Genomic DNA, 129,216 nt, shown 5'->3' with positions numbered 1-129,216 from the left:
GACCTCGCTTTCGAAATGTCACGCTCGCATCCCAAGTACCAAGTTGTCCGACTCCCCATTGTTCTCGGTGCCTTAGGTTTGGTACCTCCCAATTTGTTGACTGACATCGGGAGAGTACCCGGGTTTGCTACCAGGAATACAGCCCTTCTGACAATCTGGGTAATGCAGAAGGCTGCAGTGTTGCGAAGTCTTCACATTCTCCGAAAAGATCTGGATGGGTTCGACTAGGCAGCGCTTCTTGGGAGAAGTCCCATTAGCTGTCTGGGCAGCGTGTAGATGGGGCAAGGGCCTTTAGCTGATGATGAGCCTAACTAGCCTGACCGTGCAAGGGTCACCCAAACCCTCCTTGCTGCACTTATATATTTTCATCTGTAAATAATAATAATATGCTATTTTGTGCACTACTTGTACAAGTCTGGACTACTACCAGTTTTATTGTGCTAGCCCACTGAGATACCATGCCACAGTTTTAACTTCAATAGTCTGGTCCTTGTCTGGTCCTTGTTTTGACCCGTTTTTGCCGAGCACAGGCAGGGCAACAACAAGTAACGAGTATCCGCAAGACCACGGAGGCGTCGGATGTAATGACAACTATACTGAAGAGCAAGCAAACGATACCAAATTAAATTTATAAGAATTAGGATTCGAAGACGAATTAATGGTACCAAATCATATAACATCAATCGTAGAAATGCAGCAGACACGGGTGCGACTAGAAATCTTGCAATAAAAATGAGTCTACATGTATCCCAGAGGGCAGGAAACGAGACTGCTTTCTATACAATACTCTATGGTTATAACGAATTCATTTTAGTTCGTTATAACCGAAGTTTGTTATGAGCATGCACACAGTAAATGGCCGGGACCAAAAAAACAGATGGTTTTATAAACGTAGTTTAATGTTTGGTGCTTGTGCTTGTGTTCACCATGGTGGCAGTCGGGAACAGGTTAAACAAGTTTGTATGTGACAAGCACTAACGATTAGATTACGTCCTGGTTGGAGTGAGCTTACAGGCGATAGTGTAGTCTGTCGCGCAGTCTTTGAACCATATTATTTTCTCTTCCGCCCAGCCCTTACTGTAATGTTATAGCTCATTATGAAGCAAGTCTAGAATTTCAGTTTAGGAATCTCCCATCTCCGGGCTCCTTTTCTATCTAAATGTAATTTCTTATTTCTGTCAAAGTTATATAGTTTCCGAGACTTAGCATTAGTCTAGCGGTATTGCACAACTGGCCAATCAATAACTACGCATGCGCGTATGCTGTTACAAGTAGTCTCGCGGCGACGGCTGTGGCGACAAGGCGAACCTAACAATCGGAGAAAAATATCTCAAGGCTCAAATAAGGTGGGTACCAAGATTCAGCATTATCGCCAACTGAACTCATAAAGGAATGCAATAACACATCCCACCTATAGTTACGGTAATAAATCTTGAACAAATGGTGGTCGCAAGCTTGCCGTCATTCTATATGCATTTGTAATACGTCGAAATGCATAGGATTATTTGGGTTCAGGATGTATGTTGTCAGTGGCTGGTTGCTGTGGCTAAAACAAGGGTCGTACACAATTTGAATTTTTTAGTCGGAATCGTACGGTGGAGTCCGCCGTTTACAGATTATGATTATGGAAAGGGTGTTGTCGCCTTATCTACAGTGAAACCATTTGATCAATGACACTTCAAAGAGAACGAAAGCGAAACTAGGATTATTTTCAGAGGCTTTTAACAGAATCAATTGTGTTCTGGGAAATCAAATACGTTTCAGATACGATTACATTGAACATATTTTAAGAGATAAGGGTATCTCAATTGTTTATTATGTACATACCGACATGCTGAATATTCATTTTCCACAGTAAATTTTTAATTATTTTATATTCGTTTTTGTGTTGTTAAAAAATAGGTTGCCCTAGAAACGGGACAATGAACACCGGTGTAATGTTGCTATTATGCACTGACTACACCACTGGTTGCCTATGTTTGAACGCCTTCAGTGTTGGAGGGAGTTATTGAAATGTCTGTCTGGCAACGTGCCAAACATTTCATTGATTACATGTAGGTTAGTATTCGTAGCTTGTTGTTTGTACAGAGACGTTGTGTCATAACTGTACCATTTATATGTGTAGGTATACACGCCTTTTTCTTTTCTCATTGCTCGTACGTGACTGAGTGAAAACGTAACACGTACCTGCAGTTACTTGTATCCTTGCATCCCATTTCTGGTGGCAGGTTGTGTGAGACTGAGACTGTATGTCATCCTGCACCGGTCACTGGTTTGCCTGATCAAAAGCGTGAGACTGAGACTGTATGTCATCCTGCACCGGTCACTGGTCTGCCTGATCCGATGCGTGAGACTGAGACTGTATGTCATCCTGCACGGGTCACTTGTTTGCCTGATCCGATGAGTGAGACTGAGACTGTATGTCATCCTGCACAGGTCACTGGTTTGCCTGATCCGATGCGTGAGACTGAGACTGTATGTCATCCTGCACTGGTCAGTGGTTTGCCTGATCCGATGCGTGAGACTGAGACTGTATGTCATCCTGCACCGGTCACTGGTTTGCCTGATCAAAAGCGTGAGACTGAGACTGTATGTCATCCTGCACTGGTCAGTGGTTTGCCTGATCCGATGCGTGAGACTGAGACTGTATGTCATCCTGCACCGGTCAGTGGTTTGCCTGATCCGATGCGTGAGACTGAGACTGTATGTCATCCTGCACGGGTCACTGGTTTGCCTGATCCGATGCGTGAGACTGAGACTGTATGTCATCCTGCACTGGTCAGTGGTTTGCCTGGTCCGATGCGTGAGACTGAGACTGTATGTCATCCTGCACCGGTCGGTGGTTTGCCTGATCCGATGCGTGAGACTGAGACTGTATGTCATCCTGCACTGGTCACTGGTTTGCCTGGTCCGATGCGTGAGACTGAGACTGCATGTCATCCTGCACCGGTCAGTGGTTTGCCTGATCCGATGCGTGAGACTGAGACTGTATGTCATCCTGCACCGGTCAGTGATTTGCCTGATCCGATGCGTGAGACTGAGACTGTATGTCATCCTGCACCGGTCAGTGGTTTGCCTGATCCGATGCGTGAGACTGAGACTGTATGTCATCCTGCACTTGTCAGTGGTTTGCCTGATCCGATGCATGAGACTGAGACTGTATGTCATCCTGCACCGGTCACTGGTTTGCCTGGTCGGGTGCGTGAGACTGAGACTGTATGTCTCGGTCACTGGTTTGCCTGGTCTGGGTTTAGTGACAGTCGTAATGTAGCTGAAATATTGTTGTTCGGCATCAGATAACATTCACTCACTTACTTGTTTGGTTGTTGTATTTGTTGGTTTTCCGCCACTACAGAGTTCCTGTCTCAACAGAAACCAGTTTATAGAGTGAAAGACGAAATATGGGGATGCAAACTTTGAGGAAAAACAAACCTACCCAAATATGTGGTGGCAGCAGATTACAGAACATCGCAACAATGCAAAGATTCACAATGCCATCTTTTGATTTCAGACAATGGAAATTCTGGACTCTTTTGGTAAAAGAAGAAGGGAAATTACGAGTGGAAAAAGAAAGAATGTCAGACCTCGAAGAGATTCTATCAATCCAATAGAGTCTGACGCAAGCTGCGGTATAAGTGAAGACATCAATGATGCTTTTTCAGACGAGCATGGAAAATGCGGTGGTGTCGGTGGCGGTAGAAGAAGATGGAAGAGGGATCAATGTGCCTCTGGAGGAATAGATAGAGGAGGTATTGACGTCGGTGGAGGAAAACGAAAACGAAGGGCAGATGGCACTTTGGACGAAAAGCTGGGAGAAAACGATGGTGTTGGTGGTGGAGGACGATGGAGGAGGGTTCAATGTGCCTCTGGAGGAGGAGATAGAGGAGGTATTGACGTCGGTGGAGGAAAACGAAAACGAAGAGCAGATGGCACTTTGGACGAAAAGCTGGGAGAAAACGATGGTGTTGGTGGTGGAGGACGATGGAGGAGGGGTCAATGTGCCTCTGGAGGAATAGATAGAGGAGGTATTGACGTCGGTGGAGGAAAAAGAAGAGGAGATGGCGCTCTGGAAGGAAAGCTGGGAGAATACGGTGGTCGTGGAGGAAGAATGAGGGGAGATCAATATACCACTGAAGGTGGATACAGAAGAAAGACTGACATCGGTGGAGGAAAAAGAAAAAGAAGAGCAGATGGCACTCTGGAAGGAAAGCAGGGAGCAAACGGTGGTGGTGGCGGAGGAAGATGGGGGAGGGGTCAATGTGCCCCTGGAGGAAGAGATAGTGGAGATATTGACGTCGGTGGAGGAAAACGAAAAAGAAAAGGAGATGGCACTCTGGAAGGAAAGCTGGGCGAATACCGTGGTGGTGGTTGTAGAGGAATATGGAGGAGGGGTCAATGTGCCTCTGGAGGAAGAGATGGAGGAGGTATTGACGTCGGTGGAGGAAAACGAAAACGAAGAGCAGATGGCACTTTGGACGAAAAGCTGGGAGAAAACGATGGTGTTGGTGGTGGAGGACGATGGAGGAGGGGTCAATGTGCCCCTGGAGGAAGAGAAAGTGGAGGTATTGACGTCGGTGGAGGAAAACGAAAAAGAAGAGCAGATGGCACTTTGGAAGGAAAGCTGGGCGAATACGGTGGTGGTGGTGGTGGAGGAAGGTGGAGGAGGGGTCAATGTGCCCCTGGAGGAAGAGATAGAGGAAGTATTGACGTCGTTGGAGGAAAAAAAAGAGGAGATGGCGCTCTGGAAGGAAAGCTGGGAGAATACGATGGTGTTGGTGGCGGAGGAAGATGGAGGAGGGGTCAATGTGCCCCTGGAGGAAGAGATAGAGGAGGTATTGACGTCGGTGGAGGAAAAAGAAGAGGAGATGGCGCTCTGGTAGGAAAGCTGGGAGAATACGATGGTGTTGGACGAAGATGGAAGAGAGATCAATATACCACCAGGTGGGTGGCTAGAGGAGACACTGATGTCGGTGGATTTAGAAGAAGAGACAGAGATGGTGGTGTTGGAGGAAAGCAGGGAGAATACGGTGGTGGTGGTGGTGGTGGTGGTGGTGGTGGTGGTGGTGGAGGAAGATTGAGGAGAGATCAATATACCACCAGGTGGGTGGCTAGAGGAGACACTGATGTCGGTGGAGGAAGAAGAATTGGAGATGGCGCTGTTGAAGAAAAGCAGGGAGAATATGGTAGTGGTGGAGGAAGATGGAGGGGAGTTCAACGTTCCCCTGGGGGAAGATATAGAGGAGATACAAGCGGCCGTGGAGGAAGAGGGGGAAGTACTGGAGATGGTGCTGTTGAAGAGAAGCAGGGTGGTGGTGGAAAAAGATGGAGGAAAGATCAATATACCACAGGGGAGATGGTTAGAGGAGACACTGAAGTCGGTCGAGGAAGAAAAAATGGAGATGGCACTATTGATGAAAAGCAGGGAGAATGTAAGAGAGGTGGAGGAAGATGGAAGAGAGATCAAACTACCACTGTAGGAATGGATAGTGAAGACATTGACGTCGATGGAGGAAGAATAAGAGACCGAGATGGCGCTGTTGATGAAAAGCAGGGAGAATGTGAGAGCGGTGGATTGAGATTGAAGAGAGATCAACATACCACTGTACGAATGGATAGTGAAGACACTGATGTCGGTAGAGGAAGAAGAAGAGACAGAGATGGCGCTGTTGGTGAAAAGCAGGGAGAATGTAAGAGTGGTGGGGGAAGATGGAAGAGAGATCAACATACCACTGTAGGAATGGATAGTGAAGACACTGATGTCGGTAGAGGAAAAAGAAGAGACAGAGATGGCGCTGTTGATGAAAAGCAGGGAGAATGTAAGAGTGGTGGAGGAAGATGGAAGATATATCAACATACCACTGTAGGAAAGGATTGTGAAGACATTGACGTCGGTGGAGGAAGAAGAAGAGACAGAGATGGTGCTGTTGGTGAAAAGCAGGGAGAATGTAAGAGTGGTGGAGGAAGATGGAAGAGAGATCAACATACCACTGTAGGAATGGATAGTGAAGACATTGACGTCGGTGGAGGAAGAAGAAGAGACAGAGATGGTGCTGTTGGTGAAAAGCAGGGAGAATGTAAGAGTGGTGGAGGAAGATGGAAGAGAGATCAACATACCACTGTAGGAATGGATAGTGAAGACATTGACGTCGGTGGAGGAAGAAGAAGAGACAGAGATGGCGCTGTTGATGAAAAGCAGGGAGAATGTAAGAGTGGTGGAGGAAGATGGAAGAGAGATCAACATACCACTGTAGGAATGGATAGTGAAGACATTGACGTCGGTGGAGGAAGAAGAAGAGACAGAGATGGCGCTGTTGGTGAAAAGCAGGGAGAATGTAAGAGTGGTGGAGGAAGATGGAAGAGAAATCAACATGCCACTGTAGGAATGGATAGTGAAGACACTGATGTCGGTGGAGGAAGAAGAATTGGAGATGGCGCTGTTGATGAAAAGCAGGGAGAATGTAAGAGTGGTGGAGGAAGATGGAAGAGAGATCAACATACCACTGTAGGAATGGATAGTGAAGACATTGACGTCGGTGGAGGAAGAAGAAGAGACAGAGATGGCGCTGTTGGTGAAAAGCAGGGAGAATGTAAGAGTGGTGGAGGAAGATGGAAGAGAGATCAACATACCACTGTAGGAATGGATAGTGAAGACATTGACGTCGGTGGAGGAAGAAGAAGAGACAGAGATGGCGCTGTTGGTGAAAAGCAGGGAGAATGTAAGAGTGGTGGAGGAAGATGGAAGAGAGATCAAAATACCACTGTAGGAATGGATAGTGAAGACACTGATGTCGGTGGAGGAAGAAGAATTGGAGATGGCGCTGTTGGTGAAAAGCAGGGAGAATGTAAGAGTGGTGGAGGAAGATGGAAGAGAGATCATCAAACCACTGTAGGAAAGGATTGTGAAGACATTGACGTCGGTGGAGGAAGAAGAAGAGACAGAGATGGTGCTGTTGGAGGAAAGCAGGGAGAATATGATAGGAGTGGAGGAAGGTGGAGGAGAGACCAATATACTGGGGGTGGGGATAGAGGAAAGATTGGCGCTGGTGGAAGAAGAGAAAGACGAGACGGAGATGGCGCTGTTGGTGGAAAGCAGGGAGAATACGGTGGTGGTGGTGGTGGTGGTGGAGGAAGATTGAGGAGAGATCAATATACCACCAGGTGGGTGGCTAAAGGAGACACTGATGTCGGTGGAGGAAGAAGAATTGGAGATGGCGCTGTTGAAGAAAAGCAGGGAGAATATGGTAGTGGTGGAGGAAGATGGAGGGGAGTTCAACGTTCCCCTGGGGGAAGATATAGAGGAGATACAAGCGGCCGTGGAGGAAGAGGGGGAAGTACTGGAGATGGTGCTGTTGAAGAGAAGCAGGGTGGTGGTGGAAAAAGATGGAGGAAAGATCAATATACCACAGGGGAGATGGTTAGAGGAGACACTGAAGTCGGTCGAGGAAGAAAAAATGGAGATGGCACTATTGATGAAAAGCAGGGAGAATGTAAGAGAGGTGGAGGAAGATGGAAGAGAGATCAAACTACCACTGTAGGAATGGATAGTGAAGACAGTGACGTCGGTGGAGGAAGAAGAAGAGACAGAGATGGCGCTGTTGGTGAAAAGCAGGGAGAATGTAAGAGTGGTGGAGGAAGATGGAAGAGAGATCAATATACCACTGTAGGAATGGATAGTGAAGACATTGACGTCGGTGGAGGAAGAAGAAGAGACAGAGATGGCGCTGTTGGTGAAAAGCAGGGAGAATGTAAGAGTGGTGGAGGAAGATGGAAGAGGGATCAACATACCACTGTAGGAATGGATAGTGAAGACACTGATGTCGGTGGAGGAAGAAGAATTGGAGATGGCGCTGTTGATGAAAAGCAGGGAGAATGTAAGAGTGGTGGAGGAAGATGGAAGAGAGATCATCAAACCACTGTAGGAAAGGATTGTGAAGACATTGACGTCGGTGGAGGAAGAAGAAGAGACAGAGATGGCGCTGTTGGTGAAAAGCAGGGAGAATGTAAGAGTGGTGGAGGAAGATGGAAGAGAGATCATCAAACCACTGTAGGAAAGGATTGTGAAGACATTGACGTCGGTGGAGGAAGAAGAAGAGACAGAGATGGCGCTGTTGGTGAAAAGCAGGGAGAATGTAAGAGTGGTGGAGGAAGATGGAAGAGAGATCAACATACCACTGTAGGAATGGATAGTGAAGACATTGACGTCGGTGGAGGAAGAAGAAGAGACAGAGATGGCGCTGTTGGTGAAAAGCAGGAAGAATGTAAGAGTGGTGGAGGAAGATGGAAGAGAGATCAACATACCACTGTAGGAAAGGATTGTGAAGACATTGACGTCGGTGGAGGAAGAAGAAGAGACAGAGATGGTGCTGTTGGAGGAAAGCAGGGAGAATATGATAGGAGTGGAGGAAGGTGGAGGAGAGACCAATATACTGGGGGTGGGGATAGAGGAAAGATTGGCGCTGGTGCAAGAAGAGAAAGACAAGACGGAGATGGCGCTGTTGGTGGAAAGCAGGGAGAATACGGTGGTGGTGGTGGTGGTGGTGGAGGAAGATTGAGGAGAGATCAATATACCACCAGGTGGGTGGCTAAAGGAGACACTGATGTCGGTGGAGGAAGAAGAATTGGAGATGGCGCTGTTGAAGAAAAGCAGGGAGAATATGGTAGTGGTGGAGGAAGATGGAGGGGAGTTCAACGTTCCCCTGGGGGAAGATATAGAGGAGATACAAGCGGCCGTGGAGGAAGAGGGGGAAGTACTGGAGATGGTGCTGTTGAAGAGAAGCAGGGTGGTGGTGGAAAAAGATGGAGGAAAGATCAATATACCACAGGGGAGATGGTTAGAGGAGACACTGAAGTCGGTCGAGGAAGAAAAAATGGAGATGGCACTATTGATGAAAAGCAGGGAGAATGTAAGAGAGGTGTAGGAAGATGGAAGAGAGATCAAACTACCACTGTAGGAATGGATAGTGAAGACATTGACGTCGGTGGAGGAAGAAGAAGAGACAGAGATGGCGCTGTTGGTGAAAAGCAGGGAGAATGTAAGAGTGGTGGAGGAAGATGGAAGAGAGATCAACATACCACTGTAGGAATGGATAGTGAAGACATTGACGTCGGTGGAGGAAGAAGAAGAGACAGAGATGGCGCTGTTGGTGAAAAGCAGGGAGAATGTAAGAGTGGTGGAGGAAGATGGAAGAGAGATCAACATACCACTGTAGGAATGGATAGTGAAGACACTGATGTCGGTAAAGGAAGAAGAAGAGACAGAGATGGCGCTGTTGGTGAAAAGCAGGGAGAATGTAAGAGTGGTGGAGGAAGATGGAAGGGGGATCAACATACCACTGTAGGAATGGATAGTGAAGACACTGATGTCGGTGGAGGAAGAAGAATTGGAGATGGCGCTGTTGATGAAAAGCAGGGAGAATGTAAGAGTGGTGGAGGAAGATGGAAGAGAGATCATCAAACCACTGTAGGAAAGGATTGTGAAGACATTGACGTCGGTGGAGGAAGAAGAAGAGACAGAGATGGCGCTGTTGGTGAAAAGCAGTGAGAATGTAAGAGTGGTGGAGGAAGATGGAAGAGAGATCATCAAACCACTGTAGGAAAGGATTGTGAAGACATTGACGTCGGTGGAGGAAGAAGAAGAGACAGAGATGGTGCTGTTGGAGGAAAGCAGGGAGAATATGATAGGAGTGGAGGAAGGTGGAGGAGAGACCAATATACTGGGGCTGGGGATAGAGGAAAGATTGGCGCTGGTGGAAGAAGAGAAAGACGAGACGGAGATGGCGCTGTTGGTGGAAAGCAGGGAGAATATGGTAGTGGTGGAGAAAGATTGAGGAGAGATCAACGTTCCCCTGGGGGGAGATACAGAGGAGACACAGCCGGCGGTGAAGGAAGAGGAAGAAGAATTGGAGACGGTGCTGTGGAAGGAAAGCATGGAGAATATGGGGGTGGTGGAGGAAAATGGAGGAGAGACCAATATACCACTGGAGGAAGAGAAGGACAAGGCACTGAAGTCGGTGGAGGACGACCAGACGGACATGTCGCTGTTGACGGAAAACAGGAGTACGATGAAAGTGGAAGTGAGCGAACAGGAGAGTATATTGGTAAAGAAAGAATGACGAAAAGACAAGATATTAACAGCGGACGAAAACTGAGAGGAGATGCCCGAGACAGACAAAGTAGCCAGAGAAGAGATGGCGTCGTCAGAGGACAAAACTTCACGCTTGACATCGATGGAGATATCTCCAACGCGCAGTGTGGGAATTCTAACATCATAGTGCATGTCAAGAATATCACTGGTATGCAATTTCTCAATAATCTACCTTGTATAACCTTATACACTACATAGTGTTAACTGCAGATTTACTCTCTTCACGTGATACGTGCTATTAGAACGACAACAGACCTGAGCTGTAGATCGTTGTTAAAGTTTACATCCAATGACAAATCGGTGAACTTAGTTCATATTTAGGGAGTTGCTAATCAATCTGTAGTGGGTTTCAGTCTATTTTGCATAATCATTAATATATAAGTCAGAGTGTGCATATTATGGTCACTGGAAAATGGTTACAATCAAGATATTGTCAAAGGAAATATCTTCTTATCTTGACCCATACATTTCAAACAGCACATATAGTTCTCTCTTTTCCATACACAAAAAATGGGCATATCTAAAAATTAACAAGGTTGAAATTGTTTAATTATCTTTGCTGGGAAAATACTTTTTATCTCTCAATTCCTTATTTAAAATGCATGTATTTTCAACATCTCATATGAATGACCATGTAATCGTGGTGGTGTCGACAAGATCCCATCTTTATTATTCAGAATCAGATTTTAAAGCAATAACACACAAAGCCAGGTGATTTAAATACCCTCATGGTCCTGTCTTTCATTGTCATTTCAGTCATGCCAAGACGAGTTAAAACCAGAAGGACCAAGCCTCGGTCAAGGTCAAGGAAGGCAGTCAGACAACGTACACGGAAATATGGTGTGGGGACCAAGATCACACGTCCAACCAAATCTGTGAGGTCACAGTTCAAAGACATTGATATCAAAGAATACCTCAAGATTGGGCTTTCAATCGAGGTTATGATAATCATGATCGTGAACATGTTGATGAAGGATTAAATTAATCCTAGAAATTGTTACTTATGATAACGTGCGCAGGTGGGTTTATAATATTTCAAGAGCGTATTTTATGCCTCGAATGTGTGAAGAGTTGTTTTATTGAAATATGATATGACACATGATTTTGCAAGTAATATTTTAAACATAGAATCCAGAGTGAATTCAGTACTTCAGGAAAACATATTAAGGAGATGCATGTTCTACCGAGAGATATCTTATTTGTAAACCACATTTACGAGTTCAACATTTCGCTTGGACATCTTCAAGCAAAATGTTAAACTTGCAAATATAGTTTAAAAATAAGGTACATCTCTCAGTTGAACATGCATCTCGTTAATATCTCTTTCTGAAGAGTGGAATTCACTCTAGATTTTATGTTTAAATTTTTTTTTTAAATCATAGTATCCTGCACATATTTCAACAAAACCTGTTCACGCATTCCAGGCATCAAATCTGCGCACGTTGGGATGGGGAAAGGGGAAAGGGAGGGAGTGGGTGGTCTGAGGATGGTAGGCTCTTGTGGGTCGGGAGGGGTGGGTAGAACTATTCCTGTATGGAATACAACTGTAAACCGTATCGGTTAAACCAATGCGTGTGCATTACATTGTATTTCTGTTGCTAAGTAGATGGTGATTATTCACATTATTTATCAATGGAAGTGTTTCAGTATCCTCAAAGAGGAATCCTGTAGATGGCTCTGCATGTATGACAAGTATCTTTCATACTACTTTTTGGGCAGTTATTGTTGTTAACGAACAGAGTAGGATTTCGCCCAAAGGATGTTGACTTTGTTTTCCCTTATAACTTTGTACGTGTCTCAATAAAATAGCTGAGATAACGATTGTGTGTTTATTGTGTCATTTGAAGATTTGGTGTCTTCAAACATTTATAATTTCGTAATTACCAATATTTACTACATATGACGGAAATAAGGCAAACTAAAGTCTGTATTCTGTCACGTCGATTCAGTCTTTTGGAATCTGAAGCCACAAAACAGAATTTCAGAAATGTAAATGCATGTCAGCTTGATGTGTGAGCTGCCTTTATGACATCGTAGACGTTTAACTCTTTTTTGAAAAACTCATGATAACAAGTATAGTGATGACAACTAACCACGGATCAAAATCCATGCGAATCTCGGATTCGAACCCAGGTCTAGCATGCACTAACAGATACGACTACTGGGCCAGGTTTGCCTCTACGTTTTCCCTCTAAATTTTCGTGTTCATTTAATAGTTGACGGCCTCTGTGACGTAGAGGACAGATGTTGGTGGTTCCAAACCCGGTCACGTCACACCAAAAGACGTTCAAAGATGGTACTTGTTGCAACACTGCCTAGCGCTAGGCATTAAGGGGATAACACACACAACCAACACACACACACACACACACACACACACACACACACACACACACACACACACACACACACACACACACTAACACTAACACTAACACACACTAACACACACACACACACACACACACATTCATGCATGTACATCGCTGTATTAGTGCACTAATCGTGATCGCGACGTTAAAACTCATTTCACCCCACCTCATCTTATATGGTCAGTACAATAAACATGTTTCAATGAATACAACAACCATTGCCTTGAGGGATGTATATTCAAATTCCATAATCACTCAAAATTGCATCCACAAGATAACAAAATCACTAATCATTTTACATATAATTGTTGTTTTTTTGTTGTTGTTTTGGGGTTTTTTTTGGGGGGGGGTTCAATCAATCAATCTTTATTCCAGCACTCAAGAGGTTCCAGGCCTACAGTACATGTGACAGAGATGTTGCACACAACCTTGACTATTATTAACAAATTTGGTTCTATATAACAGTGCGTGGAATATATACATGGCTTAGTTTTGTATTATTAATATATCTAGACTGTTTAACAATTGTCGGAATTTCACAATATTTGAATCATTAGATTAGTATACAGGAATGTATTATTTTCCCACAGTGGAGTACAATGGACATACAAGTACAAAGTGATGTTCATCCTCTCTACCTTGGCTATTACACATTTTACATAATCCTTCTGACCTTGGAGTGTTTGTGCATCTCCCACTGTTGATGCATAAATCATGGGATGAACATCGAAATCTTGCCAATGAATTGCGGTATTTCTTAATATTTATATAGAATAGATACTGTTCAGTGTATATATGAGTTTTCAACATTCTACAATATTAAAATTTATTCGATAATGTCAACGAAAATGACCACGATTAGAGATATATATCTTTAAGCCTCTGCAGAAAAGAATTTGTAAATACACACTTTCAGATAGTACAAATAGATCATACCAAACATTTCCAAAACCACTATTGAATAACAATGTTTTCACATCAGTTACCCAATTAATCTGTCCATTCGTATCGTATAACATCATTATATTGTAACATTTCTTAGGGTATCTCGATGAATCCAACTTAAGGAGTTTCAGCCAGTACTTTATGACTTTCAGCTGTGAATATATAAATAGAGGAAATCTACCACATTCTCCATAAACCATTTATTTTTACACAATATTACTCAGCCACAGATTACCTTTTACAAACTGTTGCAAGAATGGTTACATAGGCAATATCAGATTTAATGACAGTTCTTTCAATTTTCAAATACAAACTCGGTATACTTTCTTTTGCCCCTCAGGATATATTTGTTACACACCATGTACCATAGTTGCTGCAAATAGTCTTATCTGTATGTTTAATATGTACAGCTTAACACTGTAAGGCTGATATTACACAAATCAGTCAAGTCAATGGCAGACTTAAGGTCTCGTCGTACCATTTCATTTGAAATGGGTTGAAGTGGGTTGGAGAGGAGCGGAGTGGGTGGGAGAGGGGCGGAGTGGGTGTGAGAGGGGGAGAACAGATGGGAGAGGAGCGGGGCCGGTGGGAGAAGAGAAGGTGGGTGCGGAGAGAAGAGGAGCGGGTGGGAGAGGAGCGGATCGGATGGGAGAGGGGCGGGGCTGTTGGGAGAGGGGGAGAACAGATGGGAGAGGGGCGGGGCCGGTGGGAGAGGAGAAGGTGGGTGCGGAGAGAAGAGGAGCGGGTGGGAGAGGAGCGGATCGGAATGGAGAGGGGCGGGGCTTTTGGGAGAGGAGCTGAGCGGATGGGAGAGGGGCGGGGCTGTTTGGAGAGGAGCGGATCGGGTGGGAGAGGAGCTGGGCTGGTGGGAGAGGAGCGGATCGGGTGGGAGAGGAGCGGGTGGGAGAGGAGCGGGTGGGAGGGGAAAGGGGCTGTTCGGAGAGGAGCGGATCGGGTGGGAGAGGAGCGGGTGGGAGAGGAGCGGGGCTGTTGGGAGAGGAGCGGGTGGGAGAGGAGCGGGGCTGTTGGGAGAGGAGCGGGTGGGAGAGGAGCGGGGCTGTTGGGAGAGGAGCGGGTGGGAGAGGAGCGGGGCTGGTGGGAGAGGAGAGGGTGGGAGAGGAGCGGGGCTGGTGGCAGAGGAGAGGGTGGGAGAGGAGCGGGTGGGAGAGGAAAGGGGCTGTTGGGAGAGGAGCGGGTGGGAGAGGAAAGGGGCTGTTGGGAGAGGAGAGGGTGGGAGATCTGCGGGGCTGGTGGGAGAGGAGCTGATCGGATGGGAGAGGAGCGGGGCTGGCGGGGAGGATTGGTAGGGTGCGGGCGGGCAGCAGGAAAGGTGGGCTCTTGTGGCTCGCTAGGGGTGGGTAGAACTATTCCTGTATGGAATACAAGTGTAAACCGTATCGGCTAAACCAATGCGTGTGCATTACATTGTATATCTGTTGCTCAGCATATGGTGACTGTTCACAGTATTCATCAATGGAAATGTTGAGCATCCTCCAAGGGGAATCCTGTAGATGCCTCTACACGTATTGGTATGATTGTGCCCACAGGATGGTAACTGTGTTTCCTGTTCTCTTCTACCGTTGTAGAGCCACATGTCATAGTAAAACAGATTAACAGATAACGCTTTGTTTTTGATTTTTCACCAAAGTTTCGTCACTTGTGATATATTACCACTGAACAGTATTTCAGACATATCATGACATGTCGTCGTAGGTTGTAGTTCTTTTGCGAAACCCTCGATCACAGATTTTGTCTTGACAAATCAAAGGTAAAATTTCTGGCAAATCTGAGACTCGAACCGAAAAACAACTATTTTGGTGTCGCGATTGTGGTAACTGGACCAGGTGTGCCCCCCATATTACATATTGGAATTCTAAAACATTTCAACCTGGTAAGTCAAAACAACTCTGTTTGTAGTTACGTTCAATGTGTGACATTGATGTTTCCCTTTTTACGATACTGTTTCAAGCGGGGTAAAACACAACACACTCACTCAATGTATAATGGCTCCTTACAAATAGGAAAGCCGCTTCCTTGGTGTAATGGATAAGGAGCCTGCCCAGGGAGAGCGAAGTCGGTATTCGATCCCGGTCGCCTCAAAACAAAAGGCATAAAAAGATAGTACCTGTTGTTACCCTGCCTGACGCTCGGCATTAAGGGGATAAAAAAAGGACTGGTCGGCTCGAAGTCAGTATACTGTGTCCGATGTTAAACTGCAATAGGGCATCTCAGTGGGCTGGCACTAGAACACCGACACAAATCCGAACCAGTACAAGCAGCTACAAGCACACCATACAAAAAGACACAAACACACCATACAAAGAGACACAAGCACACCATACAAAGAGACACAATAACATCATACAAAGAGACACAATAACATCATACAAAGAGACACAAGCACATCATACAAAGAGACACAAGCACATCATACAAAGAGACACAAGCACATCATACAAAGAGACACAAGCACCTCATACAAAGAGACACAAGCACACCAAACAAAGAGACACAAGCAGACCATACAAAGAGACACAATAACATCATACAAAGAGACACAATAACATCATACAAAGAGACACAAGCACATCATACAAAGAGACACAAGCACAACATACAAAGAGACACAAGCACAACATACAAAGAGACACAAACACATCATACAAAGAGACACAAGCACACCATAAAAAGAGACACAATAACATCATACAAAGAGACACAAGCACATCATACAAAGAGACACAAGCACAACATACAAAAAGACACAAGCACATCATACAAAGAGACACAAGCACACCATACAAAGAGACACAAGTACACCATACAAAGAGACACAATAAAATCATACAAAGAGACACAAGCACATCATACAAAGAGACACAAGCACACCATACAAAAAGACACAATAACATCATACAAAGAGACACAATAACACCATACAAAGAGACACAAGCACACCATACAAAGAGACACAATAACATCATACAAAGAGACACAAGCACACCAAACAAAGAGACACAAGCACAACATACAAAGAGACACAAGCACATCACACAAAGAGACACAAGCACACCATACAAAGAGACACAATAACATCATACGAAGAGACACAAGCACACCAAACAAAGAGACACAAGCACAACATACAAAGAGACACAAGCAGACCATACAAAGAGACACAAGCACATCACACAAAGAGACACAAGCACACCATACAAAGAGACACAAGCACAACATACAAAAAGACACAAGCACATCATACAAAGAGACACAAGCACACCATACAAAGAGACACAAGCACAACATACAAAGAGACACAAGCACACCAAACAAAGAGACACAAGCACAACATACAAAGAGACACAAGCACAACATACAAAGAGACTAAAATGAGCCGTCATATCAAAAACATCATGTAATGTAAAACAGTCAAAACTTTCTCAACATGTGACATGGAAGTGTTTTTTTGTTTAAACATATTTTATTCAGATTGAAATGGATTGGGAGCAAGCTATCCAACTTAGGATTCCCCCTCCGTGGTATTTACAAAGCTTGTACAGTAAATCATATACAAGGATAACAGAAAAGAAGACGAGTGTATAGATATAAAAGAAATGTACAAAAGAGAGACTAGTATATTTACATTAATGTGTTACCCAAATCTCTTTGAATGACTATTAAACATTTGCACTGCCTTAAAGATAAGTGGATTTTCGATAATGGACAAACATTCATTTCCGTTTAACATCAAACTTAAATCTCATTTAACATTGTTGTTCTGTAAAATGTCCCGAATTATTATTAACATGGATTTTCTTTGGTGGACATACAATGGACAAAATACAAATAATGAAATGAGATTTCACATGGATTACCATATTGACATATTGGATCACATTTCTCGATATCTCTATTCTGTATAAATCATAATTTAACTAGCTTTTCATGTATCTTAATCGAGTATGATAAATATTTAACTTTCTAACATCAAAGGAAAAATATGGAGATGCAATACATTGCTCTTTCTATATGAATGACTTGAATTGGGATGTAGATGTACAATTTCTACCTGCTGCAGCAATAGTGTTCCATAACCTTACAGTTGATGGAATAAAAGAACACGTTGAGTGTTTTAATCTAAAGAGGTACCATTAGAGTGTCAAAAGTTATCTCCCTTTGTCATATGTGACATATGTATCCTATTATATATATTTTCTTGGTACATTGACGATCAACTATATAAAATATGTTTTGTTCCAATGGAAACAAAACCAATTATTATTATGCTTGTTATCCATGTCATGTTCCATGTCGCGAGAAAAGAAGCGAAATGACACCCACGAATATAAAGTACGGCAAGTATGCCGTGTCCACCTGGTGGCGCCACACACGCTGTTACTGTCACTGGATTGTCGGCCCAACCTATTGCTATGACGGTCAAAATCCAGGTGAAACATCACCATATGTTGGTGCCTGCATAAAAACTCACACAACAAGATCCACATCCAGCACCTAGCAACGAGGTACCTGGTCCCGATCTTAACACACACTCATACCCCAGTGCATTAATCTGGTATATAATTGTAACCTGTAATTGGTGTAAGCGTCCACAAGTCGCATCGGGTGGCGAGGTGAAAGATCTCAGCAGCACCTCTATCTTAACACGATCGTCTATTTCCGGTGAAAATAGGTCTCTGAGGTAACTCGTAGCCATTGTAAGTCGGGTATATATTTGTCCTCATGACCGTCACGTGATGCAAACATCCTAGTGTGCCGACGACAGCTCTGCATGGTTTGTCAGAGATAAGAAACTGCAAACTGGGAGAAAGCGTCCGACCGAATAAGTTATGGGACTCATCTTACGTTCACGGCAGTTCTTTTACTAGTTATTTACGCTAATCAGTATATCCCGTCAGTTTATATTTGATTACACAAACATGTTGGAACTGTATTTCTAAACGTTGTTGTTTTCGAACATAAATGGAATGTATTAGTATCATTCTTATAAATAAGTAGCTCAGTATATATAAGACTAACCAAAATGAACACAGATGAAATTTTAACCCGCCAACAAATGTGCATCTAAGATCGTGTTCAGGCGGAAGCCTGTTTACTGTTGGGGCAGAAGTTGTCCCATTTCCTACGGTGTCCTCCCATTAGTTAGACAGCCAGTTGTTAGACACCTTAAAATAACAACTTTTCTAAAGCTAAACATCAAGATATACACATGCACAAAAGTTAAGCGCCACCCACCCTATTTGTGGGCTGTTACTTTTGGCACATAATGATGACTATTATAACGAGATGTACGATTGTTATAAGCCGTATATGTAAACCCCATGTGATGCAAAAGTTGTCCCAAAGCAAGTTTATCTTGTGTTCCAAAAGAATATGAGCAGAAAGGAATTTTACCGAAGACAAGAAATTGAAGGATTAGAAAACATTGAAAAACTTTTTGGAAGGCAGTTGTTGGTGCCTGACCCTTCAGTTTCATGGTGATTCCACAGGGGCAGCGGAAACCTTGCATCATCATCCCCCCAGTTGATAACCATGTAGTCTTTGAAATCTTCAATGCGACGACCATCAGGGGAAGAGTTCATTACATCCAGCCATACATCTTACACTCGGTTTGGGGGAAGTAGAGCCAGGCTAGACAATGAACCTTGAGACATGCCTAATTAGTTCACTGAGTAGGACTGTACCATTGTTGTGGGCACTGCCCTAATTAATCCCCGACTTCAGTGTCTGACAACTGGCTGACTAACAACTGGCTGTCTGACAACTGGCTGACTAACAACAGGCTGTCTAACTTATGGGAGATAACCTCTCCTACACTTGCGATTGTGAAAAGTGGCCGAAAGGGGCGAGATTGGCGAAAAGAGCAATACCTCTTTCATCCACGAGGCTTGATGTCCTAACATCACGTGACATTATGCAGGCATACTAAGCAGAGATTGCCACTTCTGAATGCACTAAGCCGATTGGTTAATGATCGCGTTGCCGGACCGGACAGTATATAAGAGCTACCATCGCGCTACTACGTTATACCATCGCGAAATACGCTACAGTCGGAAAGCGCACGTTAAATCTTCCATATCAGTCAGTCAGCTACTACGTTGGACTTTAGATGGACTGAGAAGGCAGCCGAAGCTGTATCTATCAGATAATGTGGGAGCCAGGACAGGTAGGCGTTATTTTCATTCCTTTCCTTAGTGGTGCTTGTTTGAAGACACTACACGTAACTTGTGGTACATAAACACATGCTTATGATATTTTTTTAAGCGTAGAATGGATTATATGAAGGCGTTTGTCGCTTCTGGACAGGCCTCCCCATAATTACATTAATCAGCCTTTGTTTTGTGGGTTTTTTTTAATAAGGGACTCCAGGAAATACATTTGTATGACAATTTTTACTCAGTTTTAACATAAACAATTCTTGTTTACCGGAACCCCTTTGCTTACCATGGAACGAGTGGAAGATTTTGGTACTAATGTGTAATCAGCATTACAGCTTTATAACACATACACCATCTACACCACATCTATATGTACTGCAGACTGAAGCCACACAGGACATTGAACACTGGTGTTACTTTGCACGGAGCGGTTGGGACTCTTAAAGTGGTCACTCGTCACGCCCAGGACCCGGGTTCGAATCCCGACATGGATAAAATGTGTGAAGCCCATTCTTGTGTCCCCCGCCGTGATATTGCTGGTATCTTGCCAAAAGCGGCCTTGAAACACATTCAATCACTGTAATGCACTGGCTATACCAATGGTTACCTATGTTTGAGGTAGTTATGTACATGTGTAGCAACGTGCCAAACAGATCATTCATTACATATGTTTAAACATGTAGGTTTATATGTATATGCAAAACTTGAGAGAAAGGAAACGCGGTAGCATCAGATTACAGATTATGCCAATAATAAGTTTCACAATGCCATCTTATGGTTTCAGACAATGGAAATTCAAACGAACTTTCGTAACAGAACAGGCGAGAACACGAGTGGGGAAAGAATGAATGTCAGACCTCGAAGAGATTCTAGCAATCCAGTAGAGCCTAGCGCTAACTGCGGTAACACTGAAGACATCTCTGATAAAGAGATGGAAAGAGGTCAACCTGGGGGTGTTGGTGGAGCTTGGAAAAGAAAAAGTGATCATGCTTTGTCAGAAGAAGAGTGCGCATATGACGATGGTGGAGGAAGGTGGAGGAGAGATCAATATTCCTCTCGAGGGAGAGATGGAGGAGGCACTGACGTCAGTGGAGGAAAGAGAAGCGACGGAGATGGCTCGGTTGAAGGAAAGCAGGGAGAAAATGTTGGTGGGCGAGGAAGATGGAGGAGGGATCAATATTCACCTGGTGGGAGAGATAGAGGAGGCACTGGTGTCGGTGGAGGAAGGAGAAAAGACGGAAATGGCTCGGTTGAAGGAAGGAAGGAAGAATATGACGATAGTGGGGGGAGGTGGAGGAGAGATCAATATTCCTCTGGCAGGAGAGATAGAGGAGGCACTGGTGTCGGTGGAGGAAGGAGAAGAGACGGAGATGGCTCTGTTGAAGGAAGGAAGGAAGAATATGACGATAGTGGAGGGAGGTGGAGCAGAGATCAATATTCCTCTGGAAGGAGAGATAGAGGAGGCACTTGTGTCGGTGGAGGAAGGAGAAGAGACGGAGATTGCTCGGTTGAAGGAAGGCAGGGAGAATATAAGGATAGTGGGGGGAGGTGGAAGAGAGATCAATATTCCTCTGGCAGGAGAGATAGAGGAGGCACTGGTGTCGGTGGAGGAAGGAGAAGAGACGGAGATGGCACTGTTGAAGGAAGGAAGGAAGAATATAACGTTAGTGGAGGGAGGTGGAGCAGAGATCAATATTCCTCTGGAAGGAGAGATAGAGGAGGCACTGACGTCGTTGAAGGAAAGAGAAGCGACGGAGATGGCTCGGTTGAAGGAAGGCCGGGAGAATATGACGATAGTGGAGGAAGATGGAGGAGAGATCAATATTCCACCGGAGGGAGAGATGGAGGAGGCACTGACGTCAGTGGAGAAAGGAGAAGAGACGGAGATTGCTCGGTTGAAGGAAGGCAGGGAGAATATGACGATGGTGGAGGGAGGTGGAGGAGAGATCAATATTTCTCTGGAAGGAGAGATAGAGGAGGCACTTGTGTCGGTGGAGGAAGGAGAAGAGACGGAGATGGCTCGGTTGAAGGAAAGCAGGGAGAATATGACGATGGTGGAGGAAGATGGAGGAGAGATCAATATTCCACTGGAGGGAGAGATAGAGGAGACACTGGAGTCGGTGGAGGAAGGAGAGGAGACGGAGATGGCTCGGTTGAAGGAAAGCAGGGAGAAAATGTTGGTGGGCGAGGAAGATGGAGGAGGGATCAATATTCACCTGGTGGGAGAGATAGAGGAGGCACTGGTGTCGGTGGAGGAAGGAGAAGAGACGGAAATGGCACGGTTGAAGGAAGGAAGGAAGAATATGACGATAGTGGGGTGAGGTGGAGGAGAGATCAATATTCCTCTGGCAGGAGAGATAGAGGAGGCACTGGTGTCGGTGGAGGAAGGAGGAGAGACGGAGATGGCTCGGTTGAAGGAAGGCAGGGAGAATATGACGATGGTGGAGGAAGGTGGAGGAGAGATCAATATTCCTCTGGAAGGAGAGATAGAGGAGGCACTGGAGTCGGTGGAGGAAGGAGACGAGGAGGTGGCTCGGTGGAAGGAAAGCAGGGAGAAAATGTTGGTGGGCGAGGAAGATGGAGGAGGGATCAATATTCACCTGGAGGGAGAGATAGAGGAGGCACTGGTGTCGGTGGAGGAAGGAGAAGGGACGGAGATGGCTCAGTTGAAAGAAGGCAGGGAGAATATGACGATAGTGGGGGAGGTGGAGGAGAGATCAATGTTCCTCTGGAAGGAGAGATAGAGGAGGCACTGGTGTCGGTGGAGGAAGGAGAAGAGACGGAGATGGCTCTGTTGAAGGAAGGAAGGAAGAATATGACGATAGTGGGGGGAGGTGGAGGAGAGATCAATATTCCTCTGGAAGGAGAGATAGAGGAGGCACTGACGTCATTGGAGGAAGGAGAAGAGGCGGAGATGGCTCGGTTGAAGGAAAGCAGGGAGAATATGACGATGGTGGAGGAAGATGGAGGAGAGATCAATATTCCACTGGAGGGAGAGATAGAGGAGGCACTGGAGTCGGTGGAGGAAGGAGAGGAGACGGAGATGGCTCGGTTGAAGGAAGGCAGGGAGAAAATGTTGGTGGGCGAGGAAGATGGAGGAGAGATCAATATTCACCTGGTGGGAGAGATAGAGGAGGCACTGGTGTCGGTGGAGGAAGGAGAAGAGACGGAAATGGCTCGGTTGAAGGAAGGAAGGAAGAATATGACGATAGTGGGGGGAGGTGGAGGAGAGATCAATATTCCTCTGGAAGGAGAGATAGAGGAGGCACTGGTGTCGGTGGAGGAAGGAGAAGAGACGGAGATGGCACTGTTGAAGGAAGGAAGGAAGAATATGACGATAGTGGAGGGAGGTGGAGCAGAGATCAATATTCCTCTGGAAGGAGAGACAGAGGAGGCACTGGTGTCGGTGGAGGAAGGAGAAGAGACGGAGATTGCTCGGTTGAAGGAAGGCAGGGAGAATATGACGATGGTGGAGGGAGGTGGAGGAGAGATCAATATTTCTCTGGAAGGAGAGATAGAGGAGGCACTTGTGTCGGTGGAGGAAGGAGAAGAGACGGAGATGGCTCGGTTGAAGGAAAGCAGGGAGAATATGACGATGGTGGAGGAAGATGGAGGAGAGATCAATATTCCACTGGAGGGAGAGATAGAGGAGACACTGGAGTCGGTGGAGGAAGGAGAGGAGACGGAAATGGCTCGGTTGAAGGAAAGCAGGGAGAAAATGTTGGTGGGCGAGGAAGATGGAGGAGGGATCAATATTCACCTGGAGGGAGAGATAGAGGAGGCACTGGTGTCGGTGGAGGAAGGAGAAAAGACGGAGATGGCTCGGTTGAAGGAAAGCAGGGAGAAAATGTTGGTGGGCGAGGAAGATGGAGGAGGGATCAATATTCACCTGGAGGGAGAGATAGAGGAGGCACTGGTGTCGGTGGAGGAAGGAGAAGAGACGGAGATGGCTCGGTTGAAGGAAGGCAGGGAGAATATGACGATGGTGGAGGAAGATGGAGGAGAGATCAATATTCCACTGGAGGGAGAGATAGAGGAGACACAGGAGTCGGTGGAGGAAGGAGAGGAGACGGAAATGGCTCGGTTGAAGGAAGGAAGGAAGAATATGACGATAGTGGGGGGAGGTGGAGGAGAGATCAATATTCCTCTGGAAGGAGAGATAGAGGAGGCACTGGTGTCGGTGGAGGAAGGAGAAGAGACGGAGATGGCACTGTTGAAGGAAGGAAGGAAGAATATAACGTTAGTGGAGGGAGGTGGAGCAGAGATCAATATTCCTCTGGAAGGAGAGATAGAGGAGGCACTTGTGTCGGTGGAGGAAGGAGAAGAGACGGAGATTGCTCGGTTGAAGGAAAGCAGGGAGAATATGACGATGGTGGAGGAAGATGGAGGAGAGATCAATATTCCACTGGAGGGAGAGATAGAGGAGACACTGGAGTCGGTGGAGGAAGGAGAGGAGACGGAGATGGCTCGGTTGAAGGAAAGCAGGGAGAAAATGTTGCTGGGCGAGGAAGATGGAGGAGGGATCAATATTCACCTGGTGGGAGAGATAGAGGAGGCACTGGTGTCGGTGGAGGAAGGAGAAGAGACGGAAATGGCTCGGTTGAAGGAAGGAAGGAAGAATATGACGATAGTGGGGGGATGTGGAGGAGAGATCAATATTCCTCTGGCAGGAGAGATAGAGGAGGCACTGGTGTCGGTGGAGGAAGGAGGAGAGACGGAGATGGCTCGGTTGAAGGAAGGCAGGGAGAATATGACGATGGTGGAGGAAGGTGGAGGAGAGATCAATATTCCTCTGGAAGGAGAGATAGAGGAGGCACTGGAGTCGGTGGAGGAAGGAGACGAGGAGGTAGCTCGGTTGAAGGAAAGCAGGGAGAAAATGTTGGTGGGCGAGGAAGATGGAGGAGGGATCAATATTCACCTGGAGGGAGAGATAGAGGAGGCACTGGTGTCGGTGGAGGAAGGAGAAGGGACGGAGATGGCTCAGTTGAAAGAAGGCAGGGAGAATATGACGATAGTGGGGGGAGGTGGAGGAGAGATCAATATTCCTCTGGAAGGAGAGATAGAGGAGGCACTGACGTCATTGGAGGAAGGAGAAGAGGCGGAGATGGCTCGGTTGAAGGAAAGCAGGGAGAATATGACGATGGTGGAGGAAGATGGAGGAGAGATCAATATTCCACTGGAGGGAGAGATAGAGGAGGCACTGGAGTCGGTGGAGGAAGGAGAGGAGACGGAGATGGCTCGGTTGAAGGAAGGCAGGGAGAAAATGTTGGTGGGCGAGGAAGATGGAGGAGAGATCAATATTCACCTGGTGGGAGAGATAGAGGAGGCACTGGTGTCGGTGGAGGAAGGAGAAGAGACGGAAATGGCTCGGTTGAAGGAAGGAAGGAAGAATATGACGATAGTGGGGGGAGGTGGAGGAGAGATCAATATTCCTCTGGCAGGAGAGATAGAGGAGGCACTGGTGTCGGTGGAGGAAGGAGAAGAGACGGAGATGGCTCTGTTGAAGGAAGGAAGGAAGAATATGACGATAGTGGAGGGAGGTGGAGCAGAGATCAATATTCCTCTGGAAGGAGAGACAGAGGAGGCACTGGTGTCGGTGGAGGAAGGAGAAGAGACGGAGATTGCTCGGTTGAAGGAAGGCAGGGAGAATATGACGATGGTGGAGGGAGGTGGAGAAGAGATCAATATTTCTCTGGAAGGAGAGATAGAGGAGGCACTTGTGTCGGTGGAGGAAGGAGAAGAGACGGAGATGGCTCGGTTGAAGGAAAGCAGGGACAATATGACGATGGTGGAGGAAGATGGAGGAGAGATCAATATTCCACTGGAGGGAGAGATAGAGGAGACACTGGAGTCGGTGGAGGAAGGAGAGGAGACGGAAATGGCTCGGTTGAAGGAAAGCAGGGAGAAAATGTTGGTGGGCGAGGAAGATGGAGGAGGGATCAATATTCACCTGGAGGGAGAGATAGAGGAGGCACTGGTGTCGGTGGAGGAAGGAGAAGAGACGGAGATGGCTCGGTTGAAGGAAGGCAGGGAGAATATGACGATGGTGGAGGAAGATGGAGGAGAGATCAATATTCCACTGGAGGGAGAGATAGAGGAGACACAGGAGTCGGTGGAGGAAGGAGAGGAGACGGAAATGGCTCGGTTGAAGGAAGGAAGGAAGAATATGACGATAGTGGGGGGAGGTGGAGGAGAGATCAATATTCCTCTGGAAGGAGAGATAGAGGAGGCACTGGTGTCGGTGGAGGAAGGAGAAGAGACGGAGATGGCTCTGTTGAAGGAAGGAAGGAAGAATATGACGATAGTGGAGGGAGGTGGAGCAGAGATCAATATTCCTCTGGAAGGAGAGATAGAGGAGGCACTGGTGTCGGTGGAGGAAGGAGAAGAGACGGAGATTGCTCGGTTGAAGGAAGGCAGGGAGAATATGACGATGGTGGGGGAAGGTGGAGGAGAGATCAATATTCCTCTGGAAGGAGAGATAGAGGAGGCACTGGAGTCGGTGGAGGAAGGAGAGGAGACGGAGTTGGCTCGGTTGAAGGAAAGCAGGGAGAAAATGTTGGTGGGCGAGGAAGATGGAGGAGGGATCAATATTCACCTGGAGGGAGAGATAGAGGAGGCACTGGTGTCGGTAGAGGAAGGAGAAAAGACGGAGATGGCTCGGTTGAAGGAAAGCAGGGAGAAAATGTTGGTGGGCGAGGAAGATGGAGGAGGGATCAATATTCACCTGGAGGGAGAGATAGAGGAGGCACTGGTGTCGGTGGAGGAAGGAGAAGAGACGGAGATGGCTCGGTTGAAGGAAGGCAGGAAGAATATGACGAAAGTGGGGGGAGGTGGAGGAGAGATCAATATTCCTCTAGAAGGAGAGATAGAGGAGGCACTTGTGTCGGTGGAGGAAGGAGAAGAGACGGAGATGGCTCGGTTGAAGGAAGGCAGGGAGAATATGACGATGGTGGAGGAAGGTGGAGGAGAGATCAATATTCCTCTGGAAGGAGAGATAGAGGAGGCACTGGAGTCGGTGGAGGAAGGAGAGAAGACGGAGATGGCTCGGTTGAAGGAAAGCAGGGAGAAAATGTTGGTGGGCGAGGAAGAGGGAGGAGGGATCAATATTCACCTGGAGGGAGAGATAGAGGAGGCACTGGTGTCGGTGGAGGAAGGAGAAGAGACGGAGATTGCTCGGTTGAAGGAAGGCAGGGAGAATATGACGATGGTGGGGGAAGGTGGAGGAGAGATCAATATTCCTCTGGAAGGAGAGATAGAGGAGGCACTGGTGTCGGTGGAGGAAGGAGAAGAGACGGAGATGGCTCGGTTGAAGGAAGGAAGGAAGAATATGACGATAGTGGGGGGAGGTGGAGGAGAGATCAATATTCCTCTGGAAGGAGAGATAGAGGAGGCACTGACGTCATTGGAGGAAGGAGAAGAGACGGAGATGGGTCGGTTGAAGGAAGGCAGGGAGAATATGACGATGGTGGAGGGAGGTGGAGGAGAGATCAATATTCCTCTGGGAGGAGAGATAGAGGAGGCACTGGTGTCGGTGTAGGAAGGAGAAGAGACGGAGATGGCTCGGTTGAAGGAAGGCAGGGACAATATGTTGGTGGTGGAGATGATGGTGACAGGGAAAGTAGCCAGAGAAAAGATGCTGTTGATGGAGGAAGGCAGAGCTCGATACTGGACATTGGTGCAGATATCTCCAACGTGCAGTGCGGCAATAATAACAGCATAGTACAAGTGACTGGTGTGCAATTTCTTAACTGTCTACCTTTTATACGCTACATAGTGTGAACTGCAGATCGTTTCTTTTCAGTACCATTAGTGCGACAAATTACTTGGACCTGATATGTAGACATTTGTTGGAAGTCTGCATCCAATGACGAATGGATGAACTGAAGAACTTAAGTTAATAGTGAAGGAGTTCATTATCAGTACTGTCTCTGGTATCAGATTATTAGGTATAATCATATATATGTTGGTAAGAGTGTGCGTATTATGGTCACTGAAAATGTTTTCAATCAAGATACTAGGTGAAATAGATGAAAACAATCAGTGGAAGGGAACACCTTATCTAGACCAATATATTTCAGACAGCATGGATATTCTCTCTCTTTTTCATAATTAACAAATAAGTATATCTAAAGGGTATATTTTGCTGGGAAAAGAATTTGAATGTGTTAATTTCTTGCTAAAAATGAACTGACTGCTTTTATTGTCACCATCTCCTGATGGAAAATGCCCGTGGTGGTTTCAACATGATCCCATTCCAATTTTTCAGTATTCCATTTCGGTTCAATGACAAATGAAACCAGGTGATTTAAATAACCTCATGTTCCATTTTGATTATTATTTCAGTAATGCCAAGACGAGTTCGAACCGGAAGAAAGAAGCCTCGGTCAAGGTCAAGGAGGACAGGCATACAACATACACGGACAGTTTGTATGGAGTCCAAGGTCACACGTCCAACCAACTCTGTGAAGCGCAGCTTGAGGCCACACTTCAAATACGAGGACATTTATCTTAAGATTAGGCTTTGGGTTATGATGATCCTGAACCTGATCATGGTTATGAAGGATTAAATCAATCCTTGAACTGTTGCATGTAACATCATGCGGGGTGGTATATATATAATTGTTGTATATATATATATACGTAACAAAACCACCTCCAAACCCAAAAGAGCGCACCATCTTCACTGCCACTCACATCTCACACACTCTTTCTCCTTTCCCAAGCCCAGCATGCGCAGATTTGATGTCAGGAATCCGTGAACAGGTTTTCAAAATTGAAATACGTGCAGGATACTATGGTGAGGTGAGGTGAAATGTGGTTTAACGTCGCGTCCAAGATTATTGCACTTATATAGCGACGTGCATTTACGTGTGTGTGGCTGCTTGTACTAGTCCGGACTGAAGCCGATTTCTTGTGCTAGCTCACTGAGATACCATGCCGCAGTTTAAGATGAATACCCCACTCAGACACAGCATACTGACTCCGAGCCGACCAGTCCTTGTTTTAGCCCCTTAATGCCGAGCGCCAGACAGGGTAACAACAAGTACGATCTTTTAACGTCTTTTGGTATGACGCGGCCGGGGATCGAACCCCGGACCTTCCGCTCTCCGGGCGGACGCTCTACCACTAGACCACTAGACATCTTCAAGCAAAATGTTAAACTTGCAAATATAGTTTGAAAATAAGGTAGATCTCTCAGTTGAACATGAATCTCGTTAATATGTCTTTCTAAAGGGTGGAATTAACTCTAGATTCTACGTTTAAAATATTAAACAAAATCATGGTATCCGGCACGTATTTCAATAAAAAAAACTGTTCACGGATTCCTGGCATCAAATCTGCGCATGCTGGGCTTGGGAAAGGAGAAAGAGTGTGTGAGATGTGGGTGGCAGTGAAGATGGTGCGCTCTTTTGGGCGAGGAAGGGTGGTTTTACCTGTTCCTGTATGGAATACAAGTGTAAGCCGCATCGGCTAAATCAATGCGTGTGAATTATTGTTATTTTCTGTTGCTAAGATGGTGATGATTATTCACATTATTTATCAACGGAAAATGTTTTTGTATCCTCGAAGAGGAGTTCTGTAGATGGCTCTACACGTATATATCTACCATACTCCTTTTAGAGCCTTTATTTTTGTCAACGAACAAAGTATTATTTTTCAAAACAGGATGTTAACTTTGTTTTCCCTTATACCTTTGTACATATAACAATAAAACAGTTGAAATAACGATTGTGTGTTTAATGTGTCATTTGAAGAAATTGTGAATACACACATATGATAATATTGAGAAACGTAATTACAGATTACAACGGATGACGGAAGTCAGGCATAACACAGTCTGTATTCTGTCACGTGGGTTCAGTCATTTTGAATCTGAAGCCACAAAACAGAATTTCAGAAAAATGAAAGCATGTCAGCTTTATCTCTGAGCTGCCTTTATGACGCACATCAGAGATGTCTACCTCTGTTTGTGAAACCCATGATCACAGACATTGTGATGACAACTAACCAAGGGTCATAATCCATGCGAATCTAGGATTGGAACCCAGGACCAGCAGGTACTAACAGTTACGACAACTGGGTCAGTTGTGTCTCTGTTTCCCCTCTAAATACACGTGTACCTCATATAGCTGACGGCCTCAGTGGTCTAGTGGTTAGAGCGTATGTCAGGAGAGCGGAAGGTCGGTGATTCGAAACCCTGTCACTAAACGATACAATTAATGTTGCAATAAATAAAACAGACATTCACCTTGAAGGCTGTTTATTCATATTCCATATCTTATGAAAATCACTCAAAGTGGCACCCACAAGATCACAAACCACTTATCATTCTACATAAAAAATAATGACTCCGGTTAAGTATACCGTGTCCACCTCCTCCAGTGTTTGATCAACATCTTTTCGTCCATTTAATCTACATCGATATATTATTTAGTTAATTTCACTAAAGTACTGCCGATTGAATAAATATTTTAAATTGAATGACATTACGCGAAGCCCCAAATCGGGACATAATGGCACGTGATATTATGCACGCTCACCTGGTAAAGATGTACACTTCTGAATGCACGTAGCCGATTGGTTGGTTATCGTTTTGGTAATGGGAACAGGACAGTATATAAGAGCTGCCATCGCACTATTGCGTAGTTTCCTTTCTGGAAGGGGTGTGTAGCTGAAGCTGTTTCGATCAGATATTGATCTTGTTCCTACGCTTCATAATGGAGGTAAGAGGTGACTTTCGACCCTGGGATCTGTTCACACTCGGCGGGGCCATGTGTGACGTCGTACTTTCGGACTTTCAAAAGAAAACACAAGTTCAATTCTCAGAATATGAATCACCTAAATACAGTTGTTTCACGGCCAGTTTCAAAGAAAAGTTGAAAAGAAAAGTTGGTAGATGTCAAGCAGTGCTTACAATCTGACCAAACGCTAGACAGCTGTGTTGAGTGTCCTCTGATCACCCTCTGATCCACGCGCGTTGTGAAAAATTGACCACAAGAAAATTACATTTTTATTCAAGAGAAAAATATGAATTGCTCGAAAAGATTATTGTCAACTAAATCTGAAAAAGTGCAACAACTGTACAGCTCGGGAAGAAAAACATTGTGCATATATACCTAGGAGACATCATCCCCCTAAACATACTGATAGGAGAAACGGTCGTCGTGTATGTTGGCAGGCCCCGAGTGTTTGTCTGCGAACAGAGAGGACCTGACAACCAGGTTGTTACTCTCAAGTCGCCACGGATCTTTGGACGACGGAGAAGCAGAATATAATGCATTTCACTGATAGTAAACTCAAAACCCACCGGTGTTGTAATAATAATTAATATGTCTTTCCAAAATAATGTTTATATGTCTCTGCTTCTGTCAGCTGCGGGCCGTCATACGACCTTGACGACAAGAGATTGCGATCTCCTGACCATCAGGCATGGTGCCACTCACAAGAGGTTCACATGAGGGGAACCTTGTGGCAGGAAGTACCCGCTTGTCCATCCCATCGGGGTCAAGGTCACCGGAAAGCATGGCGGCGTACCCTTCGTGCCCGAGAAGATCTTTCACCGCGACTGAGAGGGTTGTATATCCTAATTAACCAAAGACTGACCATTCTCATGCAGTTCCTGAAAAGATATAGTTGGTTGGTTGGTTTGTTGTTTAACGCCGCACTCAGCAATATTCCAGCTATATGACGGCGGTGAAAAGATAAAGCACATTATGACATCTGTATATGCACTATACATAACTTGCAATGTTAGTACGATATAATACACTGTCAGCTGGTATAAGATATACATATGTATGTTTAATATAAACAGCTTTTCACTGTAACCCGCATCGGCTTACATAACACAAACAATTATGTGTAATATGTACAGCGTATCATTGTAAGCTGTAATGGGTGATATTACACAAACGTATGTTTGATATGTACAGCGTATCATTGTAAGCTGCAATGGGTGATATTACACAAACGTATGTTTGATATGAACAGCGTATCATTGTAAGCTGCAATGGGTGATATTACACAAACGTATGTTTGATATGTACAGCGTATCATTGTAAGCTGCAATGGGTGATATTACACAAACGTATGTTTGATATGTACAGCGTATCATTGTAAGCTGCAATGGGTGATATTACACAAACGTATGTTGATATGTACAGCGTATCATTGTAAGCTGTAATCGATGATAATACATAAAATTGTATGTTTGATATGTACAGCGTATCATTGTAAACTGTAATGGGTGATATTACACAAACGAATGTCTGATATGTACAGCGTATCATTGTAAGCTGTAATGGGTGATATTACACAAACGTATGTTTGATATGTACAGCGTATCATTGTAAGCTGCAATGGGTGATATTACACAAACGAATGTTTGATATGTACAGCGTATCATTGTAAGCTGTAATCGATGATAATACATAAAATTGTATGTTTGATATGTACAGCGTATCATTGTAAACTGTAATGGGTGATATTACACAAACGAATGTTTGATATGTACAGCGTATCATTGTAAGCTGTAATGGGTGATATTACACAAACGTATGTTTGATATGTACAGCGTATCATTGTAAGCTGTAATGGGTGATATTACACAAACGTATGTTTGATATGTACAGCGTATCATTGTAAACTGTAATGGGTGATATTACACAAACGAATGTTTGATATGTACAGCGTATCATTGTAAGCTGTAATGGGTGATATTACACAAACGTATGTTTGATATGTACAGCGTATCATTGTAAGCTGCAATGGGTGATATTACACAAACGTATGTTTGATATGTACAGCGTATCATTGTAAGCTGCAATGGGTGATATTACACAAACGTATGTTGATATGTACAGCGTATCATTGTAAGCTGCAATGGGTGATATTACACAAACGAATGTTTGATATGTACAGCGTATCATTGTAAGCTGTAATGGGTGATATTACACAAACGAATGTTTGATATGTACAGCGTATCATTGTAAGCTGTAATGGGTGATATTACACAAACGTATGTTTGATATGTACAGCGTATCATTGTAAGCTGTAATGGGTGATATTACACAAACGTATGTTGATATGTACAGCGTATCATTGTAAGCTGTAATCGATGATAATACATAAAATTGTATGTTTGATATGTACAGCGTATCACTGTAAGCTGTAATGGGTGATATTACACAAACGTATGTTTGATATGTACAGCGTTTCATTGTAAGCTGTAATGGGTGATATTACACAAACGAATGTTTGATATGTACAGCGTATCATTGTAAGCTGTAATGGGTGATATTACACATATTTGTGCATTCATGATATACAGATTACCACTGTCAGACTTCAGGCTTTGTCGTTCCATTTCACTTGAAAGCTGTGTCAATATCGATTTGTCAATACTGTATAATGTGTAAGTATTGGAAGAAAAGCTTGCAATTGAATCAATCCATTTATTGGCGAGCGGTTTCAGCTTTTATTTGAGGGCGATGGGGAAGCGTAGTGGTCAAAGTGTTCGCTCGTCAAGCCAAAGACCCAGGGTTGATTCCTCAAATGGTTCATGTCTGCAACCTCACTAAATCATTCATTTTAGCGAATGGTGTGTGGTTTGAAGAAGTTCGTTTGAGATGAAAGCGCTCGCCAGTAAAATGTATCTCATGTGCTACCTAAGAGTTGAAACGTTATGGATGTGTGTGTGTATAATATATATCAAATTTATGTGTTTATCTTAAACTTACTTTTTATAATTCCGTCAAAGATTATAGTCTCTATTGCGAAAGGCAGTCATCATATTAGTATGTTGACCTCAACTCGTACATGGGGAACATGATATGGATCCACTCGTGAAAATGAACATAACATTATTCACTTCCACAGATTAACACATTCCGTCATCAAATCTGCCACGTCAAGGATCGGAGAAGGCAGTGGGCCAACGAGATCCATTACACCAGTCATCCCGTGATTCACAATGGTATCATTTAGGAACAGTTTATCTGTCACCCCTAAGACAAGATCAGATTTCATTCTACTTAGAGGGACCTTGTATTCGGTATTGCACAACAAGCGCATGCGCGCATGGTGTTTCTAAGTAACATCTCTTTCAGCTTGAAGAAAGTCTCATGTCTCTACTAAGGTGTGTACGATGAGTCAACAGGGCATTGTCACCCACTAACCGTGTAGGCGAATGAAATAACACACCTGGACTAACTTTACATTTATATATCTTGAAAAAACGTTGGTTAGAAGCTAGGTGAAAGCCAATATTCTATAATTGATGTATTTGTAATAGGTTGAAATATATAGCTTCATGTGGGCTGAAAAAGTATTTTGTCAGTGTCTGTTTGTTACGTGCCATATGTTCATATTGATATTTCAGCTTTCACAGAAAAATTACATTATTCTTAGGAACACACTGCTGGCAGCACAAGGTGGCCATAATACAGCGTTGGTCAGGCTGTGTGTATGTCAACGTGACCCAGTAGGATATGGTCACTGGTTTGCCTCGTCCGGGGAGGTAGCGCTTACTCACTCACTCACTAACCCACTTGTTTTTATTGTTACGTTCGGTGGTTATGCGCCCAGACAGAGTTCTTTTAAGAGCAAAAACACTTTATAGGTTGTAAGAATGAAGATATCCAAAAGTAGGGAATGCAAAACTTGAGGAAAAGGAACCTACCCAAATTTCACAATGCGGTCAAGTGTAAAAGGAAAACATAATTTGGGGAAAATATATACACATTTCCATAGGAGATAACTATTTGCACTCTAATAGTATAACGTGCCATGATAGGGTGTATTAACTGACTTTATTTCTTTCTTACGCACACACACATACATACATTGATCTCAAAGAATACCTCAAAATTGGGCTCCTAGTTTGGATTGAAATTGGGGCTATGATGATCATGATTGTGATCATGTTTATCGCATTGTCCCTGCTTTCCTCCATCAGCACCATCTCCGTCTGTATGTAATATAATAAAACACGTTCTGAGTCATGTCAAGTATTTAACATATATAATACATGTCAACACGTGAGAATAATAGAAAAAAAGTCATTCTATTTTAATCATTCAGTGCTTTTGTAATTGTATGTTAAAAGACCAGTCCACTTTGGAATACAGAGGACAGGCAGGGGATCAGCTACCCACTGGACCATCAACTTTAGTTGTCGCGATTTGGGCGTGTAGTTATTTTCGGGGTGCCGATTATCTGATTCAATGGGATTGTACCTCGCTTCCATTGGGGCTTGAGAGCTCATGATGTGAGGTTGGAGTTAAGAAAGTGGTCAATGGGTATAACTTATTAGTCAGAATATATCTGACTACAGTGTTAATTAACAAACAGACATTCTATCAAAGGATACTTTTTTTACCACACGTCATTAATAGATCTCCTAGAGCCTGGTTAGTTCTCTATCCACACAACTTTACAGCTGCCTCCACTGAGGGCGCCATTCCCCTTTTGTCGTACGCGTCGTTTCATCTCATTCCAGACATGTTCCATTGGGGAGAGGTCTGGAGAAAATGCCGGCTGTGGGTTTCGAGAATTGAGGACGTCAAATCATTCTTCAACTTCATCATTTATTCTAATTCTTAGTTTCATATTCTAACAGATTCTTGTTCTAGTTGAAGGGTGCCGTTGCCACGAAATACTAAGGTAGCGCTGTCGGCTTGATTGACTGCAAAATAATGCAGAAACGTCTATGAATATACTAATATTTAGACGCACATATGAAAATAAACGGTCACATTAATACTGTCTTACTTCTCTGTTACTGAAGTTTTGTATTTAATTACATAATTACCGTTTTATAACCTCTACGGTTCCCCGATCATAGCACAGTCTCTTGCACATAGCGATACCAACAACAAGAAAAAAAGTTACTTCCCTTTACAACTTAAATGAAGACCGCTTAAATATAAAAAGAACCCAAACAATTGATCAGGATCCAACATTCCGACCCCCTAATTGTGGAGTACGAATGAAACAATTATACTGTTTAACATAACTGATCTTTTGCACATAAGTAAGATTCTTGGAATACATTGGCATGTGTCTTTAATGCCATCATCAAAGGCATCTTTCATATGCCACGTTCTAGCTGTTAACTTAGTCACTGTTCACTTCCAGAAGTACACAGAGTTTGCTTATGGGACGCAGCACAGTTGATGTGGGTGTTTTGATCCTCACGATGCGAACAAATCCTTTTTTGTCGGCATACACTTCGACTACTCGCCCAAGGCTCCATGAATTTCGAGGCAATTTGTCCATGACCAAAACAATATCATTTACACTAATGTTCTTTCGGCCACGAGTCCATTTTACTCTTTCCTTTAACATGGTGAGATATTCCTTTGACTATCGCTTCCAGAATGAATCAGGCAGATACTGTATCCGCCTCCATTGTCTTTTGGCGTAACAGTCGTCTGCTTTAAATAGTCCTGGAGATCTGCATTAGCAGATCATTTGGTGTCAATGGTGTCATTTGTCACAGTGGTAATCGGGCGACTGTTAACGATAACCTCTACCTCGCACAAGAGAGTCTGAAGGCCATCGTCATCTAAATGTATGACTTGACTGTGCAGAAGAGAGTACAAGATACTCCTTATGGTACGTATCATGCGCTCCCATACCCCACCGTGATGAGAGGCGGATGGAGGATTGAACTCCCAAGAAATGTTCCTCTGGAGGAAAGTCTGATGCAGTTGTTCGATATTCCATAGGTGTATGTCTTCTCTCATTTCCCTCTCACAACCTACTAGATTCGGTCCATTATCAGTCCAAACTTTCTTGGGATGTCCTCTTCTTGCAAAGAATCATCTGAAAGCATTGACACAAGAGCTTGTATCGAGGGAAGCGGCCAGCTCAAGATGCACTGCTCTCAAAGCCAAACAAGTGAAGACTACCCCATAGCACTTCACATTTGAACGACCCCTTTTCACAACAAAGGGACCAAAGAAGTCAATGCCCACACGTGAGAAAGGTGGTTCGCCCTCTGTCAGCCTATCTACAGGTAAGTCTGCCATTTTCTGTTCTTTTCTCTGAGCACTGCACTTTCTACATATAACACATGTAGAAGTAATCTTTTTAATAAGATTTCCCACTCCCTGTATCCAATATCATTGGCGCAGGTACGTCATCATAGCAGCTTTGCCCATGTGCCCCATGGATTCATGAGAATCTTGTACTATCAGTTGAGACACAAAGCACTTTTTGGGCAATATAATGGGGTGTTTTACTTCATAAGGTAATGAAGCCTGACTCAACCGTCCACCAACTCAAAGCAGTCCATCCATAAGGATAAGATCCAATTTACAAATTGACTTGTGCAGTCTTGATTCTTTGCTTGGGTTTTTAAGAGCACTGATGACGTCATGGAAATACTGCTGTTGGATGTAACATAATATGGTGACTTCAGCTTTCTCCATGATTTTGACTGTCAGGTGACCTCTAGATTTCTCCTCTTGTACTGTCACTTTGGTTTCCTTACTCTTAGCTAAGTGTTCAGCACACTCTTGAGTTCGTTTTGCTGATTCTTGTTTCTCTTTCCTTTTCAGATAATCCATGAAAAGGAGGAACCAACCTACAATCTTTTTCAGTTTCAGCCAGGATGAACTGTAGTTCAGCAGTCTGCTCATAATATCCACAGACTCATCTGTCACTGTAGCAGCCACTACAGGCTTCATTTCAGGGTCATCTTCTGGAAAATTGTCGCAAGCCTTGACTACAGCCTCTTCTGATTCCCAAAGAAAGGTTGGTCCCTTGAACCACTGATCCATCTTTAAGAATGTGGCCATCCTCATGCTTCTTGAAGCAGCATCAGCTGGATTAAGTGCAGTTGGAATGTGTTTCCATTGCCGGGGATCTGAACCATCTCGGATAATAGTGACTCTGTTAGCCACTAAAGTCTTGAAACGTGATGTTTCATTGTTGACGTACCTGATAACACACATGCTGTCTGTCCAGTAATAGATATCACTGAGTTTGTACTGAAGTTCCTTCTGGAGAATGCGACTTAACCGAACTGCTACACAAGGTGCTGTTAATTCAAGCCTTGGTGTAGTTACTTTCTTTATGGGAGTTACTCTTGCCTTGGCCATTACCAGTGAACAATGAACTTTGCCCATCTCATTCTTCAACCGGAGGTAAGCTGTGAGACCATACCCTTCGTTACTAGCATCTGAGAAGATGTGCAGTTGACATGCCCTCCAAAGTCTGAAGGTTTGTAGCATCTTGGTATGGAAACCTTTTCTAAGAGGGGAAGATCAGCAATCCACTGCTGCCACACAGTGAGCTTAGTACCTGACACCTCTTCATCCCATCCAAGTCCTTGACGGCACATGTCTTGCAGTAGAATCTTTGCCTTGAGTACAAAAGGTGAAACCATGCCTAATGGGTCATAGATTGAACTGACGACTGATAGGACATGTCTTCTTGTACAATCGGCATATTTCACATTAACTTTGAAGCCTAAGGAGTCAGTGTGCACTGTCCAAACAACTCCAAGGGCTCTTTCCTCTGATCCAGTTTCTAGCTGATCCAGATTGAGATCTTTCACTCCTTCAGCTCGGTCTTCAGGCAGAATTTTGTCGAGAACTTCTGCACTGTTGCTAACCCATTTAGTAAGTCTAAATCCACCCTGCTGACACAGAGAACTTACCTGGGTCACACAACTAACAGTCTTGGTTACATCTTGCTCAGAAAACAAGCAATCGTCCACATAGAAATTGTTCCTTACAATTTCTGCAATCTTTGGTTCATACTTTTCTTCATTGTCACTAGCGGTCTTCAAGATGGCTGCATTTGCACAACTAGGTGACGATGTAGTTCCAAACATGTGGACTTTCATCCTGTACTTCAATGGTGAATTTCCGTAGTCCCCGTCTTGCCACCAGAGAAACCGCTGATAGTTCCAATGAGCCTTTGTTACCCAAACTTGGTAAAACATACTCTCTATGTCTCCCTTGGCAGCTACATTCTCTTGTCGAAATCTCACCAGAACACCTATGAGGTTATTTGTCAGATCAGGTCCGGATAGTAACTGTTGATTGAGTGAAGTACCATTGTAAGTGGCTGCAAAGTTAAACACAACCCGCAACTTCATCTTCTTTGGGTGGTACACCCCATAGTGGGGGATGTACCACACAAGTCCATCATCTGGTTCTGGTTCATCATCTGGAATGTGTTCAGCATAGCCCTTCTCCAACATTTTATTCATGAAGCCGGTATATTCATATGCCAGGGTCTAAAAAAGCATAAGTCTATATGGCTCGTAACCCACCTTTCATCAGAACCTTCACAGGCATAATCACCATAGTGCACGTGCCATCTGTTTCTAGTCCGACCCCCATATCGGAACTAAGGCAAGAACTTGTCTGTATCGTATAATGTTGAATCACTTGAGGTTCTTCACGATGAAGCAGTGCATTATGTCGACGCTGGCATTTTGTACATGTGATATTACTTCTGCAATCCTTGCTAAGATGTCCTTTTCTGAGGCATCGAAAACAAAGTCTTTTACTTCGGATAAAGTTCACTATTTTGTCGAACGACAGAGCAGTGAATTTTTCACATTCACTCACAAAATGCTGGTTTGATTCACAACATAAACACTTCCTATCTGCAGGCTGTGGCTGACCTGTTTGTTTCTTACTTGTCTGAGTGAGGTGATGCTGGTGATCTTGGAACCTGTGAACTTTGAGGGGTATTCACTTCTGTTGCCAAAGTCAATTTTGTTCGTGAAAGTTGGCTCCTTGTTTTCAAAGTAGCCTTGCTAGTATTTCCATGTTTGTCCTTGTTCTGCAATGCATCTTTGCCAAACATTGGGTCATTCACTTTCCATGATTCCTTCCGAACAAACTGTACAAGATCTGAAAATTTTACACTTTTTCCTGAAGCACGGATGCTTTGGATCCTATTTCTGAATCCTTCTTGGTAATGATAGGGTAGCTTAGTAATCAATCTCCGGATGTTTTCTGTATTATCAAGAAGGTTGCTTTTAACAGCGTTTTCACATTCAGACAAGAATACAGCGTATTCATCCAGTGCTTTTGAATTGTCTGCTCTGATGTAGGGCCATTCTAATGCCTTTTGAATAAAAGCATTCACTATCACATCTTCGTCTCCATATCTCTGCTGAAGCTCTTTGATTGCGGCAGGATACCCTTGTTCCGCATCTAAATAACCATAGCTACTCACTATGTTGCGAACTTCTCCAGATGTGAACTGTTCCAAATAGTTTAGACGTTCATCAAAATCATCAGTGTTCACAAGTATCTTGGTCTTGAATTGTCGCATAAACTTTCGATACTCCAACGGATTACCACTGAACACCATGAGATCTGTAACTGGTTTCCTCAACTGTCGAATTACTGTAGCAATTGCACTATCAGATGTATTGCTCATGCCCAAGGGATCTTGTGTCATCTGTTGAGTTGGAAAATTTACAGGTGTTTCTGTTGGTGTATAATATTTCATTTCAGGAAGTGACTCATTTTCATTTTCCCTGTCACGGGTAAACCTTGAAACTGCAACACTGTGAGTGTCACTAACCAAAGGATGCCTGTCACCAAAATCCATTGGTTGTCGAGTGTTTTGTTTACCCAAACCAGTACCTTGTCTGCTGCTTTGTTCATTTTCAAAATCGTACTCATCTAGTACCTTCCATCTTGCATCTGAAATAGCCATCTCCGTCTTTATGTCCAGCTCTTCTTCCTCCATTTTCAACCTCACTTTTTCCACCTCTAATTCATGCTTCTTTTTTAATGCAGCAGCTTTGACTATTAATTCATCCTGCTTCTGCTCTTCTTTCAGGCGTACAGAAGACACGTGTGAAATAGAAGATGATGATCTGCGAGATCTGATACTACCCTTTGACAATTCTGATGCATAATCATCCATTTTTGATTGCTGTCTTCGTTCAAGTTCTTTATTCTGCATCCATTCAGAAATATTTACCCTAAAATTCTGAAAACCATCTATTTCAGCGTCAAGCATAGACAAGTCATCGAAATATTCCTGTGGAACATCCAAACGTGACAGCACAAGTGCAGAATAATTAGCTCTTTCTGTCAGAATATCCTCAAAAATGGTTAACCAGTTCACATAAGTCTTGCGAACCTCTTCAAATGCAACCGGTTCATCTGATTCCAAGATTCTGTCGACAGTGTTTCCAACTACAAACAACTTTTTGCACAGAGAACGAATTAATTTCTTCTTAATGTCTAGTGAATACATCAATCCTTTTGATGTCATTGTTTTTGCCGTTTTTCTGCCTCAGTTTCCATAGTATGAGCACTCAAATGCCATTCTAAATCTGTTTGTGTTAAATCTGAGAAGTCCAAACACAATACAAGTTAGTTTGGTCAGACTGTACCTACGGCTGCTCGCGCGAGACGCACGTTGTCTACTAATGACTGGCGTGGCGAGGTCGAACTGTAGATAACCACATGGCTAGAACGTCAATTTATGTGGGTTTCGAGAATTGAGGACGTCAAATCATTCTTCAACTTCATTATTTATTCTAATTCTTAGTTTCATATTCTAACAGATTATTGTTCTAGTTGAAGGGTGCCGTTGCCACGAAATACTAAGGTAGCGCTGTTGGCTTTATTGACTGCAACATAATGCAGAAACGTCTATGAATATACTAATATTTAGACGCAAATATGAAAATAAACGGTCACATTAATACTGTCCTACTTCTCTGTTACTGAAGTTTTGTATTTAATTACATAATTACCGTTTAATAACCTCTACGGTTCCCCGATCATAGCACAGTCTCTTGCACATAGCGATACCAAAAACAACAAAAAAGTTACTTCCCTTTACAACTTAAATGAAGACCGCTTAAAAATATAATGAACCCAAACAATTGATCAGAATCCAACACCGGCCATGGCGGTACAGCAATGTATGCCTCAAAATGCCTGTTACAACAGGTGCAACATGTGAATGGGTATTATCCTGCAGCAAAGTGACGTTACGTCCATACATTTGAACAAGTGGAAGAACATGATCTCGAACAAAGTCGACAGGGTAGCGCACGCCATTCAAATTGCCGTTAACAATGATGAGCCGTATTCTCCCTTGAGAATGAATGAAGACCCCTCACCACCATTAGAGGTGTCCAGATGAACCGTCAACAGTATACTGTTAGAGTATTGTCTTCTAACTCTCAAATGTTGTCTTCGCCGGTGACGTGGAAGTAGATGTTGTGCCCCCTCAACCGGTTGCGTCCAGTTCTGTCACTACCTGGTCTCAACCCAGGAATTGACCGAGCTGTTAATGTGGCAGTTTGGTTTCGATTCCTTTGATGCACCAACCGAATATGGTTGTCTTGTTAACGCGACGTCATACGTGGACGACCAGCCCGTGCCATGTTATGAGTGTTGCCCTTCTGTTCATAAGGTCGCCAATGATATTATATTGTTTTTCGATTAACATTAAAATGTCTGGCAGTTTCGTTTTGCGTCATTCCTGTTTGCAGCATAACCACGGTGCGGTAATTTTCAGCAAGCCATGGCACTGAGCAAACGTCATTTACGGTTAAACAAAAGTGTTTTACGAGCACATGATAGCTAAACAATCATTGTATGCAAATTGTGAATCACGACCTTAAAGTTGATGAGATGTCTTCATGAATATGTTTTGAGAGATGCATAATTTAATTTATTTTTTATTGAACTGTATCTTAAGCATAGTTACTTTTTCCGCTGGTATATTTAGCCCTGAGCTTATGAGCACGCATAGACATGCCTTTCATGTGAAAAGCCCAGTCTAACTGTGCAAGCTGTGCGCACTGATTTATATGACTCAAGAGTTCAAGGGGGGCACGGGTGGCCCAGTCGTCTAAGGCGCCGCGATTCGCTGAGCAGAGGTGCGTCCCTTAGGCACGCCAGAAATCTATGATTGTGGGTTCGAATTCCGGTTCGCCCCGATTATGTTTCTAGGTTTGTCAGCACCATACCCGTGCTCGTGGGTTTCACCTAAGTGGTAAACGTCTGAGACCTGCATCACTTCGGGCTCTCCTCCCACATTAAGCTGACATGTCGTGATATAACTGGAATACTGTTAAAAGCGGCGTTAAACTCAACTCACACACTCACTCAAGAGTTCAAGACAACTTAAGTAGAATGCCGTCTGCCTTCAGTGGGTGTTGGAATCCACGCTTCTGTGTTCAACACATGTCCGCTCATTTTACCTACATCGATTTACACTTATTTAGTTAATGTCACAGAGTTCTGCCGACTGAATACATGTTTATAACTAAATGATGTCACGTCAGCCATCATAATATATGTCATCGGGTCGGCCCCCTTACAACCATAAGCAAAAACAACCACGTGACTGAGGTCAACATTATCACGTGACGTTATCCAGGCTTGCCTGGCAAAGATGCACGTAGCCGATTGGTTAATGATTGTGTTGCTGGGAAATCGGGCAGTATATAAGAGCTGCCACGCGGTGGGGTAGGGTTTCCATTGCGAAGGCTGCTGATGCTATTTCGATTCGGTACTGTGGTAGCCAGGACAGGTAGGCGTTAGATTCTTTTCTTTCTTTATTTGGTGCTTGCTTGAAGACACAACTCTGCAACCAGCTTGTCCAAGACAAATTGACAGTCGCCGCAATGAAGGTTGAATAAATATAATTCAACAATGAAACCCATGAACATCCCTCGGTTCTTCATGTAGAGCTGAAAAGGGGACGTGGAATGGTCGTTTTATGAAATATATTCTATGAGGCCTGTAAGAGAGACCAAGCTTTTCACTGAAGTATTAAGCCTCATATCATGGGCGTGTGTGCTATGTGAACGTGAGAATTTCGGATTCTTCTACGCGAGTTAATCAATAGCAGGGTATGAAACTCCCAAACATTTCAGCCAGACCACAGGACTGGCTAGCTGAAATACTTGCCAGCCCTGACCAAAACCTGCCTGCCCACTATAATCATATGTTTCTCTGGATAAGCTAACGGGGTTTCTTTTTGGTTACATTTTATCATTCATCTTTACATGTGAATTAATGCTTAACATCGGGAAATATTTTGAATATTTTAACATATAAAATATAACCCGACCGTCGGGCAGTGGGATTTGAAAATCTGTCAGCCCGAGTTGAAATCAACCCGTCTCGGACGGTCGGGCAGGCAGGTATTTCGAACGCTGCCAATAGTCAGCTCGATTCAGCCACTCATTTATGCTCCTGTATACAGGGTCTCTGCATGATCTCATTATCATGAATCCATTGGCCCACTGCAAGCGCTGCAGTAACAGCAGCCGGTGACCTGGGTTAGATAATTTAGCACACTCCGGCGCAGTGGTGACTCAGCATAATGTAGTAGTATGTTGGTTGGTTGGTTGGTTTGTTGTTTAACGCCGCACTCAGCAATATTCCAGCGATATGACGGCGGTCTGTAAATAATCGAGTCTGGACCAGAAAATCCAGTGATTTACATCATGAACATCGATCCACGCAATTGGGATCGATGACATGCATCAACCAAGTCAGCGAGCCTGACCACCCGATCCCGCTAGTCGCCTTTTACGACAAGCATAGTCACCTTTTACGGCAAGCATGGGTTGCTGAAGACCTATTCTACCCCGGAATCTTCACGGGTCTAGTAGTATGTAATTATGTACATATCATCAAGTGTATTTTAAGCTCACCTTTTATTTTAATACCTAAGTTTTAGTCTACCCTCCAATCTAACCTGCTTCACTAATACAATAGCACAGTCACCCATGCGCTTGCCTTCTCTATTGTTTCTCTGGTCTCTATTGTCTAGCCCCAGCCCCTTACTTTCAGTGACAGGGTGCATTATGGGACTGGTCAGTTTAAATTCACAGAGAGAGAGAGAGAGAGAATAATGTTTATTATGGTGTCACATGTTATATACACTTCATACTAAAACACGTACATGAACAGTAAAATATAACATCCGACCAGGTATGGCCTACGAGACACTAGACATAAAAGCAAATTATATCGTCATGATCTGGGTAAGGTAAAATAAGACATATACTAACACAATGTTTAAAATTAAGGTTGGGTTATGAACACGCACGCACGCACGCACGCACACTCACACTCACACGCCAATTCAAATTACTTATAAAGTCACGCACACGATCATACACAAACACGTAGGTACACCCCACCCCCCCCCCCCCCCCCCACCCCCCCCCCACACACACACACACACACCATACCATGCACACACACACGCACACACAAACACACGCACTCCCACATACATACCCTACGTACACTATAACCCCCCCCACACACACACACACACACACGCTCTCACGCCCCCCCCCCCCACACACACACACACACACGCACTACGCACACACGTTCACATATAACATACGTAGATTATATGGGGAGGCTGCCACTGCGTAAAAGTGCCAAATATTTTCTGGTGTTTCTATGGATATAGTTTGATAAGACATAGGGCTCAGGCGCTAGATCCTTCTTAAGCAATCTATAGGTCCTCAACTTATTACCATTAGGGTTATTAGCATCATTCCACAGCTCTGAAAACCAGGCAGTTTCATCCACTTGAAATAATTTTTGCTTAATGAGAGTGAACTGGCCACGTGTCATCGAATGGACATCGATCAAGTCGACGACGTTTAAGTTTCTAGCTAGCTTGTAAACCTCCTTTTCCCATGAGCGCCCTCTTTTACTTGACCAAGCATGAATGACACGGGGCAATCTTGTAATTCCCATACTGTTAAGGCGGAAGAATAAGCGAAATACTTCTATGCGTTGCTTAGTGACACATGATTTCCAACCCATGTCTCCCCTGGCGGCGACATTTGACGCATTACGTCTAAGGCCAAGAAGAAATTTACATGCTTTGTTTTGCAGAGTGTTTAACTTTTTTTGTTCATACAATCCCCAGATGGAAGCACCATATTGCATAATAGCCTGAACCAAGGATTCATACAATTTAGTGTAAATTGCATAAGTAAAACCACCAGCATCAAAATATTTTGTACATAAAACACCAAAAGCTCGACTTGCCGATTTAGCCAGTTCATTTATTGTGAACTTAAAGTCCATGTGTTCGTTAAGCCACAAACCAAGGTATTAATAATTATTACTATACTTCAAAAGAGTTTCTCCAATTGAGAAGTTGGTTGTGGAGCAATTTGTATTGGTAGGCCTAAAATGAACAATCTTAGTTTTTGTAGGATTAACTGTAAGTCTCCACTTTTGACACCATTCATTGACCACGTTTAACATATTTTGCAGTTTGTCCTCCGTGGGCGCCAATAATAAAATATCATCAGCATATAACATAATACCAATATTTAAATCATTTATGTCAACACCACAGATCATGCTTTTTATATTGGCCGCCAGGTCGTTAATTGTAAATAGAGAACAATAATGGAGAGACAAGGCATCCTTGCTTTAGTCCCCGTGGGGCCTTAAACCAGGGTGAAAACAGACCATTTACTCTCACAGTGCACTTCACATTGCTATATAAACTTTTAACAGCTTCAAACATTTTTCCGTTTATGCCTTTTTTTAATATTTTAAACCATAAACAATCTCTGTTTACATTACCGAACGCCTTTTTCATGTCAATAAAACAGCAAAATGTTGATAATTTTGATTGTTTTCTATTTTTGATTATTGTACAAATGCTGTAGAGGTGATCCAAACAGCTCCTTTTTTCTGAAGCCATTTTGCTCCTCAGCTAAAATATTATTTCTTTCGCACCACTCACTCAATCTGGCATTTAGAATGTCACAATATATTTTACAGGGTACTGAAATAAGAGAGATACCCCTGTATGACAGAGGATTGTGAACATCGGTGTCAGATTTAGCAATAGGATTAATGATACTCTGTTGCCATGCATCAGGTACTACACCATTATTAAAACAATGGGTCATTATTTTAAACAATATGTCAACGCAGACAGGGTTTTTCAGACACTCAACAGGAAGATTATCAATACCCGCCGCCTTTCTGGATTTAGCGCGTGCTATTGCCTTCTCTACTTCCACCAACGTTATAGGGACGTTCAAGGGATCACAGTTTGTTTTATCTTCCTTTGTTATAACTTCACACTTGTATTTGACTATTTATGGCGACAAGTATCGGTTCATCGCTGAAATAATTAAGTCAATTGTCACAGGTTGGTTTGTTTGAATTGTATGTTTTTGTGTTCTTATTAAGTGCTTTGAAGTGTTTCTTTGTAACTTCTTTTAATAATACTTATATTGTTAGGTGTGATAAATATATATCATATCAGCCATCATATTCAGGTAAATGTAGTTAGGCAAAATTTGCTTAAATACTCATGCTAATTACGATGGATCATAACAATGTATATGATCATATATAAGATTCTAATATTTGTTAATAAGTTATAATGTAATGATTTATTTGTATGTGTAGGTATTGTGCATATTTTAACTCTGTGTATTTATTTTCACAGGGCCTCTGTTTGTTTATGTATTAATTCACCTAAACCACTCCAGTCACGTGATCTTGATAAAATACTCTGTATCTCGCCATGGAGAGAAATAAATGTCTAAGCGGGAGACATGTTTAAATTTAAGATTGTAAAAGAATAAAACAAATTCAAAATTGATTGAAAACAGCTGTGCGATTTAGGTTAGCTTGCTCTGTGTCACGTGACTCTCATTTAATCGGAAACAGTGGGAGGCCTTTTTCTTCGAAGCGGGTTAAAAGGATAGACTCTGGCTCAGAAAACCTGTGCAGCCTGACTTATTCGTGTCGGCGTACAAGGGATTTGTGCAGAGTTGCGCCCCTTGGGTACGTCAGAAACGCATGACTGTCGCCCGGTTCGCCATGATTATGTTTCTAGGTTTGTCAGCACCATACCCCTGCTCATGGGTTTCACCAAAGTGGTAAACGTCTGAGACCTGCATCACTTTGGTCTTTCCTCCCGCCGAGATATAACTGTTACACTGCTCACTCACTCACTACATTTTGAACAAAAAACTGTATCTATGGTCACCACATTTAGTGACAAATGAGGTGAGGTGAAACTGGGTTTAACGTCACGTCCAAGATTATTGCACTTATAAAGCGACGTGTATGTGTGTGTGGCTACTTGTACTAGTCCTGACTGATGCCGATTTGTAGTGCTAGCACACTGAGATACCATGCCGCAGTTTAACATAAATACCCCACTCAGACACAGTATACTGACTCCGAGCCGACCAGTCCTTGTTTTAGCCCCTTAATGCCGAGCGCCAGACAGGGTAACATCATCTTTTAACGTCTTTTTGTTTGACGCGGCTGGGGATCGAACCCCGGACCTTCCTCTCTCCGGACGGACGCTCTACCATTAGACCACGAAGGCGGTCTAGTGACAAATGACCTATGGATCATGGAATGAAGTTTATCTTTACTCCTTTATCTCGTTCTTAATACTAATATTCTTTCTTCACTTTATCACAGACATCATTGAGACAGAGGCAAGAGGTGACATTCGACCCAGGGATCTGTTCACACTCGGGGTTATGCCTGACACACGGGGGGCGTGTGACGTCAGCTGCAATGAGCGCCCAGTTGATCACACTGGAATCACAATTCGACGCATTGTGCAAATTGGGCACAAGAAAAACACCATTTCTTTTTGTAAAGAGAAAGATATGAATGACTTAAGTAGAGCAATTTCTACAACTTCTGCACCAATTGTGCAGCTGGGGAACAATAACGTTGTACATGTATGCATGGGTGACAAACTCCCCCTGAACATACTGGTAGGAGACACGGTCGTCGTGTACGTCCCCCCTGAATGTAACGGCAGGCCCCGAGTGTTTGTCTGCGAACAGAGAGGACCCGACAACCAGATCGTTACTCAATGTCACCTCAAGTCGCCACGGATCTTTGAACGTCGGAGATTTGCCAACTTCCGGCGACCGTGCTGTCACGTGACCAGATCTGTCCTGCTACCAACTGCTTCCGGCTCCAGTAAGACAGGAAAGGACAAAGGTTGAGGCAACTTGCGTAAAGCCTTTGTTAGCAATGTTACATTATAATAAAATATCAAATATCTCTCCAGTTTCAAGAACACGGACGCCGCAATTCTTTACGCAGAATTGTGACCTTTAGTCATCTGGATTTTTTATCCAATCTCCAGTTGACTTTGTTAATACCGTTCCCGTGCTGTGGGTTTCACCGACGTCGTCAACGTTTACGACCTTCTGTCGTTACTGTATTCCTCCCACGTGAAGCTGAAACGCCCAGAAGTAGTATAGGTAATGGGGGTTCTGGACCACTTCCACTGAAGCTGGATTTATATACCTATACTGCTACTACAGATGGAATTTTTTATGTCAAAATGAATTATGTGATTTAATGATAGTCATGAGATTAAGTTAAATTGGCTCCAGTTCACCACCACCTGGGGCCAATGATATAAATTTTAATAGGTAATAAGGGTTCTGGCTCACTTCCACTGGAGCCAGATTTGTATTAAACGAAATATCAATATTAATTAATAATGGATAAAATTTACTATAGCCCACAAGGATATTGGAAAGGTGTAGGAGCAATAAAAAAATTAGCCACCGCGGCTAAGGTATCTAAAGATGTGGCCAAGGATTGGTTAAAGAAACAAGCGATGTGGCAAATATATTTACCGGCACCGCGTTATATACCGAGGAAGAAGTTTGATATTTTTACAACGAATGAAGTTCATCAGGCTGACCTCTTGTTTCTTCCCCACGATAAGGTAAAACGCAAAACGTATAAATACGCTTTAACAGTAGTGGATGTGGCTAGTCGATACAAAGAGGCTGAGCCATTAACATCGAAAGAATCAACAGAGGTAGCTAATGCACTGAGTCGCATATATAAACGCGGACCGCTAAAATGGCCTAAGATATTTCAAGTAGATCCCGGTCGCGAGTTTATGGGATCGGTAACTAAACTGTTAACAAAGAACGATGTCAAAATCGTCCGTGGTGAAAGAGAGGCCCACCGCAGTCAAGCTATCGTCGAAAGATTTAACAGGACATTAGCGGAACGTTTGTTTGGCTATCAGTATGGGATCGAAATGAAATCCGAGCGATTGAGATCAACCGAATGGGTGACACGATTATCAGCCGTTGTATCAGCGCTGAATAATGAAGTAACGAGATTAATAGGGAAGAAACCATCCGATGCTATTAAAATGAAATCCGTGACTTCCAAATCTTCAGCACCGAGGAGAGGTAAAGAACGAAAACTTCCGGATAGAGTAAGGGTAAGATATTTATACCAGGCCGGTGAACTCGAAGGAGGCCTACGTCGCGCAACCGATCCCATATGGTCCCTTAAGATGTATAACATTAGTCGATTGGTTATGAAAGAAGGAGAGCCTATTCTTTATTATCTTCAAGATGGACCGGGTAGGGCATTTGTACGAGAAGAGTTGTTCATAGTTCCCGACGGTACAGTATTACCACCATAACCATAAGCATAGGTATTTACACCATCATTATCAATCCATCTCTTTGTATCTAAGGGGGATAATGATGTCTTGTTCATTCTTAATCCATATATCCTATGATTGTAACTTCTTAAAGAGTTCATCTCATGTTTGAACTTTCTACCGTTAAATAATGATTCTTTATACTGTTCGTGTTTGATATGCTTTTTTACAACATACTTCTTAACACCCTTAGCTTTTCTTATCTCTCCATTATCAGACTTCTTTATAGAATACATCTTAGGTCTTAATCCCACATACTCCACTATAGGGGTCCCAGCACATTCATCCTTCATCTTACCTAACACCTTTTTATTTACAACGCTGTGCAGTGGATTATCTTTTGGGTAATCGCTCGTGTCGTACATATCTATTTTTTCTGCCATATCTTTATACACATCCTCGGTTTGTATTTCCAACAACAAAGAATCTGTGTCGGTATATAACACCTCACATCTATCGCTGTATTGCTTCTTAAGTTCGTTGTAATAAAAGTCATACATTAAGTGTTTTGACAAGTCCAGAATACTCATACCAACGTACACCGGTCTGTTAAATTTTATATTACTCTTCTGCATATGCAACGCGGCTAAGTCGTTATCGAATATCTTGCTTCTGTTAAAAGCCGGGCTGGCTATAAGTTTCCTGAGTCTTTCTTCCTCATTAGATCTGACTAATTTAACATCAACACGCTTCCTTAGATTCTCCATAGTTTTACCAAATACCGAGTTATTCATGAGCTTATACAGATCCTTTTCGAAATCGCTGGTAGCTATCTTTCTTAAATCTGTGTTCAACCTTATATAGGGCTCCATCCAAGGGCTTTGATCAAACTTTAGAACTCTGTGTATTTTCTTAAGTTTCATACCTAACGATAGATACAACTGGAGATTTCTGTAGTGAACTATATATTTTGTTTTATCCATCAAATTTGGTATGAGTTTTTCTACGTTAGCTAACCTACTATTACCCATCAAGGAGCGTTGATATTCCGACATCCAATCTTTATTAACCATTAATCTTTCGGGAGCTAGCGGATAACTGTTATGATCTTTATGTAACGAACTTGGATATTCCAAGTCAACTTCTAGTATGTACCCTTTATTCGCTTCGATATTATGGATATCATCGACCCATTCAAAACCACCCATGGGTAAAGGTTGACTCATAGCCCATCCGTACAAATTGTTGGCGTCGAGATATAATATGTGTGTGTTGGGTTTACTGGGATCGTATCCTTCCACTAATTTATTATTAGCCTTAGAATACCTTTTAGCTGTCATCGATATACCACCTCTTAATCCTTTCTCAATAAACAAGTGCATATCGTAATCTGTGAGTAGTTTTAGTTCTACGCCGGTCTTCTTCAACAATGCATCCCACGATAGTCCTGGACTGGAATAGTACCATGCCGGGTCCAAGCCGTATTGTTTGAAACATGTCTTTCTAAATATCTCGAATATATCGGCTAGTAACAGTACATCAGTTTTTAAGTACAGATCGTGATAATCGCCTAAATTCTTACAACCTAATTTATCCCAGACCATCAGAGCGTGTTCATAATCAGCATCTGTTATTCTAGATTCTGTTAAGTTACTATAGAATGATTCGAGGGGTGGTAATTCAGTTTCTTCGAATCTAGACCAACCATCCATATATTCGTAAGGATATACACCTTTTCTCAGCAACAAATGACGAGTTATCTTATCGGTATATTTATTTGTTATCGTGAAGTCATCGGGATTGTTCGCATTAGCTAAATTGTCCAAGGAAGATAACAGAAATTGTACGGAGTCTATGAATCTAAGCCCATTACACGAGAACGATATGTATTTTTCCATATTATTAGGAATGCATGTTAAACCGCCGTCGGTCTTTGAGATAGCTTGCATAATGAGATGTGAATCGTATCCCCTAAGGTTATGAAACACAACGGGGATGGGTATTGTTTGAGAGTTCATTTTTAGTTTCAAGTTACACTCGTTATGAGCGGCTCCCCGATAATTACCAGTGACGTGACAATGATCTCTTACAGAATCCCCATCCAGGGGTTTATTACAAACGTGACAACTCGTTGACTTCTTATGGGTACTCCAATCATCCCTCGCCATACGCATGGGTATCTTACACGATAATTTTTCCCTGATTATTCTCTCTTCATTTTGTAGATATTCTAGGAACTTTCCCGCTGCATCGGGACCTCTGTAAATCACAGGAGTGTTTGTTTTCCCATCATACCTTACAACTATATATCCAAACCCACAAGGAATATGTTCTTGAGTTTTGTACGTAAAACTACTATCTTGATTATTGTGTTCAGTATTTTCTATGGGTTTGATAAGCGCTTCGAAGTCGGCGTAAATTACGTACGGTACTGGCATTTGATTACAATAATGTTCAAATTTTAATATATTTTTTCCCTCTTTAGGCATATCGATCCTGATAGCATTCTGTCCAACACCTCTACAGTCTTCTTTATGCGCTTCTAATAGATCTTGTCTGCTGTACCCATGTAGGCATCTCTCACAGAAATATTTCTTTTCTTTATGTTTTGTTTGATCGTATAGTAGCCTGTTTAAACTCTTTATCCACGTATAATGATATTTACCATCTTTTTCGATCAGAAATGAATTGATTCTGGGAATATTTTCCAGAGCGGAGCTTATCCTGTGTACAACAATTCCTTCAGAAGAATGTCCAAAAACATTTATAGCTAAATTATTTTGCTTTTCCACCTTATCAATTTGTGATATTGGTGTAGGTTCGTCTATACCATCGAAGTTGAGTCCATCGTTTGGGGGATAGCTAGAAGGTCTATCCGGATGCTTGTCTACGGGGAACAATGCAGATCTTATCATCATTCTTAAACAGTCATCGGATTTATTTTTTACGTTAATTATGGCTTTTTTCTTCTTATAATACGGGGGTAAATCTATATAAGATCCACCTTTGAAGGGCATATAATTTGCTATATCTAAATATAAACTATCGATTTTATCCACTCCCCAACCCGAACCTCTATTAGTCCAGCGTTCTAAAGTTTCCTGTATTCTCTGAATTGATGTATCTAATGATGTGTTTATAGCATCGGATTCGGTTAAAACTTCTTGATTGCTACGGAAATATGGTTCGGTATATTCGGTGCTATCGTCTGTGTTACTTTTACTCAATGTCATTTTAATCGTCAGCTGGTATTTTATACTATGTAAATCATCTAATTCCTCGTTAATTTTACTCGATATGATGGGCTTAATATCGTTAACATCCATGTTGGAATTAATATCCATCTTCCAACCTCTTAGATATTTACCAACGCCGGTGGATGTGGGTACAAATATTAATTCTTTTTGTTCCAGTAAAGCGATCAATTCATCTCTTCTCATTCGAGAATAACCTCTCAACCCACTGTTTCTCGCTCGAACTTTGAGTTCTCTAACAGTCTGAGGTTTGTTGTATTCCAAACCGAGTAAGGTAAACAATTCAGCTTTTCTCATTCGAGAATATCCACGTAGACCACGTTGCTTTGCCATAGCCTTCAACTTTCTGACAAAAACCATTGTGGTTGAATATACAAAATGATTCATTTGTCTAAATGGTTATACGTATTCTCCCCAACCTATTCCTCTCATTGATGTAATCTCTCTTCCTAGCATAAATAATCTGCTTCCTGACCTTATCAGCACCGTGACTATTACATAAACTGTAACTACATTTGACTCCAATCCCACATACAGAACAAACGTAATTTTTAAACCCCTTTCTGATGTTATAAGCGTGAGTGCCACAGTAAACACCCACCGATGGCTTCTGACATTGAATCGATTTCCCCATGAGTGTATATTTGCATAGATTCATGATTATACACATATCATATCATTTGTCTAAATGCATGGTATAGCTGAAAATCAATACAGCAGTCAACCCCATAATCACAAATGTGACCTCGCGGTCTTTCTGAGCCTCTGACGGTGTATAAAACTGACTCATTGTTGGTCTAGGTAATGGGTCTAGTTTTTTCCCATAAACGAGGAAGTATTCGTGCATGGCAGATTCAACATCCTTAAACGTTTGAATTGAATGTCCTTCCTTTATCAGTTGTTCATGAATAAAGTCTAATCTCTTCATTCTCTGCTGTGTATATTGTAACTGAGCTGCTTGGTATTGCTCTAAAGCTTCGTTATGTCGTTTACGCTCCTCTTCAACTTCTTTAGCGTTTGATTCCCTCATACTAGAAAATAAAAAATTACTCCCTGAAAAAGCTAGAGCATTAACAACAGCTCCACCGACCATCATCGCAATTGATGCCATATGTATAATAATATAAAATATTCAAATGTTTAATTACTTCATTATGTCTTCCGGGATAAGTCCTTGTTTGATTAGCATATCCTTTGTTGCCATAGCTAATCCAATATCCAGAATGGCCATACCAATGTCATATCCATTAAAATCTAGCTTGGGAGGTGTGGCTTTAGTAATCATTTTAGCCATACGGGCATATCCAATGGCCAAGCCGGTGACCACCGCTGAATGATACGTCGCGTTTACCAACATTTTACCGTCTGTAGCTGGAGTAGTCATGCTTCTTATAGCATTATATGAGGACTAACCTCTAATTGTTGCGGCGGGGGTGACGTTTTCTCTTCTCCGGACTTATAAAAGAACCATACAACCGCTATACCAGCAACTCCTACTAGTGCCCATGTTTTAATCGGATTAATATTTGAATTATTTATTAATTTCGCTTTGCGCGCCAGCCCTCCCTTTCTTCCTGCGGCTATTTTCAAAGGATTCTTTGTCACTCTGGGTTGTTTTTTTGTATTCACATGTTGTGTTTTCTCATTCACTGGTGGTTCCTCATTCACTTGTTGTTGCGTTTCCACAATCTGTTGTTCCTCGTTCACAATCTGTGGTGTCACCTGTTGTGATTGTGTCTCCATTATTATTAAGTGGGCACGTATGTTTAAATTGACAATACCTAGCTGTTATTAAAGCTGTGGTGAATGGAGCTAAGAACATTCCATATCTATGATAAAACTCACAGCTCACTGCGCTTATAGCGTGTTCGATGAATGGGTCTTTCTCTAGAGATTCGCATAAATACATGCGATGTTCTGCTGGGATGGGGAGAAATGTACTAGCTATGGTTGTGTATAGTTGTAATATAGAAGACCCTATCGTTTTAGTCATGGTAGCTCCCAATCTAGACTCGTAACGAGCGTACAGTTTTTTAATTTCTTCGTCTGTCATGTTATCAATTTTTTCGATGGTATAATTTTCTCCTAAATATTGGGAACATTTTCCACCGGCTACCAAAGCCGCGAGTCTTTCTCTATGTTTATCTGTAACTACTTCAGCATGTTGATGTGTTTTTTGATCTGCATCAGATTCTTTGAGCATTTGTTCGATGAGTTCGTCGCATTCCATAATGTAATACCTAAGGAGATATTTAAGTTTAACATAATGTAATATGACATATCCAATACAACCCGTAATAATGAACTGTTGCGAAAGAATGAGGATTTCGAACCACATTTTATGTAATATTAACCGCTAATGTTCAATTTGCTACATTTGCTATAATTTTGCTACATTTTGCTACATTTTGCTAAGCAATTGTATAAGCAGCTGGTTGATCGGTTTTTAATACGAGTTTACAGTGCTTCATTGCCGCTAACACTTTTCTGACTTTATCTCGTTCGCCCTTGGTATAAATGACATCATTTTCGCGTAGACATTCCTCGAATGAATCTCGGTCTTTGCAATGAAAAAGCGCTACCCATTTGGTCTGCTCTCTGAGATCTTTCAGTACAGAGTTGTATATTTGAGTAAGTACCCAAACGCTATGTTGAGTATGCCGACCGGAGAATGCTAAATACGAAAGCATATCTTTCTTTTTTGTGAGTTCTTTACTCGCGCTGCAGTCATCTATTACGAAAAGGGTCGATTCTCCTTTGTATTTTTCGTGACATACTCGGAGGCAGTCTTGTAAACGATCGCCTGGATCGACTCTGTGTACCCCATTGTCAGTCATTACCCAATCTCTCGATAGGTATGTTTTATTAACGCTTATAGTCGGGCATAGAATAATGATATGATCGAAAACGTCCTGATAATGACTTTCTAAAATATCTAGAATAAAGGCTGTTTTTCCACAGCCCGTTTGCCCACATATGATAGCGCAGTGTGGATCTTTAGGTAAAAGATTATCAATAGATTGCTTGCACGAATCTCCCATTCTGTATATTAAGTTGTGCATCCATAATCACGTACAAATATATGTTTAATTTACCAGCTGATTCCTGAAGCTTTGTTATCTGTATGGTGGCACCCTCGCTAGCATTTTCTATTCTCCTCCCACTACCGTGTAGTTGGTCATCATCCGTTGTTCGCATGTCTAGCCATAGCGCGTACTTCGTGGTGAGGTATTCACCCATCGATACACTCCCGAGAGACAGATCTTTCACGACCGCGTTAACTTCGGGAGAACGTTTTATAGAAGGAAGTTTTTTAATCTCATCCCACTGGTGATACGCTAGCATTCCTTGGCTATATAGTTGATTAGGAACTCCCTCGATAGTCAATTCTACTTTTGTAATCTTAGGATTGTAGAACTTCTCGGTATTTCTTTTAAACACATCGGAGGGGTCCTCGAACAACATTAAAATACCCTTCAACGACCTCGTGGGGACGTTTAGATTGATATTCCACATCGTATCTTTTTTATCCCTCGTGATCTTTCGGTGTCGCAGCACGCGATCGTACAAAATAGCTAAACTTCCCGAATACTGATTACGAATTTGTCTGGCTAATTCGGGATCCGTTATCATATCGTACTCCAGAGAGATATTATCAATGGAATATCTAGCATCTTCATTAACAGATCTGATTACTCTACCATAATCATTAAAAGTGAGTTCGTATTCTAACCTATCACCTAAGGATGCTTGATAAAAGGGCATGTGGGAATCTAGTAATTCAAAGTCAAGGGGAACATAGAATCTGTTACCTAATGCGTCGGCAACAGCCTTATCTTTTTCGTTGGTATCAACACCATTTTCAGCACCCACGCGCAGTCTCAATGTGTTCTTATTACAAATACCTTGGTACTGTAAGTTTTCCCGCTCTTTATCCGTTCTCCAGAGATCCATGTAGCAATAGTATACATCACTATCGTCGATACTCAAAACCTCATTACCACTAATTTTAATGGCGATTTTCTTAACGATAGCACGACCTATGTTCTGAACGGGCTCCCTGTTAACGTCTGTAGAAGTCAAACTAATCGTAAATGCTAGTCGGACAGTTCCCGGAACTAACACATCGTGTGCGCCGAGATTAGGAAAGCGAACCAGAAGGGTTTGATTCTGATCTATGGTACTAGGGTTATTAGTTATAGTTACAGACTGACGAATTGCTTTGACCCCTAATGGATCTCGAAGTCTACGTTGTGGGTTTAACTTGCGTCCATATTGCGAAGACATTGTTTATATTGAAATTATGTACCTTATGTTTAATATAAAAATGGATAATTTTGAACATAATGACTTTGATCTAAGTACCTTTGATGACTTTGATAACCCAATCGAAGAGGGTACTGATGAAACCAACTTTGGTGCCACGAATCTTAACGATGAACTTTTACAATCGTCCGTCAATGATTATTATGATGCCTTAAAAGAAGATACCCCAATAGGTCGTGACTATTCAAAGTTTGAGATAGATAGTAAAGGAATATTGCGACTGCGTGGCGCTCTGGATATTGATCTTATGCATTCTCGTACTCGTAAGCCCCTAGCCTTGTCTACGATAGCTGCTAAACACGGCATCAGCACTGTTCGTGATAAATTAGGTTTTGTGGACTACCGACGACTTTCCACGAAGACTACTAAGGTTCTTCGAACCATGCGTACTGAACTCGTTAATACAGATGATTTGGAAGCTGCTTCGATGGTGGCCTCGGACGGACTCGGAGAAATCTTAGATACCTATTACGATAATTCCACGTTACAGGTACCATCCTCTGAGTTCAGTATTAGGGAATTACGAGGTCTTGACAAGGCAATGCGAACAATGCGGGGAGAACTCATCAATAATATAGCCAAGATATCCGAAATCGACAAGCATATAGCTCAAGAGAAAACAAAACTCGAACAGGCGGGCGATGAGTTCAGTAGACGCCGCGTAGCGGAAAGATTGCGTAACTTAGAAGACGAAAGATCGGCCCGCCTCGAAGCTGCTTCTAGTAATAGAAAGGCACTTCGTTCGCAAATCAGTCGTATTCGAGAAACTATCGATCAAGTCCTCAACGATGACACTACACTGGCCGATAAAATTAAAACATTGTTCAGAGAACAGGGAATAACAATTGCCAGTATTTTAACCGCGTTGGGTTTTATTATATCGACTTTGACTCTCTCATTAACAGGTGGTGGTACAGGTGGAGGTACACCACCCAGCGATAAAAACGGTATAAAAGAGTGGATAAAAAAACATTTAAAAGCATTAGGTTCAGCACTGGGAAAGCTCGCTGAGAAAGCCGCGGCCGCACTTCCTGGTATAATAGGGAGTATAGTTTCCTGGCTATTGAATTTATTAGCTAAGACCACCACTTGGCTTAGTCAAAACTTGTGGGGGCTGATCGTGGCAATTGCAGGGCTGTTGTACGTATTCGCTAAGAACTATTTAACCAAATCATGAGTAAACCAACCGAGACTCCACCCACTACAAGCGCTGTTTTTTCATCGATATGTTGTTGATTTTTAGCCTCAATATGTGGTGGTACTTGTGCGTGTGCATTAGTAGATGGTTGATCGATAAAAGATGGTTGTGCGATAGTTGGTGTTTGTGGCTTGACTATTCCCTTTTCGCCCGTGATCGTTTGCGTTATTAATTCGACGTTAATATCTGAATTAATACCTGGTTTTTGTTGATCGGTAGCGATAACAATTTTATTATTATAGCCTATCACTTGACCGATCTTAAGTTCCATATTACTCGGAGACATGTATAGTCCCGGTGCATAAACAAAGTCCACTTTGGATTGAGCGTACTGTAATGCATCTTGAAAACGTTTTATAGACGATGGTATGTCAACTGGTGAATTAATGGCGTCCTCCACGTTTGCGACAAACTGTTTTTGCGCATCGAGCGCCGTCCCAGAACCGATAATGGATGTTCGTGTTTGCGATTGTGCACCGAGAATTGCCCATACATAAGTTCTTATCGATTCATTAAATCTTACAAATCCTGGGTTAGTAAAATTATTTTCCGTTTTATCATTAAGAAATTCATTCCAAGCGTCTCCAGGTGGTTGCTCAACCTTTTGGATGGTGAAAGCAACACCACCCTTAAAGTTAATACGATCATCTCTCCACTCGTTACTTGAGAGAGCAAAGCTCGGAAGGAGCCGACCCCTTTTCAATAAATCATCGCTGACTTCTTTAACAGAGTGTGCACCAGCGTACGGAATACCTAGACCATGGTTTGCTCCTTTAATACGCCAATCTTTACTCGTAGAAACATTAAATTCATTACAAATACGTTCATACACCCCCCTATTATACAGATTATTTGATACATTCCACGCTCGATCTTGTGGTAATGGAGCATTAATTTCTTTAAGTATACGTCTAATCTGATAATACACATGAAATAATAAAACAGACTTATTTAGCATATATCCTGGAGCATTAACAGATACACCACATCCCGTTGTGGCACACCATATGGCAAAGTTTAACTGATTCTGCCAAAATTGCATCGGATTGTGAAACCAATCGTGCACCATTTTATCGCTAGTTGCCGTGACCCTGTACTTTTCAAAGATATCTGGGAATTTAACGAAAAATTCAGAACCGGAGGCAGTTACTATAATCGATTGATTAGTAATATATCTCGATTTCATATTTAAATTATGATATAGTATCATTGTATATTTAATATGTATGTTACACTCCCAGGAATAACAAATGGTCAGTCTATTGAACTGCTTCATACTATCAATAACTCGGATGGACAACTCGAAGTAGCTCTATGCGATGTAACGTATTACCCACGGTGGACCAATATAAATGCTGCGAAAGAAAATAATGAATTATTAATAGTTGAAAATGATATTCCTAAAATCATTACTATACCTGATGGGTATTACAGCGTATGCTCACTCAATGATGAATTTTTTAAACCTAATGGATCTAGTCTCACACAAAATGAGGCGAATGGGAGACTGAAATTATACCCTGGAGAAAAAAAAAGTGTATTTCCTTACAATAACTTAACAAACACACTTGGATTTACACAAATATTAAAAATATCCAATACATTAAAAGATGGAGAGACATTACCCGATTTAGTTCCCTATAAAGAGTTGTGCATCCATCTTGATCAAATCAGTACAACAAATAATATTCAACTAGAAAGTCCTTCAACTCTGCTTAGAAGTGTTCCAGTGAAAGATGAAAAATATAATAGCGGTAGAACGGAATCTTTCTCATCATTACAATATAAAAAATTGAAGCGGGGTATTATTTCAGACTTCAAAATTTCTGTATTAGATGTAAAACATCAACCTGTACATATAGGATACTTAAGCGTAACACTCCATATTATAAATAATGGTTGATGCATCAGGCCCTGGAACAGTAAGACAATGTAATACAATTGCGCTTTCCGATCTCGGAGACACGGAAGGATTTGGTAAACCCGGTACCAATGGTAAGTTATACGCTTTACACTTACACGATAATGTATACAAGCGGAAAGAAGTCACATTCACGGGTAATCTAGAAGATTTAAGCGATGTCGATGTAAGTAGACTCCTTAAAAACACTTCGTACAATATTACTCACAACGACGATAATAAATGGACTATGATCGAAGCAAACATCGAGTGGCTACTGAATATCATCATTACCCCACCTTATGTGATGATGGGTAAGGAACATAATTTAACTAAGATAATAAATAGTGGCATCGTACTCGCGGCTTATATCCCATCAAAACGAAAAAGTGTGTTGGTCACTCCCCTGTCAGAAAACCCAGGTCATATGTTATATAGTCGTCCGTCCTTAAAAAATGTTACTTTAAATTTGGTTACTGAATTCGAAGAAATTAAAGTTAACCTGAGTGCAATACCTAATCTTTCTACGCTTATTATTGAAGTCTTGTTCGGAGATGCACCGGAAGATGCCTTCGATATATTACCAGGTCTATCAATTAAATGGCTTAAGAAACACCAACGTCAACGTTGCAGTATTATTCATATCGGAGCATCACCCGTTGCAACCCTCGAGGGGGTCCAAATTATTAAAAGTGGTAGTATTTCTCTTACTAAGATATTCTTGCCGTATAATATACATTTGATAAGATTGATGTATACTATCAAAACATTTAAGCAAGACCAATTAAAGACTATTATATGATCATAATATACACTATGAGTTTATATCCAGCGCTCGGTGAAGCATTTGAAAAGATGGAAACTGTTGATGGATTTCGATTACATCAAATAAAAGACATAAAACATCGAATAGGGAAGGATAGGGAGTTGAGACTTGGATTGTATAAAAAGTATCGCAAAGTCGTGAATGTTCTGGACGGAGTTGACACCGCGCTTGTAGTATCTGGTATTGGACTCGGTGTAGCGGGTATCGGTTTACTATCAACTATAATCGCCGCACCTATCGTGCTCGGCATGGAAATAACCGCTGGAGTCTCGGGACTGGCAGGAATAGCGATAAAATTCATTTCTCGTAGGTTACAAAAGAAAGCATTAAAACACGATAGTATTCGGATACTCGCCGAAGCAAAGTTGAACAGCATTGAGGATCATATTTCAACAGCAATGGCCGATTGTAAGATATCCGAGGATGAGTTTCGTTTAGTGCTGTCGGAACTCACCAAATACAATGCAATGAAGCAGGAGATTCGATCAAAATCTCGTAAGACCAGTGGTATTAGCGAAGACGAGAAAAAAAGGTTCATAGAACAGGGGAGGCAACAAGCGCGTCAGTTATTCCGTGTCAAAACCAAAGAACTGGTTGGAGATTAAAAATAGATTGCTTACTATCGTTTGATCACATTTAGACTCATCGTTGAATCACATTATCATTTTAACATAAAAAATTCCTCCTATAGTAGCAGTATAGGTAATAAATCCAGCTCCAGTGGAAGTGAGCCAGAACCCTTATTACCTATAAAAATTTATATCATTGGCTCCAGGTGGTGGTGAACTGGAGCCAATTTAACTTAATCTCATGACTATCATTAAATCACATAATTCATTTTGACATAAAAAATTCCATCTGTAGTAGCAGTATAGGTATATAAATCCAGCTACAGTGGAAGTGGTCCAGAACCCCCATTACCTATACTACTCCCAGATTTAACTAAAGCACTGTTCAAAGCGGTGTTAAGCACTCACTCAATTAAAGAACCTGCTTTGGTAGAAGGTGACGCCTTACAAATGAGGATTGGGTGTCCAAATTAGAAGTAGAATATAAATAGTACTCACGTGATCTGATTAATTCTATGTGATGGGGACCCATAGCTGGCGATTGATGTTCAGGTGATTTGCTGAAGATACTAAAAAATCACTGTCAAATAGCTTCTGCCTACTCTCCTACTCACTCTCTTTAAAAGAAGAATATAAAATGTATAGCCAGCGCTTAATATCTTTAACTGATAGTAAACAGAATGCCCTCCTATGGAGTAAGATTTATTAATATTTGGGGCGGTCGGGTAGCCTAGTGGTTAAAGCGCTCTCTTGTCACGCCGAAGACCCGGGTTCGATTCCCGACATGGGTACAATGTGTGAAGCCCATTTGTGGTGTCCCCCGGCGTGATATTGCTGGAATATTGCTAAAGGCGGCGTAAAACCATACTCACTCATTATCAATATTTGTTACAAACAAATTGTGTATACATGTCTTTCCTTCTGTCAGCTGCGGACCGTGATACGACCTTGACCTCCCAGGATTGCGATGTCCTGACCATCAGGCATGGTGGCACTCACCAGACTCACCCAAGGGGAAGAGGGAAACCTTGCTGCAGGAAGTACCCGCTCGTCCATCCCATCAGGGTCAAGGTCGACAGAAAGCATGGCTACGTACCCTTCGTGCCTGAGAAGATCCTTCACCGCGACTAAGAGGGTTGTATCCCTTCCTTATGCTAAGGGAGCTGTGTCAACACGTGTGTCCTTAGTGTAAGGAAGGGGACATCTTTGTGGATGTCGCGTGAAAACATTCTCAGGCAGTTTCGAAAGATTGTATTCATTCCAGTAAGGAATATCCTGTAGGCCATATTGGCTTATATCTATATACCATCAGACGTATATCTATGAATTCTGTACATTGATCCTTTTTAATTTGCAATGTTGTTTTATATATTATACTGTCAGTTTGTATTATATGTACATGTATATTTAGTATAGACCATGTACCCTTGTAAGCCATATTGGCTCATATATATGACATCTGTACATTGACCACTCATATCTTGCAATGTTATTATATATATTATTATGTTATCTTGTATAATATAAACATGTAAACTGATGAGCAAAAGAAACTACACCTCTCCGTTGATTTGATTATGAGGTTTATTTTTAATTGAAAATATGCTAAGTTAGCGATAGTGAACTGTGAAAATATGATTTCATATAAAACTTATAAAACTTAAAAAGTGAAAATTCACATAATTGGTACGTTAGACATCTTATCTTTAAAATACAATAAATTTGCTATTTTCGGCAAACATTTACATTTCAAACATGGTTGGGGTGATGTTATTGCAAATTAATTTCTTACTCCAGGTCTTCAGCAACCCATGCTTGTCGTGAGAGGCGACTGACGGGATCGGGTGGTCAGGCTCGCTGACTTGGTTGATGCATGCACGTCGATGCTCATGATGTCAATCACTGGATTGTCTGGTCCAGACTCGATTATTTACAGACCCGCGTTCATATAGCTGGAAAATTGCTGAGTGCGGCGTTAAACAACAAACAACAACCATCTTACTCCAGTCTTAATTAAATTAATATATTTTGTCACAAGTTTATCTAGCCACAGATAACTTTTTACAAACTGTTGCAGTAAAAGTTGAATAGACATAATCAAATTTAACAGTTCTTTCAATTTCCAATATCTTAAACTCGGCATAATTTCCTTTGTCCCTCAGTATATATTTTTATACACCATGTACCCTTGTAAGCCATGCTGGCTGCAAATATGTTTTTGAATACGCAAATGTTTGTGAGACATACCCAATTCTGAATGTATAATATGTACACCGACCACTGTACGCCGCATCGATTGATATTACATACAGCTCATTTGTGCTAAAAGCGGCGTAACTGAAGCCACTTAATCATGCTTTCATATGAGCGATTGATGTGTAGCCTGCAGAGATTTCTTTGATTAGAAAACCAGCAAAGCTTATTTCATGTGCGACGTTATGAGTGTGTGTGTATATTATTGCATATCTTAAGAGGAACGGGTGGGAGGGAAGCGGGTGGGATATGGGCTGGTGTTCGAGTGGGAGCGGGTGGGAGATGGGTGGTCTGAGGATGGTGGGCTCTTGTGGGTCGGGAGGGGTGGGTAGAACTATTCCTGTATGGAATACAACTGTAAACCGTATCGGTTAAACCAATGCGTGTGCATTACATTGTATTTCTGTTGCTAAGTAGATGGTGATTATTCACATTATTTATCAATGGAAGTGTTTCAGTATCCTCAAAGAGGAATCCTGTAGATGGCTCTGCATGTTTTGGTATGATTGTGTCCATAGGATGGCAACTTTGTTTTCTATTCTCTCCTGTGTCTGTACATTCACTTGTCACAATAAAACAGCTTAAGAGATGACGCTTTGTGTTGATTGTGTCACTGCTTGAGTTTCCTATTCATAAACACGTGGTGTATTATTTAGAAATCACATCAGAGTATGACGGAAGTCAGGCGTAACGAATTCTGTATTTGTTATCCATTTCAAGGACCTGTCTGTGCAGCGATTCGTGAGTTACAGAAGTTGTCATGGATAACACGTCAAAGTGAAGGAGTCACTTATGATCTGATGCCACCAACACTATTTCAGATCTAGCATGACATGTCAGTCAAATAGTTTCCATCCTATTATTAGGGCTGTTCGTCATTTTCGAGTGGTCAGCTTATGTTGTGCATTGTTGCATCAGGATCAGTGTCTCGTCACTAGCCTCGTGCATCATCATATTTTCTCCAGAATATGAATGTGTTTGTTCTCTAGCAAACGAAGTGAGTGCGTGAGTGAGTGAGTGAGTGAGTGAGTATGGTTTTATGCCGCTTTCATCATCATTCGAGCAATATCACGACGGGGGACACCAGAAATTGGCTTCACACATTGTAAACATGTCGGGAATCTTCGGTGTGACGAGTGAACGCTTTAACCACCAGGCTACCCAACCGCCCCTCTCTAACACATAAACAGGACATGACAGTTACACCTATGCAGCCTGGCGTGACTGTATTGTCATTGTGCTGGGAAACCAGGACATGGATCCCTGTTCAGATATGCACACAGCTCATTGGTCGACGAGCTTGTTGTTATGGGTAACGGAGCAGTATAAAAGAGCTGTGACAGGCTATTGCGTTGTTTTCGCTAGTCTGCAGCTGATGTTTCAACCTGCGCTGGAGGCAGCCAGGACAGGTAGGCGCCATTTTGTTTCTTTGCCTTCATTATATGTGTTACGTGCATATCTGTCAGGACAGTATATAGTATGAGCAGTCTACATCGATAAGGACCAAGCCATGGCTATATCTGGTGTCTCACCAGTTCCATCTCACAGCCGATACATTGCTCGTAGGAATGCTTGAATAAGTGTCTGTACCACATTCTCCCCGACACACGGCGTTGCCACGACCACATAACATATCAAAGAATATTTTTACATATTCCCTTGAAACTACACCATCATATTGACCGATCTCACTGACTTAGAAATAAAAATAACTCACAGGCACATCAGACCCGTGAAGATCTTGGGTAGAATAGGTCTTCAGCAACCCATGCTTGCCGTAAAAGGCGACTTTGCTTGTCGTAAGAGGCGACTAACGGGATCGGTTGGTCAGGCTCGCTGACTTGGTTGATGCATGTCATCGATTCTAATTGCTCATTATATTAATCATTGGATTATAACTTTTACACACACGACGTTGGTTATTAGTGTTTACACACCATCTCGCCTTTTAAACGTTAAGAGCAAATTGTCTTGGTTTTGATATGCATTGATAGAAGTGAATAGTCATGGATTTTGTATGCATTGATAGAAGTGAATAGTCATGGTTTTGGTATGCATTGAAAGAAGTGAATTGTCTGTTTTGGAATGCATTGATAGCAGTGAATTGACACCTTTACAAAGACTAGTATGCAATACTAACCACGTTTTATCTCTCCCCGTGCAGATTCTGTAAAAAAGGCAAAACAGTAACAGTCACATCAGGAACGGGTTCACACTCGGGGTCATGTAGGACTGAAGGGGGGACGCGTGACGTCACACATTCAGACATTGAAAAGAAAAGAGAATTGAAATGTAAATATCGGAAAATGAATAACCTGAATACCATAGAAATCAAGCGTATTGTACAAATTGGGCACCAGAGAAATATCATTGCTTTCTTTCGCAAGTCAGCTACAAACGATTTAAATAGAATATTGGGTGACACACCGTACGCACAGTTAGACAACAATGAATCGATTGTGCAGCTCGGGAACGAGAATGTTGTATGCGTTTTGTTGGGTGACAAACTCCCCCTAAACATATTGGTAGGAGACACGGTCGTCGTGTACGTCCCCCCTGAATGTAACGGCAGGCCCCGAGTGTTTGTCTGCGAACAGAAAGGACCCGACAACCAGATCGTTACTCAATGTCACCTCAAGTCGCCACGGATCTTTGAACGTCGGAGATTTGCCAACTTCCGGCGACCGTGCTGTCACGTGACCAGATCTGTCCTGCTGCCAGCTGCTTCCGGCTCCAGTAAGACAGGTAAGGACAAAGGTTGAGGCAACTTAGTCATCTGAAATTCTGGATCCAATCTCCAGTTGACTTTGTTAATACCGTTTCCGTGCTGTGGGTTTCACCGACGTCGTCAGCGTTTACGACCTTCTGTAGTTACTGTATTCCTCCCACGTGAAGCTGAAACGCCCAGATTTAACTAAAGCACTGTTCAAAGCGGTGTTAAGCACTCACTCAATTAAAGAACCTGCTTTGGTAGAAGGTGACGCCTTACAAATGAGGATTGGGTGTCCAAATTAGAAGTAGAATATAAATAGTACTCACGTGAACTGATTAATTCTATGTGATGGGGACCCATAGCTGGCGATTGATGTTCAGGTGATCAACCAATGATTTGCTGAAGATACTAAAAAATCACTGTCAAATAGCTTCTGCCTACTCTCCTACTCACTCTCTTTAAAAGAAGAATATAAAATGTATAGCCAGCTTTAACTGATAGTAAACACAATGCCCTCCTATGTAGTAATATTTATTAATATTTGGGGCGGTCGGGTAGCCTAGTGGTTAAAGCGTTCGCTCGTCACGCCGAAGACCCGGGTTCGATTCCCGACATGGGTACAATGTGTGAAGCCCATTTGTGGTGTCCCCCGCCGTGATATTGCTGGAATATTGCTAAAAGCGGCGTAAAACCATACTCACTCATTATCAATATTTGTTACAAACAAATTGTGTATACATGTCTTTCCTTCTGTCAGCTGCGGGCCGTCATACGACCTTGACCTCCCAGGATTGCGATGTCCTGACCATCAGGCATGGTGGCACTCACCAGACTCATCCAAGGGGAAGAGGGAAACCTTGCTACAGGACCTTCACTCCTTCACTCCAGCCCATCTCAGTTCAAATGAGTGGCTACGTACCCTTCGTGCCTGAGAAGATCCTTCACCGCGACTAGGAGGGTTGTATCTCTTCCTTATGCTGTCTCAACACGTGTGTTTCATGAGGTTAAGGAGGGGGCCATATTTGTGAATGTCGCGTGAAAATATTCTCAGGCAATTTAGAAAAAAAAAACACATTCATTCCAGTTAGGAATACCCTGTAGGCCATATTGGCTTATATCTATGGCATCTGTATATTGACCATCCATAACATGCAATTGCAATGTTAGTTAATAAATATATATATATTCATCATACTGTCAGCTTGTAAAATATACACGTTATATTTAGAATATACCATGTACCCTCGTAAGCCATATTGGCTTATATCTATGAATTCTGTATATTGATCCTTTTTAACTTGCAATGTTATTATATATATTATACTGTCAGCTTGTATTTTATGTACATGTATATTTAGTATAGACCATGTACCCTTGTAAGCCATATTGGCTCATATATATGGCATCTGTACTTTGACCACTCATATCTTGCAATGTTATTATATATATTATTATATCTTATTCTGTTAGCTTGTCTGTAAGCTTGTAGGCCGCCTCCGTAGTCTAGTGGTAGAGAGTCCGCCCGAAGAGCGGAAGGTCCGGGGTTCGATCCCAAGCCGCGTCATACCAAAAGACGTAATGAGATGGTACTTGTTGTTACCCTGTCTGGCGCTCGGCATTAAGGGACTAAAACAAGGACTGGTCGGCTCGGAGTCTGTATACTGTGTCTGAGTGGGGTATTCATGGCATGCGGCATGGTATCTCCGTGTGCTAGCACTATAAATCGGCATCAGTCCGGACTAGTACAAGCAGCCACACAAACACACACACACACACACACACACACACACAAACACACACACACACACACACACACACACACACACACACACACACACACACACACACATGTGCATGCATGCTGCTATGTAAGTGCAATAATCTTGGACGCGACGTTTAACTCAACTGTTAGCTTGTATACTATAAACATGTAAACTGATAAGCAAAAGAAACTTTACCTCTCAGCTGAATTGATTATGAGGTTAATTCGCAATTGAAAATATCCTGTCAGCCATATTATATCCAAAAATGAACAGTAATGAACTGTGAAAATATTGTTTTATATAAAACTTATAAAACTTAAAAAAGGGAAAATTCACATAATTGGTATGTTAGACATCTTATTTTTAAAAACCATAAATTTGCTATTTTCGGCAAACATTTACATTTCAAACATGGTTGGGGTGATGTGATTGCAAATTCAATTCTTACTCCAGGTCTTCAGCAACCCATGCTTGTCGTAAAAGGTGACTATGCTTGTCGTAAGGGGCGACTAACGGGATCGGGTGGTCAGGTTCGCTGACTTGGTTGATGCATGTCATTGTATCTCAATTGCGTGGATCGACGCTCATGATGTCAATCACTGGATTGTCTGATCCAGACTCTATTATATACAGACCGCCGTCATATAGCTGGAATATTGCTGAGTGCGGCGTTAAACAACAAACAACCAACAACAACCATCTTACTCCAGTCTTCATTAAATTTATTTATTTTGTCACAAAGTTATCTAGCCACAGATTACTTTTTACAAACTGTTGCAGCAATTGTTAAATAGATGTAATCAAATTTAAAATTTCTTTCAATTTTCAATTACATAAACTCGGTATAATTTCTTTTGCTTCTCAGTGTATATTTATTATACACAACGTACCCTTGTAAGTCATGCTGGATGAATGTATTTTTGTAGTACGCAAATGTTTGTGAGACATACACAAATCTGTATGTATAATATGTAAAACAACACTCAATCACTTAATCATGCTTTCATATGAGCGATTGATGTGTAGCCTGCAGAGATTTCTTTGATTAAAAAAACCAGCAAAACATATCATTTTCGACGTAATGAATGTGTGTGCATATTATTGCATAACTTAAGAGGAAAGGGTGGGAGGACAACGGGTGGGAGGAGAGCGGGGTGGGAGGAGAGCGGGTTGGGGGAGAACGGGTGGGGGGAGAACGGGGTGGGAGAAGAGCAGGGTGGGAGGAGAGCGGTCGGGAGGAGAGCGGGATAGGGGGAGAACGGGTGGGAGGGGAACGGGTGGGAGGAGAGCGGTCGGGAGGAGAGCGGGATAGGGGGAGAACGGGTGGGAGGGGAACGGGTGGGAGGAGAGCGGGTGGGAGGAGAGCGGGATGGGGGGAGAACGGGTGGGAGGGGAACGGGTAGGAGGAGAGCGGGTGGGAGGGAAGCGGGTGGGAAGAGAGCGGGATGGGGGGAGAACGGGTGGGAGGGGAACGGGTGGGAGGAGAGCGGGTCGGAGGAGAGCGGGGTGGGGGAGAACGGGTGGGAGGAGAACGGGTGGGAGGAGAGCGGGGTGGGGGAGAACGGGTGGGAGGAGAGCGGGTGGGAGGGAAGCGGGTGGGAAGAGAGCGGGGTGGGAGCAGAGCGGATGGGAGATGGGAGGCAGTGAGGATGGCGGGCTCTTGTGGGTCGGGAGGGAGTGGGAGGTCTGAGGATGGTGGCCAGTCTCGCTTACTTGGTTGATGGGAGGAGAGCGGGTGGGATATGGTAGATTTGGAGCGGGAGGGAGTGGGAGGTCTGAGGATGGTGGGCTCTTGTTGGTCGGGAGGGAGAGGGAGGTCTGAGGATGGTGGGCTCTTGTGGGTCGGGAGGGTAGGGTAGAACTATTCCTGTATGGAATACAACTGTAAACCGTATCGGTTAAACCAATGCGTGTGCATTACATTGTGTTTCTCTTGCTAAGTAGATGGTGATTATTCACATAATTTATCAATGGAAGTGTTTCAGTATCCTCAAAGAGGAATTTTGTAGATGGCCTGCGTGTATTGGTATGATTGTGCCCACATGATGGCAACTGATGGTACATTCACTTGTCACAATAAAACAGCTTAAGAGATGACGCTTTGTGTTTATTGTGTCTCTTCTTGAGTTTCCTATTCATAAACACGTGGGATATTATTTAGAAATCACATCAAAGTATGACGGGAGTCAGGCGTAACGAATTCTGTATTAGTTATCCATTTCAAGGACCTGTCTGTGCAGCGATTGCTGAGTTACAGAAGTTGTCATGGATAACACATCACAGTGAAGGAGTCACTTATGATCTGATGCCACCAACACTATTTCAGACATATCCTGACATGTCAGTCAAATAGTCTTCCATCCTATTATTAGGACCGTTGGTCATTTTCGAGTGGTCAGCTTATGTTGTGCATTGTTGCATCAGGATCAGTGTCTCGTCACTAGCCTCGTGCATCATATTTTATCCAGAATATGAATGTGTTTGCTCTCTAGCATACGAAGTGAGTGCGTGAGTGAGTGAGTGAGTGAGTATGGTTTTATGCCGCTTTCATCAACATTCGAGCAATATGACGACGGGCGACACCAGAAATGGGCTTCACACATTGTAAACATGTCGGGAATCTTCGGTGTGACGAGTGAACGCTTTAACCACTAGGCAACCCGACCGCCCCTCTCTAACACATAAACAGGACAAGACAGTTACACCTATGCAGCCTGGCGTGACTGTGTTGTCATTGTGCTGGTAAACCAGGACATGGATCCCTGTTCAGATATGCACACAGCTCATTGGTCGACGAGCTTGTTGTTATGGGTAACGGAGCAGTATAAAAGAGCTGTGACAGGCTATTGCGTTGTTTTCGCTAGTCTGCAGCTGATGTTTCAACCTGCACTGGAGGCAGCCAGGACAGGTAGGCGCCATTTTGTTTCTTTGCCTTCATTATATGTGTTACGTGCATATCTGTCAGGACAGTATATAGTTCGAACAGTCTACATCGATAAGGACCAAGCCATGCCTATATCTGGTTTTACGCCACCAGTTCCATCTCACAGCCGATACATTGCTCGTAGGAATGCTTGAATAAGTGTCTGTACCACATTCTCCCCGACACACGGCGTTGCCACGACCACATAACATATCAAAGAATATTTTTACATATTCCCTTGAAACTACACCATCATATTGACCGATCTCACTGACCTAGAAACAAACATAACTCACAGGCACATCAGACCCGTGAAGATCTGGGGTAGAATAGGTCTTCAGCAACCCATGCTTGCCGTAAAAGGCGACTATGCTTGTCGTAAGAGGCGACTAACGGGATCGGTTGGTCAGGCTCGCTGACTTGGTTGATGCATGTCATCGATTCTAATTGCGTGGATCGATGCTCATTATATTAATCATTGGATTATAACTTTTACACACACGACGCTGGTTATTAGTGTTTACACACCATCTCGCCTTTTAAACGCTATGAGCAAATTGTCTTGGTTTTGGTATGCATTGATAGAATTAAATAGTCATGGTTTTGGTATGCACTGAAAGAAGGGAATTGTCTGTTTTGGAATGCATTGATGGCAGTGTCTCAGCATACTGTAAGCGGAAAGCCACAAGTTATACAGGTCTCAGACGTATACCATAGGTGATACTCCGGAGCAATTGTATGGTACTTACAAACCTAGAAACATAATCGGAAAGCTAGACATGGATGTGTATAGGATTATGTTCGTTTATCCCGCCAATCATAAGCACTCAGTTCTCACAGAATGTTCATATGTTTAACCATATGAATCATATCCTGTGTTTATAATGTGTTTGTTATTTGCTTTATTTCCTTTATCAGCTGCGGGCCGTCATACAACATTGACGCCAAGGGGTTGTGATGTCCTGACCATCCAGAATGGTGCCACTCAACGGACACATCCAAGGGGTTGCGATGTCCTGACCATCCAGAATGGTGCCACTCAACGGACACATCCAAGGGGTTGCGATGTCCTGACCATCCAGAATGGTGCCACTCAACGGACACATCCAAGGGGTTGCGATGTCCAGAACGGCACCAGACATTGGACACCTCCCAGAAGAGGGAGGTCCCATCACAGGAAGTACAAGCTTCTTCATCCCATTGGCATCAAGGCTGCTTTTGTCTGAGCTGTTCACCGGGGATAGTATGCGTAACATTCTTCGATGAATTAATTAGTTCGTAATTATTTTCTCAGGCAGTTTCGAACAGATGCCTATTCCAGTTAGGAATAGAACGTAAGCCATATTGGCTTGTATTAGCAACAAAGTGAATATTCAATATACAAGGTTTAGATTTTTCGCCAATCTAGACTGCTATTGATCGATATTCATAATATACATGTACCCTTGTGAGCCATACTGGCATCCAAAAAGCTATGTTATTATGTAACATATAACTGTAAGCCGTATCGGCTAACCTTCGCATATCATGTTTACAAAATATACAGATATATATTGTTAGAAATCTTGGTGAATATATATGTTGGCAAGCATTGGAAAGCATTATTCAACTTACCATTGTAAACAGTATCGGGTAACATTCTGATACAACATATTACTGTGAGCCCTATCGGCTACCCTAAATCTGTATGTATGTTATTATACAACTCACTATGCAGCTGGTATCACACATCCAATAATAATTCTTATTGTCCAACCTTCTATTGTAGGCTTTAACTGAATATGGTATTGTTATTTACATGTATACCAACAACATTAGCTAAAATTGTACATTCATTATCATATGCCTTATTGTCAAATAGTAGTTTATATTTATCATACTACTTGTCTTATTCATGATATAATAGTTAGTTGCAAGCCTCAGTAAGCAGCATTACGTTGATAAGAATATGTATGTTTTCATAACTTATTATTCAAGCAGCCCCGTAAGGGGTGAGATTTATTAGATAAGTTCATATGAGCGGCAGTTGGTCTCATTACCTTTTTACACTTGGACTAAAGATATAATGAAGGACTAACGTATGGCTGAACTGATAACCAAATGCCAAGTTTTCCAACCTGGAAAGGAATCCACCACGTCTTTACCTACTCTCTTCTGTACATCACCTTGGGGCAAGGACTTTCTAAAATATTAGCTAAATGCTCCCTCAGATCTAAGAAATCAGCCTTCTTTGCACATTTTAGCTATTACATTTGGCTTTGATTAAAGTTCATAATATACACATTGACAGATCACAGTGTAAATCAGTCACACTTTCACAATGTATTTTCATTATTACCTTATTTGGCCATATTGCATTTATAATATTTTCCAAGCATTTCCATTTAAGATATCGCAGTGTACTGCTCTCATACGAACTTGTATATAGTCAGTGTGGCTGTAACGTCAGACCTCCCTGGGGATACAGTTGAAACAGTTTGGTGGATATTTAGCGTGGTGTTGAAATTGTTTTTCTCCATAACACGATAAAACGTAGTGTTGTATACTACGTCCGCTGTCATACTGTTTGTACATTCTTCCCCATTGTATCACTACATATCTTACTGGGATGTTGGGGTATCTATCAAGCGGCGTTCCTTGCTCCATTGGGCATTGGAGTTCACACAAAAAGTGAATTAACAACACTTTCTTTGTAAATTTTGTCTAATGTTGAATATGCTGATGTTCTTTGAAACATTTTACAATAGAAAGATGGTCATTTATTTATGTAGGTGTCACATATTAGTTTTAACAGACAATATTCACCTCAGAAATGTATTTGCCATTTCCATCAAATTATGTCTTTCTAAATTGAGCCAAGGCCAATATGACAAAATACATTGATCCCACTTGTCCAAATACCATCAATAAGAAACTTGAACACAAGACACTCATGACACTCATGACATCGTGCATGTTCCACGTTCACAGCAGGCGATAGTAACTGTCGTCAAGGTCCTCACTTTTATGATATGTCACGTACGGGTCTTTCATGGCAATGTGACAACTGTCTTCCATTCAATGTTTATTGTTATGCTGACTATTTCATGTTTTCTGTTATGTCAGACTTTGATACAACCATATCTCAGGGAAAGGTGTTCCTATACAAACACATATGTCCAGTATTAATGTATTCTTGCATTTCATAAGCAGGCGTTATTGTTGTTTTATTACAATTATTAAATATATCTTCAAGTTTTTTATGATGTGTTTGGTACTGACAGCTGTTGAATAAAGTGCATAACTGAATACTTTTGAGTCACTTATTAAAGTTAATACTTAAATGAAAGCGACAGGACTTTTAGGGTGGTGTTGAAATTGTTTTTCCTCATAACACGATAAAAACGTGATGTTGTATTCTACGTCCGCTGTCATACTGTTTGTACATTCTTCCCCATTGTATCACTACATATCTTACTGGAATGTTGGGATATCTATGAAGTAACATTACAACGCATGTTTCTAAAGTGGCGTTACTTGTTCCATTGGACATTTGAGTTCACACTAAACGCGGGTTCGCAACCATAAATTGATCCTTACTTTGTAGTTTTTTGTTTAATGTGGAATTCGCCAGTGTTCTTGGCAACATTTTACATCATCAGCAACGTGGCCATTTATAAATATAGGTGTCACATTTTAAATTTAACGGACAATATTCATCTCAGATATGTACATGCCATTTCCATCAAATTATGTCTTTCTAAATTGAGCCAAGGTCAAAATGACAACATACATTAATCCCACTTGTCCAAATACCATCAATAAGAAACTTGAACACAAGACACTCATGACACTCATGACATCGTGCATGTTCCACGTTCACAGCAGGCGATAGTAACTGTCGTCAAGGTCCTCACTTTTATGATATGTCACGTACGGGTCTTTCATGGCAATGTGACAACTGTCTTCCATTCAATGTTTATTGTTATGCTGACTATTTCATATTTTCTGTTATGTCAGACTTTGATACAACCATATCTCAGGGAAAGGTGTTCCTATACAAACGCATATGTCCAGTATTAATGTATTCTTGCATTTCATAAGCAGGCGTTATTGTTGTTTTATTACATTGTTAAATATATCTTCAAGTTTTTTATGATGTGTTTGGTACTGACAGCTGTTGAATAAAGTTTATAACTGAATACTTTTGAGTCACTTTTTAAGGTAAATGCTTAAATGAAAGCAACAGGACTCTGCAATATACCCTGATGATAGAGCAGGCTTTGTAAAATATTGAATATTGTCATTTGAACATGGGTGGAAGACATTTACCACTTTGGGTATGGTCCCTTAACAAATCTAGGATCATGTTCAGGGAGAACCTGGATACCTTAGGGACCCCATGTCATCTAAATGTAGACCGCCTCCGTGGTCTAGTGGTAGAGCGTCCGCCGGAGAGCGGAAGGTCCGGGGTTCGATCCCCGGCCGCGTCATACCAAAAGACGTTAAAAGATGGTACTTGTTGTTACCCTGTCTGGTGCTCGGCATTAAAGGGCTAAAACAAGGACTGGTCGGCTCGGAGTCAGTATACTGTGTCTGAGTGGGGTATGAATGTTAAACTGCAGCATGGTATCTCAGTGTGCTAGCACTATAAATCGGCATCAGTCCGGTCTAGAAAAAGCAGCCACACACACGTACATGCACGTCGCTATATAAGTGCAGTAATCTTGGACGCGACGTTAAACCCCATTTCACCTCACCCCATCTAAATGTATAAAGACACGAATCATTGTTAACATACAGTGGACAAAACAGATGTTCGAGAAATGACGGAGCATGTCCTGCCCAAGTTTACCACCGACTGTTGGGGTCAAAGACGTTTATTTCTATTTATAGAATAGCCGTCATATACGACGTAGAAATGCAAACGTTTTGTTTTGTCGCTGTGTGTCACCGGCATACGATGAATATCTGATAACGCAATCAAATCATTGGACTTTGTTTGTATATCGAGTGAATGTTCAACATGGAAATCTATATATATTTCACCATGTAGAAATATCAGCCTTTACAGAACATCATGTCTGTTTTCCTTTTATGCTCACACGAAAGGGAAACGAATTTCTGACACAAAATGTTGATTCAACACAGTAATGTATTGAAATACACGTGTGTTATATTAGAGTAACGAAATAATAAGCTTTGGGCAAACCACAGTAATATAAAGACAGATTTACTGTTCTTTACTGTACATGAGAAGCTTGACATTTTCCTTTGAATTTTGAGAACTTGATTCGTCAACCTAATTTTCGGGACACATTTTTTTCTCAATTATCTTCAAATTAATTCAAATTCATGTAAATTAAAATCATATTTACACACATTGAACTATTTGCCTGTGCCAAATAGAAACTAATGTTTAAACTTTTTTGAACACTTGTGAAAAAAGCTTCCAATATGAAAATAAGAAAAGAAAAGAAAAATAAGAAAACTTTATGGATAACAACTTCTGGTGATTGCATATAGCGATGTTTCGATGTAGATCACCATGTGATGAGAGGTATATAGCCATGACGTGTTGTGATAAGCAGCAGATAAGTATTTACAACAACAGGTTATAGATAACAAGTTGCATATAGATAATGTGATGAAGCCAAATGTACAGTGAATATAACAAAATAGAAACACAGGCAATGAAGCTCACGGGTAATGATAACTGTCATGTAAGCAAGTGATTCTCGTGCTTGAACTGAGGTCAAAAACTTAAGGGAGCGTCTCAAAATTAAAGAAACACTTCCCTTCTTCAGCAACTCTTCATCAATATCCGTATGTTCGGTGTCGTCATACGAAGCCAGACTAATTACAACATGTGCTCTGTGCAGACCATAAAATCCGACAGTGATGAACCGCCTTTGTGAGGCAGGGATCCGAGCCGGTGCACGTCCGCAATATTCGTCGAGAGTGGATCTTTACAATACATGGTACAAGACGCTTTTCAGTTTTGAGTTTGAGAACATGCTCACGGAAAGTATAGGAAATATAGAGCCCCGAACAAGGCTATATATGTTTCTTATTTAGTATTCCTCTTCAGACTACATGTATATCTGAGTCATCTTCAGACAACTCTTCCTCAATATCAGTATCAGTTTCGTTGTCATCATCCGAAGCTTGGCTGATTATATTTGGGTTGACACGTGCTCTCTGGAGACAATCTTCTTTTGAACAATTGGTTTCTATTAAGGTACAAGCAAACATTTTGATGAGTGTAAATATGACTACGTGTGTCCCAAAACAGGTTGACGGACTATACAACAGCAAATCTGACTGCGTGCCTCTGTGAGGCAGGGCTCAGAGCCAGGACTCCGTCGAGAGTTGATCTTTACAGTGAGTGAGTGAGTTTGGTTTTTCGCCGCTTTTAACAGTATTCCACTCATATCACGGCGTGTCAGCTAAATGTGGGAGGAAAACTCGAAGTGATGCAGGTCTCAGACGTTTACCACTTCGGTGAAACCCACGAGCACTGGTATGGTGCTGACAAACCTAGAAACATAATAGGGGCGAACCGGGATTCGAACCCACAATCATAGGTTTCTGGCGTGCCCAAGGGACGCAACTCTGCACAGCGAATCGCGGCGCCTTAGGCGACTGGGCCACCCGTGCCCCCCTTGATCTTTACAATATATGGTACAACACTCTTTTCAGTTTTGAGTATGTTATCAATAGGTTGCACGTTGTGATATGGAGAATATATAACAAGGATATGTATGTTTTTTTGTGTTTTATTTAGTTTTTCTCTTTCAAGGGGTTTTCTAATTATTTCAGCATGATCATCCTTTATAGTTAAAACATTATGCATGCTATTTTCTCAGCCTTAAAGGATTAAACAAAAATTTGAAAATATTGAATCGTTAATTTCATACAACCATGTCCTGTGTTAACAAATCATACATTACGGCTCGAGCCCATTGGCTGTGTTGGTTGTGTTTACGCCGCTTTTAACACTATTTCAATTGTAACGCAGCATGTCAGCTTAATATGGAATGTAGACGAATACCACTTCAGTTGAAACCGTGGTGCTGAAAAACCAACCATCATTGACAGAGGGGAATCTGAGATTTGAACCCATGACAAGTGATCCTGGTACGACCATGGGACTACCTCTGATTTAAACCACCGGGCCACCATTGTCTTCTTGTTTCACGGTAATGATCCAGGTTTAGTCTTGCAGAATTACCAGTCTTACTGGAGATGCCACCTATCCTCAGTCACAGTATCACATCATTTAGTCAATGGTGCAACAACAAATGTAATTTTGTCAAAGTGTTCCCTCTGCCCCCATTCAGTGGATTCCTCTGGGGCAACCTGACCCTTCTTAGCCTGACTGCAGCACAACACGCTGGCGAATATAATCAAACCCAGGAGCACCGTACCACCGAACCCGCCAACCGCCACCAGGAACCCAGCGTCTAGACCGTCAGCAGACTCCACTGGAGACGTTGTAGTTGTAGTCGTAGACGTGGTTGATGGAATTTGAACATGAACGCGGAATGTTCTCTCGTCCTTTGCTTTATCGTTAGCAGCTTGAACTGTCCATACTCCATCATCAGTAGCGAGAGCAGTCAGATCAGTGTTGACATCCCTTCTTGTCTTGTACCGGGGGTCGGAGATGGAAACACTCGGAGCTGAGATCATGGTCCCGTCGGGTTTCACCCAGGTCACATTTGGGAATAGATCACCTTCAATTTGACAGGTAATGTGTAGCATATCCCCCTGTTTCACGGTATAGGGATCGCCACACTGAAGGATTTTGGGTGGAATACAAGTGAAGTCCTTATCTGCAGTATGGTAAATTGTGTGGTATTTCAGTAGAGTTGGGGAAGCACAAGCAGGAACACTGCCAGAATACACCGAATACATAATACTCTGGTTGAGGTGCTTCAGCCATTGAATGTCACACGTGCATCTCCAGGGGTTGTCTAAAAGCTGGATGATTTTCAGTTTCTGAAAGACTGCCTCGAATGAATCTGGAATAGTTGCTAATCTATTGCCGGACAGGTCTAATATCTTAAGGCTTGACAATTGTTGAAATGTTTGCACAGACACCTTTTCAAGATTATTTCCGTGGAGATCAAGCTGTCTGAGACGTGTTAACCCATTGAACATAGCAGCGGACGCACGCCCAATGCTAAGGTCGCCCAGAATAAGATCTTGCAGGTTGTTCAAAGAAGCAAAAGCGTTATCGGCGATCTTACATCCCGTGTTTCCAGTCAGATCCACCAGAAAAACACCATTTAATCCATGGAAGATCTTAGAGTTTATCTGGGAGATTTTATTATGTTTCAGTGCAATGCGTTTTATTTCGGTCAGTCCTTGAAACAGATCATCATCTAACTTTGACACCTCACTATACGAAACGTAGAAATTCTCAATTTTCGAGAACACTGACAAATCTGAGTGTGTCAATGTTGCTATAGAGTTCTTGTTACCGAAGGTGCCTTGCAGGTTTATACCAATGGTACTTGATGGCAGACCTAGCGGAAATGACGTCATCTTTGGCTGACATGTCACATGACCAGAAACTGCACAGACGCAGTTGCTGGGGCAGGTTGGTGACGTCACAAAACCGAAGACACAGAGCACTAGGAACGCTCCAGAAGAAGCACGCTTAACGCTGGAGAAGAACATAATGACGTCACTGGCCGCACGGCATTGTCCTGATGTTGTCCTTGTGCAGGTGTGCATCGAGCGTGACCTGCGGCAATGGTACAATGTAGTCAATAGAACGAACATAAATATGACATGGCTTAACAGTTGACCTTTTCCAATATTAATTGATAATTGTTTTCAATGCTGATGTAAACAAAAAGAAACATGGATAACTAAAGTACAAGGGCCATCATGTCTTCATTGCTTGACTCAGAATATAGGAATTGTGACCTCTTCTACAACAAACAGTTGTTCAACCTAAGCGCTATTAGTCGACGTGACATATCAAATTGGTAAAATGATATTACTGTTTGTGGATGGCATTTATCATGGGACGCTATTATCAATGACGGCATTTCCAGATAGGCGACTCTCACATGCAGATAGGCGGGTCAATGTTTATTATAGCCCTTAGTCACAACGTACAGTGGACAGGAGTATGTGTATCGGGTTTTCACCCTGCTTTGAACAGTGTTCCAGTTATATCATGGTGTGTCACTTGTATGTGGGAGGAAAGCCCTGCGTGTTGCAGGTTTTAGAGGCTTGCCACTTTCGTGAAATTATATAGAACGGGTATGGTGCGGTAAGACCAAGGGTCATAATCAGGGTTAATTTAACCCGCGGATCAGCGGATCCTGCACAGCTAATTGCGGTACATTTTATATCTGAACCACCTGTCTTCCTTGTACTTAAACAATATGAATCCGCACTTTTCATGTTTCTCTGTTATTCTCTGTGAGTGTGTGTGTGTGTGTGTGTGTGTGTGTGTGTGTGTGTGTGTGTGTGTGTGTGTGTGTGTGTGTGTGTTATGTGTTTGTGCGTGTAGAGTGTGCGTGTGCGTATTTATGTGTTGCGTGTTTGTGGGTATGATGTGTGGCTGTGCCTGCGTGTGTGCGTGAGAGAGAGAGAGAGAGAGAGAGAGACGTGTGTGTGTGTGTGTGTGTGTGTGTGTGCGTGTGCGTGTGCGTATTTATGTGTTGCGTGTTTGTGGGTATGATGTGTGGCTGTGCCTGCGTGTGTGCGTGAGAGAGAGAGAGAGAGAGAGAGAGAGAGAGACGTGTGCGTGTTTTTATGTAGTGAGGATGTTTGCATGTTTCTTCATGTGTTTGTGTCTCTGTGTGTATCGTCGATTGCTTGATTCAGATGAGTAGTATATATAGGTATAGGTGTCAAAACGTTTACAGTGAACTTAGTCAGTCGTGTATGATATACATGCAAAAATGACAACCACCAACAATGAGGAAGCATCCATATGATTTCTAGAAAAAGGGTGGGTGGGTGGGGTGGGGGGTGGGGGGTGAATCCTTTGTTCAGAAAGATGCGCAAGATGACGGTTTGTAAGCTGTAGTGAAAACAATGAATAGTTTGTTTTAAGGAAAATACCCAAACGTCCAAGTTTTGTGGGCGGCAGTGTAAAACCCAACTCACTCACTCACTCACTCACTCACTCACTCACTCACTCACTCACTCACCCTGATAACATAAGCACCACGCAATAATCTCATCGACATATTAACGCTTGTATATAGATATGGCTCTTGAAAGTTGTTAGATGCTTCAACATATGTGACGTCGATATAGAAATATGTCGAATACTTTCTTTGCTTTAATACTATCAATAACACCAAAAGGACTATGCTCTGTGTTAATCAACAATTAAAAAAGAGAATATTCTGTTTGACAATGTTTGAATGTGTGTGATAGACACACTTTATTAACAATCTGAAAAACAAAATACTCTACATCTGAGCAAAAAAAACCATAATCATCCATATCTGATTACCCAGTGAAATTAGATACCAGTATTAAAGTAATTACCTAAGAGCAGGCAATTTACAAAAAATCTGAAATTACGCATTACTCTTATTCGCAATCAGGGACATAAAACTCGACCTTTCTATGACCATTGAACAGTCCTGCTCATAGCTAAACACGAGAACTGAGTCTTTGGTGATTCGTACACGATTTCAATGACAAACATAAAATACTACAGCAATATTATTAATATTCATTGTTCAGATTGACTGTACTCGTAATTTCCACACATGCAATGCAAGAAACTCACCATGTTAGGAAAAATATCCTTGTTCCCCTCCCTCTTGACCTTTGTTCAAATAGAAATGCCCCAACCTCTTTACCCTGTGATATCACAGAGTTCTTTAGTTTGCTCTGATCTTAAATTACCCTGCCTCAGAGATAAGGACTGAACCAGATCAAGCTGTTCGTTTTGAGTAATATGTACATGTATTCTATACATCAATATTACTGGTGGCTTTCAATATGATTCTGTGGAGACTTAACTTGGTCTACTTATCAGTGATACCACAAAAGATGTATGTTTCCCTGCAAATTAATTTTGATAATGTAATAAATGGATTCATATGAATGACAACACTGTCGGGCACCGTGTATATAAATGTTTGGGTGAGTGCTGATAAGCGCACATGCCATTCACGCAGATAAGAGCGTCTGAATGTATGTACTGATCCTCCCGATCAGCCCATGCTCCGCTGTGTTAATGGCGTCAAGGCAACTCTCCCCGCCTGCAGAATACGTCCCAAGTGAGAATTGAGTGGTCAACATGGCTGCCGGTTATAAGGAGGACTTTATAGGACCTGTAATTGTACCCGTGACCGGGAAGGCAAATTGTATAATCATATACAGTAAACTACGGTTATAACGAACATGCTTCTAACGAACTGACGGATATAACGAACTATTTTTTTGGTCCTGTCTATTTTCTGTACATTTGCTGACATGAACTACGGGTATATCGAATTAAAATTAGTGGTACCCTTGAGTTCGTTATAACCGTAGTTTACTTTATATGTACATAGGGAACTGAGGTCAGATGAAGTGGGTTTTAACGCTGCACATCCCATTTGAGATTATATATTGTACTTCGGGACCGACCATTTCATATTCATAGGCGGATCCAGAAGGGGGTGGGGGGCTGGGCGTGGGGTGGGGGTGGGGCGTGGGGGTGGGGTGGGGTGTCCGTGGGGAACCGGACCACACCCTTTTAAATATGATTGACTCGCCCTTGATATTGGGGAGGGGGAAGGCTGGGATTTTGTAGAGACTAGACATTTGTTTAAGATACGTCTGGATATTTATCTTATTAAATCTTTGAGCCTAAATATTTGTTACTTTCACACACACACACATGTGGATTTAAGATGTGTTCAAAAAGATTTGCTGGTAATTTAATGATGACGGACCATCAGTTGTCTCCCTTGGTTCTACTTTCGTTTTAAACTGGTAGCCATTTGCATACGACGAGATCCATATAAAGTCAATAACAGGTAAGCCTATTTATTAATATTCGTTGTACAAAGGATTTTTAGGCATGTTTCGGGATGTCTAATGTTTGCAAAACGTAAACTGGTACCGATGCACCACCGAATCCTTCACACTGGCTATCACTGCACTCTCTCGCCTTGCTGTAGTACAATGGCGGGCGGACCCTTGATACGGTATCGGGCAGTTCGCCACGGCGGGAAATCCTGTATTATTTAACGACAAACGATTAGAAAATGTTGTGTATATCATCTTCCGTTTACAGCACGGAACAAAAACAGCATCTCTTCACGTCGCGTGTAACAATGTAGCAGATCTATTAATAGCGCCGTGCCATTTCCGAGAAGAGAACAGTTTCCTGGGAAAGATCCCTTTCATTGAAATGGTTGTAACGCTTGAATCAATGTGTGCGACTGTAGGCTCGCCTTGCTTGGCGGAGGTGACGCGCGTATGCAGCCTTGTCTAACAAATAAAGTATACTGTGCATGTATATGGTACGTTGATCTAATACGCTTCTGTTCAACGATACATCGGCGTGTCGGTTGTGTGTGTGTGTGTGTGTGTGTGTGTGTGGGGGGGGGGGGGGGGGGGGGGGGGCAGGTTTGTTATTAATATGGCTATGTGAGTATGGCTTTACGCCGCTTTTAGCAATATGGGCTTTACACATTGTACCCGTGTCGGGAATCGAACCCGGGTCTTCGGCGTGGCGAGCGAACACTTTCACCATTAGGCTACCCGACCGCCCCCTGTTCACAAGTGAAGGAGGCCATGGGTGTATGCTGACATTTACATACAGGATATATCTCACGAAAGTCAATCTTTCAACAGACTCAGTGCGGCGTTAAACAACAATCAAACAAACAAAATGACGTATATACACGTCCTGGGAACATATACACGTGTGTACTATAGACGTAAAAGTATGCATGTTACGGGGGCTTTTGCAGTTTATCCTCTGTACCACATATATTCTAGGACACAAGTGATGCACAAAACAGAGTGCAAAGCGTTGAAATGTACCCTAAAGTACCTGACAGTATTCCACACAATGATCGACAGAGAACGATATCTGTTGGCCCGTAGCTCACCACCTAGTTATTCACACATCTAAAGCAATGTGTATTTCCAGTTACAATGTGGTTGGTTGGTTCGTTTGTTGTTAAACGCCGCACTCAGCAATATTCAAGCTAGTCTATATGATGGCGGTCTGTAAATAATCGAGTCTGGACCAGACAATCCAGTGATTGATATCATGAGCATCCATCCACCCGATCCCGTTAGTTGCCTTTTACGTCTAGTAAAAATGTGTCTGTCTCATTGGAAAGTTACCGTCATGTAAAATGCAATGGAAGACAGACAGCCATCCCTCCTATATCCAGCACTGACCCGTGAAGATCCGGGTTAGAATAGGTCTTCAGCAGCCCATGTCTAACGGGAGCCGGTGGTCAGGCTCGATGATTTTTTGTTGATGATGTCATCGTGTCCCAATTGCGTGGATCGATGCTCAGATATCAATCATTGGATTGTCTGGACCAGACTCGACTATTTGAAGGCCGCTGTCATTTCGCTGGAATATTGCTGAGTGCGGCTTTGAACAACAAACAACAACAATCAGCACTAAGCCTGTTGGGCTCCACCAAAGTCAAGGACCTGTATCACTTGGGGCTTTCCTCCACCAGGATGTGGGGCGGTCGGGTAGCCTAGTGGTTAAAGCGTTCGCTCGTCACGCCGAAGACCCGGGTTCGATTCCCGACATGGGTACAATGTGTGAAGCCCATTTCTGGTGTCCCCCGCCGTGATATTGCTGGAATATTGCTAAAAGCGGCGTAAAACCATACTCACTCACTCACTCACTCACCAGGATGTTCACACGCATCTGAAATTGTCGGTTACTTTAACTGAAACAAGTCACACAAACGAATACATACTGCCCTGATTTAATCCGTAGTTTCTGATTGGCATTGTCGGCTGGCGGGAAACATCAGTGGAAGATGTCGAGGGAGATGGGGGCCACAGACAGCCGGTCAGATGGTCGTCCTGGAGATGGTCAGGCCAGGAGCGGTCAGGATAGGCTGCCAAGAAATCGCCAGTCTGGGGGCAGTCAGGGTCCAGATGGAGCTGGTGAGCGACCAGGACGTAGAGAGGAGGAGGGTGGAGATGACCAGTCTGGGCGAGGACAAGAGATGGTCCGGGGTGGTCAGAGTGGCGGCTCTCCAGTGGACCCAGAGGGACCAACAAGGGATAGGGGCGAAGCCCAAGCTGCAGCTCAGCCCCTTGCTGGTCGGTACAAAGAGGGGGAACATGGTAGTACTCTATATAACCTACCGGCCAAAGGGAAGTATACACTTGAAAATTGGATTTGACCAGTAAAATTACAAACGTTGTCAAAAGTTTACTATGCTGAAAACAGTCGCCGAAACACTGTAAACTCCAAAACACAACTATTATACTTTGTCACATAAATCACCATAAAATAAGCATTCTTGTTTATTTCATTTGCCACCATCAATTGTGTATTCTTACTTTTGCCCGGTGGTTTTTAGTTCTCTGATGCATGTAATGATGAAGACATTGTGTTGATGAGGTGATGGGGAGGTCAGGGGAACATGGGAGGAGTTGAACGATGTAGCAACTGATGGTGCTAGTATAATGACGCTGTCTTTAAGATTGTACTTGATATGTAGGTTCTTTCATATTATACTTGGGAACATTTCACACAACACAATTAATTTATTCCGTAATTCAAGCTGGGGTATAGGTCAAAGAGGAGAAACAATTACTGTTCTTTATCCTGTTTGAGACCAGCAACATACCTGAAAATGATTTATTCAACTGACACATTTAATTACTAAGAGTGATATTTTGTGACAAGACATATATATTTTACTAGTGACTGTTCTCTGCATGGAGGTTAAGCACTCCACAGAAGAGAGAAGATTATTACAATCAGTAACATTTTTGTTTAATCATTTTCAATAGGTGTGCAGAGGAAGTCAGTGGCAACTCAGATTTACGCAACTGATGAACGCATGGCCTATCCAGATATGCCTCATCGTTCAATGACAGGTACTTGTCATCATGCATTCTCTTCAATTTTCTTTTCACAGTTTCCCTGGTACTACTGCCTTGGCAGAAACCTTAACATATGTCATTACGTAGAGGGGAATGTCCGAGTAACTCTCCATTCCTTAAAAATAATGGAGCCCATTATTTTTAAAGAATGGAGAGTTACGAGGATATTCCCCTACTTAAAACTCATCCCTACTTTTACACTTTGACAAAATATTCTGTAGTTGATAATATTTGAAAAATTCAAATGCTGCTTCAATATAATGTACAGTTGACAAGCAACTCTCCATTCCTGAAAACTAATGGAGCGTTCAAACAATATAATGACGTCACAGATGTGTTTAAATAGCTTTTCCGGGATTTATTATAAGCTGGCGGATATTAAACGATGAGAAATATTTACAAATTGCATGTTTTGTAATGTTTGACAACATGTAAGTAAAACATGTGAATAGTGATTGTATATATATACATCAAATGCACGTATATGGGCCATCAAAAGCCAAATACATGAAAGACTTTCATAACGCTGATGGTACATGGCTGATAATGTTCCTTGGTGGCAAAACTTACTTTTCATTCTATGATTGCTGATGTAAGAGTGAATTGGCTAATATTAACCTCAGTACAGCACTAAGAACACGTGTTGCTGTTTTCCAGGAGGAACGACTGGTGCAGAGCCTCTACAGGGAGCCCGATACGGGCAAACGGACGTGTCAATATCCGGACAACGAACATTCTTTCAACAAACGTCACACTGCATTCACCCCATAACAGAATCGAATCCTGTACAAATCCAAGGAGCTTCGCAATTAGATCCTGCGTCCTTTACTGTCATGCATCTCTCAACACAAGCAATGCCTCCGGGGATTAATACTAGTCAGGCAGCTCCTGGTATAGCCGCGGACCATTCCCCAGTACTTCCACCTGGAAATCCACGTGCACAAACCGACCAAGCTGCTCGTGGTGAGCGTCAACAAACGCAAAGAAAGGAAGCGGTTAGTGTTGGTATGGGTGGCAATCTTGGGCCACGCAACACAGACACAGATCAACATGCTGGTCCTGATGGTAATACAGGGTTAAAATGTAAAACTGGGCGATGTAGTGCATCAGCGATGGTACCAAAAGTTGCCAATGTGGAAAGAGGGAGAAAAGCTGGAGAGCATGCACAAGATAGAGCAGACGACAGCCAAGATGAGTTGGTCAGACCAAAGGTGAGACAGATCAAGCAATATTCTGCACATGGCACGCTAGGTACAGACGACAGACAGCATCAGGTACCAGCTAGGACACAGATAGCTGCAGAAGGAGAGCCAGGGGCAGACGGCAGACAACAGCAGGTACCAGTGGAGAGACAGAGAGCAGGAGGAGACACAGGGTCAGAAGACAGACAACAGCAGGTACCAGTGGGGAGACAGAGAGCAGGAGGAGACACAGGGACAGACAACAGACAGCAGCCGCTACTAGTGGAGAGACAGAGAGGTGCAGATCCCGAAACAAAGCCCCCTGAGAAAGGAGAGAGCGTTCCTAATGTGACATCTGCTGAAACGCAGACCGGGGAAGGTGTTGTAACAAAAGCAGAGCGTCAAGAAATGAGTAAGTCTTTCTAATCGAAAATAATTTAGTAAGGCCCTATACCACTTTTTACTTGAGTGAAATCGGCTTAATGACTTTTTAAGCTCTAACAATCTATCTACTTATTGATTGTTGATGTTCATTTTGAGCGCTCCCAACCTGAACCAAAGGAGGATTTGAGCTGTTGTCATGTTGCCCTGAACAGATCCCTCTCTGTCCGAGCTAATGATATGGCATCTGCAACATCTTCCCTCAGGACTCTGGGTTGACAGAGATGTAACTATATGATCCCTCAAAAAGCCATATTGAAATTGTTTATTTTTGCCCATGTCAGATTTTCAAAAGTGTAATCCATGTGCTATTAGTGTACCAATGGTTAGCTTACGTTATTTGCTGTTAAACACCGCACCCAGCAATATTACAGCTATATGACGGCGGTCGGTAAATAATCGAGTCTGGACCAGATAATCCAGTGATTGACATCATGAGCATCGATCCAGACAGTTGGGATACCATGACATGTATCATCCAAATCAGCGAGCTTGAACACCCGATCCTGTTAGTCACCTGTTACAACAAGCATGGATTGCTGAAGACCTATTCTAACTCGGATCTTCACAGGTTAATGTTCCAATGGATTGAGAAGCCCTCATTTCAACTGTGGATTGTTTCAGATTTGCAACCGACCATTATTCCGACTGTTGAAAAAAAGTTATTGCTGGATACTAAAATAATATTATTGCAATGAGTTTTTCTTTTAACAGTTTAGGCTCAGAGTTTTAAATGATAAATATCTGGGTTTTGTAGCTGAAGCTAACAAAATATCCAATCTCGATACACACACCGGAATATAATATTAAATGTTATTTTAGGTGCTGGAAGATGCACAGCATCAGTGAAGCTGTTATTGGACCATTCGGGGGATGATGCCGAGACACTTGAAGACAAGCAGGTATTACCAATGCTGCTACAGGTTCACCTTCACCTCAGTCGCTCCATAGTCTCATTTATACAAACTGGTAACATCTAGCCAGAAATAGTGATACCACTAAACTCAACCAGATTCTCCACCAATCTGTCACAAGTAGATAGGACATGCTCGCCCATTTTACAAACATCTGGTGTCATCAGTGATTTTCATTGATTCATTCATATAATTGTAATCACTATGTTGGCTTTTACGTCCAATGGAATCTGTTTCGGCGTTAATCAAGAGTTGCAGTCTCTGGGAGTTGACAACTTGGTTTATTGGCCAAGTTCAAAACCCGAACTAAAACTGTTGCTCCATGCTCACTCACTCATTCACCCCCGGCCGCGTCATACCAAAGACGTTACAAAATTTCACTTGTTGTTACCCTGTCTGGCGCTCGGCATTAAGGGGCTAAAACAAGGATTGGTCGGTTGGAATCAGTATACTGTGTCTGAGTGGGGTATTCATGTTAAACTGCTGCATGGTATCTCAGTGAGCTAGCACTATAAATCCGCATCAGTCCGGACTAGTACAAGCAGCCACACACACACTCACATGCACATCGCTATATAAGTGCAATAATCTTGGTCCTGACGCTAAACACCATTTCACCCCTGCTCACTCACTCTTCCTTCATACCTGAGACTCGGGTTTGATTTCCGACATGAAGTGTAGACACCCTTTCTGGTTGCCCCGCCGTAATATGTCTGGTGTAAGCTGAAGCTGGTGTAAAACCGTACTCACTCGCTAATGTGTGCCCGTTACTGCCCCTGGTTGCCCCGCCGTGATATGTCTGGTGTAAGCTGAAGCTGGTGTAAAACCGTACTTACTCCCTAATATGAGCCTGTTACTTCCCCTGGTTGACCAGCATTGATTGATAGAAATAATTCGGCTGACTGATCCTTCTGATGATACATCTATCCGTTTTCCAGCGCATTGGTTTCATTATGGGTGAACTGGCCTTAATGATCAGTGATTAAAATCCACTGGTAGTAGAATCCTAAATTCGAACCCGATTATGTTCGTGCATTTCACATAATATAATTCTACTGCATGCATTGCTATGGGTTATGTCCACAACAAGCTGACACCCTGTGGTATAAATGGCATATTGTTGAAGTGGTGTTTGTCCCTCGTAAATACAGGTACATGTGCCTTTTATGCGCCTTTTAAAGCTTTATGGTAGACATGTGGAAGACATTTCTAGGTGTGGCGCATCGGTGACAAAGGTGGTGTCCGATTCAGATCCGTTTTGACTTGTGCCATATGTTCCCGTGTTTTCTTAGGTTAACAATTAACTTGCCTTTGCATGTGTTTGTGATGGGTGCCACCAGTGGGGCAGGATATGCTCACCTTTTCGTGAACACCTGGTATCCTAGCAATTTGATAGTGATTCATAAACACATGCCCATGATGTAGGCGGAATCGTACAATGGACTATTTCTCTTGGATATAAAAAGGGTTTTGTTGCTTTTTTTTATCTGTGTTGGAATAATTTCGTTTGCGTTCTATCTCTATTGTACATAAATAATGTATATATTTCACCATTTCAACCTTTGGTTCAGCACATCATCCATGAGATGTCAGAAGCTAGCAACCAGATAAACAAGCACAAGACGGCCTACGGGTTAGCTCTCCATGTGCTGAAAAGGAAGTCATGGCAGATAGATACAATATGGTATGACACGGATCCTATGTTTGGAAGTCGTTTTCGTGATTCTTTTAGTGTGATTACATGTATATTGAATGTTTGGATATCGTTATCAAATAAAAATTCAAAGGTAGTAACTGTTCTCCAACATGAAAGATTTTAATTGGTTTTCTACCTTCCAAATTATAAAAATGAATTTCGATGCACCAATAGTAGTAGTAGTAGTCTGACAATCCAAAGCAAGAATATGAAGTTTAAGAAGATTACTATTAATTATTCCTTTCTCCTAGGAAAAACTACCCGGCAGGCTGCAACACGTCTGAGATCGGGGTCCACAACGTCCTCAAGGAACTGGAACACCACAACAAAAAGATGGGCCATGTCGTGGAGTACTTCTCGCTACAACACAGCAAACGGCTAGATATTATTCTGCTGATCCAAAGGATTCACACGAAATGTGACTTCTGTGAGATGATATACAATTCTGTAACCTGACACTTTATGAAAGAGACCAAGAGACGTTTATTTCAATCCTTTGGCCAACACTTGCAGACGTTTTGTCAGCTTGTACCAGGTGTTGAGGAGTTTAACTCCGCAGGATAAATTTAACACTGAAGGATACATTCAACTTCGCAGGATAAATTTAACTCCGTAGGATAAATAGGGCTGAGACCCTCGTCATACAAATATATAACGACAAGAGCCAATCTCGATTGTCGGCCGAAACAGATTCCATTCGGTGTTAGGGTCAAATAGCAGTGAAAATTGAAAATAATATGAATCGACCACTGTAAATCAGTGATGAAACCAAAAGGGTAAGCATGTAAGAATGACCCCCTGACGAATCCGGGGGTGTTCAATACCGAAACACATGATTGTCCTAAGCGTCGACTGACATGGATCAAGTAGTCTGGCTCTGTGACCTGGGTGATTGCCAGTCATGGTACCTGTGTCAGTCAGTGGCATGTCTGCTCGAGATTATACTTGGAGCGAAATATAGCTGACTGACTCGGTAAGAGATCGGATGCCAATGATACACTAAAGGCTGTAGGGTATATGTTTCATCACTGCTTGTCGGTGATAAACAAATAAAACTCACGTGACTCGTATTATTTCACGGGGTATGTCATCCGTTTTCACAGACAGTTTTGTCTTGGTAAACTGTATCTACATAACAAGTAAGTTACATAGAGAGTGCCAAGTAAATTATTATTATATGTTCTGGACTTGTGTTGTTTTGTCGAGACAGTGACAGGCAGATCTTCAAACGAGGGAGTATTTGTAATTTTAAGGTGTTGAAATCATTCGTAACTGATGTTTGGCATTTGTCTATTTTCTGTAGAGTAGAGTGGAGTAGAGTAAAGTTCTCACATTTAACTATTAATACGTTTCTATGATGACGATCTTAATATTGAAATGCAGGACATTAAAAACATACTGATGGGGCTAAGCAATAAGCAAATTTCACATTTCTGTATTTTAATTTGACTCATCAAATTCCGGATGGTTACCACCCCTCGGCAGGTAGGTTATCCAAGTGACTGCATGTAATTGACTCTCACAATATTTGCGAATGTTTGAGATTCGTTGTTGGCTATTATTTCAAATTCTCTATTCTATTTGCTTGTCTTTTTTACGTTGATAGAGACAAAGGACTTTTACTGACGAGGTCTGGGTTATTCATTCCATGCAAATCATGATCCCATTCCTAACTATGATTATCATTTCGAGTCTCTTTTAAAACACTGAAAACAACTGAAATGTCAGGGATTACATGTATGAGATACTATTCGTATATACGACTTTTCTACGTTTAATCATTTTACTAACGACAGCATTAACGCCGAATCAGGATCACTATTTATACCTGAGTATCATCGGCACGCCTCGTGCCTTTCCGTAAAGTCCACGAGTCTAAATATAGATCGCTGGGAATTTCACAGGGAAATTTCTTTGCTGTCAGTCGCCTGCCTGTTTATCGTGAGTAAAATGCTAAATAGTTGTGTTATTATTGCATTACCAGCGAAACAAAGGTGACTAATCTCGTGTTTAATGTCGTGAAGATTAAATGCGTCACATATATGATTATATGACTGATCGCAACAATGCAGTGTCAGATATGCTGGCCTCGTAGTGGGACCCACAGTGCTTCAATATAAGTTCCAGCTACACGGGAGATGATGTGTCTTGTACAACACAACTGCATCTTGTCCCAATCTATCTATGATTCTTGCAACTTCAACACAGCAGTATTTTCCGGTCGATCTGATCGATTTATGTAAATATTACAAAAGTCATTTTATGTGCGCTTGTCAGATAAATTAGAATGTGAATGAAATGAAACCCTGTAAAGGGACCCACCACGTGATATTATAGGGGGTGAGGGAGGAGGGGGGGGGGGGGGGGGGGGGCTTGGATATTTGTTAGAGACAGCATTTTTCAAGTTTCACATTCTCTGAACAATTTTAACGAATTTTAAAAAGAAATTCAAGCATGCCCAGAAGACCATATTTTGGGGGTAAAAACAGGAAAACACTTGTTTTTAACAAGTTCCGGAAACAAATCGGATTAACGGATCATGTAATAATATCCCGTTGTATGCAAACGTTTCCGACAGTAATCAGCAGGGGGGTGGGGTGTCCGACAGTAATCAGCAGGGGGGTGGGGTTTCCGACAGTAATCAGCAGGGGTCGGCGGGGTCTCCGACAGTAATCAGCAGGGGTCGGCGGGGTCTCCGACAGTAATCAGCAGGGGGGTGGGGTCTCCGGCAGGGGGCGGCGGGGTCTCCGACAGTAATCAGCAGGGGGGTGGGGTGTCCGACAGTAATCAGCGGGGGTAGGGGTCTCCGACAGTAATCAGCAGGGGTCGGCGGGGTTTCCCGACAGTAATCAGCAGGGGGGTGGGGTGTCCGACAGTAATCAGCAGGGGGGTGGGGTTTCCGACAGTAATCAGCAGGGGTCGGCGGGGTCTCCGACAGTAATCAGCAGGGGTCGGCGGGGTCTCCGACAGTAATCAGCAGGGGGGTGGGGTCTCCGGCAGGGGGCGGCGGGGTCTCCGACAGTAATCAGCAGGGGGGTGGGGTGTCCGACAGTAATCAGCGGGGGTAGGGGTCTCCAACAGTAATCAGCAGGGGTCGGCGGGGTCTCCGACAGTAATCAGCAGGGGGGTTGGGTCTCCGACAGTAATCAGCAGGGGGCTGGGGTCTCCGACAGTAATCAGCAGGGGTCGGCGGGGTCTCCGACAGTAATCAGCAGGGGGGTGGGGTCTCCGACAGTAATCAGCAGGGGGTGGGGTCTCCGACAGTAATCAGCAGGGGGGTGGGGTCTCCGACAGTAATCAGCAGGGGGCTGGGGTCTCCGACAGTAATCACCGGATTGACGGGGTTTCCGACAGTAGTCACCAGGTTTCAATACACGTCATGCCCGCTCTGTCTCCATCACGTTAGTGTTTTGGCTGTATCAGCACTAATCCAGCAGCATCTCGGCGGCCTGTAAATGATCGAGTCTGGGTCAGACTAGTGGTTAACATTATGAGCGTGTATCTGTGTTTGATAAACATTACTTTTTTTAAGGAATGTCGGATCCTTTGACGATATTGTGCTGAATCTGTCACCAACTGCACCAGAATCACGATGAGGATGCCTGATGTGGAGTCGCCGACCAACAACAGCAGTCTGTGGTACATCTGTGTAGTGTGGGTTATGTTGGGACTTCAGCTCATGCTACTGGCTGCATCAAGATTGATCGGTGTCTGTGAGAATGTGCTGACATGGCTTTTCCGACATGTCCATGATCTTGGCGGAGGAAATGGAATGAAAAGTAACAACGATGCATGTGATTTCCAACCTAGACCTCTTATTTTGGTTGTTAACAATTCTCGGGGAATGAGAGTTAAAAGTCTGCCGTCCCTTCTGAAAGGTTCACTGTTAGTGAAGCTTAACGCATTCAGTGTGCCAGAAGGGACATGGAATACGGCTGATCATTACGACCTCACGGAGAAGGACCATGAAATAATCACCCAACAACCTATTTCGGACATCGAAGACATGTATTGCAAGGCAGAAATCGTTGATAATCAGTCCCACGCCGGGTATCAAAGGTTCCCGCCTTGCCACACGTTCATTGACACAATTAGGAAGAACCATATGGTTCATCCAGGTGATGCATGTACCTTGATTTCTGACTATCAAGATGAGCCTACCTTGCCGGAGAAGAGTGTGCAGTGGTTCCTCCTGAAGTGTATTGCTATAGTTGCAATACACGAGCTTCTGATGATAAATTTCAGAAAAATTCAGGATCCGGAGAATAAGGATGATGCGTGTGGATCATCTTGTAGAAATATGGTGAATACTGAGATGGATTTTGCCTTAAAGGAAGTTTGTGTTAAGTTGTCCAACGTTGCTGGTTCCGAGCTGAAAAATCAGTCCTCAAATCTAGAAAGTCGAAATCTAGGCGAAGCGTCATTGTCAGAATTCGACACAAATAGGATCATGGACACAAAAAGGTCTAACGCTCAAAGGAGACCCAGCAACTCAGATGCGTATCGGCTGGGGGGAGACAGATTGTGTCAGTCACCCACTGTAACATCAGGGCTTGGTGATGTACCATGGGAGGTAGAAACAAATCTGGCAGAATGCAAATCGGAAACACATGACATGAGTGCTGAGAAACATCCAACTACGTGGCACATGTTACATGAGGACGTAGAAGAGAACAATCCAGAGGGTTCAGACAGTCAAGCTGGTGGCAAGCCATATTATTCAGACATAAAATCTGATGACAGGCCAGAAGGTTTGGGCACTCAGGTTGATGGGGCGAAAGAGGGTTCAGACATGCAAACTGATGGCAAGGTTGATGGGAAGAGAGAAGGTTCAGACATGCAAGCTAATGACAAGCCAGAAGACTCAGACAGGCAAACTGAGAGCAAGCAAGAGGGTTCAGACATGCAAACTGATGGCAAGGTTGATGGGACGAGAGAGGGTTCAGACATGCAAGCTAATGACGAGGCAGAAGACTCAGACAGGCAAACTGAGAGTAAGCAAGGGGGTTCAGACATGCAAACTGATGGCAAGGTTGATGGGACGAGAGAGGGTTCAGACATGCAAGTTAATGACAAGCCAGAAGACTCAGACAGGCAAACTGAGAGCAAGCAAGAGGGTTCAGACATGCAAGCTAATGACGAGGCAGAACACTCAGACATGCAAACTAAGAGCAAACCAGAAAATTCAGACAAACAAGCTGATGACAAGCCAGAGGGTTCTGACATAAAATCTGTTGACAAGCCACAAGGCTCAGACATACAAACTGATGAGAAGCCAAAATGTCAGAAAAAGTCAGAAAGTGGCATGCACAGGGGGAGGTACTGCGCGAGGAAACTGAAAGGAGCGAGAAAGAAGACCAAGTCTTGCGTGAGATGCAGGATTTTGTTTGGTCGCCCAAGCAGATGTGGACCATATCTCTTTGCGTTGATGGTAAGTAAATGTAGTATTACAACGAGAGAATGTTGGAGAACGTTGTAAATAGGAAATTAATATAATCCCATCAGACGCAATCTGTTTCATAATCATATATTACCCGAGAAAGATAAGTGATCATTAGCAGCCATTACAGCTATTTATGCCACACTGTTGAAACTGACCCGTGAAGATTCCGGGGTAGAATAGGTCTTCAGCAACCCATACTTGCCGTAAAAGGTGACTATGCTTGTCGTAATAGGCGACTAACGGGATCAGGTGGCCAGGCTCGCTGACTTGGTTGATGCATGTCATCAATCCCAATTCGTGGATCGATGCTCATGATATTAATCACTGGATTGTCTGGTCCAGACTCGATTATTTACAGACGTCATACAGCTGGAATATTGCTGATTGCGGCGTAAAACAACAAACCAACCAACTGGTGAAACTGCTTAACAACACGAAATTCAACGAACAGTAATCGATTGTAGAATGTCTGTCCAGATTCGGAGCCACGGAGATCGGAGAAAATGTTTTTGCGTCTATCAACGAACTGTCGATCGTACTGAGCAGAACAGGTGGCGAGGATCTCAGAACAATCACCGTTCCACATCAGAAGAAACAGGTCTCAAGGTCTGTTCCGGAGAATCAGCGTCCACCTCACACACGTGGCGAAAGTTTGAGACGAACAGACTGACGGAAGAGGCAATTTTCAGAGGCCAAGGTCACCACCCATGCGCTTCTTCTATTAATACCCCTGGTTTATCGTGTGGGAGTTGGTCAAAGGGAAACAACTCTTCACAAGGTAACAACCCGCTGATGAGCAAATAGGCCGTCCTTTGGGACAAGTTACCCTTAAACTTTACTACTACTGCTATTACAACTAGAACTGTCACCATGTCAATGAAACTGTAATCCTGATGTGACCATTGCTATCACCATATATTCTTTGCACTTATATTCCGATAAATGTAAATCTCCAGATACGGGTTGCCTACACGTGACATCTCAAATATCCGAGTCACGCCTCTTAGGCTCTTGGAAATACGGTGATTCCCTTGGTCGTTCTGGGTTCGAATCCCAGTTTCGATTCCCTAAGACGATTCTTGTTTGTGGGCACCATATCTTTCCCACTGACTTCACCATAAAGTCTGCATATGTTTGTATCCTCTCACATTAAGACAAGCATACTATAAACAAATTTCCTGTTGCACTAGCCCAGTTTCGCTGTAGCTCCCACACTCTCCACATTGAGACTGGTAGATACGTTAATACTCCACGAGAGGAGTGATTGTGCAATAGTTGCAATCAAAGATATGTCGAGAATGAATATCATTTTTTATTAATTTGTAACGCTTATGATGAACTTCGTCTTCAGTATTTACCACAGAAGTATTGTGTACATCCTACTCTTGCTAAATTCAATATGCTTATGGCGGTAAACAATGAAACTGTTATTAGAAATGTTGCAACTTTTATATACCATGCTATGAATGTTAGACTCCAAACACTAAGCCTATAAATGTTAATGATGGACCAAATAGTGTACCATGGGCCGCTGGCCTACATATGTACATGAATAAAGAATTGAAGACAGGCATGCACTTTCTTTGCTGTAACAGGTAACCCTAAAGCCTGTACCAGCCGTGTTGATGAGCTGTTGTACACAGGTGGAGACAGCATGGAGATCATCAAGCTGAAGGAGGTAGGGTCTTATCAAAATATACATATTGATCAAACGTTTTATGAAACAAAAACGTCTTCTTTCATGCGCGAGCCTCCTGTCACCTCTTCATCTGAAGCAAAGGTATTTTCAGTCTTGTACTGAAAACATATAAAGATACCATTATAATTGATTCCACATGCAGTTCTAGAGTTTGGTTGTTCCTCCCCGGGCTGAGAGTCAAGTGCGCCAATGTCGTGGCTTTAGTGCCTTGTGGCTCTATTATTCTGAAACCAATGTTTCTTTTTTAGGAACTGGTGTTTTCGCTCCGTCCAGATCAACCATTGTCAGAGCGTCAGACGGTGAAAGGTCTCGCCAAGCACTGCCTGCCAAACAAGGAACGATGGGAAATAGACAAACTTATGTAAGGGTGATAACTCTGTCAGGATCCAAGTGCAGGATCAGGTTTGGAATTGTCCACCATGGCCTGTGTAACTTTTGCATCTTCAAACAAACGATTTCACCCACAATGTTCCTCATTGAGTCACGCTCGGTACCTTCCCTGTTCAAAACTGATTGTGTGCATCATAAAAGCGTAACTCATTTTGCAACAAATATCTAAAATAATTCAGTTTGGTTGGTAATATCTCAAAATACTCATTCTGTTATTTGATTTTCACTTTGTTGTTTTTTAATCAAATTATATGCCTGTACAGGAGGTAGGAAATATCATCACAGTTAAAGTGACTTTATGTTCATCAGTATATATGTTTTGGAGTTTGGATTATATAACATTAAACCTCTATAACATAGCTCACGTTCTCTCCACTTTTACAATGGCATACGGTGCATGAATGATGCATTATTAGGAATCCATGGATAGCAATTATAGTAATACTAGTTCTTATGTCAATAGCAGTGAGTGAGTGAGTATTGTTTTACGCCGCTTTTAGCAATATTCCAGCAATATTACTGCCGGGGACACCAGAAATGGGCTCCACACATTATACCCATCGAGCTCGGTCTTAGGCGTGACGAGCGAACTAGTCTACCCCATCGCCCCTGTGTCAATAGAAACATTATAATTTTATTAATGACTTATTAGTGTTACATGAAGGCTACCAACGCAATAGAAAAGCAGCTGCACATACCTGTAACAATCACTGTAAAATGCTAAGTTTGGGGGACGAAGACACTGTGCCCTGACGAGGGTATGACAAAAAGTGCAGGTCTGAATGTATACACGTCATACCCTGGGCATGTGCACACGATGCCCTATGGGCGGAACTAGAGAGTAGAAAATGCGTACAGTGTTAATGAAGAGGTGGGGTGACATGGGGTTTAATGCCCAGTTGATGACTGTTGCTCCCATGAAGCGACACATGTGTAGATCCTAGGATGACATAAAGTTATCTTATTTAAAACATATATCTACAAGATTTTTAAAAAATCCAGTGGAGCCCAGAACAATACTTACTGAACTGACATTTTGTTCCAGAAATAAGTTATCTTATTTAAAATATTTATGTACAAAATATAACAAATATAATCCAAATGGAGCCCAAAGCAATCCTTAATTTCAGACTCGAGGCAATCTAGACTTGCCAAATCATTCTAGACTTGGTTAATGCCGGTTTCATAGTGTTAGCCTACAGAGATGCCATGTTGCATTTTATCACTCGGTCACAGCATAAAGACTTTGAGCCCACCAGTCCGTGTTGTTTCCCCGTAATGCCGAGAGCCAGACAGGTGAAAAACAAGTACCATCTTTCTGCGTATGTTGGTACGAAGCGGCCGGGGATCGAACCAACTCCTTTCCGCTCTCAAGACGCTCTATAAAATACACCATGGAGGCGGTCTGCTAAAGATAGAAAATACGTTGGCTTTTATCCAACGGCACTGAGATAAACGATGCACAGACGAGGGGATACTGTAGCTGCAATATGCAATTGTTGTTTTCCAGGCAGAGTCAGAGAGCGGGGCAGCCGCGCGAGGCGTGTGTGGACCACGTGCTGCAGGAGCTGATAGCACACGGACTCAAGGTCGGACATGTGGTGCAGTACTTCTCCCAAGACGACAGCCGGCGAGACGACGTCGTCAGAATCATTGAGAACATCCACCAAGACTGTCAGTTCTGCACCTACCTCTTCAATGACGACGACTACTAAACCCCCGGTAACAACCACATTTGTCTGAGTGGTGTAGCCTTTTCTGGGATGACATTTATTTGTTATAAACGAGTTAGAATGAGTAATGTTATACAGCAGCTTTCTTCATCGTCGTCATCAGTTCCATCGGAATACGTTAATACTGAAATGTTAACATGAAAGACTGTGTTTCATGAACCTAGCTCAATAGATATGATATCTCTATTCCACAAAAGATCTATTTTGTGTTCACATTGCTACCAACGCTATTGTCAATATTAGCCGTCCAGTAAGCATATGCAACATCCTTCTATATACTGCTAAAAATATCATTCAGATAACTATATCAAAGAATATACTGATAGTGGTTCATTCCCAACTAAATCGGCTTGGCGAGCTCTTGTAATCAGACGTCTATCAGAGAATGAACAGTACGTTTCGAGGTAGAGACTACCAGAATTTTCACGGTACCATAAAACCCATAAACGGTTACAAATGCACATTCTTTATAATGTAATGCATCTCTATGCACAAATAAGACAACCCCTGCAACTTTGTTGTAAAGACGGATCAAGAGCAAAAGTGTCGAAAGAATGTAACCATTGTAATAGACATTGCTATGACTATGATGGCCATATGTTTTGCACTGTGATTTTTTTATGTGTGAGAGAAATCATGTCTTCTCATGTCTGACTGATAAACTTGATGTTGATGTAAATGTGAAACTAGATATGCTTTCATTCTTTCTCGGTTCATGACTTGACTGACCAAATTGATTTTACGATACTTGACATAGCATCATACTGTCTTGCTGCCGCTTTATATGAGATTTGAAGAAATACGTTATGTATATCTACGAGACACATATACCTTTCTGCACACAAAATGTACAATGAGAATTGTTTATTCATAGCACTGTATAACATGATTTCATTGTATATAGTCACGTAATCTAATGGATGTATAGTTAGTAATGTATTTGCCTATGTAAAATCTTCGGATTCAACTTCGGAGGTAATTCATTCGTTCGTTCGTTCGTTCGTTCGTTCGTTATGCTGAAGGGTTGTAGTAGGGGGCCAGACATGTGACATTCAAGGAAGGGGGAGTGGGTGGATTGTATCGACAAAAATAAATGGTCCTCGATTGAAAAAAAAATATATGCTTGAAAAATGCTTGAAAACTTGAAAATATAAGAAACTGTCTGCCACAAAAAAATTACATTGTTGCAAGGTGTCTTTCTTTTGAAACGTTCAGACTCAGAGTTCTGAAAAAGAAAGTATCTGGTTTTGCAGCTGAATCTGAAAACAAATATCTTATCTCCAGACAAAATTCCAGGTTCCCCCCAGAAAATCAAATGGTCACCGAATAATCATCTTATGTTCTTTATTGTACGATACAATCGTGTTCGATTTACTTTTTTTCCAGAATACCTAGGTCAGTGTTACAGGTAAACTATCCTACAAGTCATTTTGTATCGGTTATGGCGATTTATTTGCTTCTATTTTAATATGAACATTTGCAAGACGTTTCCAAGAGCAAGAAAAGACAGTAGATACCCCTGAAGACCCGGGGTAGAATAGGTCTTCAGCAACCCATGCTTGCCGTAAAAGGCGACAATGCTTCTCGTAAGAGGCGACTAACGGGATCGGGTGGTCAGGCTCGCTGACAAGGTTGATGTATGTCATCGATCACAATTGCGTGGATCGATGGTCATGATATTAATCACTGTATTGTCTGGTCCAGACTCGATTATTTACAGACCGCCGTCATAGAGCTGGAATATTGATGAGTGCGGCGTTAACCAACCAACCATCCAACATATTTGGTGTCTACAGAAATCACACATGATTCACGACCCACGTTAGTATCATGTTTATTATGGTTCTTTATTTGTCTAGATGGTTCGAGTGTTTACTTTCATCTCTCTATTGTGTTGTACACTGAATCTGTTATATTTGCTTTGTTTTACCGTGCATGCTGTTAGTGAATATATCATTTGCTCTCCTCGCTGTGGCTGGAATATTGCCGACATTAAACATCGACTCATTAAATTGTGCTAAGATGTTTCGTGACTTGTGCTAAGATGTTTCGTGACTTGTGCTAAGATGTTTCGTGGTATAATCTTATTGGGTGTTTTCCAAAGTGTTGATGTGAGTCCATGTGAGCGTGTATACGTATGATGTAGATACTCAAAACAGGTATTCTTAGACCTTTAGCAACATTCGTTTAACTTGTTATGATTAATCATAGTTTAAAGTTCATATAATGAACAAGAGCTTGGGGCAAGCCGGTGTTTTCTTTAACGTGATCTCCGTGTAAATATATCTACCATAGTTTAGTTTGTTTATGTGTTTTAGCGCATGCAGTTGCAAAGTCATTAAGGTGAGGTGAGGTGAGGTGAAATGGGGTTTAACGTCGCGTCCAAGATTATTGCACTTATATAGCGACGTGCATGTACGTGTGTGTGTGTGGCTGCTTGTACTAGTCCGGACTGATGCCGATTTATAGTGCTAGCTCACTGAGATACCATGCCGCAGTTGAACATGAATACCCAACTCAGACACAGTATACTGACTCCGAGCCGACCAGTCCTTGTTTTAGCCCCTTAATGCCGAGCGCCAGACAGGGTAACAACAAGTACCAACTTTTAACGTGTTTTGGTATGACGCGGCCGGGGATCGAACCAAAGTCATTAAGACTTCTTTTTACTATTATTATGTGTTTAACTATTAAATAGAATGCATGCTTTTTAATTTATTATTTTGCTTTATTATTGCAATGAATATGGTTTTTTTCTTATAATAGGTAGTTTTCATTGCATCGATTGAGTTTCCCGAGGGATAATCATGTCCATGCCTTCACAAGGGGGACAACTGCGTGTTTCATGATTTATACCAATGTTATAAATGAGCTGGGGTTGTCCTGTGTGTGACACGCATCTCTACCTTGATACATGCCACACTAGTGATTCTTTTTAAATTTATTTATTTATTTCCTGTTGCATATTACAAATGAACAAATCACGAGTTTCTGTAACTAAAGACAGTGATGTATATACAAACTTCACAAGACTAGTTGTCAACGAAATAATGAGTGACAATTTTACCAAAACTTGTTAAAGACGTTCTTGCTAACATATACTGATGCATTGTATTTGGTCGTGTAGTAATGTTGTGTGAGCTGCTCTTTAAGCTGGACAAATGTAGGCAGTTTGATGAAAACATTATATCTATAACTCATGTATTTAGGTACAGTGATTAGTGCATTTATTGGATTGTACTTCTGTGCTGGATAGCCTGTTAAGACAACGACTTTAGTAATTTTAATTTTGATCTGTATTTTATTTAATATCCATTTTTCTAAATCAATCCAAAGGGAGTCCACTTTACTTTTACCACCCAAATACGTCTTCAATAGTTTCTGAACAGAAGATACATTAGTCGTTGTCTACGTAGCAAATCTTGTACAAAATATTGTTTGTTGGTAAAATAATTAACATCAGTGTCTTCAGTGGTTAAAGTTCTTATACTTTGTAATGTTTAGCCTTGTATATCGCCGAGCACAGCAAATAAAGTATCAAATATTCCGATATTCCTAAATGAAAGAAGTGTTGCCTCTCTGTTCTGCATACAAAATATCTTTGCATTCTGGACAAAGAATTAATTGTGCTTTAGAGCAGTTTTAGTTGGTTGGTTGGTTTGTTGTTTAACGCCGCACTCAGCAATATTCCAGCTATATGACGGCGGTCTGTAAATAATCGGGTCTGGACCAGACAATCCAGTGATTAATATCATGAGCATCGATCCACGCAATTGGGATCGATGACATACATCAACCAAGTCACCTTTTACGGCAAGCATGGGTTGCTGAAGACCTATTCTACCCCGGAATATTCACGGGTCTGAAGCAGTTTTAAAAATGAAGACATTGTTTAATAAAATTATCTTAGTTTGGTGTAGGATAAAAACTTGCAAATTTTCAAAATTTGTTTTAAAAGAATAAATGAAACTGTTTTAAACAAATCCATTTTTGTTAGCACAGGGTATATACATTTGCATACACCTGTTGTGTGTGAGTACATTTTTTATATATATAGTTGAAGATATATTCGACCGACGCACCTGTTCACGAGGTGAAATAACATGTCGCGGATTACGAATATCAATAAGCTCTTGTGACCTGCCTGCGAGTGGGTTAAAATTTAAAGTCACATTGGCTGCCAGATTGCCATGTTGTGACTACCTGTCTGGGAGAGTGTGATTGTTCACTGACGTCATCAAACGACTGAGTGAGTAGAGATCACAAGACTTGAAGCACTCACGACGGGGGACACTTGATATATATAATACCAATACATTTACACACTACAATCTCTTCAAGGCAAACTCTATCGCACTTGAAAAACAATCACCAATGCCATACTGTATAAGTGGTAACATAAATCACACGATATCTCAATGAAGGTCTCTCGAGCTGAACGAAGGAATGTGTTCCCCTCCGCCTTTCAACCATCAGCCTTGACATTGACCCAGTTAGAGTAATTAATATTCCTACTTTCGATTTAAAACACTGGCAGACATTTGCATTCTTTAAAAGCGGTAGACCTACATTTTCGTAAGTAGACGAGTCAATTTTACTACAACCTTTTCTATTGATCTGCAATAGTCCTGTATCCATTTTAGTTGTTCATACGCCAGGAAATATATTTTTATTTCTGATTCTTATCAATGAACGACACAACATGTGTGCCTGGTGAGGTCGATACAGGTTTGAGGCAGGCGAACGCAGCCCTACGCTTAGGCTCGGGGCGAGCTTGAAACAAGTCCCTCATACACCAGCCTGACTATTAAGTAATCCTACAATGAATGAGTGATTGAGTGAGTGAGGTTTTACGCCGCTTTTAGCAATATTCCAGCAATATCACGGCGGGGGACACCAGAAATGGGCTTCACACATTGTACCCATGTCGGGAATCGAACCCGGGTCTTTGGCGTGACGAGCTAACGCTTTAACCACTAGGCTACCCGACCAATTCAATGAATGATCAATATCTACCTGTTAGAAATTATACTATACAATGTTCCATGGCAACATCTAGACCGGAACTAGAGAGGTAGCCACGCCCTACAGTCCCATCCTTTGTGTTGTTGTGTATGATCTTTATGGAATATGTAGCAATTACATATTAAAGTGTTTTGTACCTTTGGAAGGAAATTGCACTGTACTCAAAAGTAAAAGGTAGTTCTATAACCCGGAAGTTATAACCACGCAATGCACACAGACCACGCCCCCTGTCTACACTGTTGTGTGCCGTAAGGTCAAGCAGATGTACTATGCAGTACAAAACAATCATGGCATGTCTCTTGATGTTCACAAATCGGAAATAGTGATTTTCCCCAAAATGTCCACAGATAGTAAAGAGTGAGTTTCCCCATAATGTCCACACATAGTAAAGAGTGAGTTTCCCCATAATGTCCACACATAGTAAAGAGTGAGTTTCCCAATAATGTTCACAAATAAGAAATAGTAATTTCCCCCATAATACCCACAAATAGTAAAGAGTGATTTTGCCCATGGTATCCACACATAGTAAAGAGTGATTTTCCCCATATGTTCAAAAATAGGAAGGAGTGATTTTGCCCATGGTATCCACACATAGTAAAGAGTGATTTTCCCCATATGTTCACAAATAGTAAAGAGTGATTTTGCCCATGGTATCCACACATAGTAAAGAGTGATTTTCCCCATATGTTCACAAATAGGAAGGAGTGATTTTGCCCATGGTATCCACACATAGTAAAGAGTGATTTTCCCCATATGTTCACAAATAGGAAGGAGTGATTTTGCCCATGGTATCAACACATAGTAAAGAGTGATTTTTCCCATATGTTCACAAATAGGAAGGAGTGATTTTGCCCATGGTATCCACACATAGTAAAGAGTGATTTTCCCCATATGTTCACAAATAGTAAAGAGTGATTTTGCCCATGGTATCCACACATAGTAAAGAGTGATTTTGCCCATGGTATCCACACATAGTAAAGAGTGATTTTCCCCATATGTTCACAAATAGGAAGGAGTGATTTTGTCCATGGTATCAACACATAGTAAAGAGTGATTTTCCCCATATCTTCACAAATAGGAAGGGAATGATTTTGCCCATGGTATCCACACATAGTAAAGAGTGATTTTCCCCATATGTTCACAAATAGGAAGGAGTGATTTTCCCATGGTATCCACACATAGTAAAGAGTGATTTTCCCCATATGTTCACAAATAGGAAAGAGGGATTTTGCCCATGGTATCCAAACATAGTAAAGAGTGATTTTCCCCATATGTTCACAAATAGGAAGGAGTGATTTTGCCCATGGTATCCACACATAGTAAAGAGTGATTTTGCCCATGGTATCCACACATAGTAAAGAGTGATTTTCCCCATATGTTCACAAATAGGAAGGAGTGATTTTGTCCATGGTATCAACACATAGTAAAGAGTGATTTTCCCCATATGTTCACAAATAGGAAGGAGTGATTTTGCCCATGGTATCCACACATAGTAAAGAGTGATGTTCCCCATATGTTCACAAATAGGAAGGAGTGATTTTGCCCATGGTATCCACACATAGTAAAGAGTGATTTTGCCCATATGTTCACAAATAGGAAGGAGTGATTTTGCCCATGGTATCCACACATAGTAAAGAGTGATTTTCCCCATATGTTCACAAATAGGAAGGAGTGATTTTGCCCATGGTATCCACACATAGTAAAGAGTGATTTTGCCCATGGTATCCACACATAGTAAAGAGTGATTTTCCCCATATGTTCACAAATAGTAAAGAGTGATTTTGCCCATATGTTCACAAATAGGAAGGAGTGATTTTGCCCATGGTATCCACACATAGTAAAGAGTGATTTTCCCCATATGTTCACAAATAGTAAAGAGTGATTTTGCCCATGGTATCCACACATAGTAAAGAGTGAGTTTCCCCATAATGTCCACACATAGTAAAGAGTGATTTTCCCCATATGTTCACAAATAGTAAAGAGTGATTTTGCCGATGGTATCCACACATAGTAAAGAGTGATTTTCCCCATATGTTCACAAATAGGAAGGAGTGATTTTGCCCATGGTATCCACACATAGTAAAGAGTGAGTTTCCCCATAATGTCCACACATAGTAAAGAGTGAGTTTCCCCATATGTTCACAAATAGGAAGGAGTGATTTTGCCCATGGTATCCACACATAGTAAAGAGTGATTTTCCCCATTTGTTCACAAATAGGAAGGAGTGATTTTGCCCATGGTATCCACACATAGTAAAGAGTGATTTTCCCCATATGTTCACAAATAGGAAGGAGTGATTTTGCCCATGGTATCCACACATAGTAAAGAGTGATTTTCCCCATATGTTCACAAATAGAAAGGAGTGATTTTGCCCATGGTATCCACACATAGTAAAGAGTGATTTTCCCCATATGTTCACAAATAGGAAGGAGTGATTTTGCCCATGGTATCCACACATAGTAAAGAGTGAGTTTCCCCATAATGTCCACACATAGTAAAGAGTGATTTTTACCCATATGTTCACAAATAGGAAGGAGTGATTTTGCCCATGGTATCCACACATAGTAAAGAGTGATTTTCCCCATATGTTCACAAATAGGAAGGAGTGATTTTGCCCATGGTATCCACACATAGTAAAGAGTGAGTTTCCCCATAATGTCCACACATAGTAAAGAGTGATTTTCCCCATATGTTCACAAATAGGAAGGAGTGATTTTGTCCATGGTATCAACACATAGTAAAGAGTGATTTTCCCCATATGTTCACAAATAGGAAGGAGTGATTTTGCCCATGGTATCCACACATAGTAAAGAGTGATGTTCCCCATATGTTCACAAATAGGAAGGAGTGATTTTGCCCATGGTATCCACACATAGTAAAGAGTGATTTTGCCCATATGTTCACAAATAGGAAGGAGTGATTTTGCCCATGGTATCCACACATAGTAAAGAGTGATTTTCCCCATATGTTCACAAATAGGAAGGAGTGATTTTGCCCATGGTATCCACACATAGTAAGGAGTGATTTTGCCCATGGTATCCACACATAGTAAAGAGTGATTTTCCCCATATGTTCACAAATAGTAAAGAGTGATTTTGCCCATGGTATCCACACATAGTAAAGAGTGATTTTCCCCATATGTTCACAAATAGTAAAGAGTGATTTTGCCCATGGTATCCACACGTAGTAAAGAGTGATTTTCCCCATATGTTCACAAATAGGAAGGAGTGATTTTGCCCATGGTATCCACACATAGTAAAGAGTGATTTTCCCCATATGTTCACAAATAGAAAGGAGTGATTTTGCCCATGGTATCAACACATAGTAAAGAGTGATTTTCCCCATATGTTCACAAATAGGAAGGAGTGATTTTGCCCATGGTATCCACACATAGTAAAGAGTGAGTTTCCCCATAATGTCCACACATAGTAAAGAGTGATTTTTACCCATATGTTCACAAATAGGAAGGAGTGATTTTGCCCACGGTATCCACACATAGTAAAGAGTGATTTTCCCCATATGTTCACAAATAGGAAGGAGTGATTTTGCCCATGGTATCCACACATAGTAAAGAGTGAGTTTCCCCATAATGTCCACACATAGTAAAGAGTGATTTTCCCCATATGTTCACAAATAGGAAGGAGTGATTTTGCACATGGTATCCACACATAGTAAAGAGTGATTTTCCCCATATGTTCACAAATAGGAAGGAGTGATTTTGTCCATGGTATCCACACATAGTAAAGAGTGATGTTCCCCATATGTTCACAAATAGGAAGGAGTGATTTTGCCCATGGTATCCACACATAGTAAAGAGTGATTTTGCCCATATGTTCACAAAAAGGAAGGAGTGATTTTGCCCATGGTATCCACACATAGTAAAGAGTGATTTTCCCCATATGTTCACAAATAGGAAGGAGTGATTTTGCCCATGGTATCCACACATAGTAAAGAGTGATTTTCCCCATATGTTCACAAATAGGAAGGAGTGATTTTGCCCATGGTATCCACACATAGTAAAGAGTGATTTTGCCCATGGTATCCACACATAGTAAAGAGTGATTTTCCCCATATGTTCACAAATAGAAAGGAGTGATTTTGCCCATGGTATCAACACATAGTAAAGAGTGATTTTCCCCATATGTTCACAAATAGGAAGGAGTGATTTTGCCCATGGTATCCACACATAGTAAAGAGTGATTTTCCCCATATGTTCACAAATAGGAAGGAGTGATTTTGCCCATGGTATCAACACATAGTAAAGAGTGATTTTCCCCATATGTTCACAAATAGGAAGGAGTGATTTTGCCCATGGTATCCACACATAGTAAAGAGTGAGTTTCCCCATAATGTCCACACATAGTAAAGAGTGATTTTTACCCATATGTTCACAAATAGGAAGGAGTGATTTTGCCCATGGTATCCACACATAGTAAAGAGTGATTTTCCCCATATGTTCACAAATAGGAAGGAGTGATTTTGCCCATGGTATCCACACATAGTAAAGAGTGAGTTTCCCCATAATGTCCACACATAGTAAAGAGTGATTTTCCCCATATGTTCACAAATAGGAAGGAGTGATTTTGCACATGGTATCCACACATAGTAAAGAGTGATTTTCCCCATATGTTCACAAATAGGAAGGAGTGATTTTGTCCATGGTATCCACACATAGTAAAGAGTGATGTTCCCCATATGTTCACAAATAGGAAGGAGTGATTTTGCCCATGGTATCCACACATAGTAAAGAGTGATTTTGCCCATATGTTCACAAAAAGGAAGGAGTGATTTTGCCCATGGTATCCACACATAGTAAAGAGTGATTTTCCCCATATGTTCACAAATAGGAAGGAGTGATTTTGCCCATGGTATCCACACATAGTAAAGAGTGATTTTCCCCATATGTTCACAAATAGGAAGGAGTGATTTTGCCCATGGTATCCACACATAGTAAAGAGTGATTTTGCCCATGGTATCCACACATAGTAAAGAGTGATTTTCCCCATATGTTCACAAATAGTAAAGAGTGATTTTGCCCATGGTATCCACACATAGTAAAGAGTGATTTTCCCCATATGTTCACAAATAGTAAAGAGTGATTTTGCCCATGGTATCCACACGTAGTAAAGAGTGATTTTGCCCATATGTTCACAAATAGGAAGGAGTGATTTTGCCCATGGTATCCACACATAGTAAAGAGTGATTTTCCCCATATGTTCACAAATAGGAAGGAGTGATTTTGCCCATGGTATCAACACATAGTAAAGAGTGATTTTCCCCATATGTTCACAAATAGGAAGGAGTGATTTTGCCCATGGTATCCACACATAGTAAAGAGTGAGTTTCCCCATAATGTCCACACATAGTAAAGAGTGATTTTTACCCATATGTTCACAAATAGGAAGGAGTGATTTTGCCCATGGTATCCACACATAGTAAAGAGTGATTTTCCCCATATGTTCACAAATAGGAAGGAGTGATTTTGCCCATGGTATCCACACATAGTAAAGAGTGAGTTTCCCCATAATGTCCACACATAGTAAAGAGTGATTTTCCCCATATGTTCACAAATAGGAAGGAGTGATTTTGCACATGGTATCCACACATAGTAAAGAGTGATTTTCCCCATATGTTCACAAATAGGAAGGAGTGATTTTGTCCATGGTATCAACACATAGTAAAGAGTGATTTTCCCCATATGTTCACAAATAGGAAGGAGTGATTTTGCCCATGGTATCCACACATAGTAAAGAGTGATGTTCCCCATATGTTCACAAATAGGAAGGAGTGATTTTGCCCATGGTATCCACACATAGTAAAGAGTGATTTTGCCCATATGTTCACAAAAAGGAAGGAGTGATTTTGCCCATGGTATCCACACATAGTAAAGAGTGATTTTCCCCATATGTTCACAAATAGGAAGGAGTGATTTTGCCCATGGTATCCACACATAGTAAAGAGTGATTTTGCCCATGGTATCCACACATAGTAAAGAGTGATTTTCCCCATATGTTCACAAATAGTAAAGAGTGATTTTGCCCATGGTATCCACACATAGTAAAGAGTGATTTTCCCCATATGTTCACAAATAGTAAAGAGTGATTTTGCCCATGGTATCCACACATAGTAAAGAGTGATTTTCCCCATATGTTCACAAATAGGAAGGAGTGATTTTGCCCATGGTATCCACACATAGTAAAGAGTGATTTTCCCCATATGTTCACAAATAGGAAGGAGTGATTTTGCCCATGGTATCCACACATAGTAAAGAGTGATTTTCCCCATATGTTCACAAATAGTAAAGAGTGATTTTGCCCATGGTATCCACACATAGTAAAGAGTGATTTTCCCCATAATGTCCACACATAGTAAAGAGTGATTTTCCCCATATGTTCACAAATAGTAAAGAGTGATTTTGCCCATGGTATCCACACATAGTAAAGAGTGATTTTCCCCATATGTTCACAAATAGTAAAGAGTGATTTTGCCCATGGTATCCACACATAGTAAAGAGTGAGTTTCCCCATAATGTCCACACATAGTAAAGAGTGAGTTTCCCCATATGTTCACAAATAGGAAGGAGTGATTTTGCCCATGGTATCCACACATAGTAAAGAGTGATTTTCCCCATTTGTTCACAAATAGGAAGGAGTGATTTTGCCCATGGTATCCACACATAGTAAAGAGTGATTTTCCCCATATGTTCACAAATAGGAAGGAGTGATTTTGCCCATGGTATCCACACATAGTAAAGAGTGATTTTCCCCATATGTTCACAAATAGAAAGGAGTGATTTTGCCCATGGTATCCACACATAGTAAAGAGTGAGTTTCCCCATAATGTCCACACATAGTAAAGAGTGATTTTTACCCATATGTTCACAAATAGGAAGGAGTGATTTTGCCCATGGTATCCACACATAGTAAAGAGTGATTTTCCCCATATGTTCACAAATAGGAAGGAGTGATTTTGCCCATGGTATCCACACATAGTAAAGAGTGAGTTTCCCCATAATGTCCACACATAGTAAAGAGTGATTTTTACCCATATGTTCACAAATAGGAAGGAGTGATTTTGCCCATGGTATCCACACATAGTAAAGAGTGATTTTCCCCATATGTTCACAAATAGGAAGGAGTGATTTTGCCCATGGTATCCACACATAGTAAAGAGTGAGTTTCCCCATAATGTCCACACATAGTAAAGAGTGATTTTCCCCATATGTTCACAAATAGGAAGGAGTGATTTTGTCCATGGTATCAACACATAGTAAAGAGTGATTTTCCCCATATGTTCACAAATAGGAAGGAGTGATTTTGCCCATGGTATCCACACATAGTAAAGAGTGATGTTCCCCATATGTTCACAAATAGGAAGGAGTGATTTTGCCCATGGTATCCACACATAGTAAAGAGTGATTTTGCCCATATGTTCACAAATAGGAAGGAGTGATTTTGCCCATGGTATCCACACATAGTAAAGAGTGATTTTCCCCATATGTTCACAAATAGGAAGGAGTGATTTTGCCCATGGTATCCACACATAGTAAAGAGTGATTTTGCCCATGGTATCCACACATAGTAAAGAGTGATTTTCCCCATATGTTCACAAATAGTAAAGAGTGATTTTGCCCATGGTATCCACACATAGTAAAGAGTGATTTTCCCCATATGTTCACAAATAGTAAAGAGTGATTTTGCCCATGGTATCCACACGTAGTAAAGAGTGATTTTCCCCATATGTTCACAAATAGGAAGGAGTGATTTTGCCCATGGTATCCACACATAGTAAAGAGTGATTTTCCCCATATGTTCACAAATAGAAAGGAGTGATTTTGCCCATGGTATCAACACATAGTAAAGAGTGATTTTCCCCATATGTTCACAAATAGGAAGGAGTGATTTTGCCCATGGTATCCACACATAGTAAAGAGTGAGTTTCCCCATAATGTCCACACATAGTAAAGAGTGATTTTTACCCATATGTTCACAAATAGGAAGGAGTGATTTTGCCCATGGTATCCACACATAGTAAAGAGTGATTTTCCCCATATGTTCACAAATAGGAAGGAGTGATTTTGCCCATGGTATCCACACATAGTAAAGAGTGAGTTTCCCCATAATGTCCACACATAGTAAAGAGTGATTTTCCCCATATGTTCACAAATAGGAAGGAGTGATTTTGCACATGGTATCCACACATAGTAAAGAGTGATTTTCCCCATATGTTCACAAATAGGAAGGAGTGATTTTGTCCATGGTATCAACACATAGTAAAGAGTGATTTTCCCCATATGTTCACAAATAGGAAGGAGTGATTTTGCCCATGGTATCCACACATAGTAAAGAGTGATGTTCCCCATATGTTCACAAATAGGAAGGAGTGATTTTGCCCATGGTATCCACACATAGTAAAGAGTGATTTTGCCCATATGTTCACAAAAAGGAAGGAGTGATTTTGCCCATGGTATCCACACATAGTAAAGAGTGATTTTCCCCATATGTTCACAAATAGGAAGGAGTGATTTTGCCCATGGTATCCACACATAGTAAAGAGTGATTTTCCCCATATGTTCACAAATAGGAAGGAGTGATTTTGCCCATGGTATCCACACATAGTAAAGAGTGATTTTGCCCATGGTATCCACACATAGTAAAGAGTGATTTTCCCCATATGTTCACAAATAGTAAAGAGTGATTTTGCCCATGGTATCCACACATAGTAAAGAGTGATTTTCCCCATATGTTCACAAATAGTAAAGAGTGATTTTGCCCATGGTATCCTCACGTAGTAAAGAGTGATTTTGCCCATATGTTCACAAATAGGAAGGAGTGATTTTGCCCATGGTATCCACACATAGTAAAGAGTGATTTTCCCCATATGTTCACAAATAGAAAGGAGTGATTTTGCCCATGGTATCAACACATAGTAAAGAGTGATTTTCCCCATATGTTCACAAATAGGAAGGAGTGATTTTGCCCATGGTATCCACACATAGTAAAGAGTGAGTTTCCCCATAATGTCCACACATAGTAAAGAGTGATTTTTACCCATATGTTCACAAATAGGAAGGAGTGATTTTGCCCATGGTATCCACACATAGTAAAGAGTGATTTTCCCCATATGTTCACAAATAGGAAGGAGTGATTTTGCCCATGGTATCCACACATAGTAAAGAGTGAGTTTCCCCATAATGTCCACACATAGTAAAGAGTGATTTTCCCCATATGTTCACAAATAGGAAGGAGTGATTTTGCACATGGTATCCACACATAGTAAAGAGTGATTTTCCCCATATGTTCACAAATAGGAAGGAGTGATTTTGTCCATGGTATCAACACATAGTAAAGAGTGATTTTCCCCATATGTTCACAAATAGGAAGGAGTGATTTTGCCCATGGTATCCACACATAGTAAAGAGTGATGTTCCCCATATGTTCACAAATAGGAAGGAGTGATTTTGCCCATGGTATCCACACATAGTAAAGAGTGATTTTGCCCATATGTTCACAAAAAGGAAGGAGTGATTTTGCCCATGGTATCCACACATAGTAAAGAGTGATTTTCCCCATATGTTCACAAATAGGAAGGAGTGATTTTGCCCATGGTATCCACACATAGTAAAGAGTGATTTTGCCCATGGTATCCACACATAGTAAAGAGTGATTTTCCCCATATGTTCACAAATAGTAAAGAGTGATTTTGCCCATGGTATCCACACATAGTAAAGAGTGATTTTCCCCATATGTTCACAAATAGTAAAGAGTGATTTTGCCCATGGTATCCACACATAGTAAAGAGTGATTTTCCCCATATGTTCACAAATAGGAAGGAGTGATTTTGCCCATGGTATCCACACATAGTAAAGAGTGATTTTCCCCATATGTTCACAAATAGGAAGGAGTGATTTTGCCCATGGTATCCACACATAGTAAAGAGTGATTTTCCCCATATGTTCACAAATAGTAAAGAGTGATTTTGCCCATGGTATCCACACATAGTAAAGAGTGATTTTCCCCATAATGTCCACACATAGTAAAGAGTGATTTTCCCCATATGTTCACAAATAGTAAAGAGTGATTTTGCCCATGGTATCCACACATAGTAAAGAGTGATTTTCCCCATATGTTCACAAATAGGAAGGAGTGATTTTGCCCATGGTATCCACACATAGTAAAGAGTGAGTTTACCCATAATGTCCACACATAGTAAAGAGTGAGTTTCCCCATATGTTCACAAATAGGAAGGAGTGATTTTGCCCATGGTATCCACACATAGTAAAGAGTGATTTTCCCCATTTGTTCACAAATAGGAAGGAGTGATTTTGCCCATGGTATCCACACATAGTAAAGAGTGATTTTCCCCATATGTTCACAAATAGGAAGGAGTGATTTTGCCCATGGTATCCACACATAGTAAAGAGTGATTTTCCCCATATGTTCACAAATAGAAAGGAGTGATTTTGCCCATGGTATCCACACATAGTAAAGAGTGAGTTTCCCCATAATGTCCACACATAGTAAAGAGTGATTTTCCCCATATGTTCACAAATAGGAAGGAGTGATTTTGCACATGGTATCCACACATAGTAAAGAGTGATTTTCCCCATATGTTCACAAATAGGAAGGAGTGATTTTGTCCATGGTATCAACACATAGTAAAGAGTGATTTTCCCCATATGTTCACAAATAGGAAGGAGTGATTTTGCCCATGGTATCAACACATAGTAAAGAGTGATTTTCCCCATATGTTCACAAATAGTAAAGAGTGATTTTGCCCATGGTATCAACACATAGTAAAGAGTGATTTTCCCCATATGTTCACAAATAGGAAGGAGTGATTTGCCCATGGTATCAACATATAGTAAAGAGTGATTTTCCCCATATGTTCACAAATAGGAAGGAGTGATTTTGCCCATGGTATCAACATATAGTAAAGAGTGATTTTCCCCATATGTTCACAAATAGGAAGGAGTGATTTTGCCCATGGTATCCACACATATTAAAGAGTGATTTTCCCCATGTGTTCACAAATAGTGAAGAGTGATTTTGCCCATGGTATCCACACATAGTAAAGAGTGATTTTCCCCATATGTTCACAAATAGGAAGGAGTGATTTTGCCCATGGTATCCACACATAGTAAAGAGTGATTTTCCCCATATGTTCACAAATAGGAAGGAGTGATTTTGCCCATGGTATCCACACATAGTAAAGAGTGATTTTGCCCATATGTTCACAAATAGGAAGGAGTGATTTTGCCCATGATATCCACACATAGTAAAGAGTGATTTTCCCCATATGTTCACAAATAGGAAGGAGTGATTTTGCACATGGTATCCACACATAGTAAAGAGTGATTTTCCCCATATGTTCACAAATAGGAAGGAGTGATTTTGCCCATGGTATCCACACATAGTAAAGAGTGATTTTCCCCATATGTTCACAAATAGGAAGGAGTGATTTTGCCCATGGTATCCACACATAGTAAAGAGTGATTTTCGCCATATGTTCACAAATAGGAAGGAGTGATTTTGCCCATGGTATCAACACATAGTAAAGAGTGATTTTCCCCATATGTCCACACATAGTAAAGAGTGATTTTGCCCATGGTATCCACACATAGTAAAGAGTGATTTTCCCCATATGTTCACAAATAGGAAGGAGTGATTTTGCCCATGGTATCCACACATATTAAAGAGTGATTTTCCCCATATGTTCACAAATAGGAAATAGTGTCCTTCCAATCCATAATGAAACTCAGATAACACAGAAACCCTGTTAAAACCTTTGGAAAACGTTTCCATAGTTACAAAAACGTTCGAAAAAAGCGTTCGAAAAACATAAATTTATGGAGTTTCTTTTACGTTAAACTTTTCAAAACGTTTTGAAACACATTGGCGAGAAACATTATGAAAACTTAAATAATCATTGTTAAAACGTTTCTTTGTGGTTTCAAAAGCGTTTGGGAAAACGTTTCAAGAACATACATTTGTGGGGTGTATTTTCTAACGTTTTCAAAATGATTCGAAAATCTGTTGGCGAAAAAAATCAGGGTTGAGATCATCCGGCGATTGTAGGGACATCATAAATTGGGAACTGGCATCATTATAAAATTCGTTTGTCAATACTTCCAGTGTTCGAAATACCATCCAATTCCTACATCCATAAGTCCATTCACATCTACTGATTTCCATATTTAAAATCCATCCACACAAATCCAAACGTTAAGAGGCTAATAAAGCAAACATAAGCATCATTGTTTAATCACTAATTATGGAAACGTGGATGGTCCCCATATATGTCAGTGCTAGCTGTCGTGATTATGTTACGTTACATACATAGCCCAGAGCAATGCCTGAAACAGTCATAGGGCATATTTATAAACAAATACTATCATTTGGTACACATGTCTAAGCGTGAAAACATATGAATGACCTGAGCAAATTCTGCTATCTCTGTAGTTACATGTCCATTTTGCAAATTCTAATATTTTAGTACAACATAAATATATTTTATGAACCTAATGTATGAATGTATGATTTTTGACTGAGGCATAAGCCATCTTGATGTGTTACAAAAGAAATGTGTTTTGAAATCGGCGATTATTTTATTTTAATACATTATTAGTATATTACAACTCTTAGTATACAGTAAACTACGGTTATAACGAACACGCTTATAACGAACTGACGGATATAACGAACTTACTTTTTAGCCCCGACTATTCGCTGTAGTTATGCTGTATGTATGCTTATAACGAACTACGGTTATAACGAACTAAAAATAGTAGTCCCTTTGAGTTCGTTATAACCGTAGTTTACTGTATTATCAAATGGATTTTAAACTGAATGTAGTTTGGAAAGCTAAGTCTAGTTACAGGTGAAATGAGCAGATGTTACAATCATGTGAGCCGTTTCCTGAATGTAAACAGGCGCACGTTTACTTTTGAATCGATCAGCCAACATGGCCCTAAGAGTTACTACATCAATTTGTATAACACAATTTTGTATACAATGTGGCGTGGAACTGACAATCTACATTTCTCCACATATTTTAAACAAACGCATATTGCCATAATTAATCTAAATACTCGGGATTATATTTATCGAATTACCTATACCCTAACGCACATTTGGATTGACTTGCGCTATTTCAATGTCGACTTATGGCGGCCGTCGAGAGGCCATTCGTCAACACTCACCCCTTTCCGTAACCTGCAAGAAGACTCGGCTTGTCCCGGAATAACACGAGTTGGTCACGAATGTCGAGAGGCTTCTTGTAGGTTACGGAAAGATCCGAATGGAGACGAATGTCACTAGAATCTGTTTCGGCGGATAATCGAGACTGGTTAGACCCTGGCATTGATGTAAATATTTACCATGTTTACTTAATATTTAACCTGCTGAATTGATTTAGCATAAGGCAACGTAAAGAGGGTGGGCGATTTCAAACAGTCGGTGCTTCGAACACACAAATGTGACGTCACAGACAGGGGTAGTCAGCTGATAATCTTTCGTTTCAAAACAATTGCAGTAAATTGTGAAATATTTCGCCTGTCACATAAAGAATAATCACAAATCACTACATAGTAATCACCACTAATATGAAATAATTGGACTTACACGATTTAATTGTCGTATTATTTAATCCGTTTCACCTTGCATGCTCCCCCGACCCGGAAACGGTAGACGATTAATGAACACGCCACATGCAAGTTTCTCGGTATCTTTTATTTGAACTTTTGCTTATATACTGCCGTAAAGGCGACTAACGGGATCGGGTGGTCAGACTCGCTGACTTGGTTGATTCATGTCATCGTATCTCAGTTGCTTTGACCGATGCGCATGATATCAATCACTGGTTTGTCTGGTCCAGATTCGATTAGCTACAGACCGCTGTCATATAGATGGAATAATGCTGTGTGCACATTATATCTGGGGAAAGGTAACCCCAGCGATATGTAATGGATATCGCGAGTCAGTAGGCACTTCGCTTCACATGCATGTTTGATCAAACTAATAAACAATTAAGTCGACCTCGATGTGTTTATTTGCAGTGCGTGACATAGTTGCCACAGTAGCACGCGATGTCTGATGTTAACGTGGACACACTGAGTGGGGAGGACCTAGAGGAAGAGCCCCAGGCTGATGGTACAGAGGAGGATGCGGCACAACCTCCAGCTGCCCAGCGCCAAGGTCAGACATGTAACAATTATAATAAATAAAGCGATTAAAATAAAATCCAATAAAAAATGCAATATAAAAACAATAAAATCTCTGCATAAAGCATAAAGAGTCGATTGTACAATTTCGACTATATCATGAGCATGTGTTTATGAATCCCTATCAAATAGTAATTTACCAGATGTTCGCGAAAAGGTGAGCGTATTCTACCCCATCGGTGGCACCCGTCACAAACACATGCAAAGGCATGTCAATTGTTCACCTGAAAAAAAAGCATGGGAACATATGGTATTGAATTGCATCGGACATCATTTTTTGTCACTGATGCGTCAAATTTGGAAATGTCCTCCACATGTCTACCATAAAACCTTTTGGAAGCTTTACCGAGGCCTTGAATGTTGTAACCTTGATCAAACAACTTCAAAACAATCGAGTTCAATGGAGTAAAGTTAAGTGTTCCTGGACATCAGAAACACCATAACAATCATAACATTTCACTCCGGCTGAACAGCTGAAACTTGATAACCAAACATTACTGAATTAGGAGATAAACCTCTTATTTTGAAATTTGAGGTAGCCCGTAGATTAAAAACTTTATATTTTAATTTGGAACCGTGACTACCTGAATTTCAAAACAAAGTAGGTTTACCTCCATTCTATCATTCTCCAATACTCCCCTCCCACCCAACCTTTGTTTAACTGTGTATATATATATGCTCATCCATGTGTCTGTCCGGTGAAACCACGGACTTTGTAGCGGCCGATTGTTTTAGATAAATAATTATTACAAATGATTGGCAACATGTTTGAAATGTGTTATCATAGGTTCTGGTCACGGCTTGAAACACTACCGTGTAAGTTTTTGTTCCGGGGATAGAAATTAAATATAATATTATTATCCGAAAAATAAATGCAGTGTGTGAACCTATGGGTATCCCACAACAAGTGATTATTTTTATCAGTCATGAATGAAAAGGTTTGACTTAACTGAGTGATAATGTTCTCATTTGTCGCTTTAACAAACGACTTTGATATCAAGTTACATTTGCCTCCAACCTGTTCACCTCCAATCAGTGGTATATTGGGCTGAAGATGGACAACATGGGCGTTTAGTAATTTCCATTTACATTCTTGCCAGGAAGTCCTGACACAACCTGTCCTGAAGTGTGAGGTTATTATATATTCCCTGACACAACCAGTGCTGAAGTGTGGGGTTATTATATATTCCCTGACACAACCAGTGCTGAAGTGTGAGGTTATTATATATTCCCAGACACAACCAGTGCTGAAGTGTGGGGTTATTATATATTCCCTGACACAACCAGTGCTGAAGTGTGGGGTTATTATATATTCCCTGACACAACCAGTGCTGAAGTGTGGGGTTATTATATATTCCCTGACACAACCAGTGCTGAAGTGTGGGGTTATTATATATTCCCTGACACAACCTGTGCTGAAGTGTGAGGTTATTATATATTCCCTGACACAACCTGTGCTGAAGTGTGAGGTTATTATATATTCCCTGACACAACCAGTGCTGAAGTGTGAGGTTATTATATATTCCCTGACACAACCAGTGCTGAAGTGTGGGGTTATTATATATTCCCTGACACAACCTGTGCTGAAGTGTGAGGTTATTATATATTCCCTGACACAACCTGTGCTGAATTGTGAGGTTATTATATATTCCCTGACACAACCTGTGCTGAAGTGTGAGGTTATTATATATTCCCTGACACAACCAGTGCTGAAGTGTGGGGTTATTATATATTCCCTGACACAACCTGTGCTGAAGTGTGAGGTTATTATATATTCCCTGACACAACCAGTGCTGAAGTGTGAGGTTATTATATATTCCCTGACACAACCAGTGCTGAAGTGTGAGGTTATTATATATTCCCTGACACAACCTGTGCTGAAGTGTGAGGTTATTATATATTCCCTGACACAACCTGTGCTGAAGTGTGGGGTTATTATATATTCCCTGACACAACCAGTGCTGAAGTGTGAGGTTATTATATATTCCCTGACACAACCTGTGCTGAAGTGTGGGGTTATTATATATTCCCTGACACAACCAGTGCTGAAGAGTGGGGTTATTATATATTCCCTGACACAACCAGTGCTGAAGTGTGGGGTTATTATATATTCCCAGACACAACCAGTGCTGAAGTGTGAGGTTATTATATATTCCCTGACACAACCAGTGCTGAAGTGTGAGGTTATTATATATTCCCTGACACAACCAGTGCTGAAGTGTGGGGTTATTATATATTCCCTGACACAACCTGTGCTGAAGTGTGAGGTTATTATATATTCCCTGACACAACCTGTGCTGAAGTGTGAGGTTATTATATATTCCCTGACACAACCTGTGCTGAAGTGTGGGGTTATTATATATTCCCTGACACAACCTGTGCTGAAGTGTGAGGTTATTATATATTCCCTGACACAACCAGTGCTGAAGTGTGAGGTTATTATATATTCCCTGACACAACCTGTCCTGAAGTGTGAGGTTATTATATATTCCCTGACACAACCTGTCCTGAAGTGTGAGGTTATTATATATTCCCTGACACAACCAGTGCTGAAGTGTGAGGTTATTATATATTCCCTGACACAACCTGTCCTGAAGTGTGAGGTTATGATATATTCCCTGACACAACCAGTGCTGAAGTGTGAGGTTATTATATATTCCCTGACACAACCTGTGCTGAAGTGTGAGGTTATTATATATTCCCTGACACAACCAGTGCTGAAGTGTGAGGTTATTATATATTCCCTGACACAACCAGTGCTGAAGTGTGAGGTTATTATATATTCCCTGACACAACCTGTGCTGAAGTGTGGGGTTATTATATATTCCCAATAAGAGTTGTACAGCGGTCTGACGTGAGACTTTTGTTTACCTCAGTACACACTAAGACGACACGAAGCATGGACTGCCATGACAAGCGGTTGTTTACCTCAGTACACACTAAGACGACACGAAGCATGGACTGCCATGACAAGCGGTTGTTTACCTCAGTACACACTAAGACGACACGAAGCATGGACTGCCATGACAAGCGGTTGTTTACCTCAGTACACACTAAGACGACACGAAGCATGGACTGCCATGACAAGCGGTTGTTTACCTCAGTACACACTAAGACGACACGAAGCATGGACTGCCATGACAAGCGGTTGTTTACCTCAGTACACACTAAGACGACACGAAGCATGGACTGCCATGACAAGCGGTTGTTTACCTCAGTACACACTAAGACGACACGAAGCATGGACTGCCATGACAAGCGGTTGTTTACCTCAGTACACACTAAGACGACACGAAGCATGGACTGCCATGACAAGCGGTTGTTTACCTCAGTACACACTAAGACGACACGAAGCATGGACTGCCATGACAAGCGGTTGTTTACCTCAGTACACACTAAGACGACACGAAGCATGGACTGCCATGACAAGCGGTTGTTTACCTCAGTACACACTAAGACGACACGAAGCATGGACTGCCATGACAAGCGGTTGTTTACCTCAGTACACACTAAGACGACACGAAGCATGGACTGCCATGACAAGCGGTTGTTTACCTCAGTACACACTAAGACGACACGAAGCATGGACTGCCATGACAAGCGGTTGTTTACCTCAGTACACACTAAGACGACACGAAGCATGGACTGCCATGACAAGCGGTTGTTTACCTCAGTACACACTAAGACGACACGAAGCATGGACTGCCATGACAAGCGGTTGTTTACCTCAGTACACACTAAGACGACACGAAGCATGGACTGCCATGACAAGCGGTTGTTCACCTCAGTACACACTAAGACGACACGAAGCATGGACTGCCATGACAAGCGGTTGTTTACCTCAGTACACACTAAGACGACACGAAGCATGGACTGCCATGACAAGCGGTTGTTTACCTCCGTACACACTAAGACGACACGAAGCATGGACTGCCATGACAAGCGGTTGTTTACCGTTAGATTTGTTTGTTGATTTGCCCTGCATTCATCAATATACCGGCTATTTCGTCTGTAAATAACAGATCGATCAATTTGTTTAGTCATAATAATATAATTATAATTATTACTTTTCAGTTATGAATACATTTATATGATCGCATTTGATTTTTCCCTGTAAGTGTATTTTCTTTAAGGGGATTAGTGAAATTAAAAGATTAATGATATCTATATAGTAACAGATTGATCAATTTGTTAAGTAATATTAATGTCATTATAATTAGTAATTTTCAGTTATATGTATATATTTATACCGTTGCATTTGCAGCTTTCCTTAATGGGATTAGTTAAATTAGAAGTTTAACTATATATGTCTAGATGCCATGTATTGCATTATCAGGGCAAGAGGAGGTAAGATGTGATTTGCCTCCTGATGTCTCATTGCCACCAAGACCAGAACAGTTTAGAAGTTCCAACAGAACAGAAGACTGGCTAACGGTTAAACCAGGTAATCACTGCTACTGTAGTTCAAATATGTATTGATCTTCCCCAACCCTCTACATAAACAACTCGCGACTCACTGGAGTATATATCAACTTGTTCTCGCCGCGATATGGCTGAAACAATGCTGATGAGACGTTACCTTTCAACTCACTCACTACACATTAAACATCATGTGATTTCTGCCATACTTGTTTAAAGTGCATCGCATGTCCTGAGGAGCGTTCAAGATTAGTGGACTCTCTGTGTGTGTGTGTGTGTGTGTGTGTGTGTGTGTGTGTGTGTGTGTGTGTGTGTGTGTGTGTGTGTGTGTGTGTGTGTGTGTGTGTGTGTGTGTGTGTGTGTGTGTGTGTGTGTGTGTGTGTGTGTGTGTGTGTGTGTGTGTGTGTGTGTGTGCGTGTGTGTGCGTGTGTGTGTGGAGAAACCATACCCCACTCAGACACAGTATACTGACTCAGAGCCGGCCAGTCCTTGTTTTAACCCCTAAATGCTAAGCACCAGACAGGTTGACAAGTGACATATTTTATGGTCTTTTGGTATGACTCGGCCCTGAATCAATCCACCGACCTTGCGCTCACTAGGCAGACTCTCCAACCATTACACAACGGAGGCGGTCATTTGTATACAAACTTTAAAAGTGATGCATGGTTCTGCAATAAATTAAAATAAAGAAAACATTACAATGAAAGTGTGTGAGTGAGTGATATTTGCTCACCGCCGTATCAGCAATATTGAAGTACACCAAAGTAAGAGGGCAAATCTTGAATAGTGTAAAAGAGCATGGTGATAACCATTATGGACAACTTAATATGTCCTTCTACAACTAGGTGAAGCTCAAGCAGAGAACTCAGACGACTCAGGACAAGGTGATTCTTATACTGGAAACCCTTATGGGGATCTAGATGATCGCACTTCTTCTCCGAGTAGGCTGAAAACTGGTCCTTGTGGTGAAACATCAAGGAAGAGATTAGTCCCATTCAACGTACCACAGCCAAAAAAGGAACAAGTAGACACGGAGAGAAATACCAGTGCGGTCACAGAGGCAATAGTCACAATCAATGTACCACATCCAATTATTGGACCAGCAGATGCAGAGAGAAATACCAGTGCGGTTGCAGAGGAAATAGACACAATCAACGTACCACAACCAAATCTGGACCAAACAGGTATCAATGGTGAATCTGCGAAAACCAAACGAAGACCTGAGAAGAAAGACCAAACTGGTGAAAATAGGGCAGAAGCTCGAGGTACCTGTGATGTAAATCCAGAACGAGAGTCTAGACAGAAAAGTACAACCCAGAAACAAGAGCTTGGGGTTGAACTGACTAATATACGGGACACACGAATGGAAGCCAGCTCCGGAACAATACAGAAGAGATTGACGGTAGCCGAGAGTATACAGATAAGTAAAGCTGCAGACCGTTCAGAGAAGCTGCAAAATAAAAACCAGTGTCGAGAGGATGAACGCGTGTCTGTGCAAATAAGTTCACCGGGAAGTCATGGGGTAGAAGGGCCATATGAAAACCTTGAACAAGAACAGAGAACTCTGGCTGCACAGGGCATGAGCGTCCCGAAAACTACCCAAACACTCACGTGTGCTGAAGATGGGGCGAGAACTGGAGCTACATCTGATAGAACTGGAAGAGGGTTGAGGGACAGAGCAGGTCGACACCAGATACCGGAAGGCGACCGAAGGAATACAATAGACGGGCCTGGGTCGGGAAGGGAGGATGGTGGCCTTAGACAAGAAGGAACTGGGGACCCACAGAAAGGTAGCACGGTGGCCAGGGAAGGAAGTATTGGAGATGAAATAAGGCGACAACAGGAACTAGAGGTTGTACATCCGAGAGAAGACCCCAATACAGGTAGTGAAGCAGCCCGACAACACAAACCTGTGACTACACCGGAAAGTGCTAGTGAAAAGAGCAAGGAAAGAGTGAGAGATGGCACTCCGGAACAAGGTCAAGAATGCAGAAGTAAGACAGTGCAGCTCCGGGAAGGCCAAACGGGAGGCGGACTGGACCAACAACAAACAGCTGGGAAACATACGGGAGCCGAGGATGTTGGAAGAAGCGAAGCTCGTGTGTCTGGACCAACACCTGCAAACCCAAAGGAGGTAGATGCAGGTGAGTAGTCGTTCATAGGACAACATTCAAAATAGGATATGTGTTAATACCAGTGTGTGTATAGTTGCAACAACACAAAATGCCTGATGCAATAAAGTATTGAAGGCAACGGGATGCGATTGGCATTGGGATAACAGCCACACTAGACAGTATTCCAGTCACACTAGACAGTGTTCCAGCCACACTAGACATGATCCCAGCCACACTAGACAGTCTTGACAGGTAACTCTTTGGTGAAATCCAGGCGTACAGGTATGAGGTTACTGGGGTTAAGACTCAATTGCTGATGATGTACTTTCCATGCACTTTTTGTATGTTGTTAAACGCTGCACTCAGCAATATTCCAGCTATATGACGGCGGTCTTAAATACTTGAGTCTGGACCAGACAATCCAGGATTTGACATCATGAGCATCGATCTACACAATTGGGATACGATAGCATGCATCAACCAAGTCAGAGAGCCTGACCACCCGATCCCATTAGTCGCATCTTACGACAAGCACGGGGTGCTGAAGACTGTCTAGGCACTGATGATGTTTCCATGCTGAATGTTTGCAGACAGTTTATATCTCAAAAAATTTCTGAACCATTTTTTGCAGTCTGACGCAGATTACATTGCATTCAAGGTGTATAACGTACAAAGCCTAAGTTTCGTTGCAGGATTTATAGGAAATGGGAACGAAAATAAATTGATGTATTGATGTTTTCTAGATCCCGATGGGCCTTGTACAACTCCAGTCGGGTATCTGCTGGATTCCACGGAAGGCGGACAGAACAACAGGACGAAAGAGGTAATATAACAATTGTAATGGTCTTCCGATTATTGATAGCAAATGGTCTTAGTGTAATATGTGTATTTGACGAAATCGGTTGTTAGTGAAATGATACGAGATGTTGTTTTTTTATTTCCAGCAAATAATCTTTGAGATGTCATCGCATCCTCGTAGCAAAATGCCAACCGCCTATGGGCTGGGAGCTGAGTATCTGGGATATGAGCATTGGCAGTTAGAACAGATGTGGTAAGTTGTATGGGTAACAATAGCATGCTACGTGGCCAGGTGATATTGTCATATTTGCTGCGTGTTATTTGTAATGCATTTTCTTAACATCACAGGATGTTGTGGTTCAGATGGTCCAATCTGATCCACAACATAGCCAGTTCGTGTTTCTTCATCATTTCTTATCCATGAAGGTGTTAATAAAGCGACAAAACCCTTCCATATCCAATAGAAATCTCTGCATAAAGCAGAGTTGATTGTACGATTCCGACTATATCATGAGCATATGTTTATGAATCACTATCAAATAGTAATGATACCAGGTGTTCTCGTCATGAAAGTCGAGCTGTTTTTATGTGAAGATCGACGAATAATAGGTCACTAGATGAAACAATGACATACTTATCAGTATAACTGAAATTGAGTGTCACAGTGAATCGTGATAGTAAAAAGACAATTCCGTGAAAATTAAATAACACGAAACAGACAAAAAGAAGTCACATCAAATGCCCTTTGTTCATTTTTTATATCAATCAACACAAAGTCAAAATAATATCTTACATGTTCTTTATGACTGATATAGTGGTTTATCGTCCAAAACAGCTTCGACGGGAGACATCACTTGGGTGAGATGAAGTGATATCTCCTAGAAGATACGACTACTATGAAATTGCATCACTAAGATTGGCCATGACGTCACAATCATATGACATCACTAATATCTCTGCAACTATAGCTGTACTTTGTAGTCTCTGGACACTGGTTATTGCTGTTTTCAAAGTGAAATGATTGGGAAAACTATTTTGGATGATAAATAGAATTTCTTCCTTGTGTCTTTGGATATAAAATATATCACAACTCGTCGATAAAAATTTATACTTCCCCGGCAAACCTCGGAGTTGTAAATTATCTACTCGTGCTTATATATTTGATATGAAAAGACACAAGGGTAAGTTTCTCTGTATAGATCTGTCAGAATACTGCTATATGTTGAAGGAACGTTCAAGTCCCTGGTTGTGACAACAATGTGGAAAGAGTGAAGAATTTCTTGAAGGCACTCAGCGCCAAGGGAAGGACCATCCACCACGTGTTGCTCTACTTCACCAAGGAAGAGAGTAAGCGGTTGGACATTGTGAGATTGATTCAGAAAATACATCTATGTGACTGCTGCAATAGAATTCTCAAGACTGTGGAGATCTAGTCTTAACGAAAGGAAGGATCAGAAAATCGAACAAATATTTTAAAGCAGTACGAACGTGTATATCAAATACAATACGTTTTAATATATCCATGTACATGCTATTCTCACCTTCTTGAATATATATGATTAATTAACTTGTGTCCATCTTTTGATCCCTGTCGGCTTACTCACCCAATTCCCGTTGCAAGTATATAAATTTCACAAAGTGGCAAGATCACTCTGGTTACATCACTTTAAGCTTCCCTCAAATATGAAGTTGGAACACCGAATTATAACTGAACTACACACGCACGTACGCAATCACATATATGGTATATTCTTCTTTATTTTCATTTTGTTGTCAATAAAACTGCAATTTCTTTCATATCCTTGTTTTTGTATTGAATCATAGGAAGCATTTTGGACTTGTCTAACGCTATTCGCATTGTAGAGTTCGAGCTTAAGAGGCCACTAACGGGTTCGGGTGGTCAGACTCACTGACTTGGTTGGAGCATGTCATTTATCCCAAATGCGTGGATAGATGCTCATGGTGTCAATCACTGGATTGTCTGGTCGAGACTCGATTTCTTACAGACCGCCGTCAAAAAGCTTGAATATTGCTGAGTGCGGCGTTAAACAAGCAACCAACCAGCAAACGTCAATCGAGACTGTTTCATTCGCAAAAAAGTGCCATTTTGGATACTTGCGTGTATTCTTTCGCTTCTCTCAGCCGTCTCCTAGTATTCAAGAATATTTTTTGTCAAAGTTGATTTTGTATATAATCATATCGAAATGTATGATAACGAATTATCGTGACCCTAAATATGTTTTATACTTTTGTTTATATTTTTAAGATGCAAACACGAAACTTCTTTTTAAGTCGCAAATACA

At 41.9% G+C, this 129,216-nt stretch overlaps 9 protein-coding genes and 1 long non-coding RNA gene across 12 annotated transcripts; 9 read left to right on the top strand and 1 right to left on the bottom strand.

Moving 5' to 3' along the window:
• The first annotated feature begins 8,593 nt into the window (after positions 1–8,593).
• On the top strand, positions 8,594–11,587 carry LOC124134407. Its single transcript, XM_048381065.1, has 2 exons — positions 8,594–10,292; positions 10,901–11,587. The coding sequence occupies exons 1-2, from the start codon at positions 10,109–10,111 to the stop codon at positions 11,122–11,124; spliced, it is 408 nt and encodes a 135-aa protein (XP_048237022.1). The 5' UTR covers positions 8,594–10,108; the 3' UTR covers positions 11,125–11,587.
• A 2,439-nt stretch (positions 11,588–14,026) lies between these two features.
• LOC125372080 (ribosome-binding protein 1-like) lies at positions 14,027–21,958 on the top strand. The gene is made up of 2 exons (XM_048381032.1): positions 14,027–14,791; positions 20,567–21,958. Exons 1-2 carry the CDS (start codon positions 14,027–14,029, stop codon positions 21,956–21,958), a joined length of 2,157 nt encoding a protein of 718 aa, XP_048236989.1.
• Positions 21,959–22,039: 81 nt separating this feature from the next.
• On the top strand, positions 22,040–27,174 carry LOC125372079 (myosin-2 heavy chain-like). Its single transcript, XM_048381031.1, has 2 exons — positions 22,040–22,302; positions 22,335–27,174. Exons 1-2 carry the CDS (start codon positions 22,040–22,042, stop codon positions 27,172–27,174), a joined length of 5,103 nt encoding a protein of 1,700 aa, XP_048236988.1.
• Positions 27,175–43,134: 15,960 nt separating this feature from the next.
• Positions 43,135–64,609, top strand: LOC124134404. The gene is made up of 3 exons (XM_046499191.2): positions 43,135–43,178; positions 48,098–48,622; positions 63,059–64,609. The coding sequence occupies exons 1-3, from the start codon at positions 43,142–43,144 to the stop codon at positions 63,259–63,261; spliced, it is 765 nt and encodes a 254-aa protein (XP_046355147.2). The 5' UTR covers positions 43,135–43,141; the 3' UTR covers positions 63,262–64,609.
• Positions 64,610–65,551: 942 nt separating this feature from the next.
• LOC124134405 lies at positions 65,552–68,552 on the top strand. Its single transcript, XM_046499192.2, has 3 exons — positions 65,552–65,792; positions 66,548–67,128; positions 67,854–68,552. Exons 2-3 carry the CDS (start codon positions 66,690–66,692, stop codon positions 68,048–68,050), a joined length of 636 nt encoding a protein of 211 aa, XP_046355148.1. The 5' UTR covers positions 65,552–65,792; positions 66,548–66,689; the 3' UTR covers positions 68,051–68,552.
• Positions 68,553–70,430: 1,878 nt separating this feature from the next.
• On the top strand, positions 70,431–75,963 carry LOC124134406. The gene is made up of 2 exons (XR_006861089.2): positions 70,431–71,767; positions 72,701–75,963. It is a non-coding gene; the product is annotated as an uncharacterized LOC124134406 (long non-coding RNA).
• A 2,563-nt stretch (positions 75,964–78,526) lies between these two features.
• Positions 78,527–82,646, bottom strand: LOC124134478 (leucine-rich repeat and fibronectin type-III domain-containing protein 2-like). The gene is made up of 2 exons (XM_046499321.2): positions 82,533–82,646; positions 78,527–80,513 (listed from the first exon to the last, which is right to left on the bottom strand). Exon 2 carries the CDS (start codon positions 80,501–80,503, stop codon positions 79,040–79,042), a length of 1,464 nt encoding a protein of 487 aa, XP_046355277.1. The 5' UTR covers positions 80,504–80,513; positions 82,533–82,646; the 3' UTR covers positions 78,527–79,039.
• Positions 82,647–83,697: 1,051 nt separating this feature from the next.
• On the top strand, positions 83,698–92,251 carry LOC124134403. The gene is made up of 7 exons (XM_046499190.2): positions 83,698–83,772; positions 85,716–86,071; positions 86,747–86,833; positions 87,497–88,432; positions 89,284–89,363; positions 90,947–91,059; positions 91,323–92,251. The coding sequence occupies exons 2-7, from the start codon at positions 85,759–85,761 to the stop codon at positions 91,525–91,527; spliced, it is 1,734 nt and encodes a 577-aa protein (XP_046355146.2). The 5' UTR covers positions 83,698–83,772; positions 85,716–85,758; the 3' UTR covers positions 91,528–92,251.
• A 56-nt stretch (positions 92,252–92,307) lies between these two features.
• LOC124134402 lies at positions 92,308–101,022 on the top strand. 2 transcript variants are annotated; one of them, XM_046499187.2, is made up of 6 exons: positions 92,308–93,012; positions 94,604–96,502; positions 96,992–97,292; positions 98,110–98,192; positions 98,462–98,574; positions 100,114–101,022. In XM_046499187.2, exons 2-6 carry the CDS (start codon positions 94,664–94,666, stop codon positions 100,316–100,318), a joined length of 2,541 nt encoding a protein of 846 aa, XP_046355143.2. In that variant the 5' UTR covers positions 92,308–93,012; positions 94,604–94,663; the 3' UTR covers positions 100,319–101,022. The 2 variants fall into 2 exon arrangements, with proteins under 2 accessions (XP_046355143.2, XP_046355144.2); XM_046499188.2 differs by lacking the exon at positions 92,308–93,012 and having other exon boundaries at positions 94,380–96,502.
• Positions 101,023–104,845: 3,823 nt separating this feature from the next.
• LOC124134401 lies at positions 104,846–128,710 on the top strand. Of its 2 annotated transcripts, XM_046499186.2 has the most exons (7): positions 104,846–104,911; positions 119,418–119,556; positions 123,919–124,026; positions 124,847–126,145; positions 126,859–126,938; positions 127,060–127,166; positions 128,142–128,710. In XM_046499186.2, exons 2-7 carry the CDS (start codon positions 119,448–119,450, stop codon positions 128,344–128,346), a joined length of 1,908 nt encoding a protein of 635 aa, XP_046355142.2. In that variant the 5' UTR covers positions 104,846–104,911; positions 119,418–119,447; the 3' UTR covers positions 128,347–128,710. The 2 variants fall into 2 exon arrangements, with proteins under 2 accessions (XP_046355142.2, XP_046355140.2); XM_046499184.2 differs by lacking the exons at positions 127,060–127,166; positions 128,142–128,710 and having other exon boundaries at positions 126,808–126,861.
• The last annotated feature ends 506 nt before the right edge of the window (positions 128,711–129,216 follow it).

Source organism: Haliotis rufescens, unplaced genomic scaffold (assembly GCF_023055435.1).
Source record: "Haliotis rufescens isolate VD_foot unplaced genomic scaffold, xgHalRufe1.0.p SCAF_35, whole genome shotgun sequence".
In the NCBI taxonomy this organism is placed as follows: Eukaryota; Metazoa; Mollusca; class Gastropoda; order Lepetellida; family Haliotidae; genus Haliotis; species Haliotis rufescens.
Note: the sequence above shows the minus strand (reverse complement) of the source record. Positions and strands in the feature narration are given on the sequence as shown.

Bases quoted from the DNA above. Each gene is read 5' to 3' on its own strand.
- LOC125372079 (XM_048381031.1), top strand. From the start codon at position 22,040: ATGGCTCGGTTGAAGGAAGGCAGGGAGAATATGACGATGGTGGAGGAA. The intron at 22,303-22,334 runs GTTGAAAGAAGG...ATATGACGATAG, and splicing joins GAAGGGACGGAGATGGCTCA to TGGGGGAGGTGGAGGAGAGA.
- LOC124134405 (XM_046499192.2), top strand. From the start codon at position 66,690: ATGAATAACCTGAATACCATAGAAATCAAGCGTATTGTACAAATTGGG. The intron at 67,129-67,853 runs GTAAGGACAAAG...TCCTTCTGTCAG, and splicing joins TTCCGGCTCCAGTAAGACAG to CTGCGGGCCGTCATACGACC.
- LOC124134407 (XM_048381065.1), top strand. From the start codon at position 10,109: ATGACGAAAAGACAAGATATTAACAGCGGACGAAAACTGAGAGGAGAT. The intron at 10,293-10,900 runs GTATGCAATTTC...TTGTCATTTCAG, and splicing joins GCATGTCAAGAATATCACTG to TCATGCCAAGACGAGTTAAA.
- LOC124134478 (XM_046499321.2), bottom strand. From the start codon at position 80,503: ATGCACACCTGCACAAGGACAACATCAGGACAATGCCGTGCGGCCAGT.
- LOC124134402 (XM_046499187.2), top strand. From the start codon at position 94,664: ATGAGGATGCCTGATGTGGAGTCGCCGACCAACAACAGCAGTCTGTGG. The intron at 96,503-96,991 runs GTAAGTAAATGT...ATGTCTGTCCAG, and splicing joins CATATCTCTTTGCGTTGATG to ATTCGGAGCCACGGAGATCG. The intron at 98,193-98,461 runs GTAGGGTCTTAT...TTTCTTTTTTAG, and splicing joins AGATCATCAAGCTGAAGGAG to GAACTGGTGTTTTCGCTCCG.
- LOC124134403 (XM_046499190.2), top strand. From the start codon at position 85,759: ATGTCGAGGGAGATGGGGGCCACAGACAGCCGGTCAGATGGTCGTCCT. The intron at 88,433-89,283 runs GTAAGTCTTTCT...ATGTTATTTTAG, and splicing joins AGCAGAGCGTCAAGAAATGA to GTGCTGGAAGATGCACAGCA. The intron at 91,060-91,322 runs GTATGACACGGA...CCTTTCTCCTAG, and splicing joins TGGCAGATAGATACAATATG to GAAAAACTACCCGGCAGGCT.
- LOC125372080 (XM_048381032.1), top strand. From the start codon at position 14,027: ATGGGAGAGGAGCGGGGCCGGTGGGAGAAGAGAAGGTGGGTGCGGAGA. The intron at 14,792-20,566 runs GTGGGCTCTTGT...TCTCTGATAAAG, and splicing joins GCGGGCGGGCAGCAGGAAAG to AGATGGAAAGAGGTCAACCT.
- LOC124134401 (XM_046499186.2), top strand. From the start codon at position 119,448: ATGTCTGATGTTAACGTGGACACACTGAGTGGGGAGGACCTAGAGGAA. The intron at 119,557-123,918 runs GTCAGACATGTA...TTGCATTATCAG, and splicing joins TCCAGCTGCCCAGCGCCAAG to GGCAAGAGGAGGTAAGATGT. The intron at 126,939-127,059 runs GTAATATAACAA...TTTTATTTCCAG, and splicing joins AGAACAACAGGACGAAAGAG to CAAATAATCTTTGAGATGTC.
- LOC124134404 (XM_046499191.2), top strand. From the start codon at position 43,142: ATGCTATTTCGATTCGGTACTGTGGTAGCCAGGACAG. The intron at 43,179-48,097 runs GTAGGCGTTAGA...ACTTTATCACAG, and splicing joins TACTGTGGTAGCCAGGACAG to ACATCATTGAGACAGAGGCA. The intron at 48,623-63,058 runs GAAAGGACAAAG...TCCTTCTGTCAG, and splicing joins TTCCGGCTCCAGTAAGACAG to CTGCGGACCGTGATACGACC.